Below are 143625 nucleotides of genomic sequence, written 5' to 3' on the forward strand. Positions count from 1 at the left end.
AGTTGTTTTGTTTTAACGTTAATTTATACTATAGGCCTAGGATCTTGACATCTAAAGGGCCTTTAAAGGTCTCGAGAAGGTCTCAGTGGATTCATAGCACTGACAAAACATCTATACCTGACCATGAATGTTGACTCTGTGGAACTAATCCGTCATCAAATAATTGTTGAAAGGTTATTTGGCTTACGTAGTCTTTTAAAACATTGATGCTTGATAATATAATAAAAGGATGTAGGGAAAGGTCAGAAGTGTTCATCTGCTCTTGAGACAAGGATGTGTTTTTGGTGATGTTCGCTTTCCGGCGTGTGTTTCATTTTTCAGATATTCAAACATGCATGGTTGCAATCACGCGCGGGATTCTGAATAATTGAAACTGTTTGTAACGTCTTGTTCAATACTTATCTCTTAAAGATGGTAATTCTTGACACCGAATTCGCCTTTGACGTTGCAGATATGTTTTTACACGGTAACCCGAGACGGTTCAGTATTTACGTTGTACGCACTACACATCGGTGTATATAGCAGGTTGATCGATTAAAGTATTCTGGGCAATGCACGCGCGTCTTTGGCATAGTGTTGAGGCCTAATTAGACTTCCTTTGAAAGTGTATCTTCTTCGCTCGGGTTTCACGGCTACGATTGTTTGAAAAGCTGCCGCCTATCCACGCATGTGTAAGTAAACCCGTCACAATTACCAAAGCACACGCGGTCACACTTGTCATTTTGTCCAGGTGAATTAACGTCACCCTCTTGTCTTAGACACTAACATTACGTTTTCCAGAGTAAACAACTCGGCTAAGAGAAAAGCTCGCACCTGTTTGATACAGGTAAATGAAATCTCGTAACCTCCGAAGTCTTATACAAAACACCTTGTCTACTTAACTTCTGTGTGTTTCTCGTTTTTAGTTTTGTTTCTTTAGTAGTTGATTTCGATTATGTTTGATGTTTTTCTGATACTTAATGTATTTTGTCAGTGAGTATATACGAATCTTGAGATTGGAGAATTGACAGTATTTGGAATAACTGAGTGACTATATACTTACAATATCTACTGTACTGAAGTTTAAATAGTCAACATTTCTATCCAGTCTATAAAGGTTTCCTAACTATAGAACACGTGTCCAAATGCATTAAAGTTAAGTCAAGCAGTCACGTGGTATCCACTTTTCCTGATTATTCAAACACTTTTAGCCGATCAGTTTGCAATGTATAAACTAATAAATGTTAACATTTAATTCACGACATTCCTTTGAAAAAACTTGAATATGTCAACAAATGCCAATGCTCGTTTCGAACAGTTAAAAGTTTTATTATGATTTACACTCAATTTATGGTAAACTTAATGAATGGTAAACATCTTTGGGCGACTTATATGTAAAACAATCCTTCGATTTATTTGCTTTCTGATAATGAAAGCAAAAGTGTTTGTTTTTCCTCCCAACCTTGATCACTGCTCGGCACCAACCATTCTCTTTTCCGCCGCCCGAGCAAAGTGTTATTTGTTAGCATTCCAGATTGAAGCTCATTCAAACTGAAGAGCCGTTAATTCCTGAAAACTGACGTCACGCGAAAACGGGAGACGAGGACCCAGGAATGGGCCCGAGCGAGCCGCGGCGTAGATACTGCGGCGTGCCTGATGAGCCCGGAGGGCTAACTGTATCGGATGACAGGCCGCAAACAAAAATCTCTAGATACTCCAATCACTGAGCAAATTACAGACCTTTGTTGGCATCGACCTTCATTTCCGCGCTTCTCGCCGGCTCGTCTTGGTTAAACAATTTGCTGAATTGGGTAGTCTTTACATTTCTGAATCCCAGAGGGGGAATTATAGTATTTGGACTTCTTCTGGATACAAATCTGAGATCTATGCGTTGGTAACTCTTAATTAATTAATAAGGAAACGTGCGTGCGGTAAGTTTCACGAAACAACGCTTACTCGACAAACGAGACGTGCTCTTCCCTTTGAGTAAACGTTGTATACGAGTTAAGCCCCCCCCCCAAAAAAAAAATACAAAGAGCAGAACAGAAGAGGCATCTTGGCATAAAAAATACTACATCTGTTGATTTCAAACTGTTATCAAAGAATTGAATGTGCACAGAGCATTTTTAGAATTAACAGTTTCTTTCACATGAAATTATGCTTTCGTTCAGTCAGCAGATGGAAAACATCAACGCGTATTGTACATCGCTCTGCATGACTTTGGATTGCGCACATCTTTGGTACGTTAATGTATGCCTTGCCGTAGGCTGCGGCGAGAAAACAAGTTGTTCTGAAAATGCATTCGCTGTATCTCGCTCTAAATCGGTGAAAAAACTCTCCCCAGACGCGAGATGATAGAATATTGGCAAATGCAGCTCTCTGAATGTCGAAACTCTCAATGGTTGGTAAGATGGACAAATCGCAGTGCCACTTTAGCCGTATTTATACGGCACTCGCCCCATTCACGCTCTAATGTGTTTCCCATTTTGCTTGAAGGGTTATGTATAATTTATAGTCAGCCGGCGGTACCTGCTTCACAACTTCAGCCAAGCTACCATGGTCTACATTATGATCTCTGGCTTAGCAGCCCTTCCCAAATACCCGCTGGTCTGCATCATTTACCTGGCCAGTACGTCTCCAGCGAGATCGGCAAATCAAGCATTTCGGCCCGCCAGGACACGACGGTATTACTGCCGGTGAACGACTCAGCTTATAGGCTACTCGTGCCGTTCAAAATAAAAACGCTGACAAATAAATTGTTGCTTGTTGTGTTCCCCTGATCATTTTGGTGGTACTTCAGGACAAAAATGACCGCAGGACAGGAACGGTTGTTACATTCTGATATGCTTTGAATTAAATGGTTTGTGAGGGAAAATGTTCAGGATTTGGCAATGTGGTTAAAATTCCCTCGGGCATTCGGAATAATCACAAGACACTCGTTTCACACAGTGCGATAACTGTAAGGTTAGGCCTATACAACACGTTATATGGGAAAGACAATGGCCTTCATAGTTTTTTTTTAATGAAATGGGTAAAATGTTGGTATTAAGTTTACCGCCCTACTCAATCAAGTAACTGACATGGTAACAAAAGGTAAATCACGAACAAATCATGAAAAACCATTCGACTGGCTTTTCAATGCATACTATTATTACCGATCCGGAATATCATAAGGTTGCGAAGAGTGTACAGTATCAATAATCCATTAGCTAAATAACGATGTCAATTGCAGCAGCTTGACATGCTTATGGTCTCTACCTTGAGGTACCCATTTATACTCCTGGGTGGAGGGAGGCAATTATTGTATTAAAGTGTCTTGCCCAAGAACACAAGTAACATGTTTTCTATATACCACGGCACAAGTCGAACACCGTCACAATTAGACAACGTCGCTCCTGATGGTTGTCATAAACCAGTTACTTGACTAATTTCGTGCGTGCGACCGGATACATTTGGGTAATGCCAATCCTCTTAAAAGTAAGGCAATTGTTGCCGAACTTCGTACTTGACACTGGTCAACATATCAGCTGCTTTCCACTTTTGAACAATTTACCCCAATCCTTTATTTCATTCGAATCAAACAACAAGTGTAGGTATTTCACAGCAATTGTCTTCATTCAGATCAATTCCTGTCGTCCAACTGCATTTTTTATATTACATCATGTGGATGGAGCATAAGCAAACGAGTGTTGTTATGCTGTCTGCACAACTTGTGATCCATTCAACATCAATTATCCTTGGGTTTTCGAAGCTGTGAATGTGTAAATAACAAATATCAACTCTACCAAACAAGTTTATTTTGATATGGTATTTTAAACATTTGAAGTGAGCAACGCTACTTGGAAAGTGACATCAAGTGTGCCACATTTTCTAACGTTTTGTATGAAAGATCGTGGCGTGTGCAATTCAGTTTAAATGAGAATGTTTGTAAAAAGAAAATATTATTCATCTGAATATCGATACCAGTTTTCATAATTGTTTGGGATCTGAACCGAACAGGACTCAAATCTGAGACTGATAAAAACGAGTCTGTATTATTCTCTATTGTGAAGCTGTACAGATCGAGCAGACAGTCACATTCGATTTATTGTCATTAATTGTTCAATCATCGAATACTGGGAGTCGATTCGCGCTTGCTATAAGTCATCATTCGCAGCAGACACATTCCTGCCGTTTCCTATCACGCATTCCCCTCGCTCACTCTCTCAAAATTAAACTGAGTAATCCACTAAACTTCTTTAAGAAAAAAAATCCCCAAAATTGAAAAGCCTCGGGGTAACGGAAGTGACCGAATGACGAGGCTTTCCACTTAAATTCATTGCCGATGATAGGCTTGGTATAATTATTCCAGTGATGACGACCGCATCAACCGGGCAGAGTCGGTTGGTCGGCAAAAGAAACGTGCTGGCGCCGAAACCTGTTAATCACTCGGCCTGTTCGCAATCTGCTTTTCTTCTGTCCTCACAGTCACAGGTTGTTGATCGTGGATTTGTCGGGTTCCGATTTTTAATTGTAATAACGGTCCACAACTAGATGAATAGCCTATGTTTGTATGCTGCTTTAAAGGACTCCAACCACTTACCAATCTTCTAAGGTTTGTTTCTGTGCTGTTTACATTCTATACAGCTTCCGACTGTGAAATGAAGTTCACAGAAATGTGGACCAGAATGGCGGTGAACTTCTAATTGGCTTTCCTCGTGAAACTAATATGTCCCTCCCAAAACAAACAAATATTATTATATGTCAAAATCTTCAGCAACAGTTGATCAACTGTTGTATAAAACCAGTCTACAGGTATCTTGGATGCACACTCTCTCTCCCCCTAGGCACTGAACTTTAAGATGATATAAATTAGTCGGATCAGTAGTGACACCCGGTTAATCAAGTCCCGCCATCCACTGTAATCCAAAACGGAACCCAGAGGACCGAGCTCTCAAGATAAACTCATCAAAGAAGAAGGCAATACACACAGATATCATCTGCAAGTGTAGCGAGAAACTCTGGCGAATCGTTGAAGCGTAAGCTAAATGTTATCAAGGTTGACAGATGTGCGCTTATGGAAGTTGGGTAGAAAATGCTTCTCCGATCGGCTGGGGAGAAAATAAGCAACCGACCCCGGGCGTGTTATTCCGACTTTAAGGAAACCAAACATAATAAAAGCGACAGAAACATTTTACACAAATTTACCAATTAGTGGATCATAAAAATTAACGGATATTTATCTGCATTGATCACAGAAAACTATTTTAATGAAACTCCGATCAATTGCTTAACCACTGACCAAACAACCTTTGTTCCACTTCAACTAAGTAAAAGGGACGTCTAGTAAATGAAAACAATACAGGTTTTATTTTTTTATGACACAATATTTAATTTTTTAAAGATGAAATATTTAATTTTGGTTTTAAAAGATAAAAAAAAAAACCTTTTTGACTCGGGTGAATTTAGGCCGGCACTGAAATAAGAAGTACGTGATTACTCATTTCCATTTTCATTTTCAAATGACCGCTTCCATTTTCTGCCTTCGGCCTACATTAATTTGGAGCGCGAGAATTAATGAAGACAAAATCTCTCTAGCACGTTATCCTGCATGGAAGCTTTATCAAATCACGCACTCAATCACATCCATCATAATCCCAAACCTACACGTGGTAAAGATTTAACTGCATACCAATGAAGGAATGCGTTGTAATTTTTTCTCTCGATATTCACTGCTATATACCAACGTGATAAATCACCCAATTACTGTCGAAACATTGTTGGGGAGCGGAAAACGTCCACAATGATATATTAAATTTAAATGTTGTTTAATAATGTCAAACATGGAATTGCATTCCATAACAGTCTGGTAACACTGTTTGCTCTTCCGGCATAGGGTGCCAAATGTTATTATCGTGCAATCAAATGCAATTCCGGTAGTTAATTTAGATAGGCTGCCGTAGTTTTCGTACTACACGCGCATGGAAGAGAACAGTGCGTTTCTAAATTACGAGGATTTTACCCTATGTTTGGACAACATAAGGTGACGACCTATGTACTTTTGGATTTAATTTGATGTCCAAGTTAGACCACATTTTGGAATCTATGTTTCATTAATGGCTGGGTTTGAAAAAGTGCCACAAAGTCAGTACATGTAAAATGTACTGAATACAATTACAATATATCCATACAAATCTACGTCAGTGTTATCAATGTATTTTTTCCCTAATTCCTACTGCGTTTTAATCGCCAAATAAATAGCACATATCACCGGATTAGTCTTGATGTTTTCCTGGCTCAAAATGTCTGGGTAAGAATGTTTCCTTCATGGGAAAAAAAAACAAAATAGCTGTTCTTTCTAGGTTTTCCAAACAAGCATATCCACATATATCTCAAACAGTTTCTCCAAAAATCTGTCAACACTGCGTTGGAATTGAACACAAAATCTGTATCAGATTTGCTCCTAGCCAATGATAAGCCTTCTTTTAGTTCCCCAAGATCACCGCATGACGATTGATTTTTTTTTTCATCTTCGCTGAGCCGTGGAAATATTGTCAAGTCACAGGATAATGACAGGGTCGTTACATCAGCGTTCACCGTCACGGACTGAGGTCTCCGAGAACACCTTTATTTGATGCACTCGTCACACATCAGTAAGGTGTCTGTGCTGGCTTTGCACCCGCCGGTAGAAGGGACAGGAGTTGGTCGATTGTAATCAGATTTGGACGACCTAACCTAATGGACCATGGCAACTGTCAAGTGGGTGTCGTCTGCCTTGCCTTCCGCATCTACATCATTTGAATTCCATCATGTGTACGGCTTCTCGCGCGATGCCTCCCAGACATCTTGGTAGAAAGCAATCTATTGGAAGACAGGGATACCAATACAAATAGAGTTTGGTCCGCGGTGACGATTTCAATTTTCACGATTTTGTCCATAACTTCATTCAGTCAAAGTTCATTTTCCGAACAACATTCTTGGTTCATGATGTCCTGTGACGGGTAAAACTTCAGAGCAAGTCATTTTCTTGAAACTTCGTTTGTTTTTATTAAAACTCTGAAAACAATGACTGACGATCAAATGTCACACGTGTAAGGTTCTACTCTCTTTGTTGTTGGTTCGTTTGGTGTTTCTACATAACAATGGGGAGTGATACCTATAGAGTTATTTACGCATATAACACATTTGTCTATTATTTCACAATCACGAATAAGGATAGAAATCCAGATTTTTTGGCTCTTAAACGCGCGTTGAAAAGCAAACTGATAGATTCAATATTCCGAAACAGATGAAATTTAGGAAACGGTATATTCTTTCAACCATCGCAGACAAATATTTGACCGCGGCAAGGCATATAGGATCGTTTGCTTTTCATGCATGTTGTTCGTGTTCCAATAATAACACCACTCAAAATCCAAAAAAGAGTGTTGAAAACCTAACCTGTTGAAGTTTCGGCTTGGTGGATATTACACTTTCAAAAACAGTGAAAAACCACGCACGGCCTTTTCATCACGAAACACGACTTCGTCTAGGACTATACATGTATAAAACTCTTTATTTCCAACATCATTAAATTGTCTGATCGTTGGAAATCACCTAAATTTCTAGATTTCATTTAAAGGACAGGAGCCAGACGGAATAATTTCACAGGGTCATTAAATGCCAATGAAACTATGTACCTTCAAGACGTCTAGTGCCAAGGGTGCAAACCATGAATACGAAAGTCAGACAAATGCAAGCTAGAATTGTTCGCGCCTCTCACTTCGCATAGAACGTAGAACATTATAAATGTTTTTTCTCCCCGATCCATAACGCGTGCGCTTTTCGAATACCCGGTACTTCAATGGTGTACCAGAGAAGCATAGAAGACAAAGAAAACAGATAAGATGGTTGTAAACACAGATTCAACTCGTATCATATTGTCAGGTATACAAACAGTGGACGAGCCATCATGGCAAATACCAATCCATTGAGGAAGGATATGACAAGATGATAATTTGAATGCGGTAAGTCAAATACAATCATGCGGAGTTCAACGGCGCAGCTAGCAATACAGACACGTCGACGCTGATAAACTCTGACAGCATCGACAGAACGCCACGAGGTAAAAGGTAAACATTTGATTAGAATATGGACCTTAAATCAACGTGTATTAACACAACATGAAGCTGTAGTTATGCAAACAGAAAATGTCTTTACTCGTGTGTCGCTCCTCGGCTCCTTGCATCTGTATATTGGATATACGATGGAATGTCATTACTCCGATCACTTGAAAGTATTAGATACGTAGATGCGATTGTTGTTGAATTTGTTGAAATGATTGACATGATTGTATCTGCATTGACAAATAATCAGCACTGAGCGGTGGAGAGTTAATCGATCGCACCGAGGTACCAGAATTCAAGAGCTGATATGGACAGCAGAGCAGCACATAACATATCGCTAACAACACTCAGAACAGGCACGGTTAAAGCATGGAGGAAAGACATAGTAATGGCATTTATCCGAAAAGTAATCTACCGACTTATCATCAAAAACCTTACATGGATTAAAGATCGAACTGGTACTAAACACCCCGTGACTTAACTATCATTAAGAAGAAATCATTTGATTTTACGGAGGCAAAGTCTCAGGTGAAAAAAAAAAGTGTCAACATTTCAGCAAGGATGTGGCGAAAAAACAAAATGCTGGATACGCTGCTGCACCGACGGAAGATGCCTTTTTACTGAGCAAGTGCCCCTTTTCGGCGATGCCCCCCCCCCCCCCCCACCAAGTTTGAAAACCGTTCCGCCGCCGCTGACTACAACTATGATGTTGAACATTAATAGCTAAGTATGATTAAGGTTACTGTGTCGATAGATTGTGTCCTTCTTACACGGCCAACGGCAATGTGTATGTCGTTACGTATTGTTCATTTTGCAGGCCTTGGCAATTGCCCGTACAGGAACAATGTAAATGGATTACATTTCTCCTTGAGTTATAATTCAAAGTCGTACTCACGAGTCCCCTAAGCATTAACACAATGAAGAAGATGCAGCGTATGGGAATGGAATTTTGTATTAAAGCGGGTCATATTAATTGACTTTCCTGGATGCTTATTGCATAAGGAATTCCTTACAGCCCGTAGTTATAGATTTGAAAATGAATATTGCGACCGTTAATTATTGGTATATTGATTATTAGATATAGATCTCATGACAATAGTCATTTCTTTCTACCAAACCGAGGCACAACAAAACTTTTCTACATGGTTGACACTTTTTGCCAACAAGGGTTGGTAAACTCCAACATTACAAAAATAAAGAATTGATAATGATTCCAAACTTGGATGGTCGAAAATACAAAATAACAAACAAAAGCTACGAAGACTTTATGCAAATGCCTTTTTCTCACATAATGATGGTGTTAATATGCAAATTAGTGGCTAAACCACGGCTTATATTTATACCCTTGTGGCAGGCCCTACAAAGCGCCCTCAAGTGTTTAATAACGAAAGAAAGGTTTTAGTCTTGCAAATAGAAAGATGTCATAAGAATGTTTAAACTTGCCAGGTATATATTGATGCATTCTTGCCCCCTGTTTCCCATACGACGTTTATTTCGTGAACATGGATGTTGAACGATGAATCCGAAGCTCGAATTTCGAAAGTGGTACGCGTGTACGGGGATACTGCTTGGAAAACTAGTTTGTTATATTGATCACCATTTTGTGTGATTATTTCACGGAACCCACATTATGTACATCTCAACATTTTGTTGTGCAATACACATTGCCCGTAGTGTGCCAGATGAAACAACCACGCAAAATGGTGATTAATTTTAACAAGCAATATTTTTCCGAGCTTCTAAAGTATCTCATACGCGTACCATTTCTATAATGGTCCCTAATGTTCCTAATGTTCAAGTGGCCTCTTCTATTAACTGATAGGACAGTATTGCAACCGAATGTGGATAAATGCTTCGCTAAGTGGAACATCAATTACTGCTCGTTGAAAAAAACATGATAAGATGGATGATCATTAAAACGGAACCATGAGTCTAATAGGACCAGTTGAGTAACTATGTTTTGGGGGACATGAGGGCCTACTTTTTCTGGAGGGGACACGCAATGAGATAATTTTGTCTTCAAACAAAAGTCTGACTGGTGGCAACAATTCTGGCATCTTCATAGAAACCCTAAAAGTCGATCAGCTGCAGTAGTTTTTTTTTAGTAAGTATGAATCTATCTTAGTTTCGATGGTGATGTAAGTGAATTGTAGGCTTTCTTAACTTATTTGAACTTTTGCTAATCTTGATTCTGTTTCTTATGATGAATAAGAAGGAAACACTGAAAACTCCCTAAGAGTTTGTTGCAAATATTGTTGTGCATAACCTCTAGAATTATGCAACGCACAGGGAATTCGTGTTTACTGCAAACCCCGATACAATTTGCAACAATCAGTTTTATGAGTGATTGGATGTTGCCTGGTCGTGCAAGATAAAATATCAATACACAAGAGGCAGATCTGTTCTGTTCTGGGAATTGCATTGTTACTTGATTATATTGGTGGTGGTAACAGTGATAAAAAAAAGTGTATTTTGCTTGAATCGTGCTTAATGACTCCTTTCAAAGGATGTGACGCTACACGCAGTTCCTGTAATAAAATCGGGCGATTGGACTCCCTGTGCCGACAACCTTGGGGAGTACAGTCTTTTTGCATTCACACGTAGCATACATCTCAAGCTTTTCAATTTTTGAAACAATTCACTCTTTCCAATCTAAGCCGGACGTCTTGAAGTTGCGGACTTTGATCGCAATGACCTGCTCAAAGTCTGCTCCTTTTTTGTTGGTATGTTTCCTGGCAATACCGCAGGGGAAAGCATGTACAGTTTAACAGTGGGGCTGCGCCCACGCCCAGTCAGAAGACTGCAGTCCCCGCGGGGTTGAAGAAAAACGAGAGTTGGCACAAAATCAATCAATTTTGCCGCATGACCGTCCTGATAACACCTAGAGGTGTCGGAAATTGAATGTCGGGACTGGATAACGCAGACCAGAGTTCGAGTGACTTGGTCAAAGGCGGGTACCAAAGATGGCTTGGCACTACGTCTTATTTATCTGGCACAACGTCTGGGATTCAGACCGTTCAGTGAAATCCTATAGCATATTTCGACAGGTTTAGTGTCGGAGCGAACAGAGCAAATAAAGGACATTACATGCACTTCCCCACAAGAGAATTCGCGCATTCGTGCATTCGGAAATACCAAATGAAAAAAATACCACAAAAGCAACATCTATCGACAACTTAGAGATAAACATTTTAACAAAACACGATACTCTTGCATTTGTGTGACGTGCACGATCGTTTCCCTGACACTAAACGAAACCAACTGTGACCTGAATATAGACGGATGATTCATGAAGTCCTGTAAAACGGTATTTGCAATCATTAATTGGGCATAGCTTTGCGTTTGATGCCCCACAACAAGAAACCAGACACTGTTCTTTGGTCCTCAGTTATTCCCATCCCTAGGACTTCCGCCTTCTACGGGCAATGACTTAAAGCCTTACCTGGCCATAAATCTAGCCTCGTACATGTTGGCCAGAAACCCCCAAATTGTCCCCTAATTGAAAAGACAGTGATACGGCGCTTCTCATCATATTTTGTAATTCTTCTGCGTAATGAGTTACCGACTCCTAGCAACGGGGTACAGTGTTTTAATGAGCATGGTGATTTATGGTTCTTTTATCACCGCCAGAGTGGATCATACCGGGATCGACGCACCCATAGATCAAACCATATGGAGCTCCATGATCTCAATAGCCGGATAAGATCAACTCGTCATTATCCTCGGCTGTAATAGATGACAATTTGAGATGTCTTGGTAGATGTTGAAATGTGTCTTTCTATTCAATTTCCAAGTGTCTAATCAATTAAATTCGACTCTTTCTTAATTCGACGTTTCATTACGAGATACCCTCATCAGAATACATTTATATGTTTCGCCTTCCCTAACCCTGGTTTTCCCCAAACTCTGTTAGAATACAAACTCGTTACCAGAATACAGCCTGAACGATCAAGTTAGATATATTACTATGCCCTTAGTGATTTTGCAGCGTTATTTTGACTAGGAAGGAGTTATAAACGTCCGTGTTACAACATGATTGGAGATTACAGGTATACTATCCAATTCACCCGTTAAAGTTTGCCTTTGTCGTCTGGCCTGGCCGATATTTCCTGTTTTTAGCAGTTGTGAGACGGCAACTAAGAGACTTGAATTTCCTCTCAGAAGACAACTGAGTAGGTGATTTCGCCCTTGGCTGTGTTGACTTAGCATTTGTTGACCCGATATTGTAGAATGGCCGTGGGAATAAACGCCCAGCCATTTATCTGTTTGACATTTGCTCAAAATAGGGGACCATGATGCCTCATGAAAGTGGCACTAGCAAGTTAAATTTACAATCTTTGAAGATTTAGGACAGCATAGTGATTTCTAAAAAAAAATTACTAGTAGTTGAATAAAACACTGAAGTCAGGAATCAATCTTTGATCTTTCATCGCATCCTCGCAATCAACACAATAACTTAATGCTGCTAACGCGTAAGCGGTGTTCGCGCATGATTCGATTATTACGGGCGATAACACGTTGTACAGCTTGCAGACTTTTTCAATAGATATGGTCCATTACCACTGTCAACACCGAATCCGCGCGAAGGCCGTGGCCGGGCACATGTCGCCGCCGGCCTGCAACATAAACCGCGTACTCACCGCGCCTTTTGTCGCCACCAAAGCTCAACTTTTAAACCCAGGTCAATTTTGTGTGTGTACGTTATTTCGTCTTTAGGACAAATTGGCCTCAATCCCACACCAGAATAAAAACGCACCCGATATCTCCTCCGTGATGAAACGTGTTGAACGTTTTTGTTTTTCATCAGTCCGTGTGCACAAACGCCAGGGATATCACTGCTTCTCCGGTTTAATTTAATTTACGTCTCGGCTTACTTGCACCTGAAGCAAGATGGGTTGGTCGCGGCTTTTGAAGTGATATCAACTGTGTTATGCAGCCCCTGATCCCGCATAATATGTACGCTGCCGTACAGACACCTTATCGACAGGCAATCGCTTACTAAAACAGCGTCTCCTTCAGAGATTCCGAGACCAAATGGCAAGATGTGAGTGGAATTCGGTCGATGGACCGATTAGATTACAGGCTCATGTTGCTCAGAGTCACTCTCTCAGCTATTGTCCTTCATCTTTGTACCTTTTCTGCCGAACCATGTAACAAGACTTTGGTGTTGGGGAAATGTATTAAGCAGTTTACCGTTATCTATAAGACAGCAGGTGTAAGACAGCAGGTGTATTAATCTACGCATCTATCAGTTATATTTTAGATAGGCCCACTGCCGTTTTAAAACAAGTTGTGTGTATTAACCTATATACATGAAGTAAACTCAAAACACATCTTTACCGTCTAGTAAAAGCGTTGGGCATGTCCTGTGTTGATTTGAGTATGCTTATTATCCGTATAAGAATCCATTGACTTTGTGTATTTCATTTCTTTGGTGTATGAATAAACGTAATAATATTCCGCCTGCTGATTGGTTGCCGTACCAGAACAAACATGTAGTAATTTATTTATTTTTTTAAAATGGATGTTTATTTTTGTTCAAAATCGAAAAAAATGGTTTGCACAAGTTTATATATATATTTTTTCAATTTTAAAGCTGTACAAAATATGAGCTATCCAGGTTGTGTTGGCGGTTCCCCAATACGTCAATGTCTTTGTTCAAGGGGCGCTAGTCAGAACCCAGTTACTCAGTTAGGAGCTACTGATTCACAAAACAAAATCTATAGGCTATAGGCGTCTATAATCGTCGTTATATTGTTGTTTCAGCCGTCATTCGTCATTGAATGGCGTCGGACTCGTCATTGAATGGCGTCGGAATCGTACAAACATGAAAGATCTTTCCGCAGGGACACGTTGAATGAATTAAGACACACCGCAGACAAATGCAACATTTGCGCCCATAATTCACCGCCTGAGGTCCTGACGTTCATTTCCACTGCGTTTAGCATGTCTTTGCCACGCTGGAGAATAGAGTATGCCGACAACGGGTCCTAAATGCGCACTATTTGCCGAGGCAACAGCGGTAATCTTGTCGGTTGCTCATCTGTAAGTGCCTCAGTTGCGTCTCTTCTCGCCTCATCGAGGTTTCTCAGCCATGATGAATATCAGGCTCTCATCCCAGCTTTTCTCTTTTCCACTTCACTGTCTTCCAATCCCGCATTCCCACTGCACGTCACTGCCTTGATCCCAAACAAGAGTGCTCCAGAGTTTCCGCCGAGGCACTCAACGGCCCTGGCAAATAACACTTGGGCGAGTCAGTCAGATTTGACAGAGACCTCCACACAACCTGTTGCCGATGTACATCAGAAGACGCCACCATCCATTGAATCTGACCTTAGATCATCAAGACCCTTTTGAAAATCTATATTCAAATGGCAAACACCTGGCCAAAATGCAACCCACCTCTGATTTGTAGCCTTCGATTTTTCCCCTTTCCGTACGTCCTCGAGGGTTTTTGACTCTGCGTCTTTGGATACCTTTATTACTTCCCTCAACCGGGAACAATGAATGAAGGGTGTGGAGCTCGTATAACTTGACCTAGATTCTTGGTGCGTTGTTTCATAGCAACAACCAATTTCAATCAGAGAATGGTGACGATCGATCCATATCGACCGGAGATGTTACATTTGGCCGAGGGCGATGGCAACTGGGGGCCGTGAGCACGCGGCAGGAAAGAGACGCTCACCGAGAGCACTTTTTGTGTAAACGCTCCATATGTGACGGGGTTATGTATGCCAAACTCAGATACCAGCGCAATTCAGATATCAGATATACCACCGAACACCTTACTGCTGCGCTGCTCACCAGGGACTGACATGAAACGCCAGGGTTGATGACTTTAAAAAATAAGATTTTTATCTAAACGGGGAAACGACCGCAGAAAACTATTTAATCTCTGCAGCGATGATATTTTTTTTTATTCTTTAGAGTGCTCAAGTGAAGTGGTTATCCAATTGCAGTCCAGGAATTTGCCAAGAGTATTCAAACAACCGTATCTGGGGAAAAAAGGAAAAGGTTGGATTTGTTAATCCCTCAGCAGAAATTCATCTTTTTTTCGCATTTCAATGGGACCCATTCACTGCTAAAATGTAGAAGTATGTTGAACATAATTTTGGTGGAAACAAATTCAAAAAGACCAGCAGTAAGCAGATAAAACAACAGGTTTTGGGTTACAAAAAAGCCCGAGTTCAATTAAACTTTTAAAAGTTGATTGTGCAAACTTTTTCCCTGAATTCTCCTAGGGTTATGTTTTTTTCTCGAGAGTATTTATATAGTTACTTCAGCAAGGTCTTCTCTAGGATCGTCATTATTTACTGCCTTCAATCTAATTAAGATGGTCAGCTTTTATAATAACCGGGTGATGTAAATTTACCTTGAACATCCGTCACTATCTCCTTGACAACAACTGTTATACAATTCAGAACTTCCGACTCAGTATTGGTCCCAGGACTTGTAGTTCGGACACATTCATAATGGTTCGTATTTGCTGACGAGAGCGCAACAGAGTCGGGTGCTACTGGATCTGTGCAGGCACACGGGATTCGTAAATTGTGTTTACCACTGGGGTAAGAGAACACGTTGCTACTTAAAGCATGTTTATCTTGTGAAATTAATCAAATTTCTTTTCAGTGATATTGCCTATAGAAGACAAACTTATCTAAACGTGCCTCTTTGAATAAGGTGGCTTTTATTGGCTCCCATATGCATGTAAAAACGGGTGTACTCACGTTTTGCACACGTTTAGTGTATAGGCCTATAGACTCAAACATATGAAAAAGTGGGTACAATTAAGTGTTAAGAGATGTAGCTCTCAAGACAGTTTTTACAGTCCTTCGCACAACGTTGTATTCTGGAAATATACCAGTCTTAAACGGCGTGAGTCTATCTTGAAGAGCATTGATGCTTTGTCTTATATGCTAGTGTAGGCTATTGTATATTCTCCTCACATTTCTGTCCGTCAACCTCAAGATGGATTGCAGCCTCTTACCAAACCAACACATCCCTACAGTCTAAAAAAAAGAAGAAGAAACAGACAACAAAAGATAATAGCTCGCCTTCCCTGCCTTCGTATCCGTCCATAAAGAACTTGTGCCTTTCTGCATCGCCGTTCCTTTTTTCCAATTTTGAAAATAATGAATCTGATTTCAGGATAATCAAGTCCGCCAGCCCATCTAGGAGCGTTAGGTGCTTCGGGGAGTCTCAGTGCCACGGGGTATCACGACCGGTACGTGCCTCGACTACGTGTTCCTTATAAATGGGCTGAAAGCTGAGACGGGCCGCGCAGACTTCATCACAATGGCTTGAGTCAAATATCTCGTAAAGTCCTCAGTAATATCTACTGAATTTTTGTAATCATCTTCAGTGTGATAGATGGCACATTAGTCAGGAAAACGCGGACTGTTTGTTTAACCTGTATTCATATAGTGCGCCAAAGCCATAATAATAAATCAGTTAATATAGATGTACAATATTCCGAAGTACAATGACGTTTACAGTTCCTTGGTATGGGTAATCTATGAGTTTCTGTAATGTTCTATTTTATATGCATCCGTTTTCCGTTGAGGGGAACATATTAGGCCCAAAGCAGTTTGGTGGAAATGCATGATATAGGCCTAGGCCTATAGCCTACCAAACAAAAACAAACTGTTGTTTCCCTGCGTTAAAAAAGTACGAATGAATTTTGTAAATACACGATTTCTGCTCTTAAACTTGGTAATACTTAGAGACCAAGACATAAACATAAAAGTAACGTCAACACAAATGAATTTATTTTACAAGGACCTTTTGAGGAATAGAGAATTATTGGGTAATAGAAGGCCCTGTTTCAAAAGTTTTTTTTCTCTTCTGCGTCTTTAAGTTCTGAGTTGAGCACAATTAAGGTAGAGGAATGTTAGTTGGGAAAAAATTATAGTTGCTTTCAAAATAAACTGATTAAAAATGTAAAGATGTTCCAACATCGTCATTTCCTCGGTTTTAATCATGTATGTTGGTTTCATTCGTAACATGGGAAAACAATGAGGGAAGTCGTGTAGATTTAACCTCACCCAAACATTTCCCCTATAATTATATTTAGTACGAAATGGAGCAGGACTGGCACAAAAGGGACTTCTGAGACACCATCTTATACAGGCCTATCCCTTGAAACAAATAAACCATCACGCAAAATAAGCCGATCCTGAACAATTGAGGGAACAATGTTTTGCACAGCTTGTGTATCGGGTAATCTGGGTTATACCTATTAAGAGTGACAATTTCCAAATATCGAATGGTGAGTAATCGGCAATATTGGTATGCCCTGCGTGCCTCCGATGGCGAAGCAAGATAAGAGTTGCCGTCCAATGTATATTTACTCGCAATTTACATCTTTACTTTTACAATTAAGACCGGACGATCAGCCGGTGATATGGTGCCCGTGGTTTCCCCGTTGGCGGCAAATGTAACTTTTGGTAACTTCCCGTAGCCAACGCGTGTATTCCATAAAAGTATCCGGTGCTTGGCTTTCAACGTCACCAATAACCAGCCCTGGCGTGCCGTGCACTCGAGCTTCTATGCCAAATTACATTCTGGCCTTCTCAAAGCAGAAGAATGAAATGTAGAAGTTGAAGTCACGGCATGTTCTTGATATGCTGCCATTGTGAATTTGTATCGGTATTTTTTTTTTTTTTTTAAATAGGAGCGTGTAACAAAACAGTGAGCCACCAAGAGGTCACCACGGAGGCCATTTTTACAATGCATTATGGGAAACAGTTTTAATTGTTGTTTTCTAACACAAAACGAACGTTTCGCTTTCGTATATACATAATGTTGAAAACGTCATTTCGTCTCCCCATAGGCCTCTGATATATGTTTATGACTCTTTATCTTACTATCGTACGGTGTACACAATTCACACTTCGCTGATGGCTCTATCAATCCATCCAGTCGCTTAGTTGCAAGCAAGTGTTTTACATCTTCTGCCTTTCAAACAAAATGAAATAACTTGACTGGGTAGTATCGGAAGTATTATTGAAAGTAGAAATCCTTTAATTAAGTTAACTCAAGTAGAAACTACCTCATGATTCTTGACCTGTGCAATTGAAATAGGGGGAAAAAATCACTAGATGAAAAGAATACACAAGATAACACCAAAATGAGAGTAGCGGTGCCGCCGCGCACACCAACTAAGAGATCCTAACGCTGTAAGGGTTTCCAACCATGTTCCAGCCAAATCTCAAACTTCAAGAATTGATGGACTTGTACAACATCTCAAAGAATCACTCGAAAGTAATGACGGTTGTTGTTATAATATAACATTGAATGAAAGCACACACAAATTGAGCTTTAATTGATAAAAACGGGTTTTTTTTGGTATTGTTCAAATCAAGCATCTGTAAATCAAGCGGACACTTAGAAACGTAAATACGTATGGTCATTTATTTTCGGGCATTTTCGCCTTTCTTGAGGATTACTGAAGTATAAATAGCCTCAATAGTCGGTGTTCAGCGATACCCAGATACGTGCTGCTGACATCTGCGGTGAAATATAGCATCGTCTTTTATCCTTTTCAACTACACCCCCCCCCCCTCCCTCTCAGTTCCTGTGGGCTCCAATAGTTTTTTAATGGGCGTCATACACTTGTTATTACATTGGAGTAGAGACGCGAGGTAGTGATTCAAGCGTGTAATAGCTGTGGGGGAGTAGGGTTTGGAATTGGGTTCGTGTCAGCGCTCGGCTAAGCATAGTTTGTGAGCTATTCCGTGCGCCAGTTTCAAGATGTGTGGTTGCATATCCACAACATCCAAATGTTATGTACAAGTAGTTTACTATGCATATCTCGGTGCACTGCAAGGTGTATCGCATAATAATCGAATGCTCTGATTTCTCTTAGCGGCAAAAAAATAACTAAAATAAAGGAAACTTAAGCAATTCATGACCAATGAAAAGATGTTCTCAGCCTAAAGTTGGGAGAAAAATACATTTTTTTGAACGAGACATAGCCGTTCGGTTTTTATTCCATTTTTTGGATATTGTTTTTCTAAAAAAAAAAAAAGAAGAGAGCGTTAAATATCTAAGATTTTTAGATCGTTATACAATGGTTGAGAAAAGGTAAATCACAATCGGCGGTGTACATACTAAATACTTACAAATTAACATGAATAACCAATTCATGAATAATTTGGTATCCTGTGCTGGGCGTGTGTAGCGCGCCCACTGGTGTGATCTGGTGACGTAGAATACGTACTTTGTGTAAACGGTTGTGATATTAGCGCTAACTCATCAACTCTGGCCAAATCATTCTTTTTTGTTCAAACTAAAAATCGGGCATGATCTGACAGAATACTCTAACATGGTGTTTAGAATCGTATTTGGAATACATGTAAATTGAGTAGGCTGAGTGGATTCGCATCTCCGCTTGTTACATGCGGGGCAGAGAATGTTCGCAAAAGCCTACATTGACTGTGTTTTGGACGTTGTTAATGTTAGGTCGGAATATTTAGTCAATTAAAATGTAGTATTATTCCTCAAGAAAAGGTTTTAACGAGACTTTTCTCTATAATCTGCAATATCCCCAAAGAAAACCCACTTACTGTGGCTCTATAGTGAAAGATGTTAGATGCAAAAATCATGCACCTCTGACGATCTTAGAAAGAAGGTGACGCGTAAAATGTCTATAATCGAAACATCAGAATCGAATTTGCAACAATGACGTCACTGGCACTCGGAAATTGGGTGTTTCTCTCCGCTCTTTCACAACGGAAGCCGTGAAACAAACCGAGGCCCGATCCACGGTCTCCCAGAACTCCTTAAGTGGAATAATAAACACAAGGTTATTCGCTCCCTCTCCCGGCAGAACACGAGCCGGCATTTGCCCTTAAAATTTCAACGCGAAGACGGGAAAGGAAGCAATATTGCGACCGCATGCACACCCACGTCGAGTTGACACGCTCCCCACTAAATCGAACGGACGTAGGTAAAGACATAGGAAAACCACTTGCCCGATTTTCATAAAGTTGCAGTGGCGAATACAACAACTAGTGGAATCATACCACTTACATATTCTTGCTATTGGTAGCATATTTCCCATTTGATCACTGGTGTGATATCCGGTATTTCAACTAAATGGATAAAATATTTAATTTATAATTTTTTTAGTTCTCCGATTTTCCATTTTCCGTTCTTTCGCCGTTCTTTCGCCGTTCTTCGAGTATCATTGTAGAAATATCTTTTAATTTACGTTGTTGGATTGTGGAGGCCTCGTCCTTTCATTCATATTCTACTTTGACTTGGTCCACCTGTTTTGTCCATGTTTTTTTTTTCCCAGCACCTTTAGTAAAACATATTAAATGAAAACAAATGATTCTAGATGCCTTTGCAGATCGCTGTTTCATTGTTTTCTTGTGTATTTCCAGGAGAAAAATTATCTGCGAGCAGGATCGACAATCACCCACAAGGCCGGTTAGCCCGTCGCATCTTGCCTGTCACCATGAAGACGTATACACTGGTTCTGTTCATCGCCACCATGCTTCTCCTTATACTCCAGAGCAGAAGTACGCAGGCGCGGGAGTTCGACGACTTGATGGAGAGGCGAGCGGGCGGCGCGACGAACTGGGAGAACGAAGATAACGTCGACAAAAATCGCCGGATTCAAACACTATTACAGGCAAGTCATTTTTGTAAAACCCTTCACTGATTGGCACGGGAACCAGGCTCACTTGGCCTAACTCTTTTCCGGGTCAAAAATAACAACTTTCCGGGTCAGAATGACTTTTGAAGAAAAAAAACCCGTAATTTTTTACCCGGAAAGTGTCATTTTTGACCCGTAAAAGGGTTAGGCCAAGCAGCACCGGGACTCCGAGATCAATGTGACCAGGGACGTTTTAGAGTGCATCAAATGAGACTCGTGAGCTGAATTCCACGCATATTGCGAGTTAATTTTCAATGCTTCAATCAATCCGGTATTTTTTTAAAATTCACTTTTGAAAGTTGTTGCCATGATGTCGCTTCAGGCATTCACTCTTTGGTTGAGGCAATCACGTCATGAACTTTACATGTAACAGTTTAGACATATAGTTATCTCATTGAATTATATAAGTCGGGTATATATCAACAATGAAACAAAGAAATCGATACAATATAAAATTAACAATATAGCGAATCTTCTACAAATGTTGTCAGTCTGAAGCTTTAAGCTTATGCCTGCGATGACATCACTGATTGTTCATGAATATGGAAATTCAAATTTGCATAAAATCCCCAAAAGGCTGTGCAACACCATTATAAATGACAATCCATGGACCGAAATGAAGCTTAAAAAGACACAAAGGGTGAATTTTAATTTCTAGGTGAAAACAATTATTTCATCTTTAAATACATTTTAAATGGGAGTTCTTCTAAATTAGCATTTCGTTGACCGATGTAGCCAGAGGCCGAAGGAAGGAACAAATTACCTTGGTGTTGTGGGATGACCTCTAAAATTCTTTCACAAAAAAAAAGAGCTGACATCATCCGACATTAGATAATCCCCAAGGTTCGGGAGCATGTACAACGATCAAACTTAAATGTCATGGGAATACATTATAAATAGCATTGCATCCTTCATTCTATTGTCCGAATCACAGATAGAATGTCACAGGCGAGGTAATGAGCACATGAATGGTAGGGTGGAGAAGAAACAATCCCTCCTGCATATAGCCAAAGGGTAAGGGCGTGCTTAGAAAAAAAAAGAGTTTCATATTAGCAAAACAAAGAGCCTACACCTAAAGTTCGTCTTTATTTCATTCATCTTGAGATTGTCGTGTCTGAATTACCTTAGTGTGTTACGAGTTGACCTGAAGCCAGGAGCATAGGAGAGCCAAGCCGTGTTCAGACTTAACACACCCAATAATAACTCGACGACTGCATGATCCACTCTATTAAACGTATACCAAACGTTTATCAAACAAAGTTGCGGATGGCAATCTTCCTATGTTTTATGCTGGTGACCAAATGTCATGATGGTACACGTGAATCCCCTTAAAGTGCATAAGGTGAGCTGAAGTCAAGAAAACATGACTTCAATATTGTCTGATATTCTCCCACCAACAAGGGCAGCTTGAGGAAATAATCGAGAAATGGAATAAAAGAATGGTCACAAATCAAATAGTCCAAACCAAATTTGAAAGATTTTGTCCATAAATTATCCCTTGTATACGCTATCGTACAAGGGATTTTGGCAGCATACTGAAGACCAAATGCATCACTTCATCTCATAAATCACAAAAGACCATTGTGGACACATTGTCGAAGCGTCAAGGCCCACACAAAGAAACCACGTTTGATTTGATTTCAGCCCAAGACCTTGGCAGAAAATTGAAGAGCAATATTATTTCATTATTCATTGTCATCCAATGTATTGGAAGATGTTTCGAGGAAGGGACGTTAAAAAAAAGCTGATGGAGACAGCATGTAGTACGTCCAGCAGCGATCCAGTCGTTACTCACGCTTGCCTTTATTTTGACAGATGCATAAAATCCGGTGAGGTGGAATTGCCTTAATCGAAATCAATTAGGTCTGGTGTCTCGCCACTCCATGGTTACTATGGCAAGGTGATCAATGTTTGAAACATCCGTCAATTAACATTAGTCATGTTGTGACAGACGACAAAGATGACGATCGCAATCGAGTGTCCACGGCAAGCTATGCATGGAACACCTATCAATACCGGTATTATAAGTCTGGGAATATAGATGTACATAACCGAGATAATACATGTTAAGTCGGACAAAGGAAATGAGCGGAGACTGAGAATGATGTTTCTGTTTAATTTCAACTAAAATAAATTGACATGAGGGAACGACATGAAATTTCAATGCACTTAACATGACGTGAACATATACTACGTCAAACTATTATGTTTAATGTAGCTCATTGTTGTTGCAATACGGGATATGAACACGCATTTTCTGTACACAAATAAGATCTTTTGTAATTTTAGGGTCGACCCGAATCTCCCCGCTATTAGGTTTTGAAGTGATTCTTTTTGTCTGTTTTTTGTTTATGGTTTGTGTTTGGTGGGTTTCTAATTTCAGTTTTTAGTTTTCAGTTTTCAGTTTTCTGCTGTAATTTTTTTGTTTCCTGTTTACTGAGTTCTGTTTTCTGGTTTTTTTTCTTGCTTTATGGTTTCTGCCTTTCTGTTTTTCTTGTTTTTTTCCCTATTTTCTGTTTTCTCTATTTCCCTCCCTGTTTTTCTGGTATTTTTCTGTTCCCTTGTTTAGTATCTTCTTATGATAACTATTTCTTCCAGGTATTAAAACAATGGCTTGACTTGATTACTCGAGAACTACCTTGTATCGCACCATCGCTAACCGTAATATGACCGTTGAATTCCCCGATAGTATTTCCTGTGAACAGTTTTAAGGACACCACTTTATTAGTGACATTCGCCCAGTCTGCGTCATGCGTAATGCGACTGTACTTTCCTAATTTAATTAACTGAGCTTGTCTCTCAAAAACAAATAATTATCTCTGAAAAAAATAGGCACTTAGCGCAAAGGGCATTTCGGCACCGCTTGAGAGTTAAATGTGTGATGCATTTAGGCCATGTGCACTGGAATTTGTCCTCAGTACTTAGATTTTGTCAACGAAACGGCAGCCTCGGTTCAAATAAATGGAACGACTTTGGGTCCAGAATCAATCCATGGAATGATCCAATAGACATATTTTTTTTATTTTTTTTTTATTAAAAGAGCGATTAGTTGTTTATAGGATATTAAAGGGCGTGGTATATTAATTTGCTCATTTAATGCGTTTTCTTAAAAATACATTATTGGGTTGGGAAAGCAAAAACCAAACAGTGTTACTGATAATGTCAATCAATGGCACGTTATATAAACAAAAAAGTGAAATAAATATACGCAAAACTTGACCGACTGTGAATCTTTGTACTTTCATTTTTTGTGTGTGGAAAATCCAGGGATCAATTGTTCATTTAAAGGGAGGACATGAATAGCTGTTTGTTCACATTTCACATCAAGTTGATTTAATATAACATTTCCAAATTTCTTACCATGCGAAATGAACAAGTCGATCGATCTTCATTTCTGGACTTGGTTGTGGCTTGGGTTATTTTGAAAAATAAAAAAAACAAATGTAAGAGATTTAACATCCTCATTTTGTTTACCGAGCAGTGCTGTTAAGGGTGATGGACGTCATTGTTGCCGATTCAAGAACAAAAATACAATAAATCCGAAGCAGGTTATTAAAAAACTCACATGTCGAAATTTCAGCATAGAACTTTTTGAGAAAATTTCGAAAATCCATCTTTGTTATTCTCGACGCAAAGCATAGCATTGATGTGCGATGGTTTGGTATTAACCATTGCGAGGATATGATGCTAATTCCTCTTTTCTCGAAAACGAAATCATAATAGGTGTAATGATTTCACAGGAGCGTGACCCTATTATTTACTTTCAATCAAGTAGGATATTTCGTGATATTTTTGACAGTTTCATTTTTGAATATTTGCAAGCAGTGTCCATTACCTTAAACTGCCAATTAATAAAAGAGTACTTTATCACGGGTGACACGGCGCAATAACTCAATCATTTAAGGCGTCCAAACTCGTCAGGCTTGCGGTAATAGTTAAATGATCGAGAAGCCCACGCTAGCTAATCAGTTTGATGTCCTTCAGCAATCTATTTAGCCCTGGAAAAGGTCTTAACATTCATAAGCAAACCGATGACAGTTAACAGTGTGGTTGGATGAGACATTGATAACCAAGGTGTATTCCATTCATTACTATGCAAAACTGCGATGTTATCCATCACTTTTTTACTTTTTGCATGATATAAGTACCAGATCGTCACTTAAAATAAGAGTAGAAAATGGTAGCCTCAAATTCAATTTAAATGGATCGTACCCTTGCGCTGGATTTTATTCCTTGCCTTGCGTATTTCCATCCTGGAGGAAAGTACCCCTTTAACCTTGAATAACGAAGTTCACTTCAGTTTCTGAATGTTCAAGTTGGGGCGCTGACACTGGATATAAAAAAATATATAAGTAACATCGGATGACGATGGTATACCTTGGCAAACTTAACGAACGTAGCACACACGAAATTGCTATTGAAAACGACTTTTCAACTTAAAGGAATCTTCATCAAAAGGAAATTCATCATTTCAAATGGTCTCTCTTAATGATAAAGATCGTTTTATGTCAAGTTAAATGATTGCAGTTTTAAGATAAGAGCTTTAATTAAGAATGGTAATAAATTCAAACGGGCTATTTTGAATCCAGCAGCCACTGGCAAAGTCAATCTTCATCAACTGTGATGAATTAGATTAGCTCTTGATATCGTAGCTACTAACTCAACTTTTAAGAGGAAATTAAATACTCAAACTTAAATATCTCATTAAATCGCTTAAGAGTTGTCCAGACAACCACCTGCGATCAGACAATGTGAACGAAATCTTTCATTTTTGCCCCCAAGTCAGACAGATGTTGGGCGAAGTCGGCCATTTGTTATCGTTCCTTATTCAAATCAGGAGCATGGCTGCTCTTCGCATCGGTCAGGGTTACTGAGCAAAAACAAACAGAGAGCGAAGGAGGTGATCCACGCACATCCTCGGGGTTAAATGAAGGAAAATAACGCCACGACCATTTCGATGGTTTTGTCCTCTTCTTCTATGGATAGCCTGCGGGCAAACGCGCGCGTGCAACTGAGTAGGAGTGCGACTTCAGACGTCAGAGCATATTAGCCGGATCGGCTGGTACTCAATCACCGATCACAGTGCGCAGTCAAGCCCGGGGGCGGCCTGTTGATCAGGGGCCCCGGCGACCGAGAAATGGAAATATCATGTTAAGAAAATCACGGCGAATTTGGCCAATTGCCGGGGCCAATTGAGAGCAGTTTGCGAGAAAGAGTACCTGTCTGGCATTTCTATAATTAAGGCAAGTTCAGACGCTAAGGACTTAAAATTTAGAATGTAGCAAGGTAAAACTGCAAAGTCCTTCATTATTGAAGAGTGCACATGCAGTTTGGCGTGCAAGACGGACTTCTTCAAGGTCAATCTCACTTCATTATTGAATATCAAGCTTTGCATGGCACGTGTAATAAGAAACAATATTTATCTTTGTTGCCAACAAAATGCAGACGGTTTCCATGCCGGGTATATTTAATAGCATATAAAATTATTGTAACGCATGGTCGAAATCCTGTGCGGATGTCATCTTCAATGATTTATACCTGCCTTTGTTCCCAATTGTTTTGAACGCACTGTAGTCCTCTCATTCACAAAATAGCACGTGGAAACCCCGTCAATAAACTCTTTTTTTCACACAAAATTCCCACTTGACTTAAATCTCACGCGACAAAAGCGGTGTAAACACTCTCAAGTCCTTGTGCGCAGGGAATACAGTTTCCCACACGTTGACCTATGTCGACCTTTATCCAACAGTGCGCTTTGTAAAATGACCCCTGTGGTGACCTCTTGGGGGCGCACTGCACTGTGCGTGAATCGTTCCTTTTTCACCACCATTACACTCTTCAATAACATCGTTCCCAGGATCCACTTTCAACATCGATGAGAAGATTAGGCTCTGGGATGGCAATTTGCTACCTATATTCTGATCAAGTTACGTACAACTTAATTGACCAACCCTTCTTTAAAAAAAAAAAAAGGCCCTTTTCTATTTCGATAATTATCATATTTAGTGCATTCTGGGTATGTGTGGTCAGAGGCAACTTTGAAAACAATATTCTCTGGTCTGCATGACGCCACGACGAATTAACTCAGTCTCTATCTTAGAAACTGCATTCATACAAACTAAAGTTGCAGTTTTGTAAATGGTCGCCCGAGTATTCAACACCTACTTGTAATATGACATCACATTTTGATACTCAAATTGTCCAGTACCGGGCGATAGGGCAGCTAGTGGTTGATAAGTACCGTTGCTGCTCGACGCATTGGGGACTGAGGTTGGATTTTACCCCCGATGCGTTTTTAGCCTCCTCATATAACGCTTTAAAACATGACCGAGTTTGTGCTCCGCTCGAAGCATCCGACCCCAACCCTCGACTAAATAAAAAAAGGAAGAGAACAAATGGCAATTTTAGCAACTAAATGTCAAGGTGAAGAGAGCTAGTAGAGACCTAACATTAGGCAAAACCTCTATACATTATACATTCTACAACAGCACACCATGAAGAGCACTTCGTATACCTAATCCGAGAAGTCCAAGATATCCGAGAAAAAAATGAGGAATCCACCCACACCTAGAGTACGTTCCTATCAATAATGCTCTGCAAGGCGTGCGCTCACCCAGTGCCTTTCGATAGGGCGTTGGGCAAAACTGAATTCTTTTTTTTATTTGACATCTCCTCTCGCTAGGGTGCGCACAGCGTCAGCAAGTGAAGCAAAAGCGCTTGACAAACAAAAACATGTCATTATTCCTACATAAGAGATAAATGTAGTTACAATATACATGTAAATTAACCTCGAGTTTGACCAGAACACAGCTTAATTTTTGTTTTCAATTGAACAAAGAAATTGTCTGGAGCGGGGTTTGATCTAGCCCTATGTTGGCGGTTCCAAATTACGTCAGTATCTTTGTTGAAGAGGCGCTACAGTCAGAGGCCTTAAACCGGTACATGCCACGTAGCCATGAATCACACCAAAGTCATAATGCTAGCAACATTAGCAATACTGCAAACCTGAAAAAAGGGGATTACTTGGAGAAGATACAGCTTTTTATTTTTAACTAACCACAAAGGGAAACTGATTATAGTTGCGTTATAATAATTTGATTTTTTTCCTTTTCTATGTACAGCGAATGTCAGGCAAGGGAAGCGGTGTGTTCAGTGAAGAAAAACGTGCAAGCTCCAAATCCATTGACATGATGATGGACACATTGAACATTATCAAGTGGTGCAGACAGATGAAGCTGCAGAGTGTCATCTGCAAATAAACAAACAGGTAAACATTAATGACTGTCCGATCAACTAATAATCAACCAATGTCATACAGGACACGATTCAAGATTCAGTATTTCTTTCTTCTGTGCCAGTACAAAACAAAAAAAACTCTGAAATGTAATATAAAAAAGACATTAAATTGGTTACTTACGAGAATTTACGATGAGCTACAAAGTTGAACAGAACTAAATTCCTGACTCGCCAACAATCTCATGCATATTTAAATTGAAACGAATGGGTCGTATATCCGCTGTTTAAGTTTAGTGCAAAAACAACCTTTCATTATCTCATTTAGAAAAAGAAATTTGAGGGGAGTTTTATTCTCCAACCTATATGTTTCATTCATTTCTTGAAAACTTTCCATGCATCGTAATTCACTTCAATTGTTTGATGTAATGCATAAACGAAAAAAAAACTTAATTGTGAAAGGGAAAAAAAGACTTTTTAAAATGCTGCCACTTATCTTAAATTATTAGAACGTAAGTAGATTCTGAAAAGCCTTGTCGAAGGTTTGCCATAAAATTAATTTTTCTGTAAGAGTACATAATAGTGCGTGTTGTGGTTTACGAAAACTGAATTTTGCCCCTTTATTAACACTCAACTCAAATGTTACTTCTTCACAGCGATTTTGGACAAGCTTACCAACAGTGTTTTATTTTTACACTATGGATCTGGATGTTGACGTGGACTGCACTAACCTGATGAACACCTAGGAGTTATTTATAGGCGATATGGGTTCTAGAGGGCGCAATTTAAGGTCTATGCTACAATCTCCGATAAAAGTACGAGAGAATGTCTGTTTCTCTCGAACGCATATCAAACAGGAAATAAATCGTCAGAAAGACAAACTTTTGTTTCAAGATGATCATGTTGACTTACAAAGGCGTGATGGAATATTCTTAATGTCAGTGAAGCCATATTTAATGTCATTTTAAATATTAAACCTCTCTTGTTGAGTAAGCTATATTCATCTGCGCATTTTATCTGGGATTGTAGCAATGATTATTGAGAAAAATAGGTATTAATTTATTATTTGTTTTCTCTTGTCCCTATCATACATGTACCTAAGCGAAAGTGGAATATGTGGCACATTGTTGAAACTCGTGAACGATAAGTCCATCTGTGATACGTAATGCAGGATCGTTGTGCGCATAACGTAAAAGTAAATTTGGTTTTGCCATTGGAATTATTATTCGCACAAGGAATGTAATAAACCCTTTGACGGACAAAAACAAAGGCGTGGAGAAATCCTGGAGCCACAGCATTCCATTTTTTTTTTTTTTTTTTTTTTTTTTCAAAGTCCCGAATTTGTCTCGTAATTATATCTGTGGAGGATGGATTTTACAACAAGATGTTTATCTCGTAGAATATGTTACACTCTGGATATAGTTGGCAGATAACTTTATATTATGACGGTTGCAAAGGCGACAAACAAAGATTCCGAAAATTCCAGTTCCCACAAATGTGTAACTACTCTTTGAAAGTAAGAAATTTTGAGCAAGAACATTCAGTAATGATATCATGGCGATATTCCAGAAAAAATGTGATCGACATCCTTTATGCATTTTATCAAACGCTTACCTCAATAGACTCGGCTCGAGTGCACGTACCCAACTTATTATACAGCAAATAGTGCACCAGTTATCACTAAAACGTACGGCATATAGTATGTATTACATCCGCGTTCCCGAACCAAAATAATCTAAAGTGAGACTTAGGAAAACTTGTAAATATTGACGAATATGATTATATTTTATTTGTGCTGGCACACTGTTTACTGTAGATAAAACCAACAGCTTATCAGGACATACCTTAGCATCGCTTATTCTTTTGAACTTGGCATACACTCCTACTTAGCTTCTTCTTTTAGCGTTGTACCATGGAGGAATATTCCTCCATGGTTGTACAAAGCTTTACAAGTCTTTACACACCGAAGTATTTCTGTGCATAGTGTCGTTGTGGTTCCATTCGCAATGTTCGTAGTCACAAAGCACATGTTTAGCATTATGTTTTGTTTTTGTTTTTGTTAAAGACAAGAAATATTATAGTGCACTTAAAACATTTGAAGCTTTTCATGGTATAGAAGTAAACTTTCAAAGTGACACGTTTCCGGGGCAAAACGACACTCATCCGGGTCCAAATGACACTTTTTCGACTCATTATTCAGGTCATTTTGACCCGGAATGGTGTCATTTTGACCAAGAATAGCGTTATTTTGACCCAGAAAAGTGTAATTTTGACCCGGAATAGTGTCATGTTGACCCGGAATAGTGTTAAATCTGACACAAGTGTTCTAGAGGGTAGGCCGTCCGCTATTATAACTTTACTCGTGTTTAAACAGCAAGTGTAGTGATACATCAGGTGCTACGAAGTAACTGGTTATTGTCGAGAACTAATCCATAACAACTTGTAAACCCGGATTCACAAACAAACAAAAACAAGTAAAGCATTATCACGCATGTAGTTCAGAACTGGTCGTCCTACCGTTAGTTTAATTAAATTAGTCAATAATATATAAAGCGACAACAATAAAAGGATATTATATGTTTGTTTGCATTATGTATAGAAGCAAGGCATAGGTACCAAATGTATACAAGACTTTCATTAATGTCTGTTAATGGTTAAAAAAAATATTGCACATGAAAATTAACAGTTATATAGAGCCCTCGGGGGAACTAAAAAGAAAACCGAATAAACCATAGTGAGCAATTAGCATTTTCAATATGTTGTGCTTTGTTTCAATGTTTGCTTTTTGGTTGAATAATGAGAGTTGATTATGAAGTCTTTCCTTTTGTCGTTCGTTCCATGTTGACAACCAGCACGGGCTCGAAGAACAAATCAAGCATGCAACAATGTCAGCAGTTAGACTGTGACACCCCCACCCACCCCCACCCCCACCCCCACCCCCCGCCCACACACAATTACCTTCGCAGTTGCACATCCCACCATACGACTATCATGAATGGCGCCCTCCACCTCGTTTAGGCTACACGAGTTTTACTGAGGGGTCCACAACGTTAGATCAGGAATCGTTTTTCCGTCTTGGGCATTTTCCAGATGTTGTAATAAGCCATTGAGAAAGATGTTCCAAACCAAAGCAGGAGCAAACTGTGTGCATAGAAGGTCATTTGTCCCGCTTTTCTGGCTGTAACAGTTCGCCTACTAATTTCGATCCTACAGATGAACGCCGCCCACAAAATATTAACATTTGGCGTCATTTGGGGGGGGGGGGGGGGGGACACGGACATCCGCCTGGAAGGGGGACGGACATCCGCCTGGAAGGGGGACGTACCCCTCGTGCCCCCCCCCCCCCCCCCCGGTTACGTATTGACGAGAGCACACAAATTGAGGCCCCAACATTGCCCATTTGCTGCACGCCAAAATAAAACTGACCTGTAATTTCCATACGTACAATACGTGACTGCTTCATTCACTGTTACGTTAACGTTCATACTTTCAAACAACTCTCTGTGAAACTGTGATGTAGCGCAGGATAGAAGTGTTAGTTGAATTTCGGTATCACCTGACCGCAATTTCCTAATTCGTGAAGATGTGCGCATTGGTCTATCCAACTGTTTATAGCTATAGGTGCGGTATGCATGCAGAAACTTTTAACATATAACTACCTACATAAACGCTATTCAGGGGCGTAGCAAGGGCATTTTTACAGGGGGGGGGGTTATACATTTCTTGAAAAGGGCACTATATTTTGCACATCTGTGCTGAAATGTAGACGAGTTTTTTTCTACGGACATGGGGCTCCGTCAAATCAAATAGGTGGGGTGGGGGGGGGGGGGCTGGTACCATCTGTCGTGGAGGCGCTGTTCAAAACTGACGATAATGCACGCTAACGGACAATGGTGCTTTTAAAAGAAGAGCAGTCTTTACAAAATATTGGCGGGCGGGGGGGGTGTTAAATTACCACCCCCCCCAAAAAAAAAAAATAAAAAAAACAATTACCACCCCCACCCCCGCTGGCTACGCCTATGCTATTAAAATGTCAACTAAAAGACCAATGTGAGGAATTTCTGTGTAGGAAAGCTTCAGGAACCTTATTATAATAAAAATATTCAGAATAATTTGGGGTCCTACAAGACTGAACATGACTTTCGTGCGGTCGTGTTTCCTTGCTCTGTTCCCTGAAAACATGGAGAATGATCAAATAACAATAGAACCGTGGCGGAAGTTTGCAGGGTTATTTGCCCACCTGTCTTCGTTTATTAGCCTCTGGTTTACCTATGGAGAGGAACCCATATGTTTCCGTTGCTGGGCCCTGGGACTTCCTCCCTGTAGAACCACTATACTAGAAAGTGGCGTGGTGGGAACCTGTATATAGGAAGTCGGGGAACTCCAATGTGATTACAACACTACCGCTGTCAAACTTGAGTTCCGTTCCTCGTTTCAAAGATTATTGTCCTTCAAACAAAATCGACATTTAGTTTCTCACGACGATTTGTTACTTAACTTGTATGTTTAAAATTAAGCAAAAAACACTAGGGTGTCTTCAACCTGCTGTTAAAAAAGGCTTTTGTTTTCGGTAGATTTTGATTTTGGCAACATAGCAGACGTATAACTCAAAGGTTCTTGGGTCTATTTGCTGAGTATACCCTGGGTAACACAAAGCAACTAATGAAAATGCATATGCAAATAAAGAGGTGTTTTCATCGGCTCAGCTGAACATATCGTAATGCTGCGTGTGCCTATTAAACAGTCTGGCATCTACACGCGATTGTCTCGACAAGGGACTTGCTACAAATCTAAAGGATGTCGCTGGGATGATTGAACTGCGAAGTCTGAACTGCCTAGATATGATGACCTCTTAATAGTCGGGGCATTCAGGGGTCACCTTAATGGTCCAAAATTATACTGAGACAGAAAGTGGCAATGGTTTGTAGAGTTGCCAAACGGATTGTAAATCACGGCTTTAGAATAATTAGTTTAGGGTTCACAGGAATATATAACATCCACAAAATTGTTCCGCTGGTGATCGATCAAGGCCACCGTAGGTCATATCCTGAACTGATGATGGCTTTGTAAGTTTGACAAGTACAGTGCAGTGTTTCCCACGTCCGGGCCAGTGACAATCGTTTGTAAATATTCAGCCACGATTAGGAAGGCATCTGCAGTAGTTCCATCTTGGAAACATGAGTCCCCAGTGCCTTAAGACCTTTCTCTTGCTGGCTGTACTCTGTATCACCACAACCATCTCTCAGAATGAACGTGGAAACGGTTCCGAGACCCACGAAACCTCGACCAGCAGAGACAGCCTGGGCAGGCCTGACGATGCCAGAGGGCCGCGAACGCTGGTCCCTGGAGAGACCGAAGACACATCGCAATCAGGAGCTCCCGTAACAGGAGGAGGCCGTCATCAGAGCAGGACCACCTCCCGCACCGGTACCGGTATGGATGCCCATCCTCCCGGTACTGAGGACCAAGACCGGCCGGCTACACCATCAGCGAGAACGGACGCCGATGTGCCACCGGGCAACTTTGTCTGCCAGCCCCATATCACCATCCACCCTCCGGCTGCTTCCTCCACCAACTCCGGCACATGCTGCAACTGCTCGGCCATAAGGGAGATGATCACGTCCGAGCTGGCCAGGCTCAGGGACAGTTGCCGTGAGTCCTTGGGCCGAGGGGACACGGGACATCAACTCCAGCAACTTCACACGGCAGTATCAGACCTCGCTGTGGTCCTCAAAGCCTTCCAAAGGCCTGGAGTACCAGTACCCGGTAAGACCCGCAATATTTACTACAAAGATTATCGCAATGCGAATCCTATCTTCAATATTTTATTTGTGGTTACGCCAGGTTCGTACGTGGCCTTATCCCTTTAAATCTGAATTACGTAAAGTCACAAAGCTGATGAAAGTGCAAAATGTATCTATTAAATTACCACACTGAATTGCAGCCAGCACATCCACATTATTCTGATGCAGCAGTTGATTTTTTAAATAATGGAAGGGATGTCACAAGTAAGGAAAATAGTGACCCGGAATCGCTCTTACAAAATTCAGTTAGAAAAAAAAACGTTATTGATCCGAAGAACGTATCAAACTAGCACAGAGGGAGTGAGGAAACCATATTAAGTTATATCAGGAACATCATGAGATTAAACGTCGCATGTACAAACAATAGGAGAGCTCAATTACAGATAATTGATTGGCTTTCAGGACAAATATGAAACTGGGGCTAGGCACTTCACACTCGGTCCAGAGCTACGAAGGGAGGATAGAAGGCAGTCAAGCAGACTTTGTTTGTGTTGCGATGATAAATTCTGAATTATGGTGCAACCATCTTTCCAGGTTTTTGCCCCAAAAGCTGAAAGGATGAAACGAGGCGAACGCTGCAATCGTTACAAATGTACCAATAGTCTGGCAACTTGGCGCATGCGTCAAGCCACGCTCCTTGCACGTTTGACAAAATAGATCGCTTGCACTGCAGCCATGGTCATTGTTAATGCATTAACATATACATTGTAGCTTTCATTGTTAATGAATTAACATAAACAAAGCACACCTCATAGCCGCTGAATGTAATCGGTCTATTGATACGGGAAACACTTTTTAAAGGTGGCCATATCTTTAATAAGGTTACATACAAAGCAATAAATGAATCTCCATAGAAACTAATGATGAAAAAACCCTCATTTCTGAATGTTAGACCGATACAATGCTCGAAGACACACATCAAATTAAAGCTGTTTTTTCTTTCGAGAAATACAAATGTACAGCTCTAACCTTCGAATGTTTCGCGTAAACAAAACCCTCGGTTAAGAAGTCGAAAGTATGTGGGCGTAGGCAATTTATGGCCTGTAACCTTGTGGTTCGCTTCTTGAAAAAAAAATTAGGCATGACGATAACACATCATGCTTTCCCACGCAAAGGCCAAGTTTTAGCCTTCAGTAAACCCAACAAGTGTCCACAACATGAACTCATGCTATCGAAAGTTACTTCCCGGCAAATCTACCACATGCGCGTGCGAATGCCCGCCGGCTGTCTCTGTTTGTTATCTCAAGACGGGAAACATATCGTGCCTTTCGTTAAAACTAAAATGTGTCAGGTCATTGCCATGTAGTCAGGGTCAACCGCGTACAAAGTTAGATTCCATGTTAAAGGCCAAGTGCACCAAGAGCGAAATTCCAAAATAGTTTCGTTTCGAAGATTTTCATATTTTATTTAAATAATGGCATCAATACACGTACACGGTAGTTGACACTGCGCTTATCTTATCTTCTTTGGAAAAAAACCAGTATACGACTGGATTATTATTATTTCTGATTATTGGAACGCACTCCTCTTTAACCTATGATGGAAACTCATAAAATTTCCGAGTGTACCTCAAGTTAAAAAACACACCCACGTCCATCTTCTCAAGATTCAAGTGATAGCTTCATCGAGGCCTTAATGTGCTCATACCTGAATGTAACCTACATCTTGTCATCCGATTAGGTGGATCCAGCTTATCAATAATCCTTTTTAAATCCACGATTCATGCTTTAAACTGAAATCGGGGCCATATTACCCGCTCCACCCAGGGTTCTCTTGGAAATTTACTCACTAACATGGAAATAGCTAATGCCAACCCGGAGTGCACAGACCAACCCGACCGGTTGAATTCACATTTATGACTCTCCCACATACACGAGTACATTGTACATGTACGTGCATAGTAACTCATGTACACTGCAGCATTACGGTCAAATAGCCAACATGATCGTCTTAATTTGTTCATCTTTGGTTCACTATTCGTATGTATTTGCCAAACAAAGTTTTGTAATTAGCCAACACTGAACTAAATGTACAACTGGACTCACTGTTCACCCAGTGTACGCCAACCACCAAGCACATTTAAAGTACAAACCAATTATTCTTACAGTAACATAATGATATGTCTCATTTGATGAGAATAACAGTGTTACACCTTCGTGAAAAGTGGATTAACACATAATTTGTCGTGATAAGATTCGTTACAATTGGTAGGCCTGTACTTCAACAATACATTGGGAGAAACAGTTAGACCTCGTGGGTCAATGTACTGTATAGAGCTGAACTGCTCTGAATGCAACAAATGCGGATGCGGAAGTCAGATCCGGTATCTAAGTATGAAAACCACATGTACGATGGAAGTCATCAGGCAGCTTCGTCAGAGTGTAACCAGAAGTTGCAATTTCCTCAGTGTAGAAACAAAGCCAAACTATTCATTAGACGTGGTAAGACGTCTGCACTAGCATTCTGGAGTTCGTTGGTTCGAGTCCTACCCGAGTGATTTTTTTTCTCACAATCACTAGGGACAACACGGAGTTATACCATGTTTATTAAAATACGTCGGTGAAGGGCAACACCTAATGTGTAATGTTGAAGGCCAAACTGTTGCAAAAAAGTTGAACATTGTAGTTTTTAACGTGACAATGTACGCATTAAAACGGCTGTACTCGCATCATACCAATTTGGACATGCGCATTTTTTTGTGTAGGCATATTTACAAATATTGGAAATGTTAAAATTAATTATAATTCAATTCAGACATTTACGCTAAAAGATAAAAAAAAAACATACTCAGTTTAATTCATGTTCGGTCTGTCTAAGGTCTCTCGTTTGCTATCATAAAGTGCGATGTTTTAATAAGGGTATGTGAAATCAAATGTGGTTGCATTACGGAACATCCTTCCTGGTTTGTTGGTGTCTGTTAATCTCAAGGAATTCCAAGGCCGTCATATCAGCAGCTGCTCTGTGCAGATGTAAATGAGTTTTCAGATGTACTTCTCAATTAAAAAGTTGCACGGGTATGTCCGTGCTTTGCTACAATATTAAACTTTATGAATTTCACCTTCTTACGAAATATGCAAGAAAATGTATACTTGAATATAAAAGGACTTCATATACACACTACATTTCTGTTTTTTACGTGTCAGTTTCATTAATGTGCTAAGATTGATACAAATGTAGAAAATAGGAGTGGGACGCTCCGTATATTCAAAATTAATTTGAATCTCATAAAGCTTTATTTATCTATTACAAATCGTGAACTATTCAAAAGGCACAAAATCAATTTCAAAATAATTATCAATTATCAAAATAATATTAATGCGGATATGTTTTTTATTTTTATATTAAGTTACTTCGTGGCCTTCCTACGTGTTTACTTTGTCCAGCCTCATACTGATTTAGCATATGAAGTCAGCTTCCCTTTCTGGTATTTTGATGACCGTTTTATTCTGACATTCGTTTCCTCATTTTCTTTTATTCTACGTCAAGCAGTAATTATAGACTTGACACTAATCAGCCGTGAACATGTCGGGACTTAGGCTAACTGTACCTCTCTCTACATTGATGATTTTTTTACATGAATTAATAAACGAAAAATAGAGCGTTAAGTTTAAGCAAGGCTACGTTCCCTTTCATACGGTGCCGTGTAGTTACAAAGCATTGACTTAGCCTAGTCACAGCCTCCCGCGTTTGTATATTTACCAAATTGTTATTTGGAAACTTTTTGTTGTTGATATATTTTACTGACCATAACATTTCTTTCCCAGACATCAATAAGCCCTTGACTAATGATCTCAGACAGGAGACAAAAAAAATCCGTAAGATTTTAAAAGGACGTCACATGCGTTGAAGCTCCTATAGATCATTACAAGCACACTATATTACTGTGCAATTCACTGTGGCCCCCTTTAATGGGGAACCATTATGCCAGCCATTGTAGTTTTTGTACAGACAATCCGTCATGGGGCATTAGCGTAGTACTGGTACAATGCATACGACATTGAAGGGGGCTCCGTCAGCACTAAATGACAACGTACTCGTATGGTCTACATGTGATGTATTCATAAGATGGAATTTGCTTGGGTGTGTGACTGGTTACGTAAATTGGGTGTTGCCCTTAACCGACGTATTTGTTTTAGGTCAATCTGCGCGCTCCATTGAATATATGTTGGATGTTATTTTCTTTGGCAGCCACTTTGGTAGGCCTGCCGAAGGATTGCTCCGAGGCCCTGGCAAGGGGTGCAACAAACAGCGGCGTGTATATGGTGCAACCTCTGGACTTCTCCAGGGCGTTCGAGGTGTATTGCGATATGGAGACGGACGGCGGTGGATGGACGGTAAGAAATGAACTCAGTTTGGAGGACCGTGAAAAAAGCAAACAAAGTGCATTCGAGTAGTTTTCCCCGAGTCAACTCGGGTAAAGGCAGATCGGTTTGCCACGGGGTTAATAATCGACTTACATGCGCCATGCCATCGTGATCCTCACGTGACGTCAACCAGTCGTGTATTACAGCTTGGATAATATCGTGTCACACGGCTCAAACATTGTCAACGCTATACGTAACCTATACCTCACGTTGCACTTTTGAACGTCGTGCTAAAAAAGGCATCCTTTCTGCTGGCACATCCCCTTCAAAATTCGGGGTCCGCTCATAAGTCCGACGCCTCATAGGTCCGACGCCTCATAAGTCCGACAAAATCGCATCCCCTAACCAAATAAAGGCCATTTAGTCCGACGCCTCATAGGTCCGACGCATCATAAGTCCGACGCCTCATAGGTCCGACGCCTCATAGCTCCGGCGCCTCATAACTCCGACGCCTCGTAGGTCCGACAAATTAAACGCCTTGTTTTTCCGACGTCGGACGTATGAGGCGTCGGACCAATGAGGAGTCGGACTCATGATACAGCCCCCGAAATTCAGTGTTCATGACTGAAAGAAAAGTTACTCCCTTTACCATAAACTTAAACAAATTACAAGTCAGAGTAGCAGATACACGTAAAACAGAGTATTCAAATACACGTAAAACCGACGGAAACCGTTGGAAAATTCACAGGATAAAAATCTCACAACATTATGAAATGACAATGGGGTTGTAAACGTGTACACGGACAATACGAAAGCACGCCCTCTTCTTATTCAAGGGAGTGTGGTATTCCTCTTTAGTCGGGGAAACTTTGAGTATAGAAAGCAATCACCAATTGCTCTTGTATTGTGAGTTATTGCCTTCTGAAAATTAGCAAAGACTAAATAAGGAAGGCTTTTCAATATATCGCAGCGCATTAGGTTACGGTCAAAAGGCTTGAAACTGGATGAAGCTGACTTTTTTTAAGACTTGTTTGGACTTTTTGGTCTTGTGAGGACTTGTAAGGACTTTTTGTGAGGATGTAAATTCAACTCTGCAACGAGCATAATCCAATGAGTACTTTTATCCGAGTACAACGAGTGCCAAGTACCAAGCTATCGACTACCACTCGCATCCGAGTATGTACTTTGACCGTGAGAAGAGTACAGGTACCCGAGTCCACGTACTTGGACCTTCAAGTCCTGGGTCCGATTTTACAGAAAAACAACTCTCATCCACTTACCAACACTCAGTTGGTAACCAGCCATAAGCAATTCGCATTGCATGACATCTGAACTGGTAACCTGCTTTCGCTAAGCACATATCTTCTGGCTTAGCAAATTGCTGTGTTCTGCAGAGGCTACGTCGGTCCCTGGTTCTGAGCTGACCAACCCATATTTGTATTCTTAAAAAGGTCTTCCAGCGTCGCCAGGACGGCACGGTCGACTTCGACCGCAACTTTGCCAACTACCGGCGCGGCTTCGGCGACCCAGAGAGCGAGTTCTGGCTGGGCAATGACAACCTGCACCGACTGACCGCTCAAGACGAGTACGAATTCAGGGTCGACCTCACCGACTTCGAAGGCAACTCGGCCTACGCCGAGTACGACCTGTTCCGCGTCGGAGATGCCGAGGGTAACTTCCGGCTGACGGTGGGGGCGTACTTGGGCACGGCTGGTAAGATAGTTCGCTTGTTCCTTCCGCACCATCCAACCAAGGGCGCTGGTCAACTCTAATCTGTTTCACAAAATTTTGTGAAGGAAACGCAGATTCCCAAAGCATTGCTGGTATACTGTAAAAGTCGCAGGTCAGTTTGACCCGGATGTTATACTTGTCCTATTTGGCCTGACACGGTGTCAAAATCATGTTGAAGATGATTTCTTCTCAATGATAGCAAACCTGACGGAATTATTTCATGATGTATCTAGTACCAGTACGATCTTTAACTCAAATAAGCATTTGGATAAATATCGCTAGGTTACTTTTGGGACAAATTCAAATGATTCTCTTTGCCTTAAAGTACTCGTACCTTAACGATGTGCTGTAAGCTGTGCAATGCTGGTTCTTCCATCAGGTGACGCAATGGCCAACCATAACAACCAGCCCTTCACGACCAAAGACCGAGACAACGACAACTGGGGCACCAAGAACTGCGCCAAGGAATACCACAGCGCCTGGTGGCACAACAGCTGCTACTACGCCTCGCTCAACGGGGACTACCTGGGCGGAACTACGGACAGCTACGGCAAAGGGGTGGTGTGGTACCAGTGGAAAGGATATTACTACTCCCTCAAAACCTCCGAGATGAAATTCAGGATGAAAAACTGAAGACGGCGTCAATATTATGAACAAGACAGCAATGCAAAATGTAGAAGTAATATACACAGTACAGATGCACAAAAAAATATTGTTAACGTAGAAAACCTAAGGTTTTAACAACTTTGACAAACAAATTTGCGTAATTCACCAACAATGAGTTCCCTTCCCTACTCTTTCTTGACACGTGTCCCGGTCTATTATCAGTGAAGCAGTACGGCACAAGACCTTGATTGTTCTTATCTTGTCTATATTCTCCTGCCAATCTAACGTAGAAAACCTAAAGGGTTTTAACAACTTTGACATCTAGTCAGGAGAATATCTTGTCTATATTCTCCTGGCTAGATAGGACGGCTTTGTGTATGTTATCTAGTCACGGACAAACCGACAGCCGCTCTAGGCCACGGAGTTATTTTTATTTTAGTTTGTCCAAATATTTAGGCAAAACAAACATTTACTAATCAATTGTCACGTGTAAGTGTATTGTTTGTGACTTTCTGAGAAAATTTTCGCTTACTGGCAGCTCCGAGACGTGTGCCTAATTAAAGACAGTTGTAAAGGTCGTCATGAAAGTGTCCACTAAACAAGGCCCATGAAAGAATTCAATTGATGACTGATTAGTTAATGGCGTTATTAGAGAATTTGAAAATAAAAATTGTATGGTATGTGTATCCCAAATATTAAGCCGTAGCAGATGATCTGTGGTCAATAGGTATAGTGACCATGTAACTTTAAATGTTTTAACTATTTATCTCTGTAGTTTGCAACTGTACAGTCGAGAGATTATACTATTTTTTATTATATGATTATTATTTGAATGCTGTTCTATCTACTGATGAAATGCAAAGTATTTTCCTAAAGGTTCCAATACGTACAGAAAACCACTAACAAGTATTTGGCTATAGGGCCAGTTCTTAAAATCTCCGTCTGCAACAAACTTGGAAAGAAAACTAGGCATATACCCCGTAATGTATGTTGTTAGAGTTGCGCTTATATTTTCCAATGTTTCTTGACCTTTCCTGAAAAGATTTTATCAAACACGTTCCTGAAACGACAGCAAATACTGCACTTTTTTCAAGGACACTTAATAGGTCTATGTCCGACTTGTGAGCTTACCCATTTAAGAAGAGCCTAGGCCTACGTGTATCTTATCAGCTGTGTCTTTGTGGGTATCTTGTTATCAAATCTGCGGCGGGCAAAACCTTGAAACGTGCACGTGTTGTGCCATGAGTTTATTTTTAATTCCGTCTTGGGGGTTCTGAAAACATACTATTCCAAAAACAAATTCCAAATATACTTGTTGTCCGAGTGTTTCAACACTCAGATATATGCATTTTTGCACACGCAAATGGACTTCATTATAGTAGCAGAGTGCAATTATGGCGCCAGTTCCCATTCGTTCATTGTAAACACCTGTACTGATCGTTTTCTTCTAAATAAAAATGCACGTGTTTAATTGACGATTGCCACGGGATATTTTGCACAAGACCTTTGTTTTACTTCAAGGGAAGGGTTTTACAATAATTGGGTATTTTTCTAAATGATCCGACACGGGCATTTAAATGAAGCAAGTTAGTACTGACGTAAATACAAGCACGGACTGTGCACCGTTTGGAGGAAAATTGCAGGTGTATGAATATTATTAAGAGACTTGAAAAAAAAAATATTTGTTTAATAATGACTTTATTATTTTTTTTTAATTTAAAACGGCTATCATTTGGACAGTGCAAAATAAAAGCCGGTGATCGAATTCACTTGAATCGCATTGCAAAATACGAGGCAATTTTCATTTTTGGTATACAAAATTTTGATTTACAAAATAAAGATGTACGATAATTTGCTATCATTTTTTGTGTGAAATCGGAGTGTAAAGAGAAATTTCAAAATGTGATTAGCCACGCATAATTAACATTAATTACCTCAACACTATTCTATTCAATTAAGTTTTTGTAATGAATAACATACTCTTATGTACTTGCTGGCTTTTTGATTAAAGGTTTTGAAAGAATTATTCCAAGTATTGTTGTGCCTCGGACTGTTTAGTAGATTTCTGTGTTGGTATTTTATATAAAAAAAATCCCTTCACTAATCGAACAGCGAGCATTTGAAGGGGAACAGCTATTTTCCATCGCACTTTCCGAAACATTTCTACAAGGTTGAATTTCTTTTTCACTGAACTTTGTAAATATTCGAAGTTTGACAATACACATGTATTGCTAATCTTGCTAATGAAGGAAGGGTTAACATAGAAATCCCTTTTACTCGCGGCCTTGGCCGATAAAGGGACGTCATTTTTTGGTCATTTCAATCCAATTACAATTAAATTGAATGACCATATGCATCAATGAAGACAATGTCCTGCCAGATCCTTGGCCCCTATACGAGCCATTCTCAAATATTTTGATCTGTACATGTAAAAGCTTTCCAATCAGTCTAGTCAAGTCAAGCAGCATTCATTACATGATTGTTATTTTGATCAAATAAGTTCCCTTTGTATTCTTTTATTCCATTTAGGATACACTTCTAACTCATGTGACAAGGTTCATAAAAAAGAACACCCCACCCTTGAAAAAGAGTTAAATATTAATACAAATATGGTGTCTGCATACAGCACTGATCAATGGTATAGCTTACATTAGCCGGCTGACTTTGGGGGAAACCCCTCGATTACTTGGAGGTGGTGAAGTAAGTGGAGAAGACATTACTGGTAGTAGATTACAAATAGTCCTCAGCATTTCATAATGACTCTGTAGACTCCCTCTAAGAACAGTAGAGGGCGCTGCCTGACCACAACAGTGTTCCAGTAAGTGGAGCACATCATGCATGCACTCAATGCTTAACATACACAGGGTGCCAGGTTTACAGACTAATTTTATTCTCTATGTGGGTGTACACCAAACTGAAGTGTTGTTACTGGTACATAGGAAGAGATGTGGGTTTATTACAAATTTTCTGTCATTGGGGGTTGGATCTAAAAAAACAACCCGTGTAAAGTCTAACCAGCCTGGTTGCTATTTTTTGTAACTTCTGACATGTATGTACTATGAGGGTCAGAAGTGAACCTCTGCGAGCAAGCAGGCTTATATTGTATACATTGTATACATTGGAAGTAGGGGGTTGGTCATTGTTGTGTTGAAGACAGAGAGAGGAGACAGTGCGGAGCTTGTCGACAGAGAAGAAATCAATAAGGTTCTTTTGTCCCTCCAAGAAAGAAACAAAGTGAACCAAGTTCTTTCTACTGAGAAGATGCTACACATAGGCACCAGGGCACAGCAGCAATAGCATTCAAATGTCTGGCTTGGCACAAAGTTAGCAGCATGGTCTTAAAAACAAAATGTCATTTCAAAAATCATTGGAATAGAAGCAGGCTTTTCACTTTCCAAAACTTTCTGGGTGGGGGGAGGGGTGGGGGGTGGGGGGAGGGGGAGGGAGAGGCATGGCCTAGTGGTTAGCGTTTGTGACTCATGATCGAAGGCTCAGGGGTTCAAATCCAGCTGCAGGCCATGTGTTAACCCCAACGTGCCCCTCTCCATCAAGGAGTACAAATGGGTACCGGCATTAGCTGGGGAGTAACCTGCGATAGACTAGCATCCCATCCAGGGGAACAGAAATATTCTCAGCTGTTTCATGCCAAGGAAACCAGAGATAAACGCCGGCCTGATGAGCCATATAGGCTCAGGACAGACTTTCATTCTTTTGCACTTCCACCTTCAAACTGAAACATGTCTCCGGTCCAAAACTCCTAGTAAGTTTCCTGGAAGACCTTGCGCATCCATTTCAGCCCAGACCTCGACACTTTCTCAAGTCGCCTATAATCTGCCTCACTTAGTGCTTCATTTGCATACTGATCACCTGATCGGACGTGATGCTCTGATTGATCAGTACTGTTTCCAGTGTCTTTTGATTGGGTCATATGGCCTCTGACAGCTGTCTCGGTTTCCATGTCGGACTCTTCCGAGTCTGATTCCTTGTCGCTTTCTGCATCTGATTCATCTGTGTCTACTTCGTCTCTCCTAAGCCAAAAGGCAGGAGACAAGAAAAGGAGAGTGATAAATTTCTTCAAACAAACTGAAAGCATTCTAAATACAATAAATTTCATGATGTATTTAAGTACTGTTCCGTCCATGCCCCTTATAACCAATCCTAATGGTTGTTTACCTAATATATAACTTTGGACAAGGCTCATTTTTAAGATTAAACTAAAGTTGTTTTGGAAGTACATTTTTGTAGCTCACAAATACTGAGTCTAAAATGCTGAACCAATTCAACCAATATATTTGAGACAAAGTCTGGGTTTGAATCATTCCCCTGTTCTACAGTTCCTTGAACTTGTACCTTTGGAGAGCTTTTGCCCCTGGGTTTAGCAGCCCTTGGAGGAAAGTGGCACACAAAGACTTGACTGGTGGTAATATATGAGCCGGTGATTGCAGCATCTGCAACAGAAAGGAATTCAAAGAAACTAAAAACAAATGAAGCTAACTGAAAGATGTTTATATGTTTATTGCAATTTACAAGAGCCAAAAACAGGAAGAAAAAAACCGAACAAATTGTATTGCTGATAAAATATTAGCAGATAAAGTATTTAATCTGTAACATTAGTTGAGCGCCCTAATGTTTAAATGACTTGGCAATGGCTAGCAGTAATAAACGTGTCTATGGGAAGTGGATTTAGCCGCTTTCATAGGCGCATGTAGGATTGTAAGCCGTAGCCACGTAATTCTGGACATGACCTCAGTACAGACTACTCACCTCTCTCATGTTAGCTGAGGCAGGCAGGTCTTGCATCCTGACTCCTTCTCCCTCCTTATCCACTTTGCGCTGCTGGTTGTTCAACAGCATGGCGAATGGTGTGGGTGGTAACCTCTCCTCCAAGTCCTGATACATGTACAGAAATACATTCATTTTTACAGCCGCTATATATATATTTAACAATCTAATTGGGCTCTAAAAGTAATTGAAAAAAAATCTAATTCAAAAAAAATTAAGGATTATTGAAAAAGCACTGCAATACATCTCCTTCTCTCCACATTCAAACTGAAATATGGCTTCACCAGGGAATACATACAAAATTTTACATATTTTCAAATGGACAACAAAGGGAAACTGACTAGGCACAATATAACAATTTTATAGTTGAACAAAGAAATTAACTGGAGCTGGATTTGAACCTGCGACCTCGGGATTGCTGGTCCAGAATGGTAATCCCGAGGTCGCCGGTTCAAACCCCGCTCCAGTCAATTTCTTCGTTCACCTTAAAATTGCAAAATAATACAATGTCGTCCAGATGGTAATGTGTTAAACACTTACAGCACGGTTCGCTCTTTGCTGATCAACTTGACTCGTCACAGTCGCCAGCATCAGGCACTTTGTAACAAAGTAAAGATGGGAGTGCGTCTCCCACGGCAGGAGATCTGACCTCCTAGCTGCAGATGTGTCTTCTCTTGTCTTAGGGATGAATACTGCACTGATGATGTGTGGTGTGGGGAGGTCTTGCTTGGAGTAGACAAGCTTGGGCTCCAGCGGGTGGAAAACAAACACTGTTTGGGAGTGACAAAATGGGGGTTTTGAAATTCGAACAAAGAAATTGACTGGATCGACCTCCGGATTGCCCCTCTGGAGCTGCACCAACTGAGTCCTATGCACATGACAGTGAAATCCGATAAGTCAAATCCTGTTAACTCAAAAACTCTTTTAACTGAAAGTAAGAACTTATTCCCATCGATTGTTGTTGAAAGAATCTCTAATTTAGTCATCTCAAACTGATCTTAACAAATTCAGCATATTATTTTAAATGTACGAGTAAAACACTGTCACATTGTACTTACAATTTCCTGACTTGTCAAATACGGCAACAAACTCAGACTCGGTGTCCGCAGCCAGTACACTGACTTTCATATTGACTCGCCATATTACTGTATCAAACAAAACAGTTTTGAAATTAACAAAATTAGGTGGGCTAACGCTTTGGTCTAATAAGTGACACATTTCTCAAAGAAGTGAATGACAGTGGTACAGAAACAAACATGTAGGGGACACACAAGCATGCAGCGACGGAAGGAGAAACACAAAGAGGGACTAAACAGGGGCGTGGACCAAGGGGTGTGGCAGTTGGTGAAGAGGGGATGGGGCAGGGGAAGGAACACATTTGGTGGTGGATATGGATCAAAGGGGGGGGGGGGGGTAGGGAGGGATGATGTGGGGAAGGCAGTTTTCACATTCCAGAAACTTACCACTGCAAGTTAGTAGGCTCCACACATTCAGAACACTTGATGAGGCCGAAACCAGACAATGGGAAGCTGAACCATGCCCGAATGCCATGTGCCTGCAAATTAATAAAGTTCCAATGTCAAATACACTATAAAAGATGAAAACACAAAACTATTTAGGAATTCAACTACTGTAAAAATACATTGACAAATTTCCAACAGAATTAGGAACGTTTCCGTGTGACAAAAGAATAATATATCCAAGATTCTGTAACAGGTATAAGAAAAACACATAGATGTAAATTGTCAAAATCCGATTGTTACTTGCTGCTTTAATTCGCAACCAACCACAATGCACTGCACATCTAAGAGCCCAACACAATGTTCAAGGTGTAGAATTTGAGTGCACATACAAAGTACTTACTCTATTAGGTGGTCCTTCGTTCCATGACAGAGTGTCTTCTTCAAGACATTGACGTCTGGGTCCCAAATCGTCACCACATGACCAAAGGCAACAACCAGAAGGGACCCGTCTGATGAGAAGCAGGCACATCTGGGCATGTCTTCCCTGAAGAAGCCCACAGAGTCGCAGCCCCAACTTCTGTTTTTACCTGAAGAATTTCAGGGGGAAAACAGTTGGAAAAGATCCAGCTATACAATGAGCACAAATCCACCAATATTGGCACTCAAACTCAACATTATCTTTACTCCTCTTTAGGTTCAATTAATATACTACTCAGTCAAAAAATTGCGTATTTCACAAGTTCCTGATTCAAACATATCCAAATAACATGGCGAGTGCTCCTTTTACCTGGGTTGAACTAAAGACGCTGAAAATCACAGCCAAACACCAGCCCATCTGACAAGAACCGCATGTTTGTGTAATAACATCCTGACAGCGAGTCTAGTCGGCCTTGTTGCAAGTCAACAAGACTAGTCAGCAAGCTTAAGTAAAGGCTGTTTGCAGCCTTCTGACCACTATAACACCCCAAATTGATAGACAACACATGATAGCGTGGAGTTGGACCCTTCAGTTCAGTGAATTTCTTCAGTTTATGATAAATCTGAAGTGAAGAACTTACTGTGACTGTCGTCATCATTTGCAAGAGCCCACAGCTTGAATTTCCCATCATCCCCGGCGGTGACGGCCATTGGTTCGTACATGTCATGTGACACTGATGAGGAAGATGGCCTGAAACTGAGACAGCTAATCCTACCGGTATGAGGTTCTGAGATGACAGTGTTCAAGACGAAACTAAGAAACAACACCACCAAAAACAAAATATACAATTACAAGATAACTTGTAAGTATGCAAAGGTGTAGCAAAATACTTCTAAACCTATTTTATAGATTCTTCTAAAAGTTACATTCACTGGCAGACTGGTATTAGTTTTAAAAAAAGAATAGATATTTTATGTTTGAAACATATCCTCGAATGTCTGATATGTAAACCTGTTCAAAGCACTTATGTTTCAGACAATTCTGTTAACCTCACGATATCTGAATCATAAGCCTATCAAGAAACCGGCCATTTTAAGTTTCAGACACTTCCAAGTGACTGATGGTTCAGTTTCTTGATCAACTCACCTTTCAGATATTGTGAGGTTGCAGAGTGTGTATCTGAATTGCCATTGTTCACTTTTCATCTTGTTCGGAGCAAAAGCATTTCAGACATTTCTGTTTCCTAGTGTTTAACCCCTCAATGAATAAACTGAAAAATGACGGTACCTTTGTTTCAGCTTATCAAACTGCCAAAATTTGAGACGCATCTCGGGTGATGTTTGTTTGTCGTCTCTTCGCTCCACTGTGGCCATCCACTCTCCCCTCAGGTCAAAGGTCACCTTCTCTACCTCGGTGTGCATTAGGGGATGTCCCAGGTCTGCTGGGGATATGTAATTCTCACCTGTGATGTCCAGCTGTTCGTTTGGAAAAGCAAAATATATGAGGACGAGGGACCAACTTCATGGACAGATAAAGCACAGATAATAGCCATCCGCTGACCGATTGTGCTCCAAAATCAATTCCGGTTTGCTTAATTTTTATTACTCCGACATTTTGCAGTCAAATTTTTTTATATTTTACAATTCCTCATTCAAACATAGCCAAATAACACTTTTGAGAGTCGTCTGACCACTATACGACCCAAAATTATTTGACAGCTATTGATTGTTTGAGAGGATTTGGATCCTATTCAAACATGTACCATTTATGTATTGGTGATGATAAGCTAAATGCACCAAAGTGCACCAGACTTTTCCACATGATGCACTGTGTTGTGTCTGGCAGGATTATGGTTAAGGCACTAGCGTGTAATGGTCAAGAAACATTCATGTCCGAAACGGGATTCCAGAGCTACGGCTATGTCTATTGTCAGCTTGTTTCCATGTAGTTTCAATGTCAGACAAGACCTAGACAACAGCCCTAAACTAGAGATTTGGACGCAGCCTCACACTAAATAAAAGGCGATCCTCTTCCAGCTGATAGAACTGCAGCTGTCCCACCATGCCATTGGTAACTAACGCTCTCGTGTGGGGATCAATGACCAGGCCTGTGGGTAGGTAGCCCTCCCGCCTGCGATTGAAGTTTGTGTGCACCAATCCCTGGACGGTCTGCGTCGTCTTCTGATGGGATTGGATGAGAATAGCTGACGGACCAATGAAAATAATAGGAATAGATTAATGGGAGGAGTCAAAAGGGCTGGTCAGTGAAAAAAATGTATCGACGATTGAAGGAACAAAATTACTTCTGGGGAAAAAAAAAGAGATGTAAAATTGCTGGGACTCGAAACCACAACCTGCAACATTGGGGCAACAGATTTAGCATGGCAGGCCATATTTAGTCAATCGCGTGAAATGTTTCACGCGTGCGTATGAAGGCAAAGGACTTTACCAACCAGAAGAAAAATTTAGTTAATGGAACTGTGTTGAGATTAAAGCTACTGACCATTTGTCATGAGTGACAGCGCCCTCTGTTGACTGTTTGGTGAGCAGGTGACGTGGTTGATTGGTGCACCTTGCCGTGGCAGGAACTTCTTCTGTAACGACTCATGTTGCCATTCCACTAGGGTGCACTCATGACCAACGCTGTATAACACTGATCCTGCATAGCAGATTCAAAATAAAGTACTTATTTACCTGTTTCTTTACTTCAAAACCAACATTCAGTGAAAGGTCTTTGCAAAAGCGCGTGTGCAAGTTGACCTCAAAAACCTGCGAGATTTTACAAGAATACAACACTTATATGCATGTGCTACATGTCTGCATTTACCAACCTTCCGGTGAGTAACACAAATCCTCAACTCTCAGTGAGTGCCAGTGCTCGAGCGCTCGACGCTCCTTCTTGTGAAAGTTACGCCAGATGGAGATGCGGCCTTTTTCATCGCCCACAGCTATACAGTAATCGACCGGATGGCAGGCAACACATGTCAGAGGGGTTTTGTCAGGAGACAGTCTGCATGAGTGAAGTAAGATTGCAATATGTTCAGTAGCCACAGGTAACCATTTTAACAAATGCACATGAATGAAACAATTGTTTATGTTGAAACTCCCACTGGTACTCACTTTTTCAGGCTTAAGTCCTCCATGAACAAAATTTTGAGCGTGTTTCCCTTGACGGTGGCAATGAATTCTCCTCCGACACCAAACGCTATGCCTTTGTCACCGGCCAGGACGTTCCCCAATAGAAACTTATCCTGCACATCCACGCACGTGCCAGCCATTTTGGGGATTGCTATCTTGACAAGTTTCAGTCGGGACTTCTTATCTGTAGTGAAAATGATGCAAGATTTGAAAAGAATGTCTTGAAATTAATTTTTCCTCTTCGACAAGACTTGATAACCCTAGTAAAGCTGGTCCCAATTCGGTTTATTGGGACTAGATTTTCTGTGGGTCTAGTTGTGGGGAGGGACCAAGAGTCCCAAGGCAATCTTTGGAAGAGGGGAGGTGCAACAGAAACTTGTTTAAATGGATGTTAACCTGCCTGACAAAAATCATCAGCTGTGAAGCAAAACTCACCACTTTTCTCATCAAATGTTGTGGCAAACAGATAATCTGGAATGGCTGGATGCGCGAAGAGACCGTGAATCGGGGATCTGACATACAATGTCTGTGGGGAGGAAACACAGAAATGTAGAAAACTATCAAACATTTTACTGAGAATATCAAAACATAACTAATTCATTACCTTTAATTTGTGTCCTTTGCTGAAGTAATTTTTGAAAGTACAGGAAACATGTTTCTGTTCAAGAGCTTGCACGATAAAATGTGGACTCGAACCCACGACCTCTTGTTTACTAGTTCCGATGTCTTGACCACTCAACCAGCGTGCTTTGTACATAAGGAGTGAAGATGTGAAACAATACAACAATGCCTAAGAAGAATAAAAGAATTTCCAATCATCCCAGACACAACAAACTGAAATATAATTTTCAAGTGTCCTCTTGGGGATACAGTACCTTTAGTAGTACACTATCCATGTAATCCCATTGGTTGATTGTCCCATCCGTAGAACTTGTGAACACCTGCAAAATATGACAACAGAATTTTACAGTTTTAGGGATAAAAAGTAAATGCAATTTTGTTACAATAAACCTACTGAAAACGTTTACAGAAATAAACTATTTAGCCTACATGTATGAATCGTAGAGAGAATGAACTATCTTAAGTACAAAAAAGCATTTTACAACAAAATTTTACACGTTTCATACACTAAAATTAAGTTGTTGTTTTTTGCAAATACACTTGTAACGACTAGTCACATTTACCTGTAGTTTGTTTTGTGGGTTAACCACCACCCCTGTGACCTCACCATCGTGACCTCTCAGCTGTCTCACACAATCACCACTAGCCACATTGAAGACTTTCACAGTGTACCCAGAGGCCACAAAGACGTATCTGAAAGGAATCACAAAATGCTATATTACTGCTATTCACATAAATGTACATGTACTGTACAATCATCCACATATTATGACAAAGTTAGCATCTTTCTCTTACTTAAACTTGAGTAGGCATACGTAACTGTCCGTAATTCACTCCCTGAAAATACAATTTACATTACTCCTTTTTTACACAATTTCCAGGAAGCTGAGTTCTAGATGCAGATCCATCTTTCATTCTGTAACCTTGTTTTCACAAATATTCTCAGCCAAATTAAAGTATACCTTAGCCAAATTGTGAAAGGAATTTCAGATCAAACCCTGTCCCGCACCTTGGTGACCTTCGACATTCTGACTAGTCCAGGGCCAAATAATTTTAAAAAACATGTTTGGCGTCTTGCCTTTTTTTTTTTAAACAAAGGAAGCGGGAGGCCCTGTTTTTTTTCCCTTCCAAAATGGCCGCCCGACCAGGCTATTTTTCAAGATGGCAGCCAGTTTTTTTGAAATGGCTGCAATTGGACTCGGGAAATGACATACCAGATTCATATGGGCTATGCAACTCACAAAGTGGCCAAAATGATGTCACTGTTAAAAAAATATTATTTTTTTGGTTCAAAAAAAAAAATCAAGCAAGCGGGACGCTAAACATGTTTTTTTTTTTTTGATTATTTGGCTTAACGTACATTATGTGTGCAAAACCACTTCAACTTGTACAATTTTGCAATTTTATTTTTCAATCCCGTAGTCATACTAATCCTATATTTTATAATTAACTATGTAACCAGGTAACTGTAACTTATGTAAGCCATTGAAATCTTGTTACGAATTCCATAAAAATGGCCAAGGCTCAAGAGTCTACAGCTACGCATAATGCAGACCTGTTTTCTTAATAAAGAGAACAACATATCCATCATAAACTGAGTGGAAAAAAAAGAGCATGAAGTGAAAATGCAAACTCAAATTAATAAACAGCGCCCTCTTTAGTCATATAACTTTAATAAGTTAGCCTATGGCTATGCATTTTGTGGTGCATTTTGTAGAGCTATCAGTATCATCTTGCAGCGCACACTGATCCTTAGGAGTGTATTTTGGCAAATGCTAAATATAAGAAGAACCTAACATTATCTAGTATTCGATGTCACTTACTTTGAATCTGACGAAAATACGGGACGGTTTTTAACAAGATCTGCGCCTCCGCGAACAACCACGCGGCCCGCACTGAGCGCCGCCATCTTGAATAATATCAATATTACGTTTATCTCAAAACATCTAGTTAATTGCATGTAAATTCATCATAAATTTTTTTTTTTATTCTAACACAATATCTACTTTTATAAATGTTTTTCGTCGCAAACTATTGTTCAAAACTATTTAAATTGAAAGTGTACAAGATTTTGTTTTTGAAATTTACGGCAAAACTTAAAATGAATGAAGAATAATCCAGCGCGCATGCGCACATTGTTGCAGTCGATGCATGGAAGTAGTGAGTAAAGTGGAGTTTGATTTTTTCAGCTGGTACTAAAATTGCAGTCCACAAAAACAATGAAGCTGAAACCTGAAACGAGACAGAGGGTGATGAATGTCACGACGGTTGCTAAGTTGACTTTCCAGTTTGGTTTTGTTCCGTTTCTTCTTTACTTGGGTAAGTTGATGAATCATTGAATGGTCGATGCCATTTGAAAAACCATGGACATGATGGAGGACTTTGCCCCCCCCCCCCCCCCCACACACACACCCACACACACGACAGTGATCAGGGGCAGGAGGGGTGATGAAACTACTGTCATTGTATACTTGCATCCAGAATTTCACTTTCTCACACAACCATGACAACGATCCATCCAAAGCTGCAGCCGGCAGCCCTAACCATGCTAATGGTATTAAATGTATTTTCCGGAAGTTTTCCGGTAATTTTCCGGTAGTTTTTTGGTATTTTCCGGTATTTTCCGGTATTTTCCGGTGTTTTCCGGTAAATAGTAACACCAAATCGATCAATGTCTCTTCAAATGTAAGGATTAATTTGTTTATTGTAAGGATGAATTTTTCTTCATTTACATAATTTACATTGCAGGCTTCAAGAAGGGAGCAGAGTCAGGAATGCCACCATTGACGATATTCAGCTTGCTTTGGGCTTAGACCTGTGAACAATGGTTACATTCATGCTAGCCAGAATCATCCCATCAGCCCATCCTCCTCGACAGGCCCTCCATATACAAATGTACATGAACTGTACATTCTTTTCAAAGGCAGATTGAAGAATGACTTGGCAAGGTGGATCTTAACTTCAAGCCTGGATTCAACGTGGTTTATCATGAACTGCACGCCTCAAGAGGTCCATGATGGCAAACACATTGCGTCCAACAGTCTCGCAGTCCAGATAAACAGCGATGTGATCCTGGAGCTTCAAGCCTTATGGTGTGGCATACGTCCAGTCTTAAGGGTTATGAAGCGAGCTTCATCAAGAGTCAATCAATTGCCTTAATTAACACAGTTGTTAAGTTGTTTCCTCATTACCATCGCCTCTATTTCATCCCATTGCATAATGATCAAAATCTGCATTCAAATTGTCTTTTTTCCCCTTGGTATATTAACTTGTAAACTGTTATCTACATCCACGTGTCAAACTAGCAGGGCTTTTGTGACAAAAATACCCGACTTATGTTGTTTTATATTCTTCTCTTGTAAAATGTTTCCTTGAAATGATTTTACAAAGTACTTTCATGTCAAAGTTTTACTGCATTTTGTTCCTTTTAAGCGGGATTTGACCCACACATAGTTATGTTGCTAAGTTTATTAAAAACCAGTCTATCAATATAATCAGAAAGCTTGTTTGAAAATCTGCTTTGTTCCATATATTTGTTTGCTAATGTCACTATGAACATTTCAAAGTACCACCAAGTGAAAAAGGAGCGCAAAGATGTACAAAATGATCAAGCACGCAATCTTGTCCCTGTAAAAGTACATTTCCCTATTTATTCAAGGACAGAGCCTTCCCATACACCATGAGAACATGAATACATGCCCAAACATACACCATACAAAGCTTAATTTCATAATTTCATATTTACTTCTTTTTAAAATCTGACATTATATAATTATAAGAGTGGACAATGTTTATGGTGTCCAAAATTGAAATTAAAAGTGAAATCTATATTTGTCCAATGAGAATTCCAAATTCCTTCAGTGCTAATATATTTGTAATGACACAAAAAGATTTTTTCAGACATTACAATATAAATTCACTGCACGGTCAAATACACCAAGTATGTATTGTCACAATCCTATTCAAAGGCATATAGGACCATTTGCTTTTCATACTCTTTTTTGTTTTCAACGTGCACTTTTTTGTTTTCAATAATAACACCACTCAAAATCAAAAGAAGATGTTTCAAAACCTAATCCTTTCAGCTCGTTGGATATTACACTTTAAAAAAAAAAGTGACAATCCATACGCAATCTTTTGATCACAAAACACAATTTCATCTATATAATTCTTTATTTCCAACAACTAGTCAGTTGACTGATTGCTGGAAATCGCCACCATTTCTTGGTTTCTTCTTTATAATGGCAAGCCAGACGGAGTAATTTCACGGGGTGTTAGCACCAGTGTGATCTTTAATCCAAGTTGGGTGTTTGAAAATACTTAAGTAGGGTACTTTTTGGGTTACAAATACAAATGATCTTCCGCCTTTTATACTTCATTTTCAGTAGCTATTGATATCGATCCAGGAAGACATTTCATGAACCATTTCATCAGGACATCATTCTCATTAACGAGGACACATGGCATGCCTGCCTCCATCGATGGGGAGAGACGCACCAGTCATGAAGGAGGCGTCTTCAGAGGCTAGAAACATGATAGCCTTGGCTACCTCACCAGTCTGTCCGATACGGCCCATCGCGTGGACCTTCTTGGCAGTCTGAAATGCAAGAAGTGAAAGGGACCAAGTCTTAAAAATGATGCACCCTAACCAGAGATGTCGTCGAGTCCATCACAAAGCCCTCACAAGTCCAATTACAAGTAATTCACGAGTCCATTCAAAATTCCAGTGTCAAGTGACAATGGATTAACAATGACAAAGGAATGCCTTTGTCAAAGCTCATTTGAGTAGCTTGTGATTTGACATGAGACTGTACGGACTTGTGATGGACTCGACTACATCCCTGACCCGAATGTGCAGAGCTTCAGTCAGCATTTGAAAACTGAGTGGGCAAAACTTGCCTTGAATGGAAAGAGTAGTTCCAAATTGCTTGAGGTTAGCTCATTTTTAGGAAGCATTTGTATTTACAGAACAGGGTGTCCAAAATAGCCTACAGGCCGGTTCATGCAAATTCATGAGATCCAGACACTATTCTGATTTGAGTGGACAACATATCGTAGACTTACCTCAATGACCGAGTCAGCACGACCAGATCTCTCATGGACTGGGGTCCAAATGGAGCCAGGACTGAAGAAAAGAAAAATAACCCCAAAACAGAACATGATTATAGTCATTGAGGTCAAGCCTGCAAAATTAGGTCAAATGTAGTTTTCCTTCAAAATAGGGCACACAAGAGCCCATAAGTTACTGGCTCTGACAAACATAAATTCTGCATTTACGATCATCAGCACTATTTAAAATTCCTTGTAAAGGAAGGATTTTTCTGATATAATTATCTGTAATACTCAGCCAATAATCATTCTTGGCAGACCGTCAGCAGAGACAGTAAACATGCTACATCTTAAAAACAAAGCAATCAGTATCTCGACACAAATCCTAAATGTATATCCATCAGACGAAATGGTAATAGCCGTAAAACCTCAAAATACAAGCAGCACCTTTTAAACTGACAGTGGTCAACCGACTGCTAATGACCCTTGAAACAATCTCTTATTTGACAACAGTCAATCAATGACTACTACTCCTGCAAAGAATGGTCACTTACTTGACAGCATTGACACGAACTTGCTTTGCAGCTAATTCTGTAAAACAATCAAAGAAAGTGATGAGATGAACCCAATCACTCAACGGTACAGAGTGATAGAACTGTTTGACATTTGTTAATATTTATGGAAAATTATCACAGGGGGATAAAATTCAAGCAAATTCTGTTGCAATAGTCCTTCGAGAGAGATTTTGCCTGGATGGACAGAAGAATGTACATGTACATTCTTTACTTGAATGCATAATTCTTGACAACAATTATGTTTCCGTGAGAAGATTGTAAGGTCATCAGGTAGAAACGGGAACAAAACAGCCCAGTAAATCTGTCAAAATGTTCTGTTTGAAATCATAACCTATCATCACAAGTTAAGGGTGCTTTACCAATTGAAATGCAACTTTAAACTTGAACTTACCTAGTGCACAGCATTTAGTGAACTGCATTATTGCTGCTTTGGTCATGTTGTACGTAACCATCATGGGAAGCTGTAAGGTATAAAACAGAAGAAATAAATGCATTTCTTTCTTTGACCACACTACAATATTTGATGTTATTGAAGTTCACAGTCAAAATTTTGTACAAAAAAGGAATCACAATAGGTGAACAACAACAAATCTCGTATTTGTCGTGACATAACGTCTACACAAGGTAATGTCTAAATGTATTCAAGCACTGTTAAAACCCTTAAGTCACTTAATATGACTTACAGTTCTAGTGGCACAGACACTGGAAAGGTTGACAACATTCCCTGGAGAAACAAAAACACATGGACTATGTCAGTATATGATTGGATGTGGAAATCTAATGATTGGAGTGGATTCGAACCTCGGACCTAAGGTCTTGAGGGTGCAAGTTATCAGCGCCATTCCAATCACTTCCTTTGGTCAACTTAATTGGATTTCAAGCACAAGTATCCGTTCAACGGTGAGACAGAGTGTGTTCGATTACCTCACCCAATCAACTGGGGTTAAGCCTGCGTCATTTATTTAGCTCCGACGTCATTCTTAGGGTTCACAGGGGCCTGCCACCACAGATCTCGCTCGTAGAGCGGGGTCTACGGTGGAAAAACGTCACATGCATGCATTGTTCATTCTAAGAAGCTGACGTACATGTATATGGCAGCCGGACAAAAGATTTGTACGTGTCAAGTGGACCCCAAACTTGAAACTTAATTCAGCTAAAAATAACTGTTTATGACTTCAGAGGTTATGAATCCAGTTCAACATTGTTAATTTCTGCAAATGACAAAAAATAATAAGTTGATCTCGAAGTTTGACTCAGTCCACAAAGAGCGTTTTGCCTACATCTACAGGTTTTGCACTGGATGAGGTCGCCACACATGTAACCCAGGTGTTTCGGCTAACGTGCTCCTGGTTTGTGAACAATGAAAACAAGTTGTGCACACTTCAAACCGTCAAGAAGTTAGGGTGTTGTTTACAAAGAGACAAGGTAATTGCCAAATCTCAGGATAACAGCCCATTACACTATAATACCACTGTCCTTAGTTACTGCACAGAATCCACATAAATACACCTGTTACTCACAGAATCCACACAAATACACCTGTTACCCACCTTTGGTTTTAATGAGATGGGGAACAGCAAGTTGGGTCAGCTGAAGCATGGAGCGCACATTGACTCGCATGACGCTGTCGTAGACTTGCATAATGCCTTCCTCACCCAGGTACTTCACACCTCCTATCCCTGCATTGTTCACCTGTATACAGGAAAGGACATGTCGAGCTCTTTTTACTGTAAGCAAAAAAATCATTCCTTGCTCATGTTTATTCCACTGATTAGCGAGGCATTTGGCTGATATTTGACAAGGAAGGCAAGTCTAACTTTTATAAATTAGATTGAAAACATTCAAAGGCCAAATCTTTGACATTTATATTAGGAAAGAGGCTTGATATTTATATTAGGAAACATAGACAGGAGGAAGTTACAACCCAATAACAACCGACAGCTTAGGGAAATGATGTATGTAGTATACATAAAAGAAAATCTGCCGAACCAGTATATCCAATTGACCAAACTGCTGAATAGTGCTGTCCATGATTCGCTGAACGTCCTCCTCCTTGGCCATGTCAGCAATGATGCCTAGCACCTAACAGACAAAAAGACAAACTATCGCAGTTAGTTTTTGGATCTATGCAAGGCTTGAGTTGCTCAGTGAGCAACCCAAATGACACAGCATACCTGTGGAGTGCCGTGGCCTCGTGGTCTGGAGCATTGAATTCGTGGTATGTGGGTATTCTGTTTGTGGGTTCGAGTCCAGCCTGGGTTATTCTGTATGTGCCCTTTGGCAAGGCACTTTATAACTCACTGCTTCTCTCCACCCAGGAGTAATGGGCACCTGTGAGGGCAGAGATGGTTATTGTGATTGATTTAAGCTGCTTTGCACCGAAATGGCTGCACCGAGCTGTATACTCCCCAGGGAGCTGAGATTGTCTTTGGAATGTTTCATTGGCCCAATGAGCAGCGTAATAATGATGTAGTACCTTGAGCACCAATACTGGTGGATTCGTGTGCTATACCCAGTCTCATAACAAGTCACTGAGCGGCGCTTGTGGGGGCTCAATGCTTGTTGTGCCGGTGAATATCTGTGAGGCGGTGGGGACGAGGGAAAGTATTAAACAGTGCACATGTACATCTTGTGTGAAAGGGTCATCATGCACACACGGAAAACTGACCTGCATCAGCAGGTAAACAGTTTGTCCAATGACAGCTGAGAACGTGTTGACCCCTGGTCATCGGGTAAACAAAAATCATCTAATGAGAGCTCAAAGCGATTAGCCCCCATCAGCGACCTTGGGCAGGGCATGGACCAGCGAATGACTGGAGTTGAACTGAGTAATTCTAAGGGATGTCGAGTGGAGCTATTCTAAGGGAGTAACTTAAACATTCATCGGGTCATTAGGTTGAGTATAGTGTGTTTATGTCCCATAAACAACTTGGCCTTCGGCCTCGTGACACATCATTATTCCGTGTTCCACTCACGCTCGTGGAATAACTTGTAGAATATGTACCTTATCCTTTGGGATGCCTTTGTCTTGGCACTGTTGACATACTGCATCTAGATTTTCCTTGTTGCGTCCGACCAGCGCAAGGCCACCACATCCTGCTTCAGCAAACTCAACTGCAGTTTCTGCACCAATGCCAGAACTAGCACCTAGAAAAGGATCAAATGTGGAAAACATACTGCATTCAATGTCATACTATCTCACAGTATAATACTCTGATATACCATAGACTGGCAATGAAGTCACTATAATGCACGTCTATGAGGCCCAACGGACTGTGAGCTGAGTTACCAAAAGAGGGTCCTATGTCCAAAGGCTGACGGAAAGGCCGATGGATATAGGACCCTCAATATATGAATGTTCAAACCGGACAATCCTGGGCATTATCGGACAATACTATTCAAATACCTCCATGACCCCCACTGGCTAAGCATTTGTGTACTGTTGTTGCGGACAGGTGGATGGTCATACATGTATAGGTAATTATACTATAATTGTCATAATATTTGGTTATTTGGTGTCAGAGTGGAGGGGGGGGGGGAAGTGGAGGAGATTCAACCCGCAACCCCCCCCCCCCCACCCCCAAATGGATCCGTGCCGGACTCCAAGTAGGCCTACATGCAAATTACCTGTAATAAGAACAACTTTTCCTGCAAAAGATGGCATTTTGACACTGCACTGATGTGTCGCTGTACTTCACGGCTATGTATGATTGTTGATACAGCTTTCTCACTGCAAATCAAGTTAAAGAAAATGAGTTGCTACAAATGCAAAATGATTGGCGGGAATCCACAACCATCATCACCCGAAAACCCCCAACATGCCCAACCTCTTGCACTATGCAGGATGAATCCGATATTGGATTTGAACCATGTCATGCCTGTCCCTGGTCAATAATTAAATTTACATTTTGCTAGCACGCATAGCTACCTTACCTTCATAACAAAAAAATATTTAAAAAACTCTTTTTTGGGGGGGGGGGGGGGAAATGCGATACATGAAGATGTCATGGTCAAACCGTCTAGGTTAAAAGTTAAAGCATTGTAAAGAAAAGTCGTTTGGGAAAAATATTCGCGGCCCCAAATGCCCCGGCCCTGGGACTCCCTTATTTGTTGTACAATAAAAGCACAGGGCCTTCGTCATGTTCTTAAAACTCCTTTGTGTGTTCACCTGTCGTACATACCGTCAATTTGAGGCCCGGACAAAATGCCGAAATAATGAGACCAAGGCACTGTGTCACTCCTCCACTCGCTAGCTAGGTACCTTTTTATGCTATCTCTAGGTCAATGACTAGCGCCCTCTCTAGCTCTAGGCACGTACGCGCACTGATCTCTGGCACACGAACGGCCGGTGTGACAGGTAATTCTGTCCCCCCTGGTAAATGTGTCCCCCCGGACACATTTACCGGATCGTGCTTCGGTAAATGTGTCCGGGGGGACACTTTTGCCTAGGTAAATTTGTCCCCCTCCAGGTAAAAATGTCCCCCTTCCCAACGGTGAAAGTGTCCCCCTGGTAGATGTGTCCCCATGCAGTATGTAATGAGAGCAGCAGCGTGTCGCACGCGCCATCCAGTACATGCTGCAAGATTTGAGGCAGTGATAATAACATGTGTATACTGTATATGCGTCTCCCTCTACAATGGAAATTCGTCCAATAGGAAATTTCGTTACGCGCTATGATGGGAACACAGACCAATCCAAGGAGACGTTGAATCATACTAACAATGAGACGAGGGCCATCGCCATGCATCGCCGCTCCGTTGGCCTATCGCGGTATAATCGCGATAGACTTCACCGTACTCCGAATCGAAACATTGTGTTCACGTATCATCTAATAGACTAAATTAAATATGTTTTATATTCATGAAGGGCAGACTAAAAGTCCAAAATGTATACCTTGTAGAGTGAAATCATCAAAACAATAACCTTCTGGGTTTCAAAAGAGGGGGACAAAACAACCTGGGGGACAGAATTACCTGGAGGGGGACAGAATTAACGGGCCAGGGAGGACACTTTTACCTAGGTAATTCTGTCCCCCCGGACACTTTTACCGGGGGACAGAATTACCTGCCACACCGGCCGAGGCGAAGCCGAGCTAGGGAAAATAAAACACTCCATCGATCACCGAGACTGCCCATTCCTATTCAAGTCCAAGTTCACCAGCGTTTAATCCCCCCCCCTCTACCACCACCAATATTTGTAGAGAGTGCTTTAACCCTATAAGTAAAAAATCCGGCGCTACGCGCCGGAAAAACTGAATTTCCCATATACGTCATGTACACACAGCAGAATTACCATTCGTACATATAAATAATTAATTAATTAGCCTTGATTCCAAAACCCTTTGACCTATAGTCATGAAATTTCTGGGGACGTTCATGATGAGTTGCTCTATGCATATATTGAGTTTCAAAGGTTGTCGTCACTCGATGGCCGAGATCTTGGGGGGGGGGGGCGGAATCCGCCCCCCCCCCCCCCCCCCCCCCCCGGCTGAGAGATGGTAAAAAATAACCCGGCCCTTTTAGGGTTTAAAAAAAGGGCCTTTTGGGGGGGGGGGGAGCTTTTTATTTTACATGCAGCCTTGTACGAGCCTTTTTTTTTTATTTTGCACCACCATCGGCAATTATTGTGCCGCCCTAAATTTTATTTTAAGCTCCAGCTATACGGCCTCCGATGACTATCCAGTTTCTGTGATCAGCGCCCCGAGCTCCCCCCCCCCCCCCGGGCCCTTTATATTACGGAGTTTAGTGTCCGGATAATGAACTTTCTTATTTCAGCACGTTATGTGCAAGCCCGTGGGAACGGGCGGTGCTGTGGGTGCTGCAGCACCCCCAACTTTTTGGATTGGAGTGCTGGAATATGCTTCAGCACCCCCTACTCCCGGGCAAAAATGTGTTCCAGCCAGCAGTGTTCTACGACGATGAAATTACGCCGCCACGCTATACATTATGCTTGCTCAACAAATATCTCCTTCATTTTATTCGTTTCTAGTTTTGCCGCGGCTAAGCGCGGCGCTTCCAACGTCTTGCACAAGTACACTGTTAAATATCAAAAGGAGCTATTTTCTAAATCTTCAGGCAGTGTAGAATCGATATTTCTCTCAAGGTATCTAAAATCATGACAAGTCTATGATATTCCCGCAGTGATGGAAGCTTTGACCCGAAAGCAATAACCTCGGCCATGACATGGCAAAGTTGATTATACTTGCCATGATTTTTTTTCATTCGATCTTTCAATTGGGGCAAATGACGTCCATACCTTTCCCCTGAAGGTTTTTCTTTTCATCTAAAAGTTTCACTGGCGTTGCTAGCATTCATGGTACTCAAAACTAAAAAATAGCAAGGTTCACTAGGATAATATAGGAGTGGGACGGGCATTCATTGAAACTAGTCATGCTTTTACACCAATTCCAGTAGTTCCGTTTTAATAAAAAAAAAAGCTATTCATGTTTTACCCTGTGCAAGTTTTTCTTCATAAAACTCAGTAGACCGATAAATCCTTGCCTAGCCACAAACTTGCCATTTACCGATCATAAACATAAAGATGTATTTGTTCTTTTAGTCTTTTATTTTTGCCATTCCCTGTAACAATATATCGAGAGCTACATCGTTTCGTGTGAGTTATATAACTATGTGAATATTTTTATGAACAGAAATTCATCCGCTTCCAGTGGAACCAGTTGTTTTAACTTGAACCAAAAAATTCCTTTCGGGTTTTATAAGTTTCAGTATACTTCAGTATATTTCATTCATCACAGTGCATCCACAATCCAACATTTTCCGGGGCCTTAAAGCGGGTCCCTGGCCCTGTGGCCCCTACGCCGTAAGGGCTCGGAAATAAAACAAAACATACAAAACATGCATAATGATACAATTCTTTTTCCAGAATTTATTAATGGAACCAAAAATTAATTGAGATAAAAATACAGGTGGTCTCCACTTTTCATTACGGTTCAACAATTTAAGAGCAACAGTATATTCTAAACAAAATAATGAAATAAATTGTCATTTTTATTTTTAAAAAACTTTTGCTAAAAAAAGGCTTTCAAAAGAACTTTTCCAAATGGGAAAGACACTTTTGAATTATCCAATCAGTTTGGATATTGAATTTCTCAATTAACGAGCACATTTTTAAGAAATCATATATTTTCCATGTGGTGGTGGTGGTGGTGGTGGGGGGGGGGGTTACTGGGTTATAGACACAATTATGATACCCGAATGACGCAATTAGACCGATAGGTGAGGGTTTAAAATTTTCTACGCGAGCTTATTTGCATAAAAAGTGCCCCCCCCCATTGGGAGAACAGAATTGGGAGAAAAACATTCTCTCAGTTCGATATCTGGCCTGAAAACAAACGAGTGAGGCTATAAGCCAGGCACTCCGTACATGACGTCACAACGTGGAACGACATCCTCCAGTCGCCATATACGAATTCACCATTGAAAAAGATTTTGGACCGATTTACTTGCCTTCAACCAGAGTAAATTTTTATTTGGTAAATTTTATTTGGACAGCCCCACAGGCAGTCAAAAATCCCCAGGGTAAAAGCTGCATCCATCCGTGGAAATACTTTTTGAAAGCAAAGTTTGTCCTTCGGCGCCAACCCACCACTTAATGGGATTAGAATGGGAGGTTTTGAACTTGATGCACCCTTTTGTTGCTCCATTTTCTTTGTACCCCTTTACTATAGCCAAGCACTTTATTTATTTAAACTTGGAGTTCAGTAGAAGCTAGGTGTTTGCCAACAGTTACAGCAGCTAGCAGTTATTTCCAGAGTCAAATAGGCCCACATCAAAGATTCCAACAAGGATTCCAAATTCCTTCATATTCGCCAGTAGTAAGGTAGGGTAAACCTTTTAAAACATTTTATGTATTTATTTAGAGTACTTAGTTTGATTTATCGATTTAGACGAGAGGGGAGAAAAAAACAACAACAATTACAGTCGAACACCTTTATAACAAGAATATTGGGACTTGACAAATTACCTTGATTGGAAAATAAAGAAAAACAAAGACTTAAGACCTAGAATTTTTCTTGTTTTTAAGCAGGTCCTTAATTGTATTAACAGTGCTCCTCTTATCAGGATTCGACTGTATAGCAGAGGTGCACTGAGTCGTTAAATCAATCTAGAAAATGTATGTTTGTTTTTTTTAATGTTTCATGAGATGGAATACTGTCCTCGCGAATACATGTATTTTATACCAAGACGATTAATTTGGTACCTCATTGGTTTAATAATGTTTTGCCCTTGCTTAAGTCTCGATTGAAGTTAGTTGTTTTTTCAAACGGGTGCATGTTCCCCGATATGTTTCCAATACTGCTGTTTCCCAATCCTGACCCTAAGCCTAACCCTAAACTTAGGCTTAGGTGAGATGGCCTAGCGGTTAAGAACACTGGACTCATGCTCTGGTGTTTCAGAGGCAACAGTGGCGTGGGTCCAAGCCCGGGCCCGGACACTTGTGCCCCTGATCAAGGAACTTAACCATTATTGCTTCGTGCTTCGGATGGGACGTAAAGTTGTAGGTCCAGTGTGCTGTATAAATGCACGTAAAAGAACCAAGCAAACACTTATCGCTAAGAGAAGGGGTTCGCCCCGGTGTTTCTGGCGGTTATCCTCATAGATACACAAGGCTGTACGCGATGGCCACACCAGGCGTTTGTACAGAAGCTAACAGATATCTCGTTATATTCCTAACAATAATGAACTTATTTTAGGTGGTGACTTCAACTGTGTTTTAAACCACATATGTGATAAAGAGGGAGGAATTAAGATATGTAAGCGAGATACAACCTTCATTAACGACCTTTGCAAAAAGAAACTCTTAACAGACATATGGAGAGACCAAAATCCAAACACGTATCAGTATACCTTCAGAAGAAAGAATCCACTAATAAAAACCAGAATTGACTGCTTTCTTATTTCCAGTTCGCTGGTAGATAATTATGGTCATATCAAGTGATATACGACCAGGCATTAAAACCGATCACCAAGGGATTTTTCAATGAAATTTATTGTAAACAATATTCAACGAGGACAAGGATACTTCTCAGTGATAACACTTTTCAAAATAAAATGCAAATGTACTTGGATAAGTTGTCAGAAGAGCTGATAACGGAATTTGAAGATGAAAGATGTCGATGGGAAATTTGCAAAATAAAAATCAGTGACTTTACTATCCGTTATTCAAAAAGGAAAAAGAATGTAGAAAAATTAGTCAAAGAATCGATAAAAGCCAGAATAAATAACTTGAATAGAGATTTTGAAGACAATTCTTTTGAGATAAACAAACTTTAAAGCACATTAGAGCACATGTATGATAAAGAGATTGAAGGGCAAAAGGTTCGATCCAGAGAAAGATGTCTGAGGAAGGTGAAAAGAACAGTAGATACTTTTTAGGTCTTGAAAAACGCAATGCCTTGAGAAAACACATAACACAGCTGAAGAGTGAAAACGGCAGCATAATAAAAGATCAAATTGAAATACTCCATGAGCAGAAAACCTTTTACCAAAAACTTTACTCTTCAAATAATGTTGATGCTGATCAAATGAACGAATACCTAAATGACACAGAATTTGATTTTGTGCTAGATGAAAAACAAAAAGAAAAGTGTGAAGGAATCCTCACTGAAGCAGAATATGCCAAAGCATTAAAAACTCTGAAAAATAATAAAAGCCCAGGTATAGATGGTCTAACCGTAAAATTTTATCAAGTTTTTTGGAAAAAAATTAAATTCCTCTTCATAGGTTCAATGAACAGAAGTTATAAAGAAGGAGAACTCCCTACGTCACAACGCCGTGCTGTAATTTCACTTTGGTATAAGAAAGGTGACCGAACAAATTTAAAAAACTGGCGACCTATTATTCTTTTAAACATTGATTATAAAATAGCTGCGAAAGCTTTAGCAAATCGTTTATCAAGTGTTATAGGAAACATCATTCAAGAAGATCAGATTCGAACCGGCCAACCGATCCCGTTAGCTCGGTGGTCGAGTGGTAAGACGTCTGCACTAGAAGGCAGGAGGTCGTGGGTTCGAGTCCCACCCGAGTGATTTTTTCCAACTTTCACTCGGGAGTGAAGTATACACTGAGTATACAGTGTTTAAAAAACGTCGGTGAAGGGCAAAACCTAATTTGATTTATATCACCCCGGCGCAAAAATTCCATCTTATAAGATCAGTCTGGTTACATCAAAGGAAGATTCATAGGAAACAGTATAAGATTAATTGATGATGTCATTTATTTTAGTAAAATGAAAGACAAAAATACGGCAATTCTCTTCTTAGATTACGAAAAGGTTTTTGACACAGTAGAATGGGACTTTCTATTCAAAACGCTGATGAAATTCAACTTTAGAGATAGTTTCATAAACTGGATCCGAACAATGTATAAAAATATTCAAAGTACAATAATTAACAATGGCCATATGTCTCAATTTTTTACGTTAAAACGAGGCCTAAGGCAAGGATGTCCTCTCTCTGCACTGTTATTTCTAATCATTGCAGAAGTTCTTGCGAATAGAATATGAATGAACCAAGAAATTAATGGGGTTAAAATAACAAACAAAACAGATTTACGTATTTCAATGTACGCAGATGATACAACTCTTTTCTTATCTGATTCTGCACTAATTACAAATGCCATCAATATTGTGACCAATTTTGGAAGAATTGCAGGACCAAAACTTAACCTCCAAAAAACAAAAGGACTACTTATTAGTAACATTGATCTGGACCAAAACCTTCTAGAAATTATAAATTGGCAGCCCGAACCAATTAAAACATTAGGCGTTTATTTTGGAAATAATATGAATGAATGTTATGAATTAATTTGGGAAGAAAAGGTGATAAATTGTGCGAACTTAATTAATCAATGGAAGAGAAGGCATCTGACATTACCAGGAAGAGTAACAATTGTAAATAACCTGGCAATACCAATAATTACTTTTTTAGCATCTGTTATTCCAACCCCACAAAAGTATGTTTCGAAAATAGATAACTTAGTGTTTCCGTTTATCTGGAATGGCAAAACAGACAAAATTTCAAGACAAACAATGATTCGCAATTTAAACGAAGGTGGTCTTAACCTAACTGACATCCAATGTCATAATATAGCACTTAAATGTAACTGGGTATTTAAATTGTTAAACAATAAGATTGGGAAATGGAAAATCCTTTGCAATTTATTTTTAAACTCATGTTGCCAAGACCTTTCAGTCCAATTTTAAGTGCTGTTCACGTATTACATTAAACCTTCCACAATTTTCTAAAGAGTTAATATTTTGTTGGCAGGAACTAAACTCAACAAAGACTGTACAAATTGATTTACAGCCAACTAATGTAAAAACACAAATACTGTGGGGTAATAACTAAAAAAAAGTATAAAAACAAGCCATTGTATTTAAGCAACTGGATTAAATCCAACATCATTTACGTTAATGACCTTCTGACCGAAAATGGTGAATTGTCAACTGAGTACATCAGAAACAAACTAATTAAGAAACATAACTGGTTAGCAGAAATGTACACATTAAAGAAGGCCATACCAAAAGAATGTTTAAGAACCCTAGCAAATAATAAAAACCAAACTCCTTTGAAAGGCAGGTCTACATCAATGATGCTTTAAGCTGTTTAGAAAATATTACAACTAAAGAAATATACAAGGTTTTAATTGATGAAAAGGGTGGAATTCTGTGTGGAAACACAAAACTATAAATATAAAAGAAGCTAAGTTAAGAAATTTTAATTACAAATTTCTACACCGCATACTACCAACCAAAAACTTGTAAATAATCCGTTGTGTTGCTTATGTAACGAGATTGCTGATTACAATCATAGTTTCGTGACATGTGTACATACATTAAACTTTTGGAATGAATTTGCTCAGTATTACCAAGCGATAACAAAACATTGTTTTGAATTGCCAAAAATGTTTAATTTAGTAACAATCCTTGTTTTCGAATTTGAAATAAATTTGATTATAACAATAGGAATGTATTCCATATTTAAAGTAAGATTAAAGACATATCAAGACAATAAGTGGATCAACACTTTTGACACTTTCATTCGAGAACTTTATTGGAGAGCTTAACTACAGAAGAAAAACAAAGTCTTCTGGAATAAGTTTTTGTAAGATCTTATTTTAATTAATGTAATATAATGTAACTATGTATTTAGTACGTGTGTTTTTCTCAAAAATGTAAACAATGTTGCGAGAAATAAAACGCAATAAATGAAAAAAAAAAAAATCTAACAGATACCGAAACCTAACCCTCACCCTAATCCTAAGGATTTCGGGGAACATCGGTGTTGGGGAACATATTGGGGAACATTGGGTACTGACACCCCCTTTAAAACACAACATACTGGACAAGTTCGCTTTTCCAACAATCATTTAGTGTATGAATAAAAATAAAAATAGGCCTACGGTACTTTCGCTAAAAAACGTAAAATATTTTTACTTCTAGGCCTAAGCTTTTGCCACGCTGTGTTTTTGTTATAGTTTATTGCGAATTACCAAAAGGAGTGAACTGGCAGAATTGAAGTATTTAATCGTCATTTCGTGCAGGCCGTGCAAAAATGGCTACTTTGGGAAATGTTATTTGAAAACAGATTTTTATTTCAATTTTAAGAAAGCGAGAATTCAATGTTAAAAATAAGACTTTAATGCATATTTGCATTTGACAAGTTTCTCAAAGATACTGTGCAGAAGTAATGTTATGAAGCTAGTAAAATTGGGGCCAGAACAAAACATGAAATGCTTAAGGTCTAACAATAGTAAAATGGGGGCCAAAACAATAAATGAAATGCTTTAGGTCCAACAATTACTTTTGTATTGCTTTAATGCAGGAAAAAAAACATCGTATAATTTCAAAATTGTTCTAAAAAAGAAAAAAACTGATCAGAGCGCTGATGGATTCATCTTGTGTGTCAATCCAGTTGGTTGAGTATTTAGGTATGGCAAATGATGCAGTTGAGGGAATTTCCAAGGTGGGTTGATTTGTCGCAAATGGAAGAGTTTTAGAAAAGGGATATTAAGTCCGAATTTCAGCCAAGGAAATTAATTCTGGTTAAAATAAGAGCATTTTGAAACTTCACTTTCAAAATTGAAAACTTTACTACACAAGGATACAAATTTGAGAGTGTGTGCTCTATGTGTGGAGGAATGTCCCCTTACACCCCGTCCTTAAGGGGTTAACGGGCAAAAATTGGAGGGTTTTTTTTTCGGTACAAAGACAACATTAATCGTTGCACAGAGAGAGAATAGAGTTAACTGGTAGGCGTCAAAATGATCAAATTTTACAAGCCAACGAAACACTTTCCTGTGGAGATTGTACCTGATTTCCATGGTACATTTGATTTTCATAACTTTCCAGACTAGTCTCCTGTATACTGAGGTAATTGGCCTGTACGAGACGGAAGGAATTGTGGATCAATGTTTGGCCCTTAAGCAACAATATCGCTCTTTTCACGCTTACACTGAAAAAATGCCTGGGTTAATTTTACCCAAGAAAGGGTGAAACTTGGAACTACCCAAACTTGGGTTGTTCTATAACCAATTTATGTTTGGGTTAGAATTTCTGTTAAATTCAACCAAATTGTCGGTTGAATTTAACAGAAATTCTAAACAATTGGTTATAGAACAACCCAAGTTTGAGTACAGTTCCAGTTTTCACCCTTTCTTGGGTAAAATTAACCCAGGCAATTCAGCTAGTGTAGGAATGTACAGCCTCGACCTGGCCTCGACCTGGTGTCGGGGTTTCGATCACTGAACTATTTTCATTGTGTAAAGTTGCCAGATCGAGGCTCTGCATTATGGCGGAGCGTGAAAAGAGCGCGTTTGCCAGACTGCATCCTCCGCCAGCACGTACGCTATTATCCGTAGGAGCATTGCATGTCGCGTTGAAAGGCTGTTTTTCGTTCAGTCACCGTGACGCTAAACTTGAATTAATACAAAGAATGTGCCCCTGGGAACTCTGGTTTTACATTGAAAACCCGGGCAGCTATATTACCAATAGCATCAAGGCCGACCCAAAATGAATTAGGTTGATTAATATAGTACTGCAGCCCAGAGCATTTTGGTCAAACGAGCAAGGTACCAATATCCGAGCAGAGAATTGTGTAACCTAAACATATTCAGATATGGATGTCTGCCGGGGACCCCTGCTGCATGTGGCCGCTGGGGCCCAAAAGAAGGGGGGAAATAAGGGGCTGGATCAAACATTGGATGTACCACATAAAACCAAGTTTAAATGAACAATTCTACCTACTAGGTATAAAATATCCATTGCCAGACAAATCGTCTGCTGCATAAGGCCCGCCAGACACACCCAAAGTGGATGGAGGAGGGGCGCGGCCGTCACCCCTTCTTTTCTTTTTCGCTGATACGGTTGCAACGTGATGATTAAGAAGAAAATGAAACTAATTTATATTGATGCCTTAGCACTTGTAGAAAATGAAAATGAAAATAAGACTTTAATGCATATTTGCATTTGACAAGTTTCTCAAAGATTCTTTGCAGAAATAATGTTATGAAGCTAGTAAAATTGGGGCCAAAACAATACATGAAATGCTTATAAGGTCTAACAATAGTAAAATGGGGGCCAAAACAATAAATGAAATGCTTTAGGTCCAACAATTACTTTTGTATTGCTTTAATGCAGCAAAAAAAACCCATCGTATGATTTCAAAATTGTTATAAAAAGAAAAACTGATCAGAGTGCTGATGGACTCATCTTGTGTGTCAATCCAGTTGGTTGAGTATTTAGGTATGGCAAATGATGCAGTTGAGGGAATTTCCAAGGTGGGTTGATTTGTCGCAAATGGAAGAGTTTTAGAAAAGGGATATTAAGTCCGAATTTCAGCCAAGGAAATTAATTCTGGTTAAAATAAGAGCATTTTGAAACTTCACTTTCAAAATTGAAAACTTTACTACACGAGAACAAAGAAATGTCTCCACAAGGATACAAATTTGAGAGTGTGTGCTCTATGTGTGGAGGAATGTCCCCTTACACCCCGTCCTTAAGGGGTTAACGGGCAAAAATTGGAGGGTTTTTTTTTCGGTACAAAGACAACATTAATCGTTGCACAGAGAGAGAATAGAGTTAACTGGTAGGCGTCAAAATGATCAAATTTTACAAGCCAACGAAACACTTTCCTGTGGGGATTGTACCTGATTTCCATGGTACATTTGATTTTCATAACTTTCCAGACTAGTCTCCTGTATACTGCAGTAATTGGCCTGTACGAGACGGAAGGAATTGTGGATCAATGTTTGGCCCTTAAGCAACAATATCGCTCTTTTCACGCTTACACTGAAAAAATGCCTGGGTTAATTTTACCCAAGAAAGGGTGAAACTTAGAACTACCCAAACTTGGGTTGTTCTATAACCAATTTATGTTTGGGTTAGAATTTCTGTTAAATTCAACCAAATTTTTGGTTGAATTTAACAGAAATTCTAAACAATTGGTTATAGAACAACCCAAGTTTGGGTACAGTTCCAGTTTTCACCCTTTCTTGGGTAAAATTAACCCAGGCAATTCAGCTAGTGTAGGAATGTACAGCTTCGACCTGGCCTCGACCTGGCCTCGACCTGGCCTCGACCTGGCCTCGACCTGGCCTCGACCTGGCCTCGACCTGGCCTCGACCTGGCCTCGACCTGGCCTCGACCTGGCCTCGACCTGGCCTCGACCTGGCCTCGACCTGGCCTCGACCTGGCCTCGACCTGGCCTCGACCTGGCCTCGACCTGGCCTCGACCTGGCCTCGACCTGGCCTCGACCTGGCCTCGACCTGGCCTCGACCTGGCCTCGACCTGGCCTCGACCTGGCCTCGACCTGGCCTCGACCTGGCCTCGACCTGGCCTCGACCTGGCCTCGACCTGGCCTCGACCTGGCCTCGACCTGGCCTCGACCTGGCCTCGACCTGGCCTCGACCTGGCCTCGACCTGGCCTCGACCTGGCCTCGACCTGGCCTCGACCTGGCCTCGACCTGGCCTCGACCTGGCCTCGACCTGGCCTCGACCTGGCCTCGACCTGGCCTCGACCTGGCCTCGACCTGGCCTCGACCTGGCCTCGACCTGGCCTCGACCTGGCCTCGACCTGGCCTCGACCTGGCCTCGACCTGGCCTCGACCTGGCCTCGACCTGGCCTCGACCTGGCCTCGACCTGGCCTCGACCTGGCCTCGACCTGGCCTCGACCTGGCCTCGACCTGGCCTCGACCTGGTGTCGGGGTTTCGATCACTGAACTATTTTCATTGTGTAAAGTTGCCAGATCGAGACTCTGCATTATGGCGGAGCGTGAAAAGAGCGTGTTTGCCAGACTGCATCCTCCCCCAGCACGTACGCTATTATCCGTAGGAGCGTTGCATGTCGCGTTGAAAGGCTGTTTTTCGTTCAGTCACCGTGACGCTTAACTTGAATTAATACAAAGAATGTGCCCCTGGGAACTCTGGTTTTACATTGAAAACCCGGGCAGCTATATTACCAATAGCATCAAGGCCGACCCAAAATGAATTAGGTTGATTAATATAGTACTGCAGCCCAGAGCATTTTGGTCAAACGAGCAAGGTACCAATATCCGAGCAGAGAATTGTGTAACCTAAACATATTCAGATATGGATGTCTGCCGGGGACCCCTGCTGCATGTGGCCGCTGGGGCCCAAAAGAAGGGGAAAATAAGGGGCTGGATCAAACATTGGATGTTCCACATAAAACCAAGTTTAAATGAACAACTCTACCTACTAGGTATAAAATATACATTGCCAGACAAATCGTCTGCTGCATAAGGCCCGCCAGACACACCCAAAGTGGATGGAGGAGGGGCGCGGCCGTCACCCCCTTCTTTTCTTTTTCGCTGATACGGTTGCAACGTGATGATTAAGAAGAAAATGAATCTAGTTTATATTGATGCCTTAGCACTTGTAGAAAATGAAAGTGTAACGTAAGAGTGATTTCAGGTCAGACTAATTAAGTTAAGAGTGGGGCAAAAGCGCGAAAGGGGGCGTGGCCGCCACCCCCTCTGTGTACATTTTCTTTTTTATCGTCGCAATGCAATTTTTTAATCATGCGGAATTTCTCTGACAGTTGTGCTAATGTCTTGCAGTTTTTTTGACACCGGTTGTATGAAATTAGGGCATACCTTCGTCAACAACTGTTCATTTTCCAGAACAGGTAGGCCTTAGTTAACTTTTCCCATAATATACACGTATCATGCACATGTGCATGAAATTAAGTGTGCATTGAGAGAACAGACCGAATTGAAACTTCCCATGCATTTTATTGATGCCTTGGTAGTTTTAGAAAATTACATCATTCTTAAGAACGATTTTAGGTTAGCCAAATTAACTTAAGAAAAGAGTGGAGGGGCGTGGCTGCCACCCCCTCCATGTGCATTTTTGTCCATATCGTCACATGGTGTTTGTTTTTAATCGTGCCAAGTTTCTCTGACATGTTTACTGATGTATTTCAGTTGCTTTGAAATCAATTTTATGAAAATAGAGCACACCTTCGTCGCCAAATGTCCATTTTCCAAAAGAGGGAGACCTAATATTAACTTTTCCATGATCATGTTTAATGTCCATGACAGTGCGCATGAGAGTGCCGACTTAACCATGGCATCTAAACATATTTTGAGAGGTTGAATTAAAAGTTCACATGTACCACAGATGTCCAGTGGTGTTTTTTTATTTAGATACCAGTAATTACATTGAAACACACAGGACTAGCAAGAGATGACTAGTCATAAAACAGTAACAGCTTTGGGGATTGGGCTGAAGATGGAATTGAATCTTAATGGGCAGCAGTGCAGGGCGGTTAAGGTCAAATATTTTTTACAATATTGAGCACATTGTAACATATTTTTCAATGGAATATAGCAGTATTTACTATTACACCCAGTTAAGTATCCAGATCGACTTGGGTAAACCACGTTTTAATTCTTTACGAATCCCACTGGTCACCGTAAGAGTGCGACGTTTGTCCGAAGTGCCTATTATAAATATTCTTTTGCACCTGCTTTAAAAAAAACAAGGCATTAAAAAAGGGGGATGGAGATCAGAGGTTGTGAGAAAATTGTCTTTGGCGTCTAAATTCATGACAAGAAGTAAAAGTTGGTATACAAAGTTCACTGACCTCTCAAAGGTCGATCACCAGAGGTCAGACATGAACTGTCCATATAATAGGGAGGTTTCGCAAGCAAACGGATACGCTTACACTTACGCTTAGCTATCCGTATCCGTTTTTTACTTTCGTGTAGCGAGCGAGATATGCGTGTCGTCTGCACGTTTAGCGGATAGTGAGTGGCGTATGACGTCATACGTGCAGACGACACGCATATCTCGCTCGCTACACGTAAGTAAAAAACGGATACGGATAGCTAAACGTAAGTGTAAGCGTATCCGTTCGCTTGCGAAACCTCCCTAACAATATGAAAATTCATATCATGGCAACAAGAAGTTTAGATGTGGGTCGTGAAAAAGTAAGGTTTACATAGTTAATACACAGCTCCATGGTTAATTTCACCATTGAGGTATTTCTAACCCCATGATATCACTAAATACCTTGGGTATTAAGTTCATTGACCTCTTGAAGCACACCAGAGGTCAGAGATGAAATGCCCTGGGTACGAAAATTCTTTTCATAGCATAAACACCTGCATTTAAAATTGGGTTTTGAAAAAAAAATTGCCCAATGTAAATACTAGTAGTAGTCGAATAAATATCTATCAATATATACAAAAGCCATGACCTCTGTCAATTATGAATTTTTCCATATCGGATCATTATTTGTATTGTATGGAGAACCATACGAATTGTTTGATCTCAAAGTAAACAACTGTTTAAGATATTTGACTTTAACAGTCGATACTGCTCATTAAGATTCAATTCCATCTTCAGACTCAAGTCCCAAAACTACTTAGAATACATCTCCTGCTACCTGTGTGTTGTAATTACCTTTAAAGTTGTATAAGGCCGAATACAAAAAACCAAAACGTGTTTGTCGTCCGGGTTCTTGAAAAAAAAGGAGGAAGAGGGGCTTTTTATTCTTTATTTTTATTTTTTGAAAGATGGTCGCCATTTTAAAATGTCCTGCAACCGTTGGTGTTTCCACTGTTCATATCGTTTTTCTTCCACGTTTTTTCGTCCCTGACTAAAAATTGGAGCGTATGTATAGCTCAGAATAGCTGATTCAGGATTCCAAACTCAAAAATGATGTTTAAGTGATAATCTTTTTCTAAGCAAAATTGGTTAAAGTAGTCAGAAATTGAATCAGATCGAATTTGTCGGGGCCCTTAAGCCGGCCCCGAACGACAACCATTAAGGCTTGGCGCTTCACGCTCGCATTGGTGCACGCTCGCATCAAGGTATGTCTCTCCCCCCCCCCCCCCCCCCTCCTTCTTGTGAGAAGTGACGCCCTTGCTCGGCGTGCCACTGCACTGTCCAAAGTGCTTGCGTAACTCATGAAGGCCTACAACCGACCCTCAGTCGCCACGTGTCTTGGGTACATGTATTTGACTTCAGCGGATACGGCCGGGCTGGCGGTGTGTCGATAACCAAACGCATATGAGTGTCGTGAAGGGGGGGGGGGGGGGCTGGGGATCCTCTCCCCCCCCCCAAAAAAAATAGAGAACAAGAAAAGGGGATGTCAGACAGAAAAAGAGGCGCGAAGTCGTATTGTTGTTAATTGTATGGGGCCGAATGTCATTGCCCACCCTCGAAAAATGATAAATCGAGAATAATATGCTGGAAAAGTACAGGATTTTTTTGGGAGGGGGGTATTGTGCTTCGCCCCCACCCTTCCCCCTCAAAAAAAGATCTTGGCGACGCACTCACCACCCAGCCAATCAGCATAGTATTATGAGTCTTTATTATATTTTCACCATTATAAACCGTTTCTTACAATTTATGTAAACCTTTATCCCTATACAGATGTTGTCAACAATGGTCATTGAAGAACCCAAACAGAAACTCGCTGCCGCAGACGAAGATGCTCCGGAGTGCAGCTATTGCTCCGTCAGACCGCCGTGTCTTCAACGCTTCGCACGGCCGGCTATCTTTGTTGTCGTTGTCAGCATGTTCTTCTTTGCCGATGGTTTTTTCGTCGGGGTGATCCAGGGGTCGATAACCACAAATGAACGCCGGTATCAGTTCAATCTCGGTCAGATTGGCCTGTTATTATCAGGCTTTTCCGTAGGCGGCGTCATTGGCAACGTGCTCGTGATCTTATTCTTCAGTAAGCCGGATACCAATCGACCACGCCTACTGGGAATATGTTCCCTGATGAGTGGTCTTGCGGCTGTTGTAGGAACCATCCCACAGTTCATTCAAGATCCATACGTTCCTGCAGGTTTTGAGGCTACCAACGACACAGAGGGCGCGTTTCAGCAGGTAGACATGCTGTGCATGGCAGACAAGTCGGGGGCAGACTGCACAGATCAGCCGGCTGAGACTGTGTCTCCTAATCAGGTTGCTTTCTACATTCTGCTGTTAAGCACGGTGCTTCAAGGTGCAAGTATCATTATCATGTACCCAACAGTGCACGCATACATCTCGGACAATACAACTCCAAAAAATACGGCCTTTTATACAGGTAACTGTGTTTTAATCACATCAGATGTAAACCTGCCATTGATTTTAACTAAATTGAACTCCCTTATGTTTTCTTCAGTATGCTACGATAAGTGTGATGGTATATAAATATTGAGTGGTTCAGAGTGAAATGGGAGGAACATTATCGCAAGGTAAAATCTGGACATTTCCATTTCACGAGGCAAAGCCGAGTGAACTGAAAAAGTCCAGATTTTACCGAGCGATAATATTTCTCCCATTGAAGCCCAGGCGCGGATCCTGAGGGAGGGTTTTGGGGTGTTTTCCCCCCCCCCCCCCGCTCTGTCCCAAAAATATTTTTCCATAAAAATTTCTGGGAAAAAATGCGATCCCCCCCCCCCTGCTCCGACACCCATTTTTTGGGTTGCTAGTAATAATGTCCGCCTGGCACAAAATACGTACCGAGCCAGCTTGGTTTAGGGGGTATACGTACATTATTCTGTGATATAGTGTTAATAATCGTCGGATTTGAACAGCACCACCATCGATAGTATAGTACGACCCCCCCCCCCCCCCCCCGCTTTTTGATTTTACGCCCCTGAAGCCACTCAATATTTGTTTTATATAACTGACATAGGCCAATAGATCCTTGTCATTTGACATATTTGAACTTTTATTTCAATACAAAAGTTGGCCAAACATTCTACGGCATTCCGTTATATTTTGTAATTTGTTTGAATTTTTTATACACACAGTATAAATAATAACTGATTAATGGAAAATATCGCCCTAGATTATTAGTTTCTCTCCAATCACCATTTTTTTAAATCAGGTATCTGGGGAGCTGCGGTTGGCCTGTCACCAGTGGCAGGCATCTTCGCGACTGCGGCATTTCTTGGTCTGTGGGTAGACTTCTACAGAATCCCCTCATCAGCCGTGCCCGTGACTCCCGAGGACAGGGCGTGGGTGGGAGCATGGTGGCTGGGCTACCTTGTTGTTGCAGTCTTGTATATGCTACCAGCGTTGCCCCTCTTTGGATTTCCTGTGGTGATGAGAAAGTCCTGTACCAACGCCGAATGCAGCGACAGCGTCGGTGGGGATGACGGGGACACGGAAAACAAGAGTGGGACACAGTTCCCCAAAGGAGAAACTTCGAGTGGTAATGAAAATAATTATGTTTACATATTATTCTACAGTAACCCAATACGTTTGCGCTGATTAATTATGGCCTGTTACTCTCTGATGATCAATGGCAAAAGTTACAGGGACTGTTTGTTTATACCATGGTATAATATTAAACGTGTTTGAGGGGTTCATTTTCGCGATTATATCCCCAAACAGGTAGTTTGTCGACGTTGTGGAAGGTGTTGAAAAACCGTGACTGCATGCTGACATGCCTGTCCCAAGGTGGTGCTTTCCTCATTGTGTATGGCTATGGTATCTTTGTTCCCAAGTACCTGGAAATTCAGTTTGAGGTGGAAACCCAACTTGCCGACATCCTGACAGGTAAGGCTGCAATAGTTACATCAGACATTGGTAGATTTGGGGAAGCTACAACATGGGTTAAGGCGGCCTACTCACCACAGTGCACTAGTGGTGTGGTGGTGTTCATTTTACTTACCAATAAATTCGCGCCATTGTAAAAGCATGATATGACATCACAATGACGTAATTAATTGACTATTCATCTAGTGCAAGAAGTATTACAGGTTAAATTATCCCCCCCCCCCCCCTCTGTCTCTCTCTCTCTTGTTTTCTTCAAACAATTTAACGCAATCATACATATTCAGAATAGGTACACTTTTCTCAATGACTAAGTTGACTAATAAGACGATGTTCCGGTAACTGTAGATTTGATTAATGTTGAACTTTAGAAAGTGACGGGAAATACATTGCATCTGGGTACCATTTAAGCAATACCTTGTTACAACAGTGAATTTATCAACACTAACATTTTTTCCTTTCAAACAACGAAAGGAATCATTGGGCAATATGAACAATAAATACACATTTGAGAACGGCTAAGATAAGGACTACGCAACTCACATTTAACATTACGAAATCACTTACAGTTACCAAGTTTAAACGGCGAGACCTTGTGATACTTATTGTCCTATATCCATCATTCATCAGGTTGTCTTCTAGCTCCTGCATACGCCGTCGGCTTCATGCTGGCTGGTTCCCTCGTCAAACGATTCAACATTCAATACCGGGGCCTAGTCTCCCTCTCGTGCGTCGCACTGGCTCTCGGCGTCGCTGGCCTCACGGCGAATTTGTTCATTGGTTGCTCAAATGAGAATGTTGCCGGTGTCTTCACGCCATACAAGGGACAAAGGTATGCTAGTAACAATTGTGTAAACTGTAGCCGACACAAAGTCATTTTGGAAGTCATGATGAGTGTTGTATGTATGTCGAATGATAGACAGATTTGAGTCTACCCGATGTTGTTCTCCAAAATCCTTAGGGTTAGGGTAACGGTTGGGGAACATAGGTTTTGGGGAACATATAGGTATGCACCCAACAGATTTAGTACGTGTGATCATGTCTGAAAATAAATAGCACACGATTCTCGTTTTTCAGCCAGCTTGATTTAGAGGCGCCCTGCAACTCGGACTGTGAATGTTCTTTGTCTGCGTACTCACCTGTATGCGATGGCCATGGGATCACCTATATATCAGCCTGCCACGCAGGATGCCAACTCGTCACTGAGCAGGTATGGGCAGATTTAGTCCGAAAATTTGGGACTCTTAATGCTGTGTATGAGAGTCCCACAACTTAAGGTACTGAAAACATGCAAAACAAGAAAATAGACTTGACCTCTGAAACAACCAGTCCAACAACTCTTCAGTCCAGCATCAATCAACTGTCAGCTGACTGTGCTAAAAGAAATATATAGGATGTCGGGTACCAGGTCACTATTTCTACACATTTCTCCATAGTCAGGCACCAGAATAATGACACTGAATGACGACGTCAGTCCTGTAAAAAAAGTTGGACCATGATGGACATGTACAAGTCTAGTCTTTAGCCTCATTTTGAAATCACTTGACTTCCCTCTCATGTGCAAGCCACTGCCAACTATTGAAGAAAAGTCGCTTTCAAAAATTGAATTGAGTCTTCAAACTTGGTTGGTGAAATACTGAGGACCTTTTCTTTGCCCAATGAAAGTTTTGGAGAAATTTGCATGCTAAAAAGTGAGTTAAGTTGGCCTGATCTTTTGCATCGTCTTGACAACTTAAGTTCCCAGTCTGGGGGTAGATTGTGCTTCCGACACTGATGGGGAAGTTGACCAATACGCTACTAATCATTTGACTCTGCCATTGTTTTTGGTCAACAAGCTCAAATTAGATTTTCCGATATATTATAAAGAGGAAAATACGGTTTACCTGTACATGTATACCTCATTCAACTAATGCCCATTCGCCTGCAGAATCAGGAATATGGAGATTGTTCATGCTTAGCCACTGGATCAACCAACCTAAATGGTACCCTTCTGGCGGTTGAGGGCGCTTGTGACAGTCATTGCATCTCCTATGCACCGTACCTGGTTTTGCTGACTGCAGTACTGCTGTTTGCGCAGTTCGCACAGCTCATGCGTTTTAATATCGTCATGAGGTAACTTGTTTTCCATTGGCTATTATACAAATAACGAATGTTTGTGAGTGCGATGGTAAGAATAATTTCATGAGGTGACAGATTGAATGTTCTATTCCACGAGGCGAAGCCGAGTGGAATAGAACATGCAATCTGTCACCGAATGAAATTATTCTTTCCATCGCACGAACGTAAAACATTCGTTATTTGTTTTATACAACACCTGAATAAATTCTCGTCATTTGATTGGTAAATTATAAACTACAATTTGTTTTGATTTCAAAGATGTTGAACTACCCCTTCGCGAAAATGTTTGAACCCAACGCTGTAGCGCTGGCTCTTTGGAACAATACGCGCTACGCTGAACGCGCACACCAGCATGCATTTTGCACGCAATAACCGCGTCATGGAACAAGCGCAAAGTGAAACGGTATAACGCATGGGTATAACGCATGGTCGCACCGTGCATTATACCGAATAATAATATGTCACGTGATCTACAATTCACCAATCAGATGACGGGGATTTATTCAGGTGTTGTATAAAACTTTTTATACAACACCTGAATAAATCCCCGTCATCTGATTGGTGGATCGTTGATCACATGTCATTGAATTATTCGTACCAACGCACGGCGCGCGCGCGGCGCACAGTGCAATGGAAGTTCTATAGCACGGTGAATAGAACTTCCATTGCACGGTGTCACTGCTGCCGGTGGTGGCGCTGTTTTAAATCGAGATAAAATTGAATATGATGATTCCCAACCTGTTGAACAGTTTGCATAAATAAAATATGATGAACTTGTCGAACTTTTAAACAGTTTTTAACCTGAATATATTGGCTATTAAAAGTCAACCAATCAAATGACAAGGACGGGCGTTATATAAAACAAAGAATGAATGTTTCACGTTCGTGCATTGGAAAGAATAATTTCATTCGGTGAAAGATAAAATGTCCCATTCCACTCGGCTTCGCCTCGTGGAATGGGAACATTTCATCTGTCACCTCATGAAATTATTTTAACCATTGCACTCACAAACATTCATTATTTGTATAGTATTTTTTTGTATTGAAAACTCATCGGGCAAGGCCCCTTTCGTATAAATTTCTAGCTCCAAAACAGAAAGCGACTTGCAGTGTTAATTAATTTGTTTTGATTTGAGGGATTTTGAGGATATCTTTTATTTAAAAATATGAAATATATTTTTTGTTTTTTTAAAGATGCGTTTCATCAGCAGAAAGGCCTGTGGCTCTGGCAATCCTATATCTTGCCGCTCTACTCGGTGAGTACGAACACATAGGTTGTTTTGATTTGAGGATATTTTTATACTGAAAAAAAACCCGCAATAGGTTTTCCCTGCCAATTTCCTAAAATGTTCATTCGCTTCTGAAAAAAGGTCATGCGCTTTCGTCTGAATTTTGAGAATCGCTCTGAACACGCTTTTTACCCGACAGCAGAAAAGTAGATGTCCGGTTTTCGTCCTCCGTAATGGAACATTAAAGGCAAACATTCAAAAAATGAATCTGTCAAAATATTATGAAATACCCTACTTGACTGTAAGGAAATAATAGGACCAAGCATCCTGTGAAATCACTGCACCTATATTGTCATTTTCGAGAAGAATTCTCATCATTTTCCTCGCGATGGTAATGAGCAAACCATCACGCTTTGAATGGACATCTATGCTTTGCGTCGAGAACAAAAGGGAGATGCATTGTCACAGTTTTCTCAAATGGTATAATGTCTCCTAAAGCCGAAATTAAATTTCGACAAGATACCTTTTTTTAATAACCTGCTTCCAATTAATTGTGATGTTCCTTGAGGGCGAGCGATCCGAGTTTGAATCGGCAAAAAAAACCCCATTTTTTTTGCAAATGGTTTCATCTGTGTACCTAATTTACCTTGACAAACAATTTTACTCGGTTCTGGATGTGAAAATGTTTCAAAAGCCGATTCAATCCCCAATTTTATTTTTTCCACATGTTTTTTTGTCCTAGCTATTATCCCGGCTAGTTATATGTTTGGCGCCCTCATCGACACCGCCTGCGTGGGATGGCAACAAACGTGTTATGGCCAAGGAGCATGTTTTCTGTACGACAAGGTCTGGTACCGCTACACCTTCAACGGTGCGGCATTGGGGGTTGCGATCATATGTCTTGGCTCCATGCTCATTGTATGGAAGTTTCCTTCGTACACAGATAAAGATGCCAATGATGACATGAAGGGGAGTGAAAATGAAGCAAGCACTCACAACCAGCAGATATAACAAATGTTGCCTATTTTGGGAAAACGTAATCTTGCTCCCGTATTTCAGCTTGATTGTGTGGTTTAAATAAGTGATATGAAAATGGATACATACATATGTATTTTCGAATTTTAATTATAAATCTCCTCGGGATGCAATTCATTACGGATTCTGCCCGGCCCTTTTAGGGTTGAGGAGACTGAGTTTAATCTCCGAGAGTATTATTCTCATTTGATGATTTATTTAATAGAAATGTGATGCGATCAAGATAAATAAGTAGTTTGTTGACCCTGGTCAATTTTTTTTACAGATTTGAAAAGAGCACAATCTTAGCATTACTGCTGTGAAAACCGCATGCGGGTACCATCTGTAGTTTAAAAATCATGGAAGTCGGAACACCAAGAAATGTTATGAAGTGATGTGATGAAGTCCTAATTTGGTCTTATTTTGGCCTGAATCTCCAAATGAAAATTCCCGACAAACGACTCATGTAGCTTGATCGCATCACAAATATTGATTTGGTGTGAGAAAACTGAAATTAATCCTACATGAAACATCCGAGACTATCGTTTTTTTCAATGGAATGTTTTAGTAATAATATTTCTTATTTGGTTTCAGAAGACAGATTAATCATCCATGTAACCTCGTAGAGTACATGTATATTGTTTCCTTAAATATTTTAGTAATAATGTTTCTTATTTGTTTCGGAAGACTGAGTTAAATGCTCAGTGTAACCTCCTAGAATATATATTTTTTTCTTGAATTGTTTCAGTAGTAGCGTTTCTTATTTGGTTTAGGAAGACTGGGTTTAATGCGCTACGTAACCTCTTTAAATATAAGGATTTCCATGAATTGTTTTTAGTAATAATATTTCTTATTTGTATAAGGAACTGCGTTTAATACGCTATGAAACCTTCAAGAATGTATTTTTTTCACGAATTATTTTTAGTAATTAGGAAAATTAGAAGATTGACTTAAATTTTAGTTGTAACCTAATTGTTTTAGTAATAATATTTCTTATTTCATTAGGAAATGTACATTTAATACTCTATGTAACCTCTTAGATTATGATTTTTGCATGAATTGTTTTATAGTAATAATTTTTCTTATTTGGTGTAGGAAGACTGAGTTTAACACTAAAAGGGCCGGGTTAGTTTGACGATCTCTCAGCCGGGGGCGGATTTCCGCCCCCTAAGATCTCAGCCATCGAGTGACGAAAAATTGTTAAACTTGGTACGTGTATAAACTTATCATAAACATACCCAAGAAATTTCATGACTATAGGTTAAAGGGTTTTGGAATTATGGTTAATTAATTATGCATATGTACAAATGGCAATTCTGCTCTGTCTACACTCCGTGGTCCGATTTTTATGTTTTTTGGTATCAAAAGATGCGCAAGGCTCGAGGCTAAAAAGTCATAACAGCTCGGGTCGGGAAAAAAATTCAAGGCTGTCGCGAAAAAAATTGGGGGAGGGGTCGGCGGATTCCGCCCGGCCCTTTTAGGGTCAATACTCCATGTACATAACTCCGAGAATATATTTGTTCGTGAAGTGTTTTGGTAATAATATTTTGTATTTGGTTCAAGGAGCCTAAACTCAATTATGTAACCACTAAGAATATATTTTTTTCCACGAATTGTTTAAGTAATAATATTACTTATTTGGATTAGGAAGACTGAGTTGAATGAACCTCCTACAATATATTTCTTTCATGAATTGTTTTTAGGAATAATTATATATTTGGTTTAAGGAAGACTGGGTGTAATACGTTACATAATCTCCTATAAAATGTAAGTTTCACATGAATTATTTTTAGTAATAATATTTCTTATTATCGGTTTCGGAAGATGAGTTTAATACTCTATATATACTCTGTGTAACCTCCTATAGAATAGAATGGTATTCATGAATTGTTTTTAGTAATAAAATTGTGGTGGGGCGGAGGGGGGGGGGCTGTTGGGCCCGATCCCCCTTCGCGAGCAATTGCCCCCCCCCCCCGACCGTTAAAAGACATACATGTATTTTTGTATCTGTTATGGTAGTGGGCCCCCTAGTTGGTACTCCCCCCCCCCCCCCCCCCCGATGCTCAGAGTTGGCGACGGCGCCAGGGCTTGGTGACATAATGGCTGCTCAAAACGACCATGGCAATAGGTGGCGCTCTTCATGGCGGCACATAATTGACGACGCTTGCGCTATTGTCAAAAAAGGGCACTCGCACTCGTGAGAAAAGGGCACTCGTAAGAAAATATTGGGAGGGGTAAAAACAACCTTACACCCCCTCCCCATGTTACGCCACTGCTCAGTAAATATTAAGTACGCAAGTGAAATAGTACCCACCTTGTATACATGTACAATCCATGCCTAAAAAAAAAAGCCAAAAACAAACCAAAAACGCGTCGCCGCATCAATTCTGGAACTTTGGTCTGACCAGAGAACGACTATTTTTTTTGTGTGGCCTTATTAGAATAAAAAGTGCCGCAAATTCCCCCCCCCCCCCCCCCCAATTGGGACAACAGAATTGGGAGAAAAAAATTCTCTCAGTTCGATATCTGGCCTGAAAACAAACGAGTGAGGCTATAAGCCAGGCACTCCGTACATGACGTCACAACGTGGAACGACATCCTCAAGTGCCCATATACGAATTCCCAATTGAAAAATTTTTTGGACCGATTTACTTGCCTTCAACCAGAGGTAAATTTTATTTGGACAGCCCCGCAGGCAGTCAAAAATCCCCAGGGTAAAAGCTGCATCCATCCGTGGAAATACTTTTTGAAAGCAAAGTTTGTCCTTCGGCGCCAACCCGCACCACTGAATGAGATTAGAACGTGAGGTTTTAAAAGACCTTGATGCACCCTTTTGTTGCTCCATTTCCTTTGTACCCCTTTACAATAGCCAAGCGCATAATTTATTTAAACTAGGAGTTCAGTAGAAGCTAGGTGTTTGCCAATTAACAGTTACAGCAGCTAGCAGTTATTTCTAGAGTCGAAATTCCAGAGGCCTACATCAAGGATTCCAACAAGGATTCCACATTCCTTCATATTCGCCAGTAGTAAGGTAGGGTAAACCTTTTAAAACCTTTGATGTATTTGGAGTACTTAGTTGGGTCGCACTAAAAAGCGTCAACACGGCGTCAACACAGCGTCCATACATGACAGAAGCGTCAACACACCGTCAACATCCAAAACACATTCTGAATTGACAAAAAAGGTATATAATTGTAAAGCATAGAATAAAAGAGAAATTCCATTGGATCGAGTTTCCATTTTGTTGTTAAAAATATAGTATTTTCACACGAAAAAAATGACCTTTAGTTTGCAAGGCCGTAATTACTTGTCCGCCATCTTGACTTCGCACAAAGCTTGGACTACACCATTTCAAGTAGGGGTGTGTAGGTAATGACATTATCTTGTAATAAACAACAGAGGGCGCCTTGATGCAGAGGGATACCAGTGCATTCTGATCTGTGAGAGACTGAGGGACTGAGGTTTATTGTACAACGCTATCACCCTTTAGCATAATGGAATGGTCTGCACTGCCACTGAGGCAACATGGCAGCCGATCTCGGAGCGGCACGGAGAGCCAATTTTCTTGAACTGAAAATCGCAATTTTCAGACGTTTAACCTATTGATTTTAAGCCAAAATCTTGTTTCTGTCCACACTCTATGGGTTGCATACTGCTTGTGTCAAATTTATTGCATTTTGGATGTGTTGACGCTGTGTTGACGCTTTGGAGTGTGTTGACGCTGTGTTGACGCTTTTTAGTGTTTGATTTATCGATTTAGACGAGAGGGGAGTAAAAAAAACAACAATTACAGTCGAACACCTTTATAACAAGAATATTGGGACTTGACAAATTACCTTGATTGGAAAACAAAGACTTAATTGAGACCTAGAATTGTTCTTGTTTTTAAGCAGGTCCTTAATTGTATCATGGGGGAAGTGCTCCTCTTATCAGGGTTCGACTGTATATCAGCGGTGCACTGAGTCGTTAAATCAATCTAGAAAATGTATGTGTTTTTTTTTTAATGTTTCATGAGGTGGAAGACTTCTCTCGCGAATACATGTATTTTATACCAAGACGATTAATTTGGCAACTCATTAGTTTAATAATGTTTTTCCCTTGCTTAAGTCCCGATTGACGTTAGTTGTTCTTTCAAACGGGTGCATATTCCCCGATATGTTCCCAATACCGCTGTTCCCCAATCCTGACCCTAAGCCTAACCTTAAACTTAAACTTAGGCTTAGGTGAGGTGGCCTAGCGGTTAAGAACACTGGACTCATGTTCTGGTGTTTCAGAGGCAACAGTGGCGTGGGTTCAAGCCCGGGCCCGGACACTTGTGCCCCTGATCAAGGCTCTTAACCATTATTGCTTCGTGATTCGGATGGGACGTAAAGCTGTAGGTCCAGTGTGCTGCATAAAAGAACCCAGCAAACACTTATCGGTAAGAGAAGGGGTTCGCCCCGGTGTTTCTGGCAGTTATCCTCATAGATACACCATGAGGCTGTACGCGATGGCCACACCAGGCGTTTGTACAGAAGCTAACAGATACAGAAGCCTAACCCTCACCCTAATCCTAAGGATTTCAGGGAACAACATTGGGTACACCCCCTCTAAAACACAACATACTGGACAAGTTTGCTTTTTCAACAATATGAATACAAATGAACATAGGCCTACGGTATAGTTTCGCTAAAAAACTTAAAATATTTTTACTTCTAGGCCTAAGCTTTTGCCACGCTGCAGTGTTTTTGTTATAGTTTATTGCGAATTACCAAAAGGGGTGAAGTGGCAGAATTGAAGTATTTAATCGTCATTTCGTGCAGGCCGTGCAAAAATGGCTACTTTGGGAAATGTTATTTGAAAACAAATTTTTATTTCAATTTTAAGAAAGCGAGAATTTAATGTTAAAAATAAGACTTTAATGCATATTTGCATTTGACAAGTTTCTCAAAGATACTTTGCAGAAATAATGTTACGAAGCTAGTAAAATTGGGGCCAAAACAATACATGAAATGCTTAAGGTCTAACAATAGTAAAATGGGGGCCAAAACAATAAATGAAATGCTTTAGGTCCAACAATTACTTTTGTATTGCTTTAATGCAGAAAAAAATCATCGTATAATTTCAAAATTGTTATAAAAAAAGAAAAAAAAATGATCAGTGCGCTGAATTGATGGACTCATCTTGTGTGTCAATCCAGTTGGTTGAGTATTTAGGTATGGCAAATGATGCAGTTGAGGCTGTTTCGAGAGTTGGGTTTTGAAAAGGTTGGTCTCTTTCTTTGAGGAGAGGTTGAAAGAGTGATTGGTTAGCAGTCTGTTGTCAAGGATGATGAGGTCCCGGCGGCTACCCGGCATGCAGTGAGATTACTTGTGTGAGGTCCTGCATGAAAAAAGGTGTACTTGCGGCATTTGAATGCAGGACTTAAAATGTTTTATAACCAGGCTTGGTTTGAGGATTGTAGGATTGATGGATGGAGGGACTGTACGTGTTGCCACCATAGCGTGCCTGCCTTTTAGATCTTTTAGATCCGCTAATCCTCATTGGAATGCAGTTGCCAGCTGTGGTATGCCGTGGCACACGGCGAGTGGGTAGTTTCAAGCTGCTGCTTTTGCGCAGTCCCGCTACCACACAAAGGCTGTGCAGTCATGCGGGCCACTTGCTCCATGTGTGGAGGAATGTCCCCATTACACCCGTCCTTGAGGCCAACAAAAAAGTCTCCGGTTTCTGGTATGGAGCTTGCCCAAAAAGTGGTGCGGCGACGCGGCTTTTTTTTAACCTGTTTTTTTTTGCTTCAAATGTCGGCTGATGACTGCAAATGGTGCCCAACTAAACCTAGTGCAAATATATGGGAGTCCGGAGAGGCCACATAAAGCTTATTCTCGATCATAACCCCATCTAAAAACACGTTAAAATTGTGCAGCAGCAGGATTCCAGTCGAACCAGTGAGTTTGGCAGTTTTGAGACATCATTTTTTATTGGAAAAAAACTGTTTAGAGAAGAAGAAAAAGGGGATGAGAGACAGAAAAAGAGGCGCGAAGTCATACTGTTGTTAGTGTGGGGCCAAATGTCCCTGCCCACCCTCGAAAAATGATAAATCGAGAACAATATGCTGGAAAAGTACAGGATTTTTTGGGGGAGGGGGTATTTGTGCTTCGCCCCCACCCTTCCCCCTAAAAAAAATCTTGGCGACGCACTCACCACCCAGCCAATCAGCATAGTATTATGAGTCTTTATTATATTTTCCACCATTATAAACCGTTTCTTACAATTTATGTAAACCTTTATCCCTATACAGATGTATTCAACAATGGTCATTGAAGAACCCAAACAGCAACTCATTGCCGCAGACGAAGATGCTCCGGAGTGCAGCTATTGCTCCGTCAGACCGCCGTGTCTTCAACGCTTCGCACGGCCAGCTTTCTTCGTTGTCGTTGTCAGCATGTTCCTCTTTGCCGATAGTTTTATCGTCGGGGTGATCCAGGGGACGATAACCACAACTGAACACCGGTATCAGTTCAGTCTCGGTCAGATTGGCCTGTTAATGGCAGGCTTTTCCGTAGGCGGCGTCATTGGCAACGTGCTCGTGATCTTATTCTTCAGTAAACCGGATACCAATCGACCACGCCTACTGGGAATATGTTCCCTGATGAGTGGTCTTGCGACTTTTGTAGAAATCATCCCACAGTTCATTCAAGATCCATACGTTCCTGCAGGTTTTGAGGCTACCAACGACACAGAGGACGCGTTTCAGCAGGTACAGATGCTGTGCATGGCAGACAAGTCGGGGGCAGACTGCACAGACCAGCCGGCTGAGACTGTGTCTCCTAACCAGGTTGCTTTCTACATTATGCTGTCAAGCACACTGCTTGAAGGTGCAGTTGTCATGATCATGTACCCAACAGTGTACGCATACATCTCAGAAAATACAACTCCAAAACATACGGCCTTTTATACAGGTAACTGTGTTTTAATCTCATCAGATGTAAACCTGCCATTGATTATAACTAACTTGGACTACCTTATGTTTTCTTCAGTATGCTACGATCTAAAAGTGTGATGGTATATAAATATTGAGTGGCTCAGAGTGAAATGGGAGGAATATTATCGCAAGGCAAAATCTGGACATTTCCATTTCACGAGGCAAAGCCGTGTGAACTGAAAAAGTCCAGATTTTACCGAGCGATAATATTTTTCCCATTGAAGCCCAGGCGCGGATCCAGAGGGAGGGTTTTGGGGGTAACCCCCCCCCCCCCAACTCTGTCCCAAAAATATTGTTCCACTTCCTGGGGGAAAAAATGCGAACCCCCCCCCCTCCCCCACTGCTCCGACACCCATTTTTTGTTGTTGCTGGTAATAATGTCCGCCAGGCACAAAATACGTACCGAGCCAGTTTGGTTAGGGGGTATAATAAAGTACATTATTCTGTGATATAGTGTTAATAATCGTCGGATTTGAACAGCGCCCCCATCGAACGTATGGTACGACCCCCCCCCCCCTCCCGCTTTTTGATTTTACGCCCCTGAAGCCACTCAATATTTGTTTTATATAACTGACATAGGCCAATAGATCCTTGTCATTTGACATATTTGAACTTTTATTTCAATACAAAAGTTGGCCAAACATTCTACGGCATTCCGTTATATTTTGTAATTTGTTTGCATTTTAAAAACACACGGGTATAAATAATAACTGATTAATGGAAAATACCGCCCTGGTTTATTTGTTTCTCTCAAATCACCATTTTTTTTTAATCAGGTGTATGGGGAGCTGTGAGTGGCCTGTCACCAGTGGCAGGCATCTTCGCGACTGCGGCATTTCTTGGTCTGTGGGTAGACTTCTACAGAATCCCCTCATCAGCCGTGCCCGTGACTCCCGAGGACAGGGCGTGGGTGGGAGCATGGTGGCTGGGCTACCTTGTTGCTGCAATCTTGTATGTGCTACCAGCGTTGCCCCTCTTTGGATTTCCCGTGGTGATGAGAAAGTCCTGTACCAACGCCGAAGGCAGCGACAGCGTCAGTGGAGATGACGGGGACACGGAAAACAAGAGTGGGACACAGTTCCCCAAAGGAGAAACTTCGAGTGGTAATGAAAATAATTATGTTTACATATTATTCTACAATAACCCAATACGTTTGCGCTGATTAATTATGGCCTGTAACTCTCTGATGATCAATGGCAAAAGTTACAGGGACTGTTTGTTTATACATGTACCATGGTATAATATTAAACGTGTTTGCGGGGTTCATTTTCGCGATTATATCCCCAAACAGGTAGTTTGTCGACGTTGTGGAAGGTGTTGAAAAACCGTGACTGCATGCTGACATGCCTGTCCCAAGGTGGTGCTTCCCTTCTTGTGTTTGGCTATGGTGCCTTCGTTCCCAAGTACCTGGAAATTCAGTTTGAGGTGGAAACCCGACTTGCCGACATCCTGACAGGTAAGGCTGCAATAGTTACATCAGACATTGGTAGATTTGGGGAAACTACAACATGGGAATAAGGCGGCCTACTCACCACAGTGCACTAGTGGTGTGGTGGTGTTCATTTTACTTACCAATAAATTCGCGCCATTGTAAAAGCATGATATGACATCATGATGTAATACGGTGCTTAATGTTCCTGGAATAATGACGTAATTAATTGACGTAATTAATGGACTATTCATCTAGTGCAAGAAGTATTACAGGTTAAATTATCCCCTCTCTCTCTCTCTCTCTTGTTTTCTTAAACTATTTAACGCAATCATAATAGTTACACTTTTCTCAATGACTAAGTTGACTAATAAGACGATGTTCCGGTAACTGTAGATTTGATTAATGTTGAACTTTAGAAAGTGACGGGAAATACATTGCATCTGGGTACCATTTAAGCAATACCTTGTTACAACAGTAAACTTATCCACATTAATATTTTTTCCTTCCAAACAACGAAAGGAATCATTGGGCAATATGAACAATACATACACATTTGAGAACGGTTAAGATAAGGACTACGCAACTCACATTTAACATTACGAAATCACTTACAGTTACCAAGTTTAAACGGCGAGACCTTGTGATACTTATTGTCCTATATCCATCATTCATCAGGTTGTCTTCTAGCTCCTGCATACGCCGTCGGCTTCATGCTGGCTGGTTCCCTCGTCAAACGATTCAACATTCAATACCGGGGCCTAGTCTCCCTCTCGTGCGTCGCACTGGCTCTCGGCGTCGCTGGCCTTACGGCGAATGTGTTCATTGGTTGCCCAAATGAGAATGTTGCCGGTGTCTTCACGCCATACAAGGGACAAAGGTATGCTAGTAACAATTGTGTAAACTGTAGCCGACACAAAGTCATTTTGGTATAATTTATTAGGTCATGATGAGTGTTGTATGTATGACGAATGATAGACAGATTTGAGACTACCCGATGTTGTTCTCCAAAATCCTTAGGGTTAGGGTAACGGTTGGGGAACATAGGTTTTGGGGAACATATAGGTATGCACCCGACATATTTAGTACGTGTGATCATGTCTGAAAATAAATAGTACACGATTCTTCTTTTTCAGCCAGCTTGATTTAGAGGCGCCCTGCAACTCGGACTGTGAATGTTCTTTGTCTGCGTACTCACCTGTATGCGATGGCCATGGGATCACCTATATATCAGCCTGCCACGCAGGATGCCAACTCGTCACTGAGCAGGTATGGGCAGATTTAGTCCGAAAATTTGGGACTCTTAATGCTGTGTATGAGAGTCCCACAACTTAAGGTACTGAAAACATGCAAAACAAGAAAATAGACTGACATCTGAAACAACCAGTCCAACAACTCTTCAGTACTGCATCAATCAACTGTCAGATGACTGTGCCAAAAGAAATATATAGGATGTCGGGTACCAGGTCACTTTTTTTACACATTTCTCCATAGTCAGGCACCAGACTAATGACACTGAATGACGACGTCAGTCCTGTTAAAAGAGTGGACCATGATGGACAAGTCTAGTCTTTAGCCTCATTTTGAAATCACTTGACTTCCCTCTCAAGTGCAAGCCACTGCCAACTATTGAAGAAAAGTCGCTTTCAAAAATTGAATTGAGTCTTCAAACTTGGTTGGTGAAATACTGAGGACCTTTTCTTTGCCCAATGAAAGTTTTGGAGAATTTTGCAGGCTAAAAAGTGAGTTAAGTTGGCCTGATCTTTTGCATCGTTTTGAGAACTTAAGTTCCCAGTCTGGGGGTAGATTGTGCTTCCGACACTGAAGGTGGATTTAACCAATAGGCTACTAATCATTTGACTCTGCCTTTGTTTTTGGTCAACAAGCTCAAATTTGATTTTCCGATATATTATAAAGAGGAAAATACGGTTTACCTGTACATGTATACCTCATTCAACTAATGCCCATTCGCCTGCAGAATCATGAATATGGAAATTGTTCATGCTTAGCCACTGGACCAACAAACCTAAATGGTACACTTCTGGCGGTTGAGGGCGCTTGTGACAGTCATTGCATCTCCTATGCACCGTACCTGGTTTTGCTGACTGCAGTACTGCTGTTTGCGCAGTTCGCACAGCTCATGCGTTTTAATATCGTCATGAGGTAACTTTTTTCCATTGGCTATTATACAAATAACGAATGTTTGTGAGTGCGATGGTAAGAATAATTTCATGAGGTGACAGATTGAATGTTCTATTCCACGAGGCGAAGCCGAGTGGAATAGAACATTCAATCTGTCACCGAATGAAATTATTCTTTCCATCGCACGAACGTAAAACATTCGTTATTTGTTTTATACAACACCAGAATAAATTCTCGTCATTTGATTGGTAAATTATAAACTACAATTTATTTTGATTTTAAAGATGTTGAACTACCCCTTCACGAAAATGTTTGAACCCAACGCTGTAGCGCTGGCTCTTTGGAACAATACGCGCTACGCTGAACGCGCACACCAGCATGCATTTTGCACGCAAATACCGCGTCATGGAACAAGCGCAAAGTGAAACGGTATAACGCATGGGTATAACGCATGGTCGCACCGTGCATTATACCGAATGAAGCCCGGTTCATACTTCACGCGAAAGCTTGTGCGAAGCGAAATTCATGTCGTCAACAATGGTGGACGCGCTTCGAACGTATTGTTGACGTCACGAATTTCGCTTCGCTTTCGCTTTCGCGTGAAGTATGAACCGGGCTTAATAATATGTCACGTAATCTACAATTCACCAATCAGATGACGGGGATTTATTCAGGTGTTGTATAAAACTTTCTATACAACACCTGAATAAATCCCTGTCATCTGATTGGTAGATCGTTGATCACATGTCATTGAATTATTCGTACCAACGCACGGCGCGTGCGCGGCGCGCAGCGCACAGTGCAATGGAAGTTCTATTGCACGGTGAATAGAACTTCCATTGCACGGTGTCACTGCTGCCGGTGGTGGCGCTGTTTTAAATCGATATTATACAAATAACAAATGTTTGTGAGTGCGATGGTTAGAATAATTTCATGAGGTGACAGATTGAATGTTCTATTCCACGAGGCGAAGCCGAGTGGAATAGAACATTCAATCTGTCACCGAATGAAATTATTCTTTCCATCGCACGAACGTAAAACATTCGTTATTTGTTTTATACAACACCAGAATAAATTCTCGTCATTTGATTGGTAAATTATAAACTACAATTTATTTTGATTTTAAAGATGTTGAACTACCCCTTCACGAAAATGTTTGAACCCAACGCTGTAGCGCTGGCTCTTTGGAACAATACGCGCTACGCTGAACGCGCACACCAGCATGCATTTTGCACGCAAATACCGCGTCATGGAACAAGCGCAAAGTGAAACGGTATAACGCATGGGTATAACGCATGGTCGCACCGTGCATTATACCGAATAATAATATGTCACGTGATCTACAATTCACCAATCAGATGACGGGGATTTATTCAGGTGTTGTATACAATTGAATATGATGATTCCCAACCTGTTGAACAGTTTGCATAAATTAAATATGATGAACTTGTCGAACTTTTAAGTAGTTTTTAACCTGAATATGTTGGCTATTAAAAGTCAGCCAATCAAATGACAAGGATTTATTCAGGCGTTATATAAAACAAATAATGAATGTTTGTGAGTGCAATGGAAAGAATAATTTCATTCGGTGACAGATGAAATGTCCCATTCCAATGAAACATTTCATCTGTCACCTCATGAAATTATTTTTACCATTGCACTCACAAACATTCATTATTTGTATAGTATGTTTTTGTATTGAAAACTCATCGGGCAAGGCCCCTTTCGTATAAATTTCTAACTCCAAAACAGAAAGCAACTTGCAGTGTTAATTAATTTGTTTTGATTTGAGGGATTTGAGGATATTTTATATAATAAAAAAAAAGAAATATTTTTGTGGTTTTTTAAAAGATGCGTTTCATCAGCAGAAAGGCCTGTGGCTCTGGCAATCCTATATCTTGCCGGTCTAATCGGTGAGTACAAACACATAGGTTGTTTTGATTTGAGGATATTTTTATACTGGAAAAAAACCCACAATACAGATTTTCCCGGCCAATTTCCTAAAATGTTCATTCGCTTCTGAAAAAAAGGTCATGCGCTTTCGTCTGAATTTTGAGAATCGCACTGTACACGCTTTTTACCCGACAGCAGAAAGGTAGATGTCCGGTTTTCGTTCTCCGTAATGGAACATTAAAGGCAAACATTCAAAAAAAGAATCCGTCAAAATATTATGAAATATCCTACTTGATTGTAAGGAAATAATAGGACCAAGCATCCTGTGAAATCACTGCACCTATATTGTCGTTTTCGAGGACAGAGCAATTCTCATCATTTTCCTTGCGATGGTAATGAGCAAACCATCACGCTTTGAATGGACATCTATGCTTTGCGTCGAGAACAAAAGGGAGATGCATTGTCACAGTTTTCTCAAATGGTATAATGTCTCCTAAAGCCGAAATTAAATTTCGACAAGATGCCTTTTTTTATTAATAACCTGCTTCCAATTAATTGTGATGTTCCTTGAGGGCGAGCGATCCGAGTTTGAATTGCAAATGGTTTCACCTGTGTACCTAATTTACCTTGACAAACAATTTTACTTGGTTCTAGATGTGAACATGTTTCAAAAGCCGATTCAATCTCGAATTCTATTTTTGTCCACATTTTTTCTTGTCTTAGCTACTATCCCAGCTAGTTATATGTTTGGCGCCCTCATCGACACCGCCTGCGTGGGAAGGCAACAAACGTGTTATGGCCAAGGAGCATGTTTTCTGTACGACAAGGTCTGGTACCGCTACACCTTCAACGGCGTGGCATTGGGGTTTGCGATCATATGTCTTGGCTCCATGCTCATTGTATGGAAGTTTCCTTCGTACACAAATAAAGATGCCAATGATGACGTGAAGGGGAATGAAAATGAAGCAAGCACTCACAACCAGCAGATATAACAAATGTTGCCTATTTTGGGAAAACGTAATCTTGCTCCCGTATTTCAGCTTGATTGTGTGGTTTAAATAAGTAATATGAAAATGGATACATACATATGTATTTTCGAATGAATGGGTATTCAATTTTAATTATAAATCTCCTCGGGATGCAATTCATTACTAGTGATGATCACAGTAAAAGGGAGTCACAATAAGATAAATCCGATACTTATGGGCGAGTATAAAGTGTTTTGGTCAAACAATTTGTGAACCTTTATTTTGTCCTGGTCGCCAATATCCCTCGCCTTTAAGCTTTGGTTCGGGTAATTATCAATCTCATTACATGTATAAGCTTTTTGTGTTGAGATTATGTCGTTAAAACGTGCCTTCAGTCTGCGTTTAATTTGAATTGATTTTTAATTGATGATTATTCAAGGAGTATTTCGCCTCCCCCTTACACAGTGATAAGGGTTGACAGCGTTTCGATTTTAACACTAAAATAGCCGGGTTATTTTAACCATCTCACAGCCGGGGGAGGAATCCGCCCCCTAAGATCTCGGCCATCGACCGACGAAAAATTATGAAACTCGGTACATACATAGAGCAACTTATCATAAACATATAGCCAAGAAATGTCATGACTATAGGTCAAAGGGTTTGGGAATTATGACTAACTAATGATTCATATGCACGAATGGTAATTCTGCTCTGTGTACGCTACGTATGGGGAATTCAGTTTTCACGGCGCAGAGCACTGGAAAGGTTTTCACTGCGCAGCAACCCGTGGTCCGAATTTTAAGTTTTTGGTATCAAAAGATAAACAAGACTCGAGGCTAAAAGCCAGGACAGCTTGGGTCGCGGAATCTTCTTTAAAGGCTATAGCAGGAAAAAGTGGGGGGGGGGGCGGATTCCGCACGGCCCTTTTAGGGTTGAAGAAACTGAGTTTAATCTCCGACGGTATTATTTTCATTTGATGATTTTTTTAAATAAAAATGTGATACGATCAACCTAAATAAGTAGTTTGTCGACCCTGGTCATTTTTTTTTACAGATTTGAAAAGAGCACAATCTTAGCATTACTGCTGTGAAAACCGCATGCGTGTACCATCTTTAGTTTAAAAATCATGGAAGTCGCAACACCAAGAAATGTGATGAAGTGATGTGATGAAGTCCTATTGTGGTCTTATTTTGGCCTGATTCTCCAAATGAAAATTCCCGACAAACGACTCATGTAGCTTGATCGCATCACAAATATTGATTTGGTGTGAGAAAACTGGAATCAATCCTACATGAAACATCCGAGACTATCGTTTTTCTCAATGGACTGTTTTAGTAATAATATTTCTAATTTGGTTTCAGAAGACATATTAATCATCCATGTAACCTCGTAGAGTACATGTATATTGTTTCCTTAAATATTTTAGTAATAATGTTTCATATTTGGTTTCGGAAGACTGAGTTAAATGCTCAGTGTAACCTCCTAGAATATATTTTTTTCATGAATTGTTTTAGTAGAAGCGTTTCTTATTTGGTTTAGGAAGACTGGGTTTAATACGCTACGTAAACTCTTTAAGAGGGGAAATTTTCGTGTCAATCAGCTTAAACATCAATGGTGAAGGTGAGGATCAAGATGCATGTTCTCAGTGTCAACACCTCGAATTTTTAGAGAGAAACGTACTGGGAATGTTCAGGAGCCATTAAAGTAAAACTGAAAGTGGGATGTTGCTTAAAATTCGTGTTAATTCCTGTCGTAGTGAAGAACTGCACTCCGTAATGAATATTGCCACTCTTTCTGCTTCTTATTACACGAGGCAAAAGGAATCTGCAAAGATAAAAAAAAAAGTTTCGATTGATTCTATTTTTTTTTACAATCGACCCAAAAACCAACTACATGGGCGTGGCGACCCTGGGGGGGTTGCCCCCCCCCATGGAAAAGCAAAAACAAACAAAAAACAAAAAGAAAAGAAAAAAGAGGCGCGAAGCCATATTGCTGTTAATTTAATGGGTTGGTTGGGGGGGGGGGGCAAATGTCCCCGCCCACCCTTGAAAAATGATCAGTCGAGAATATGCTGGAAAGTACAGGAATTTTGTTGTGGGGGGGGGATATGCTTTGCCCCCCTCTAGAAAAAAATCCTGGCGACGCCCATGACCAACTATCAGATTGATGCACTCACAACAGATATGTCAATGAAAAAATGGATGTGCCATTGCCCAAAGACAAGACAAAGACAAAAATTGAAAATGAAAATTAAATACTTTTTCTAAATTACCTCAATAATTGGTGAAGACTTGCTCTGCAAGCAGGTCATCAGTCCTTCCGTCGGTCCTCCTCCCTGCTTCCGGCTCCTTGGGAATTAGAATCGATCGTAACTTCGTCAAGAATGACATCTGATCTTGTAGACCCTCATCTCTGCCAGAAGATTAGAAGAAACACAGTGTAAGTAAATGTGTGTTGGGTATTAAGCGCCCGCTGCTCTTCTTTTTCTATGTTGATTTCTGAAAGTGTTAAGTGAGTGTTCTTTAAAACAATTTAAACCTATTTACTTGTAGATTCATCTTTTTTTCGTTATAAGGTATCAATAATTGCGGACACAACAAGCAGAACCACTTAAGACAGCCTACGAAATTAAAGCAAAGTATCATTAACGTTTTTTTACCCATGGAAGCAGTAATGGGATGCCCTGCAAGCAGGGTCCTCAGTCATCCGTAGTTCTTCCTCCCTGCTTCCGGTTCCTCCACATCTGACAGGAACACTCGGGCTCGCATGTCTCATTATCTAACTGCAAGTGGCTGAAAATGGACTTACAAAAAAAGAAAACAATTCTACCTAGCGGGGCTAGGTTAAGTCAGTAAATATGTACAGTCAATTCTTGGTCAAAATAGTGACCGTTATTTTGGTGAAACGAGGGGAAAATGTGGTCCTTACCTGACCACTGTAATGAAAGATACAACCATACGCACTTTTGGACCAAACATTCTGGATAACTAGGCCTAATAGGTGAAGTCTCATTCAGTGGCCCTTACCTGACCACTGTAATGAAAGATACAACCATAGACAAATGGAAACGTAATTTTGGGCCAAACTTTCTGGATAACTAGGCCTAAGTAGGTAAAGTCTCATTCAGTGGCCCTTACCTGACCACATCAATGGGTATAAGCAAAGAAAATGGGAAACTATTTTTTGGTCTACTGTCTGCAAAGTACAGACAGTCAGAGGAATCCAATTAGTGGCCCTTACCTGACCACTTAGAGAATGAGAACAGTCAAGTTAGTCGACTATTCTAAATATCACTTGGACTACTGGTTGCGGAGTCTCTTATAAGGCCGTGTCCGAAACGGGCTTCCAGAGCTACAGCTACGTCTATTGTCAGCGCGCCCCCGCGCGTATTTTCAATGGGCGTGGACCTAGACCTAGCTCTAGACAGTTAATTCGGATGCAGCCATCTATAGATATTGTACCAAGTTGGCCGAAGGCAAGGCGAACCTGTTCAAAGGGAAACAATATTCACATTGCCGATCTGTGCTGATCGGACTTGTCGAAATTGAAAAGTTAATTGGTCAGTCAAATCCACACGTTTTGCGGATCTTAAAAATATCAATGAACTACTTTTGTTTTACTCTGTAGACTGGGGAGCCATTATGGATTGTATCCGACCTAACAAGTATTATCGCCCGATTATTAGCAACATTGTGACCATGGCCCTAACACAAAAGACATTACTAATCTTTACGGATCAGAGTTATTACAGAAGAATTACATTATCACAAACAATAATCAATGTCAATAGGGCATATAATTAGGATAGGACATATTTAATTCAAGGTTGCCGAAAGTAATGCGACCCTGTTCAAAGGGAAACAATATTCACATTGCCGACCTGTGCTGATCGGACTTACCCGAATTGAAAAGTTAATGTTGATCAAAACCTCCACTGTGATTTTGTGGGTCTTTAAAAAAAAATCAATACTTTGTTTCACTGTGTATACTCATTACAGACACTTCACAAAGTGAATATGGGGTGTATTCGACGAAACAGGTGTCATCACCTGATTATTAGTAACATTACCACCATGGCCCTAACACAGCAGGCATTACCAATATTTACGGATCAGACCTATTACAGAAGAACATATCACAAAAAAATAATCAATGTGAATAGGACATATAATTAAATAAGACATATTTAATTCAAGGTAGCCGAAAGTAACGCGACCCTGTTCAAAGGGAAACGATAATCACTTGATTGGGTATAGCATTTTTTTTTACAAGAAATCCTCGGTGTTTTCGTTAAGAGGGATGGGCATGGCGTCGCAGTTGAGGAAATTGCTGCTAAACAGCCAAATAATGTAGATTTGTGAACATGTCCTTAAATATTTCATTCAGATCACAATTAAGTTATAACAGGTGTGGGATACCCATATAGAAAAGCTTAGATCCAGCATTTTATATTTTGTAAACTTCAAAAATAGCTGTTGAAACTTAACAAATTGCTGCGGAATATTTTACACACTCAAAGCAGGATGAAAAGACTTTTTTGCATGTATTTTTCAAGAAAATACAATCAGAGAAATGTCCACATATCGGAGGGATATGAGATTTGTATGTCACATGGCCCTACGTAATCTTGCATAATAAATTTGAAGGAGTTTCTGCAAAGGCAAAGCAAGATTGGTTCACATGGCCCTAGAATCCTGCAATAACCTGTCAGTTATTAAGAACAAAAGAAAATACAATGTACAAGACAAAAATATGGGTTTGGCAGACATTAATAGAAAACTTCGATGAAAGGTTTGTATACACATGGCCCTAGAATTTTTTCACAATGTGTATCAATGTAGAACGACGAGAAAGCGTTCAGACATGACTGAAATTTCAAAGTTTGATTTATACACATGGCCCTAACGAAAGGAAAATCTCAACAAGTGTCAATAAAGTCAATAATCAAGCAAAAGGTATTGAATGGGAAAGATTTTTAAAAAAATCAAGTACATTTGTTGCAATTTGCGCGAAACGGCGAAATAAGGATATTACAAGACAGGCCACCATAACTTCCCTAAAAAAAAATGTGTCGAAGTTAGAAGGTGGTAGTCAGTAGCAGCTAAAGTACTCGTATACTCATGTATATCTTTTTACTCGAACACCAACTTGTATAATAGGCTACTCGCTTAATACGCACTCGAGCTCAAACACGAACTCGTACTCGTGTAACTTTGTCAGTCGTACTCTTATTCAACCCTGTATACGAACTCGTACTCGTCTAGTGTATTTTTTGCGTACTCGAACTCGATAGCTTTGTTCGGACTCGAGCTCAAACACGAACTTGGTTCGCATTCGAACTCAAACACGAACTCGTACCCGTGTTACTTTATACGTACTCTCACTCAACCCCGTACACGAACTCTTACTCGTCTATTTTTTTGCGTACTCGAAATAGTTTTGTTCGGACTCGAGCTCAAACACGAACTTTGTTCGCATTCGAACTCAAAACACGAACTCGTACCCGTGTAACTGTCGTCGTACTCTCTCTCAAGCCCGTGTACGAACTCGTACTCGACCGTATTTTTCGTACTCGAATCGCGTCTCGCAATCGAACGATTAAGGCACGAGACAGAAAATTTGCTATGAAACACTCAAAAACAGCAAACAAAATATTTACACACGTCATGATCAAAATAGTTGGCACAATGACTCTCAATTAAAGCAAGAATTTGTATCAATTTCACTGGATTTCTGCACTGAAAGGATTATAAAACATCTTTCAGGCGACTATAGCTGGTCGCAGGGAGAGGTTAAACACATGGCCTTGGTTATTCTTGCACAATGAATCTCAGACAAGTTGGGGAAGACCATAATTGAGTAAAACAAAAACAGAAACTTCCAAAAACGGTTAAAAAAGCACATATGTCCCTAGATTTCTTCACAAGATTGGGTTTACACACTGCGAGAGAAATAGGCCGAGGGTAGCAAAAAGGGGAATTTCTACCAAACATTCTACAAAGAAAGATAAGTATACATGACCCTAGAATATCTTGCAAACAATCTCTCGACAATAACAATTTCATTCCATTTCTTTTCATTTCTGTTCAGATTGCTGATGTTTTGCATCTCTTCGCGTGCTTTCATCTCGCTTCTGTCTATTACCGCATTTTGCTATCCGTATTTCAGTGGTCGTTCAGCAGTAACTCGTGTCAATTCCAAAAAAAGGAGAGCACCCTTACATATCTGCCGGATTTCTTTTATCGTGTATCCGATAATTCCACATTTTACATTTAAATAATAAATCTCGTTAACAGCAAATGTTTTCACATTTAAATAATACAAGCTTGAGTAGAAATGACGCTAATTAAAACAGAATTGTTTTCACCCGAGGCGGTAATGCAAATTAGTAATTACACACCATATGAAAATAAATAGATTCCTGCGCCATGGTATTTTCATTCATTTCCCATCTGCTGCCTAAAAACAATCAAAAATTTTATCTGGTTTGAAGAATATACCAGCTTGTGTGTTGGGGCCCGTTAGGGATTTATTTGGGGGGGGGGGGGGGAGGGGGCTATGAAGGAAATAAATACCACACAATAATGGTTTCTCGAAAACCATCATTTACTAATTTTTCAACTCAAGAATTTAACGAGATGTATTAAACACAAAATGGATGATATCGCTAACGCCGTGCATTCATTTAGTGTTTGCCGTTCAGATGCTTTTTTCAGGGGTAACTACTTTCCGTTTCTTCTTCTTCGATAGATGTTTTCAACTTTTTATTGTTTTTGCAATGTCTCGCCGTTTAATTTCGTATTTTACTCCGTGAACGCGTATAGATCGTGATCTGTCTTGCTATTTTGTCGGTTTATTTTCTTCCTACACAAAGCGGACAAAATGATTAACATTCGTTTCATTCAATTTATCATTCGAATTTTTTTTTCGATTTTACGGTTCTGCTTCAACAATATTTCTCGTCATTAATTTGATTTTACCCTTGAGGAATTTCACGTTTTTAATTTAAATGTCACCTTTTGAACGGTTCGTTTTCAATCAGCGGAGAGCGTGCTACGCAATTCGAATACATAATTTTCGGAAAAACGCCGGAAAACGTTTATTTATTTTGCATATATCGTGGCGGCGAGATTGTCTTTCCTTTGCCATCTGATGCTAAGTACGATTGTGTCTTAAGAATCATGCGGATAGGTTCCTTGGAAAATTATAATTATTATCTTTAACACTCTTCAATCTTTACAAAAACAAAATCTCTTGGTGGTACATGGTTTGACAACTTTATACATAAATAATTCTGTTGAATTAAGGGTGTCGTCTTTCTCAATAGTAGCACCCATCAAGGGTGATGCAGTAGCACCCATCAAGGGTGTCGTGTTTCTCCATAGTAGCACCCATCAAGGGTGATGCCTTATTAGTAGCACCCATCAAGGGTGTCGTCTTTCTCATAGTAGCACCCATCAAGGGTGTCGCCTTATTAGTAGCACCCATCAAGAGTGTCGTCTTTCTCCATAGTAGCAACCATCAAGGGTGATGCCTTATTAGTAGCACCCATCAAGGGTGTCGCCTCCACAAAAATAAAATCTCTTGCTGATACATGCATGGTTTTACAACTTTATACATTAATAATTCTGTTGAATTAAGGGTGTCGTGTTTCTCAATAGTAGCACCCATCAAGGGTGTCGTGTTTCTCCATAGTAGCACCCATCAAGGGTGTCGCCTTATTACTAGCACCCATCAAGGGTGTCGTCTTTCTCAATAGTAGAACCCATCAAGGGTGTCGCCTCAATACTAGCACCCATCAAGGGTGTCGCCTCCACAATCATAAAATCTCTTGCTGGTACATGCATGGTTTTACAACTTTATACATTAATAATTCTGTTTAATTAAGGGTGTCGTGTTTCTCAATAGCAGCACCCATCAAGGGCGTCGTGTTTCTCCATAGTAGCACCCATCAAGGGTGATGCAGTAGCACCCATCAAGGGTGTCGTCTTTCTCATAGTAGCACCCATCAAGGGTGATGCCTTATTAGTAGCACCCATCAAGGGTGTCGTGTTTCTCCATAGTAGCACCCATCAAGGGTGTCGCCTTATTAGTAGCACCCATCAAGGGTTTCATCTTTCTCAATAGTACAAACCATCAAGGGTGTTGCCTCAATAGTAGCACCCATCAAGGGTGTCGCCTCCACAAAAATAAAATCTCTTGCAATAGTACATGCATGGTTTTACAACTTTATACATTAATAATTCTGCTGAATTAAGGGTGTCGTGTTTCTCAATAGTAGCACCCATCAAGGGTGATGCCTTATTAGTAGCACCCATCAAGGGTGTCGTCTTTCTCAATAGTAGCACCCATCAAGGGTGTCGTCTTTCTCAATAGTAGCACCCATCAAGGGTGTTTCTCAATAGTAGCACCCATCAAGGGTGTCGTGTTTCTCCATAGTAGCACCCATCAAGGGTGTCGCCTTATTAGTAGCACCCATCAAGGGTGTCGTGTTTCTCAATAGTAGCGCCCATCAAGGGTGTCGTCTTCTCAATATTACATTAGCCTGTAGAGGGCGGTATTCTAATGGACAGTACTTAACTCACAAAAAAATTACAGCAATATTTCGCGAAAAAAAAGTTTTAAAGGAATGCATAATGGACAACTTTACACCATTAATTCTTCAAGGCACCCTTTGTCTTTATACAAAAATAATCAGCAAATTTAATATTGTTGTGATGCGGCAACGCTCAAGGCAATGCCATTGCTTTTATATTAATTCTGTTGATATGTTGATTAACATCTCCGATGGTCGTCCTCTTCGTTGATTCTTCAGTTTGTATTATTCAAATAGAATGCCAAACATTAAAACTTAACTTAACTGGCGTTATCGTCAATGCACAAGTCACTGCCATACTTTGTACAAAACGTTAGTTGCTTTCCCTCCCCATTCCAAACGTTCTCTCGCAAGCTGCTTTCTACTCGCCTTCTGCAGTACGCTGCTGCTCCCTAAAAAAATCTTATCTACATCTTTATCTATTCGTGTATCATTATTTTATTCCCACTTGATCTTTATCCACTTTCATGATTTATATTTTTATTTGGCTACATAGCTTTGCCTTAAGTTGTTTTTCAGTGATTAAAGAAGGGAAACATTATTGGGTTTTTCTTACTTTAATATTAAAACCTTTTGATTTATGTCTTCTTTTTAAGTTAATGCATGTTATTGGAAAAACCGGTTTTATGATTTTTATTCAGGAAAGATACTTATTTTTACAATCATTATATTTTCCAGAGCTCTGTAGTAGCTATGAGTTGATAAGATCATTTTTTTTTTTAACTTGGAAGGTCGTCTTTAAAAATCCGCTTTAATTAGCTGATTTGGGAAATACAAAATATCATGATATCATCAACTCGTGAACAATTATCTCGGGAAGACGATATCATACCTACAAGATATCGTAAACCTGAGAAATATTTTCTTTCTCAGAGAGACGACATCTCCCCTTAAAGATATCACCAACCCGTGATGAAACAATATCTCGGGAAGACGATATCATACCTACAAGATATCGTAAACCTGAGAAATATTTTCTTTCTCAGAGAGACGACATCTCCCCTTAAAGATATCACCAACCCGTGATGAAACAATATCTCGGGAAGACGATATCATACCTACAAGATATCATCGACCCGAGATATATTTTTTTTCTCTAGAAGATGACATCTCCCCTTAAAGATATCGCCAACCCGTGATGAAACTATATCTCGGGAAGACGATATCTCACCTATACAAGATATCATCAACCCGAGAAATATAATCTTTCTCTGGAAGACGATATCTAACCTACTCGATATCATCGATTCGAGATACATTTTGGTCTCGAAAAGATGACATCTCACCTACATGATATCACCAACCCGTGATGAAACAATATCTCGGGAAGACGATATCTCACCTATACCAGATACCATCAACCCGTGAAGAATTATCTCGGGAAGACGATATCATGCCTACAAGATACCGTCAACCCGATAAATGTTTTCCTTCTCGGGAAGACGATATCTGACCTACACGATATCAACAATTACTCGAGATACATTTTGGTCTCGAGAAGATGACATCTCATCCACAAGATATAATCAACCCGAGAAATATTTTTTTTCTCGGGAAGATATCATACCTACAAGAAAATATGACGACAACTTACTCCAAATTATGACTTATTATAAAAGACAGACGCTCATCAACCCGAGTAACCTTAGAGCTCTGTATATTGCGCGTATCCACTGATTTTAAAACCAAATTTGATATACAAAGTCATCTTCTTTATTGATAATTGTATTGTTTACCCTTGGAATGTACTACCCCAATACAGATTTTTAGTTGACTACCATTAATTATTTTTGTTTAAGTATCAAACTCAGACTTGCCTGCGGATTTGTTCACATTTTTTTTAAAACTTTGTAATTATTTTGTTAAAATATTTTAATAAGGTAATTTTTACACCCTAACGCTGCTGCACGCTGGCGATTTGCTGCCTGTGCGCGTCATGTGCCTATACCCCCACCTACCGCCTTAATCCTACACCTTAACCTTAAACATTTGCAATTTGGATTAATTGTCTTCTTCCAGACGTCAAATTATCGCTGGTCATCGATATCCTCAACAGCAGGTCTTCTCCCATTCTGATGAGCTTCAAATAATTTATACAATCATAATACAAATTTATACAATCATAATCAGTTTTAAATGAGTTTGCTCTTCAGGTCGGTCTTCCTCAACTTAGCATTTACAAGTTACCCTGAAGTTAATGGTGTAAGGTCGTTTATTTTAGGCAATGAATACAATTTTGAGATCTGTATATACAATGTCCATAAAGTTTTAGTCCATTGGAATGCCACCCTATAATAATGTAAATGATGTGCTTGCATTAAATAAATTCAGTTTTAGCTCCCTTGTTATCTCCTCAATTATTGTATGACGTCACGTTTAAATAAACAATAATAAAAGCTCAAAACTGTTATTTTGTTCTCATAACTAAGTCTTTAAACCAGTCGTTTTTAATACAATTATAACGGCAAATGCAAACTAAATTCCAAGGAACCTTCCGATTTTAGTGCCAAATGCAAACCTGTTTACTCCAACTGTTGAGTAAATCCCTAAAGAAATCTCCATGGAACGCTTTGAAAGTTGAGACGGAAAAACACCTGGCCGCATACCGGGCGCGCGGCCTTTCAACTTTTCCACCAATAAGAATCACCGCAGTCTATGACCACGCCCACTGCCCACGCTGGCCACGTGCGACCTACGAACATGCACGACTCTCGCTCGCTCTGTAACCATGTGTAGAATGCGCAATGCACCAAAGGCGTGTCGTGGTAGTGTTTAAAAAAAGCGACATGGCTCATTACACACGTAATACTTTGACAAACAAGTTGGCAGGTATTCATAATGCAAATTTCTTTCAATCAAGAGGGCTTTCGCAACAGGAATGGTATTTCAACATACAATGTACAGCAATGCAAAAAGACAAACCCGTGTAGGAGAATGGACGACATTTTTGTTGGTAAAATGTACACATGCATATTCTTGCTAACAACATCTAAGCATACACTACACATTGCAAATACAATTTATGGGAGCTATGACAGATTATGGTGCAATATAACTAATGCAAGACACAACCTCGTAGTACAATATGTTGGTTATAAATGTACGATTTAAGGGTTCAAAGAGGGGAATTTTCTGGCTCGACTTTATGGCCAGTTGAGCTTTAAAAAATTGGGGAAAATATCAGGTACCAAGTACATAATATTGAAGATGCAAGGAGCCGTTTGTTGTGTGTGACCAGAGGAGAAGCTAATTTTCACTCACCTCGATATTCCCATATAATACGATTGGACTTACCCCCGACGAGCTCCAAAAGCTTGACTTCAGTATTTTCCAAAATCGTCATTCAGATCATTCGACAAAATTATCAGTTCACAAAAATATCATGTGTGCATTCAGTTCACTAGCACAAAATCAGCATTCAAAGGAATGCAGTTGCGAAGTTCAGTTCAGTTCAGTAAAATACAAGTTTTTTATGACAAGTTCTGTAGGCCTACAGCAAAGTTCAAGTCAGTGACGACGACTCCGCACATGCATGATACATGACACCGCAACATGCCAGCATTGTGCGGGTCGAAATGTTGCAGTGACCCGGTCACATGAGGCCGGCTTTCTGGTCGACTTGCCAGACTCCAAGCGTCCAAATTCGACATTTTTTCGCGCACATGAAGAATCCATGGTAAGATGTACGAGTTTCCGGGTTGGTGGTTGCAGTTGGACGGCCGACTTGAAGGTAAATATCTCCAGTTTGCTTGAGAAGTTTGACGAGATGTTTTTTTGGTGACTGACCAAAAATAGCGGGTTTACAAGCTGCACCCGGTATCTATTGGCCTGGGCTCGGTAATGATATATCGCGTAATGATTCGGTGGTGAAGAGGTTCCCTTTTATATCACAGGCTGGTGCACCTGGGTTTTTGCGCTGCCTTGGGCCAAACTACTTAGTATGTATTTCTCCGCCTAGTATATAGTTTTGTCCCCGCAGACCTATTTAAACAGAATGCCACAATTTTCATCCTGAGTATATATTGTAAATTAAAGGGAAAAATTATATGAAGGAACAGTTTTCATTTTCAGATCGAGTATCAACAATTTCATAACAAAAATTCCCTATTTTTTGTAAGACGGGAAAGAATTCGAGGCGGCATAGGTGACGTAGCACGCGTGGCTCGCTGTTTCTTATTGGTCAGAAGTATTTAGGGTGGCGTCTTGTAGGCAATCGAGTCAATTTGATTGGACGAAGGAGCTGGTAAAAAAAAAAGATGAGCAGACGAAAAAAATGAGTACATTATAACCGTGTGGAAATACATGTGTTTCCAGCTTGTATAGACTGTAGCGTATTAAACTGTTTTGCATTAAATTTAAGTCTGCAAAAAAAGAGATTTTTTTATCAGACCACCCGATGGGTGGGGCTCAATTTTGAACCGGCGGGCACCGGACGGCGCAAGCACTCTCTACAGGATGCTGGTGGGGGTACATCAAATCTGAGGCAGGTTTTGTGGATTTTATCAATTTTATTCAGAACAGATAATAATGGGAGTAAAGTCAGGCAAGGCAGCAGTAACTTAAGCGACCTCCTTTACCCGCAAAAAAAAACGGTGACGGAATTATAAAAAATAATTTAAATAAAATAAGAAAATTAAAAATTAAACAATTTAACTATGCTGAATTTGAAAACACAGCCTCACTATATTAGGCAAACAAATTTGTTCTGCTTCCGGTTTCCCTTCCTGCCGACAGCCCCTATCTATTTTTGTGTGGGGAAAATGAGAAAAAAACACCCAAACCATCCGCCAATTTCTAACTTTTACCCTTGATTACATAGAGGCCTCCACGTGATCGTACACACACACAAAAATGCCCCCCACCAAAAAAAAAAAAACCTTCCCTACCTACCGTATTTTTGAATGCCATGTAATCGGAAGCAGAGCTTTTTTTGGCCGTAGTAAAAAAAAAAACACTCAGTCGTTTTCCGGATAAGAAGTATCCATTAATACTCTCGAGGCTCGAGCATTTGAAAAAAAATTATTCATCCATTCTACGGTGTCACCATCCTGCTTCAGTAAGTCCGTATTATGTCCCAGTTCTCAGTGGAAGTAAATTTCATCTTGTCTTAAACAGAGTGTTTAAAATCAGCTAAATTATTATAGTTTTTTTTTTAAAGACGGTATTGTGATTAATGACTTTACCTGGTTGCAGAAAATAATAATTGCTACTCAGACTCTTCCGTACAACCTCGTACATGGCGTTGGTACGGTAGTGCAGCACGCGCTATATCCAGTGAGTTTGACAGGAACGAGGTTACGCGAACAGGGTCACTGAGGTCATGCACGTGTGTCTGTGTTGATTTCCCAAATTTTTAGTTGACCATTTCTGACTTAGAATTAACTTAGATTCTCTAGAAAACGACTCATGGCCACCGACTCGGGTATAAGTGGCTACGGGTCTCATCTCCAGGCCAAGTTTGTCACCAGGCAAGAACGGTAAGTTATGAGTGAATGTAAGAAGACGAGGGGAAAGAATTAATACGCGGGAGTACGCCGGTTACGCCACTTCAGCGGTGCGGTTGTGTACAAAGTCTATCATGTCTATGGAGAGTTTAACTGGTAACTTGAGCAGGCTGCAGTGTAACTAAAAAAGGGTTATCGTTACCTTTCTATAGGACCCCGTTCCTATGTAAATTGTAAGGTTGAAAGACTCACCAAAACAACTGACTAAATGATTCTCAAAAGTGACATTCTGATATATTTCTTGACACATTTGAACAATATTGTAATGACACCTTATCATCATGTTTATAGCTGGAGTTACCCAGCCGGCCCTACATTTTATCATTGGGTTGTCATTTAGGGCTGGAGGAAGTTGTTCACCAAAGCCTGCTGCAGTCAATATCTTTGTTTAAAATTTGATAAAATGAATGATTTGTAGTGGCTGTGTACCTGTTTTTATTGGCAGCTACTCTGTTGGTGACTCTCCATTCTCCGTACCTGCATCTGTAGGGATTCCAGAGCTGAGTTCACTCATCAACAAACTACTCAATCGAGGTATGGACATGGATATCCGAGTCATTTATGTACTGAGAAAGTCTGCAGTAATATGCTATGTAAGCATGTAACGTGTCTCTGTTACACCACTAATACTTCTCTAATCAAGTACATGTGTAAAAAAAAAATGATACCAAGTTGTTGACCGTTTCTGAATATTAATTCCGAGCAGATTCTGAGGATGCTCCTGCTGTTGACTTTGACTTCCTCATTCATGGCGAATTCCTGCGTGTGGCCCTGGGCAAGCACCTGGAGGAAAACGGCATCTCTACGGAGAGTGTGGTTGAGATTGAGTACTTGGAGAAACACCCAGCCCCTCAACCTGCGGGCAGCATCCTGCATGATGATTGGGTCAGCTCAGTACAAACAGCCAATCACAGGTGTGGTATCATCTGTTTGGGGCTGTGCATCGGAGCTGGGTACCCGAGTACCCAACCATTGCTATCAGAAACCAGTTCCATATTATGGGATTGGGTACCCGTTCCCGTAACCAACTTTACAAATTATTTATTAACTTCTCAGACAATGACAAAGAAAGGTTTTGAACATCAGTTGTGGCAATTTTAAAAATGAAAACCAGACTACATCCATTTATGGGAAGCAAAACATATTTCACATTTATGACGCTTGCGAAAGTTGTCGTTTCTATAAGCTCACTGTTCAAACTTGTATCTTGCTGTATTGACGCACCGTAGTATAGAACTTGCTGTACAATCTGAACAGCAACTCCGGGTATATGAAGTTTGGGGTTGTGTTTCTTTTACGATACCCGGGTAACCATGTTTTTTTTTTTCAATCAGGACACACCACTTAATATGTTTTGCTAATTATCCGTCATTCATAGGATAGTGACAGGCTCTTACGACAACGCCGTCAGGATATGGACACAAGACGGAGAGAATCTGGTTGTAATGCACTACCACTCTGATCCAGTCAAAACAGTGGCTTGGATACAAACAGGTTAGATAATGTGAAAAATGTTGGATGTATGAATAGACATTCAGCGAACAATTTTTTTTGAGGTAGAACCACTTTTGCGTGCATCGGGACGTCGCGTTGATAAAGACGAGTCGGCGCACATTTTGGTAACCCTATTTAACCATGAAGGAGCCCAAAGTGCTTGCGTACTACCTGAGCCCAAATGTGGTTTACCTCAAAACCTGGCGTCTAATTTTGTTTCGCAAATAAGTCTATATGAAAAAAAAAATTACATGAAATGTGTAAATCATAAAAGTAAGAGGGAATGTTGTTTTCACCTTACAATCTTTCTTGGAGGAAATATGGAAGCCGTAAAAAAAACGATCACAAATCACTTCAAAATTTTTGACATTGCAACAATGACAAATCCTAAAATATTTAAGATGTCCCCCAAATACCAAATGAAGACCATGGACAAAATAAAAAAAAAACCCAGCATTTGCTTTGGAATTGGCCATAACTCAATAATTTTTTTTCTTCAATTGGACAGATTGTTTCATTTTTAAAAAGCTAATGAACTATATTGGAACTACATGTTTATTGGTCAAATATGTATCAATATTTGCTATATATTTTTAAAAGAACTGTAAAAGTAGCACTTAGAGGGTTCAGTTTTGTGAAGGACATCCTGAAGAACACAAATTTGAAATGCTCATGGGAAATAAATCCATTTCTAGGAACAGATTGAATGTAGTTTCATAGATCACTCACAAAATGTCGTGAATTTAAACATGAGCCCTCTTAATTTCTTTGTTCTTTGCAGATGATTCAGAGAGTCTGTTAGTGAGTGGCTCCATGGACCAGACTTTACTGATCTGGAGATGGAACGAGACGACCCAGAAGCATGAATGCCTACACTCATGCAGAGGTCATGCTGGCAGTGTGGAGAGTGTGGCAGTAGACCAATCACATACAAAGGTAACACTGGTAGTGTGGAGAGTTTGTCTATAGTGGAATCCGCTGAACAGAATTAGAAGCTTTTACTGCGGTGGTGTCATGCTCAGGCGCATGCTGCACACATTCGTAAAGACAAGGCGCACATGCATCTTGTTATTCCTATTGGTTGAAGGAGCCTGGTGTGCATGTGTGCTACATGAGCCTGAAATGGCTGCCGCTGGATTTGTCTATAGTCTGACTCACGCGACCCAGTCTACATCTAGGTGCAGGAAATTCAGTGTCACCATTGTAGTAGGCAAAGATTGTATAGCATAGTAGGTTGTAAGCAAGCCTTCAAAACTTTGATGTATGGCAAAAACTGAGAAAAATGCGGATCCAACACCCAGTGCTTGGTCGGCAAGATAATGACAACCGTACGCGACACAGGGAGTGACCATTATGCCATTTGATAGAGGATGTGTGGTTAGTTTACGTGGACATAAGCCCTAATATGTACTTTACAATGCACTATGTGGTTGGTAACTAAACGCTTGCCTACTGCAATGGTGCCCGATCACCTGATGGTCATGTGGTACTTTGACATCATACAGTCGGACCCTATAGACCAATCATGTGCAAAACATTTGATAATTTGCAACTAAATAGCGGTTCTTTTTCTGAACTGACGCATCTTTTCATTTTCTGGCCTGTCTGACAGATTGCAAGTGGTTCAATGGATTCAATGTTAAAAGTCTGGTCAGCAGGTATGTGTATTCAGCAGTTTATTTTCTTTAAAATAAAACTTTCAAATAAAGCACAAAGGGAAACTGACCAATTGCATCATGATAATTCAAAGTTGAACAAAGCAATATACCAGAGTGGGGTTTGAACCTGCAACCTCCTTATTGCCACTCCAGTGCTCTACCAACTGAGCGGTCCAGTGATCCTAAAAAAACAAAGCATTGACAAACTTTGCAAAATATATTACACGTGTATGAATTTAAAAAAAAAAAGGCGGGCAGGAAAAATGAGGTGGGCAGGGACAAGACGAGAAACTGGTTTATTTGTTTACTTGGCCTCATAGTGAATTTGTTTGTTTTCTGCAAATTACCTTTGTGTTGATGTGTAGTTCCTGGCGGTGACGATGAAGAAATTGATGAAACCCATCACAAGAAAGCCAAGACAGAAGTGCACAAACCACGCACCAGGGTAAGAATCTCTCCCCTCCCCCCCCCCTCCCTCCCCAACCAATCTCAAATGATAAGACAGCATGGTATTATGTCAGCCGGTGAGAACAATTTTTCATCGGCACATGCATTTTCACCTGATGCTGTGTGTTGCCGTTCAGCACCCCAGACTCTAGAACCATTCAGTTTTACGAAAATGGGTCTGAGAATGAGATGAGGGGATTTTGGAAGTTCCTGGATGTCCGGGCTCACCAACATGACTTGTGAGCAGTCCATTCCAAAATTTCCCATTTTCCACCCTATTCTGGAAATACACTTTACTTAATATATTTGTTGGGGAACGTTTAATATAAACCATTCATTATAAATCCTGTACATGTAAATATTCAATTCAGACGCCGCTGAGAACGTTTGATGGTCACAGTCAGGGCATCTCGTCCCTCGTGTGGTTAGATGAGCGGAGCCTGTGCACTGCATCGTGGGATCACACCATGCAGTTATGGGACGTGGAACAGGGTGAACATGTCTCAACATTGGTAAGATCATCTTCTGATGGTTCAATGTGTGCCACAATGTTGTAGTTGAGTACATCACAAGTCCATGAAAGGCAAAAGTAGTGGTGAAAAAATTGTAGTTTTAACATTCCATTTACCCAAGTTTTTTTTTTCAAGCCGAATAACAGTTATCTGATTTTACTGGAAGCTCCCATCCAGCTCGCAGTCATGCCAATAAAAAGTGAAGAGTGAGGTGCTGCATGCAATGCCATTCATGATTGGGTATAGTTTGGGGGATTCAGTTACCACTGGCCTTTACGAAAACACTCCAGAGCTGTAATGTTGGAAAAAATGGGTAGGACATTCATTAAAAGGTTTTGCCCTTCACCGATATATTCTATAGACACTGTATACTCGGTCTTATACCGAGTGATTGTGAGAAAAAAAATTTACAAACTATTTGGATCGAACTTGAACCCATCACCTCATGCTCACTAGTGCAGACCTCTTACCACTCCACCGCCGAGCTTGTCCGAGTCGGCTGGCTGGTTCACATCTGATGTAGCAGGGGGTACCGTAACCAAACTATTCATAAGATGGAATTTGAGTTGGGGTGATGTAAAGTTTGTATAGGGTTTTGCCCTTCACTGACTTTTAAAAAAAACACTGCTTACTCAGTGTTGTGCCAAGTGTTTTTGTGATAAAACAAAATCTGATTTGTATTCTTGATTTGTTTAATTTCTTACAACAGACTGGGAATAAAGTGTTTCTGAGCGTATCCTATTCACCACACTGTAAGCTGCTTGCTACTGGCAGTACAGACAGACACATACGACTATGGGATCCTCGACAAAAAGGTATGTGGCAATGTGAAGTCCTACCATCCGGTGTTTACTTTGAAAGGGAACCCTCTTGAATTTGAAAATGCTTAAAAAAAGCAGCAAAATCTCTGCGTGGGTGTGCTGGTTCGCCTGCATATAGCGCAAAGGTATATGGTCAGCAAATCTCCAATTTGCATACGTAAATTTCTGCCTGCTTTTTGGCCGATCTTGAATCCTTGCAGATGGTGTTTTAGTGAAGTCTTCCTTGACGCATCACCATGGCTGGGTGTCCTCTGTTGATTGGTCTCCTGATAATGAAAACCTTCTCATATCCGGCTCATACGACAAGACGTTGAAGTTGTGGGATACAAGAAGGTAGGCGAAACAAACCTCCGGGTATTCAACTGCGTGCCCTATTTGAATATGTGCCAAATTAATGTGCGTTTACAGATGTTTGTGCAGTGTAGCTTATGGACAGTGCGCACAAGTTCTCCCTCAACTGAGACAAAATGAGAGAGTAACAGTTTCTTGAGTAACCTAGCGAATATTATCGAAAAGCTTACTTGGATTTAAGATTGTACTGGTACTAAACACCTCGTGAAATTATTCCGTCTGGCTTGCTGTCGTTAAGATGAAATCAAGAAATGTAGGTGATTTCCAAGGATCTAGTCCATTGACCGAGTTTTGGAATAAAAGAGTTATACATGCATTTAACAAAATGTTTTGTGATCAAAATGTGTGCATCTTTTTCACTGTTTTCTCTGAAAGTGTAACCACTGAGCTGAAACTTCAACTGGCTAGGTTTTGAACATTCTTCTTTGGATTTTGAGTGTTATTACTGGAAACAAACCAAAAAGCATGAACAGCAAATGATCATACATGCCTTTAATCCTGTGGTATTTTTTTTATTTTAACAGTCCACGGGCGCCCCTGTACAACATGTCTGGATTGGATGATAAAATATTTGCAGTGGATTGGTCGCAATCTGAGGTGAGTAAATTCCTTAAAATGATCCAGGCAGGCAGGCAGGAAAATATTTTCATTTTGTAATTATTGCATCTTTTCTGTATGTATTTTGTTCTTACTTTGTTTACTTTAGGGTTCATTTAACAGTATTCTTTTAAAGTAACCTGTTTAATTATTTAATATACCGATAGCACCAAAAAAAATGCATAGCGAAGATTTTTTTCATTTTTCAAAAATATTTGCCATTTTATATTTTTGGCCAAATGTGGCAATACAAAGTTTGAGGTCGGCAATTTGGCCCAAAAAAATTCAAGCAGGTAGGGTTAGCGTAATTTTTTTTGTTTGTTAACGCCTGAGCAGTAGTAGAGTCAACTCCTTACAAAAGCATCCAGTTCCAATACAAGTCGCAAGCCGTTCAAATGAAATTGTACAAAGACACTGCTTTTCATATTGTTCAGTACTTGTGACCAGACTTTGTGCGTTAGTCATTGCAAGACTTGTGATGGGACTTGCATAGCATTGTGAGCTAAAACCATTGTTATCCAGTTTATTAGTAAAAACGTCATACACGTGCGCGCACCACTGATAACTAGCGCCCATTGAATAAATGCTCAAGATGCGTTAACTTTCGGTTCCATTCATGCTATGCTACACCGTGTGAAGTATGCGTGGTTGAATTGAGATGACGTCACACTAACGAACCGGATATGGACGAGTTAAACCTTGTTTTGCACATAAATCCATGCAGATATGAAAAAAAATTACACATAATAATATTTCTAACTGCTTTTTTTTCTGTGGTTATCAACAGCTACTACTGTGTGGCGGTGCTGATAATGCCTTACATATATTCAAGGCAGCCGAGGCATTGCAAGCAGCTGAGAGTTAATCACAATGCAAATAGGACTCTACTCAAACTACATTGCATATCACATTCTGCATAGGAAGTTGAACTGCATTGGAGGGTCGTGGCAAGAGAAGTGTTTTTAGTGGTCGTCAATTTTCCTTTTTGGTTCAACAGCAGTTGTCGAGGATCAGTACTCCTACCCAACCCAAACTGTTTGAGTTTTTACTGTGTATAGAGATTGATGTTATTTGCTGATTTCCAGTGCAGGTTGCATCTGAAGAAACCATGATCAAGTGCATTAAAAGAAAAAAACTGTAGGAATGATTGTATCCTTTATTACCTTGCTTGTCAAAGTAATGAAACTTTATACAGGATCAAAAAAAAAAAAATTATAATGTTTTTTGTAGTGAAGTATTTCAATGTAAAAGCTGCATAGAACATGTAAGTTTCATGCAATTTTTTTAGGGCCTGGATAGCATCAGTATTTAAAATGAAATCTAGAATCTCCATCCCAAAATTTGAAAACAATCCCATTTCCTGTTTATCTTTTTTTTGCCCCCAACGAGCAGGTTTTTGGTAATGATTTTTAAAATATTGCAGAAAATGCCATAGTTAAGTGTTATATTATTACTCTTAATGCATTGTTACAGCATCAAGATATGGATATAAATTGGAATGGTATATATTTAAGTTCTCAACCAAAAAAAAAATTAATTATCTTCGGTTGTTTTAGTTCATTTGGATATTACGCATGATCATTTCTGGACACTGTCAACAAAGCAATGTTGTGTCTTACACATCGATTTCTTCAGTTTTACTCGGGATGGTTTACCATCAGCGTATCCAAGGTATGTCCGATAGAATAGCAGGGTGCTGTTTGATTTAGGTAAAACCAAATAGCGCCCTGCTATTATGTCAGCCATACCTCAAAATAATAGGCAAATTGGATCTGTGTCGGCGGCCAAATGGAGTTAGTGATCTCAAAGTACAATCAACTGTTTTCTGACAACAGAGACCCATTAAATATTAATATTAAGTATGATCAATTTATTGTCACACTGTTGACAAGTTTTATTATTAACTGTACAAACCAGCTAATATTTACATCCAATAAAAAGCTATCTGTATAACAATGTTCAGGTGACGTCTGTTAAACCCTGTGTGATACTTTAAACATCAGCAGATATTTGGGAGACCATTTTCTCCTCATCAGCATTCAGCAGTTTTGTCACCCTTGATGGTGATTGACTCGGCTTGATGAACTTCCCCTGGACAAACACCCGAGGCACACACAATCCTTCCTTCTTGTTGACGGTTTCCCTCAAGACATACTCATTGCTTGCGACATCAAATCCTACGTCTGTGAACAGCTTGCTCAGATATTCTGAAAAGTTTTTTGCAAACACAGAATTGATTGATAAAGCAATGCCCTTTATGCAATCGACCCCAAAGTGTCATTGGAAAAGGCTATTAACCTCTTTGTTCCATAGCGGTCAGATATTACCTGCCAAAACTTTACAGCCCGTAAAATTCAGTTGCCAGCATTTTCAACCCATTTGTTGTTTTTAGCAAGGTGAAATTCTATATATGATCCCAATCCATATGATTCAGGGATAGAATGTTCTTAAAAAAAACAACATTATTTTTGTGGGAAAGTTTGTAAAAAGTTTGCATTTGAAAAAGCCAGTAAAACCAGTACGATCTTAAATCCAAGTAAGCTTTCTGATAATAATTAAAGTAGGTTGCTTTTGAGGTAAATGATCCTATAAGCCTTCAAGTCACATACCTTCAGTGAAGTAGTAAGCCCTTGTGCCGTCTTGTCGCACATAGAAGTTGTCTGCCAGTTTATGACCTTTGTTGAATCGTAACATGGCATGATCATATAACCCATAGTCTCTGAATAATACACACCCACCTGGTCTAAGCACCTGTCAAGAAACACAAACAAAAACCCAGCAAAACGTTATGTTGTTTTCAGATGAAGAGAATTTTAGGGAAGTTGGAAATTACTGGGGGGGGGGGGGTCCTGAAACCTTTTATTTTTTAATCTCACATGTAATACTTTCCCCAAAATTCAGCAAACCCTTCTGAGAATGACAGTATTAATAGAACGAAAAGTGCAGTTTTTGTATTTTCCATTGTTGTTTGTTTTGATTCACTTATTAGATGACATGGTTTCAACTTTGATCTGCATGCAAAAAGCTGTAGATAGTTCTTTGCTGTATCCTCAACAGACTAACTAAAGGAGACAACCATGCGTGCATGTGTATGACACGAGATGTGCAGAAGCGCTTGGGCGTTCATCTCATGCACAAATACTGAATGTGAGCGTGTGGCAGTGATGGTGCAAGTGTCCATCAAAAGCGGGCACTTTTGTCCATTTTTCACCAACTTTTGTGAACATTTTCACCATTGGGAAGAACTCTGCAAAAACTTTAGATTGGTGAAGATAATAATCATCTTGCTGTAATTCTTTGTAAATTTCTTTCACACCATCCTAGGTACTGTTTTAAAGACAATGTCCAGAAAACAAAGACTTTGGTGGCCCCAAAACCGGTCTTTTGTTATTTTTTTTACTAATTCCACAGAAAAATCGTAGGTACAAGATGCTTGATAACAAGTTCACAAAGTCATGAAAGTCCAGACTACTCACATCAAAGACATTTTTCAATGCTGCCAACATCTTTTCTGGATGAATTGCAGACAACACAAACAACATAGTGACAATGTCCACATTGCATTCTGGGATACTTCTTCGTAAGGGGTCGGAGGTTAAATCGCACTGAAAGGCAGACATCCTGGCTGGGTCATAGGCTGAATTATCCTGGAAAAAGGCGGGGAAATGTCATTTAATACAGGAGTATGATAACCGGAGAAGCATCTAGTGGGATAAGACGCAGAGATATACATGTAGTCAAGTCCCTCACAAGTCCAGTTACAAGTAATTCACGTGTCCAGTCACGTGTCCAGTCACAAGAAAGAATGGATGAACAAAGCTCATTTGAATAGCTTTTGATTTGAATTGGGACTGGCGGACTTGCAGGGACTTGTGATGGACTCTACGTAGAGTGAAGGACAGATTAACACAGGCCTAATTGCTTATCTGGTGAGAACCAACGGCACGGCTAGGCAAATCGCTTCAGCTATATAATGCTGACCAAATTAACAAAGATCTGGTAATCTTGCAGCTGTTTTACACTGCACTTAGTTTGGGAATGTCTGCTTAACCAATTTGAATGTGTTGGTTTCTATCTCGAGTCGATTTGTTATTTCAGCAAGCCCTCAGACTGTCTTCATAGTTTGAAGACAGACAAAAGACAATTACCTTGACAAACTGTACAGCTCTTGGTGAGAAATCACAGGCATACACAAACAACTGTCTGTTTTCTTCCAGGAGGGGGAAGACGGCATTGCCAACTCCACATCCTACTTCCAATAAAATCCGCTGGGCTGACCTGGATTCATCCTGTAGTAACATAGTCAATTAAACCACACACAAAAAAGGAATCAAAAGAAACCACAAAAAAATTTCATCAAAAGAAGTCCATATTCCCTCTCACAAAAACATTTATATGTCGTCCTCCAGGTTAAGTATTAACCTTTGTCTCTATCTCTGCAAGTTCACCAAATTCTCTTGAGGTCCAGTGTCGGTCTTTGAAGAAATTGGTCGAGTTTCTCTTGTAGAACAGGTCCCAGTTTTTACGCGCTTCCTTTTCAAGCTTTGCTTGTTTGAAGTCCGATACCAGTGCCGTGTCTGCATTCAGCTTTTGCCATTCTACATCTGTGAGTTGTCGACCCCCGTGACCTTTTGTTTGATTAGATGGTGAATCCCTCACACAGGGAACATCAACTGCCCGAGATGCTGGCTCTGGTGTAGCCATTTCTGTGTGAAAATCTGAAAAATATACAATTGTTATAAATCACAGATGTTTCGGTAATCCTTACTTTTAGGACACCTCTATTTTGTATGAGTTCTGTTCAAAACTGACTTTTGCAGATGACTGTCCAGTACCAAAGTGACTTTTGCAGGCTAAAGAAGTCTTTTTTCTTCAGACAAACTCGATCATGTTAGTTAGAATTTTGAAAGCACTTTCAAAGAAAATGTGACTTTCCTACATTTTTTGCAGTTCGCCATCTTGCTTTTTAAATATATTTTCTGTTTGTCATCGTCGTCTTTAACCCCTCATAAATCAAAGCCCTGCCCTCTTTCTACAAAATTAAACCTGCTGATATTCAAGAAGTGTCATTGCCAAATGTTCAAATGTGCCAAGAAATATCAGAATGTCACTTTTGAGTGTCATTTAGTCAGCTGTTTTGGTGAGTCTTTTAACCTTATATAGGAAAGGGGTCCTAAAGGTAAGGATTACCGATGTTTCAACATTTTGAAAACGGGAGAAATAATGCAGTATCCGAAGTACATTTTCCACCCCAAAATAGGCAAAATTCCTTAGGCCTAAGGCCTAACTTCTCCAGAATATAATAATTTGCAGAAGATAATATTTTTGACATGTTGGACTACACAATAGCCGCAATAGACAAGTAAACACCAGCTCAAAAGGTGAATCAGCGTTCTTAAAATTTGTATTAAAAAAGAGAGTTCATTCACCATGCCCACCACGTGTGCACGACGAGGTATCGATGAAGCGCGCGCGACATCGACATGGGCGCCGCCATTTTTAAAAGGTCAACTTTCACAGATAAATGTACTTGTTAATATAAAAATGTTATTCAGCCACTAATCTAAACAGGTTTTAAAGATATAAAATTTATCATATGAGTGTGTTTTAATTTTACTTAATCCAAATATTTTTGAAAATATATTATTATTGTTTAAATTTGCATAGGTTAATAATATATTACATATCGAAGAAGCAATTCTTCATTTTTCATGTTTTTCGTATTTATCACGTAATTGTACGAAATACATCATGTTTGCATGTGCATTTGCAACATACGTTAGCACATTTGTGAAAAAAAATGTGCGCCCAAACCTTGATTTGTTGTGAATGAAGTTGATCGAATGTTGCAGCTGCCAGCTTCTGCTTGTCCGTGTTAGAACTTAAAAGTAATCCAAATCTGCCGGTTACTGCAGTGCTGCTGGAGGACGTCAGGGCCGTGGCGCATGCACTCTACACGTACATGACATACATGACGTGTATGTGTTGCGATTATGAAATGCGTGTATGATCATGAAACCAGACTGAGTCGATCTGAGACTGGATAGCCCCATACTTGTGGCCAATATACTGGACTACCTCCGTAAATAAGGGCCACATTTGGAATATTTACCCGAACATATGTAGAACTTTGTCAAATTTTAATTTTCAGATTTAGACTTTATTTGTCCTAGGCAATTTACTTTTGTTTAGGAAAGATTCCCATGGCCATCACTTGTCACCCTGTGCACAAACCTTATTATGAGACAGGTCTGAACATTTCTAAGCATTTTCTCAGTAAATACTTCAATATTTATCCTGCTAAATTTGACTTTTTAGGACATAGGCCTATTTATCACTGATGGCTGATAAGGTCACTGAAGGGAAAAATTAGTGATGGCCAGATATGGGAATCTTCCGCCAATGATGCTTTAGAAGCACACTCACCCTCTTTAAAGTGATGGAAAAGAAGTCCCGCCTTTCTCAGATGTCTATTTTTCGCTACATTTCCAGGTTCATTTGCACACGGTTGCACATCTAAATTCCAACATTGAAAAGATTACGCGCGTGCTGGATTGGTTCTGCTGTCAGTCACGTAATCATGTAGACTTGAGTCAAGGCGCACATGGTAACCCGAACACGAAAAAAGACCATGCAAGTTACACTACATTTTGCATGCACAGAACGTTCCATTGACCCTATTGATTTGGCCTAATATGTTGCATTCACAGGTGATGTCTAATCTGATCGTTACATCAGCATAAATTACACTACAGTGATTTGATTCTAATTAGTGATTTCTTTGTTTGTTGTTGTTTTTCTCAGAGAGAATGATTACTCGTTAGTACCCTCCAAACAAGAATCAGACAACTGCTACAGCTACCTTAGTGGGCCCAACGTCTTCTCTTCCTCCTCAAGTTTATGAGTGTGGCAAACTTTTGAAATTTGTGGTGCTTTATCGTACAAACCTTATACATTGACACAGCTGGAGCATGAAATTCTGCATTTCATAAGCTGCAAGTACACATATATGTGTACGTAAACTCAGTGGTTTCTTCATATTGTACTGAACAATAATTAGCCAAGATGGACAAATCAAGTAGCAGTACTATGCCAGACACAGCCTTGTTCGGTACGGAGCCACATCAGTTGAAACTGGGACGAAGCTTTGATCGGGACAAGCACCGGGCCTTCCATACAATACGGTGTAAGTACATCTGGTGTAGCTTGCAATATCTCACTCGACTTTATGCTAGAATTACTTTGTGAAGCAGTGTTTTGAAACTGTTTTTTGAAACGCCCATACTATACCATCAGTCCTAACTCAAGTTCATGAAGTTTGGAGTGTCCAACTGAAGTTGGGACTGTTCGAATAATGCAATGTAGTTGGGTTGGCCCAACTATAGTAGGGATTGCTGCTACTCCTTGGTCACACATGGCACGTCAGTGACAGCGCTTTATGAACCATGCTGTACATGTATGTTATTTCTCCATGGTGGTATGCAGCCTCATACGCGCTGCACAGTGCCAGAGAAACTGATTTGTACTTAGTTACATGTATTTTGCAAGCTTTGGAGCGTGGTGGAAAACTGCCCTAAGTAAGACAAAAAAACGAGGACAGAATCTACTTGTATTTTTGTTTGTATGTCCTAGATGACTTCAAGCCAGCATCGGTTGACCATTCTAAAGAAGCAGTACTAGAGGTTGGGGAGGGACATGAAGTCAACATCACGTTGCCTAATGTAGAGGTAAAATACGCGCAACTACCCTATGTGAATGAAATGATACTCTACATAATCATAATTTTTTTGGGGGGGGGGAATGAAGGGGAAAACCCCTGAAAACCATCAACTACGTTTGTACCCTTTACTACAGGCAGACACCTCCATTTGATTGTACACAAAAAAATTTGCCAAAGAAAACATCCCTACCTATGTACTGTAATCGGAAGCAGAACTGTTTTTTTCTTTTTGGCCTGATGTCAGGAGTGCCATGGTCCAGTGGTTATGGTGTGCAACTCATGTGCTGTGGTACTGGGGTTTGAAGCCTGATGGGGAAATGGCGTTTGTGTTCTTGGGCAAGACACTTAACCATCATTGCCTCTGTCCACCCATGAATATGAATGAGTACCTGTAAAGGAAGAGACCACGTTTTGCTGACCTCAGCATTTGCAGGAAAAAAACACTTGATGATCAGGGGCAATAATTGTCAAGCACTTTGAGACCTTTGGTATTAAGGCCTATCTTAATAAGCACCACATTATTATAATGTAATTGTTATATTTTTTCTTGTATTCTGTAAATTTATCGGTCTAGGATTTGTAAAAAAAGTTTTGGAGAAAAAAAATGTCTGGCACAGACCTGTCTGTACATGACCTGAAATCAAATCTAACTAAAATAGGCTGAGCAGTTTGTCTTGTCATATTGGTTACAGAGTAAAGGGACGACGTGTACCAAGTTCAAGGGTTCCAAGAGATCTCTGCAGAAGGAATGTGTCTTGATCTATGATCACCGGACAGGAGAGTTTACACTGGAGAGATTGACCTGTAATATGCAGGTCAAGAAGCAAAGGTCAGTGGCAGTTAACTTATCATGAATACTTCCTGTCTTTAAAGGCATATGGGATCATTTCCATTTGTCTCAAAAGTAACCTAGCAAATTATTATCAAAAGGTTACTTGGATTGAAGATCGTAGTGGTACTAAACACCATGTGAAATTTATTTCAGTCTGGCTTGCTGTCATTTTAGAAGAAATCAAGAAATGTAGGTGATTTCCAACGATTAGTCCATTGACTGATTTTTGGAAATAACAAGTGCCATGGACAAAATCGTGTTTCGAGATCCAAAAGTTGTGCATGGTCTTTCACTGTTTTCTCGAAAACTCAACACAGTTATTTTGTTTGTCTGTATACAGGGAAGAAGGTACAAGTAAAGCCCAACAGAGTCGCTTGCTAGCTGGCCTAGACTCATCAACTAACCTCAAGAACTCCCCCAACTTGACCTCTACAAGTTCAAAGAGTAAGAGAGCGGACCTATCCTCAACAAATGCAGTACTGGCAGCACCTGATATTGAGCAAGGTACTCGATCATCTATTTTTAGGATAGGGACTCGAGTAGTAGATATCTCTTTCGAAAACCCTGTTAGGAGAGACACACTGGTATTGCACCAAGTACGCACAACTAATTTCTATGTTGAATGTGCACTAACCAGTAGCATCTTCACCACATGAGCGTCAGGCAGTGCATTTGAATGTCCCTGGAAGTGTTCTGCCCCCAATTATCCAGTTGGAACCGTTGAGGGGTACTTCTTCACGGAGTCCATTGTCACAATTTCTCCCCTCACAACCCCCTCTTCAAATTGTAAATAACATATTGGCACCATGCATGTGTGTATTCTTTTTTTTATAACTCACATTTTATGCAAAAAATGTCAAGGAGTCCTCTTGCATCCCTGCAATAGACCTGGGACCTAATGACGTCACGCTTTGTTTACATGTGCACTTTCCTATGAGAGCCTGGTGGGAAATAGGAAAGCACACATGTAAACTAAGGGTAACATCATTAGGTCTTAGGACTATTGCATTCAAGAATAGTTTTCATAACTGTTTCTTTGTCATGTTGAGAGGGTACTAATGTGGGGATTCCGTAGGCCAAATCTCAATAACAATATAGCAATGTCTTTCCTTTCCCACAGGTGGGGAGATCTCCCCTCTCCAACCGTCCCCCCTCGCCCCATCTCCTCACACCCCGCCCTCCCATCAAGCTTCATATCACCATGACGACTCGGACTCATCCAGTAGCTACATCACTGATAGCGACAGCGACGATAACGACAATAAGGGGAGTAGTAGCAGCAGCTCCAGTGGTGAGGAGAATGGACATGATGGAGGTGGCAGCCAGGCACTGAGGAATGGTAACGTCAACTCAAGGCACACAGATAGTGGTCAGTTCCTGCGACTAACATTTTTTACACCCACAGTCCAACGGTCGTACTCTAAATTACAGTACGCATTTGAATAGGGTCCAAATACACGCCACTATTAATACACTATTCAGTCTATTAAATTTAGGTTATAGTAGTCAGATGACTGCAAACAGCCATCACTTATAAGCTTGTTGACTAGTCTAGTTGACAGAATGATTGATTATCCACGCCCTGCAATAAGGCCAACCAGACTCACCATAAGGATTTCATTACACAAACGTGCGGTTCTTGTTAGCGGGGTTGGTGTTTGGCTAGGTTTGTCGGGTGAATATTTCAAGCTACTTAAAGGGGCACTCGCAATCTTATTTGCCTATGTTTAAATGAGGAACTTGTGAAAAATTTAATTTTTGACTAAAAAAATATTGGAGTAGTTAAAAAGGACTTGCTTTTAGAGCGCGATGAGTCGGTGGAGGGTTTTGAATATTAGTTCACAAAATCATAAAATGTGTAGCTCTGGGTTCTCTGGGTCAAATAACACTGCATATCATATTAACTTACTGTGGATCAAGGTATGATCAAATTAAACCATTCCTTGACTTGTGATCAAGATATGATAGAATCAAACCATTCCTTGACTTGTGATCAAGATATGATATAATCAACCATTCCTTGACTTATTCACAGGAAGCAGGAGACATCCACAAGCCAAATCAGACAGTCCGCCAAGAGGAAGGCACTTGGAAACGAGTCAAAACTCTGCTCAATACCTTCGTAGTCAACTCAGTACGTATCTGAAGTTTTAAAGTTGTTCCAGGGATCATGCATGTACCTTTCAGTTTGTCGCCTTTTATTCCATCTTACAAATCGAGTGAGGTGTATTAGATTGCTTTTCACTGTCTTTGTCAGAAAAAGTGAGTTTTGTCATGGCACATAGCAAAACTTGTGCTTTACAGCAAATGGCTTTTTTCATAATATTTGGAACACTGAATCCACTCAATATCAATTCTACACAATAGCTGAAGATGCACTGAAGCTAAAGTAATTGTTTACTTTCACCATTTTCCATTAAGTTTGCAGATGCAAACTGAAGTATTATCTTTGTTGGTCAAATTATCTGACACACAATCCAGAGAACATAATGCTTCGTTTTTTTGATTTTTTTGTGTGTGATTTATTTTGGTGTTACACCTATACACAAACCAACATTTCTTGTAAACCCATGAAATGCACTAAACGTGAGGCAGAATTCTCTGCTACAATTAGCGGGCATTATTTGCTTACAGTAAGCAGAGCCATGGATTTGGGTCAAAGATAATCCTCAGATCCACTCATTTTTAATATGATGATCATTTTACTTGACTCTCTCTCTAGGTCAAGATCTACAGCTGAGTGATGAGTCTGACTCTGACAGTGATTAAGCTGATCAGCAGCTCCAGTGGATACCAGTGGTGAATCAGTGGATGTCAGTCGTGAATGTAGTGGATCCACAAATTGTTCACGTATAGGACCATTTGCATTCATCCCAAAAGTAATAAGTAACCTACTGAATTATTATCAAAAAGCTTATCAGCAGCTTCAGTGGATACCAGTGGTGAATCAGTGGATGTCAGTCGTGAATGTAGTGGATCCACAAATTGTTGACATATAGGACTATTTGCATTTATCCCAAAAGTAATAAGTAACCTACTGAATTATTATCAAAAAGCTTACTTGGATTAAAGATCGTACCGGTACTAAACACAACGGGAAATTATTCCGTCTGAGTGGTATGGACAAAATCCTGTTTTGTGATCAAAAAGTTGTGCACGGTTGTTCTCTAAAAACTATAATAACTGTAATAAAATATTCATCAACAGCCAGTATGAAATGGGGAGTGTAAGACAGGATTGGTAATGGACATGGGTCAACTTTATCTGTTGTTTTACTTGCACTGACAAACACGTTTTAATGCAAACATTCAGAGAACCTGTACGGAAATAAGTTTTAAGAAGGCTTGTAAACCTGTTTATTTTTGTCACCATTTGAGGTGTTGGTTTTGGTTTGACTTTTTTCTTTTTCTGTAATCCAAACCTAGAGGCAAACTTTTTGAGGAACATTCTTGAATTTTCCCAGAATCCAGCTCTATGCAAAGCCTGATGTTCTCTGTACTTAAAGAAATTCAAGAACTTTGTGAGGAATTTTATTAACTTAATGACTGAATTCACAAAAGTACATGTATTGCAAATATTGGGAGTGCATTTTGATAGATGGTCTCCTTAATATGAGTTATTATACTTAACAATACACGCTATATGGATGTCCATGTGTAGTGACTGCTGTATATGTAACAGCAGTCATGGCCGCCTCGTAGGTTTGGACCAATTCTTAAAGACCAAACCTTGATGATCAAGTTTACTACCTGAAGTATATTATTACCTGAGTTTCGCAAAACGTCTAAATTTTTAAAAGCAGTTTTATGAACTTACATAGTATCAATGTCAGGGCATTTGCTGTTCTGAAAAATGAATGATGCACTCCTATTATCACAGATTAAACCTACAAGCTTGTATAAACTGTTACATTTTATTTCAAATGGTTACTTTTTTATTTCATGGTTCAATTCACTGAGTTAAACTCTTCATTTTCTGACAATTGTAGAATCAAAGACCTTTCAAATTAGTGCTGTTGTTAGATATAATAATGCTGTGCATTAGATGCAGTCATTTTGAGAGATATAATAATGCTTTGCTGGACATTCTTCAGGTAAAGTCAGAGGAAAATCAAAATTGGTATTTATGGATCTTGTTATATTTTCTCAAAATATGAGTTCTGGCTGTTTATGTTCTTTTCTTATTTTTTCTTTTGGTAGATAAAGGGAATATACATTGGTTCTTAGCCATTAAAACGAAGTATTAATTAAACATGCATATTATGCTTTTAATAAGTGTATCATAAAATGTTGATCGTGTGTTAATTTTTGTCTGTTATTGTTTTTTTGTTTTGTTTTTTTTTTATCTCAGAAAGGCATTATTTTAGAGAAAAAGGGCACTCCAAGTCAATGTGGTGCATTTTTTAAGTGAAGAATTTGATACATGACTATCACATGAAGATTTTGATTTCACTGTCTATTCAGTCCCCCCCCCCCTCCCATCGTGGCGCACCTTGATTTTTCTCCTCGGGTTGCATGTCGGAGCAAAATATTTTCTCCAAAATTCATTCCGACAAGTACCATCAATCGCTGGTTACAAAGTTAAATGAAAACAATCTTCATTTGATTCGACGGATTTTCCAAGAAAGTCGGCAGTGAACACCTTCAAAATTCGCCGACAACCGTGGATTAGTGGAAAACGGGTAGTTTGGGATATGTGAATGGAAATGATAACGGATTTAATTATATATTTCTCCAACTTTATAGAAATGTGTGGGAATTGGTGGGATTGTGGCAAGTGCGCCAAATGGACCCCCCCCCCCCCCATGTTTGTGCTAACTTTCTGGACATTTTCGGCTGTAATTTCATGACATTAGAATGTTCATATGGTTTCCATACCAAGTTTTAAGATATAGTACTATGCCGTATCATCGTCAGAGATATCGGCAACACCGTAGAGCCGCCAGCGCTCATACACGGCATAAGAAACTGGGGGGGGGAACAGAAGTGCGCTGGCCCTGGCCATAGGCACTGTTTCGCCTACACTAGCCACAGAAACTTGTTCAAACAGATTTCATATGAGCATAAAAAGGCTTACTCAAATGACGTCACTGTCTGACATCAACCTTCCCCCTCCCCATATTAATCAAGATATATTTCCGAACCTTGTTCCCCCAATGCTGTGCCACGCCCACTCGTGCCATTAGTATTTGCGGTCCCACCCACAACTTTATTTGAACCACTTGTTGGCACTAGAGGGACCAAACTAAACTTAGCCGCGTTATAGGCCCAAAAGCTAGCCGCGTTCTTAGCCGCGTTCTTAGCCGCGTTCTCAACCGCGGTATCAAAATCTCAAACACATACAGTAAAAGGTGGTTGCTTTTCTGTTTGTAATGAAAGGATTTCTTGGACTTTCCCAACGAAATGTTAAAGTTATACAATAAATGTACTATTTTTTATGCTTTCATCTAACCGAACCTTCTATTGGGCACGTCATATTTTGGAGGGGGCCAATTCGGTCCACTAATTAGCTGTTAATTAAGGCCCTATCGAGGAGTCTCAATTTTCCACTCTAAAAGTGCACAAAAGGGAATGCTGCTGACCTATAACACCCCTTTAAAACAAAATGTACCCTACATAGTTTTATAAATTTGAATTTTTATTGCATAATCCATTTGATCCATCTATTGGGAAGATCAAATTTTGGAGGGGGCCAATTCGGTCCACTAATTAGCTGTTAAGTAAGGCCCTATCGAGGAGTCTCAATTTTCCACTCTAAAAGTGCACAAAAGGGAATGCTGCTGACCTATAACACCTCTTTAAAACAAAATGTACCCCACATAGTTTTATAAATTTGAATTTTTATTGCATAATCCATTTCATCCATCTATTTGGAAGATCAAATTTTGGAGGGGGCCAATTCGGTCCACTAATTAGCTGTTAATTAAGGCCCTATCGAGGAGTCTCAATTTTCCACTCTAAAAGTGCACAAAAGGGAATGCTGCTGACCTATAACACCCCTTTAAAACAAAATGTACCCCACATAGTTTTATAAATTTGAATTTTTATTGCATAATCCATTTCATCCATCTATTGGGAAGATCAAATTTTGGAGGGGGCCAATTCGGTCCACTAATTAGCTGTTAATTAAGGCCCTATCGAGGAGTCTCAATTTTCCACTCTAAAAGTGCACAAAAGGGAATGCTGCTGACCTATAACACCCCTTTAAAACAAAATGTACCCCACATAGTTTTATAAATTTGAATTTTTATTGCATAATCCATTTCATCCATCTATTGGGAAGATCAAATTTTGGAGGGGGCCAATTCGGTAAACTAATTAGCTGTCAATTAAGGCCCTAATGAGGAGTCTCCATTTTCCACTCTTAAAGTGCACAAAACTGAATGCTGCTGACCTATAACACCCCTTTAAAACAAAATGTACCCCACATAGTTTTATAAATTTGAATTTGTATTGCATAATCCATTTGATCCATCTACTGGGAAGATCAAATTTTGGAGGGGGCCAATTCGGTCCACTAATTAGCTGTCGATTAAGGCCCTAATGAGGAGTCTCCATTTTCCACTCTAAAAGTGCACAAAACTGAATGCTTTGACCTATAACACCCCTTTAAAACAAAATGTACCCCACATAGTTTTATAAATTTGAATTTTTATTGCATAATCCATTTCATCCATCTAATGGGAAGATCAAATTTTGGAGGGGGCCAATTCGGTCCACTAATTAGCTGTTAATTAAGGCCCTATCGAGGAGTCTCCATTTTCCACTCTAAAAGTGCACAAAACTGAATGCTGCTGACCTATAACACCCCTTTAAAACAAAATGTACCCCACATAGTTTTATAAATTTGATTTTTTATTGCATAATCCATTTCATCCATCTACTGGGAAGATCAAATTTTGGAGGGGGCCAATTCGGTCCACTAATTAGCTGTCAATTAAGGCCCTATCGAGGAGTCTCCATTTTCCACTCTAAAAGTGCACAAAACTGAATGCTTCGACCTATAACACCCCTTTAAAACAAAATGTACCCCACATAGTTTTATAAATTTGAATTTTTATTGCATAATCCATTTGATCCATCTACTGGGAAGATCAAATTTTGGAGGGGGCCGATTCGGTCCACTAATTAGCTGTTAATTTAGGCCCTATCGAGGAGTCTCCATTTTCCCACTCTAAAAGTGCACAAAAATGAATGCTGCTGACCTATAACACCCCTTTAAAACAAAATGTACCCCACATAGTTTTATAAATTTGAATTTGTATTGCATAATCCATTTGATCCATCTAATGGGAAGATCAAATTTTGGAGGGGGCCAATTCGGTCCACTAATTAGCTGTCAATTCAGGCCCTAATGAGGAGTCTCCATTTTCCACTCTAAAAGTGCCCAAAACTGAATGCTTTGACCTATAACACCCCTTTAAAACAAAATGTACCCCACATAGTTTTATAAATTTGAATTTTTATTGCATAATCTATTTCATCCATCTACTGGGAAGATCAAATTTTGGAGGGGGCTAATTCGGTCCACTAATTAGCTGTCAATTCAGGCCCTAATAAGGAGTCTCCATTTTCCACTCTAAAAGTGCACAAAAGGGAATGCTGCTGACCTATAACACCCCTTTAAAACAAAATGTACCCCACATAGTTTAATAAATTTGAATTATTATTGCATAATCCATTTCATCCATCTACTGGAAAGATCAAATTTTGGAGGGGGCCAATTCGGTCTACTAATTAGCTGTCAATTAAGGTCCTATCGAGGAGTCTCAATTTTCCACTCTAAAAGTGCACAAAAGGCAATGCTGCTGACCTATAACACCCCTTTAAAACAAAATGTACCCCACATAGTTTTATAAATTTGAATTTTTATTGCATAATCCATTTGATCCATCTATTGGGAAGATCAAATTTTGGAGGGGGCCAATTCGGTCCACTAATTAGCTGTTAATTAAGGCCCTATCGAGGAGTCTCAATTTTCCACTCTAAAAGTGCACAAAAGGGAATGCTGCTGACCTATAACACCCCTTTAAAACAAAATGTACCCCACATAGTTTTATAAATTTGAAATTTTATTGCATAATCCATTTCATCCATCTATTGGGAAGATCAAATTTTGGAGGGGGCCAATTCGGTCCACTAATTAGCTGTTAATTAAGGCCCTATCGAGGAGTCTCAATTTTCCACTCTAAAAGTGCACAAAAGGGAATGCTGCTGACCTATAACACCCTTTTAAAACAAAATGTACCCCACATAGTTTTATAAATTTGAATTTTTATTGCATAATCCATTTCATCCATCTATTGGGAAGATCAAATTTTGGAGGGGGCCAATTCGGTCCACTAATTAGCTGTTAATTAAGGCCCTATCGAGGAGTCTCCATTTTCCACTCTAAAAGTGCACAAAAGGGAATGCTGCTGACCTATAACACCCCTTTAAAACAAAATGTACCCCACATAGTTTTATAAATTTGAATTTTTATTGCATAATCCATTTCATCCATCTATTGGGAAGATCAAATTTTGGAGGGGGCCAATTCGGTCCACTAATTAGCTGTCAATTAAGGCCCTAATGAGGAGTCTCCATTTTCCACTCTAAAAGTGCACAAAACTGAATGCTGCTGACCTATAACACCCCTTTAAAACAAAATGTACCCCACATAGTTTTATAAATTTGAATTTGTATTGCATAATCCATTTGATCCATCTACTGGGAAGATCAAATTTTGGAGGGGGCCAATTCGGTCCACTAATTAGCTGTCGATTAAGGCCCTAATGAGGAGTCTCCATTTTCCACTCTAAAAGTGCACAAAACTGAATGCTTTGACCTATAACACCCCTTTAAAACAAAATGTACCCCACATAGTTTTATAAATTTGAATTTTTATTGCATAATCCATTTCATCCATCTAATGGGAAGATCAAATTTTGGAGGGGGCCAATTCGGTCCACTAATTAGCTGTTAATTAAGGCCCTATCGAGGAGTCTCCATTTTCCACTCTAAAAGTGCACAAAACTGAATGCTGCTGACCTATAACACCCCTTTAAAACAAAATGTACCCCACATAGTTTTATAAATTTGATTTTTATTGCATAATCCATTTCATCCATCTACTGGGAAGATCAAATTTTGGAGGGGGCCAATTCGGTCCACTAATTAGCTGTCAATTAAGGCCCTATCGAGGAGTCTCCATTTTCCACTCTAAAAGTGCACAAAACTGAATGCTTCGACCTATAACACCCCTTTAAAACAAAATGTACCCCACATAGTTTTATAAATTTGAATTTTTATTGCATAATCCATTTGATCCATCTACTGGGAAGATCAAATTTTGGAGGGGGCCAATTCAGTCCACTAATTAGCTGTCAATTCAGGCCCTAATGAGGAGTCTCCATTTTCCACTCTAAAAGTGCCCAAAACTGAATGCTTTGACCTATAACACCCCTTTAAAACAAAATGTACCCCACATAGTTTTATAAATTTGAATTTTTATTGCATAATCTATTTCATCCATCTACTGGGAAGATCAAATTTTGGAGGGGGCTAATTCGGTCCACTAATTAGCTGTCAATTCAGGCCCTAATAAGGAGTCTCCATTTTCCACTCTAAAAGTGCACAAAAGGGAATGCTGCTGACCTATAACACCCCTTTAAAACAAAATGTACCCCACATAGTTTAATAAATTTGAATTATTATTGCATAATCCATTTCATCCATCTACTGGAAAGATCAAATTTTGGAGGGGGCCAATTCGGTCCACTAATTAGCTGTCAATTAAGGTCCTATCGAGGAGTCTCAATTTTCCACTCTAAAAGTGCACAAAAGGCAATGCTGCTGACCTATAACACCCCTTTAAAACAAAATGTACCCCACATAGTTTTATAAATTTGAATTTGTATTGCATAATCCATTTGATCCATCTACTGGGAAGATCAAATTTTGGAGGGGACCAATTCGGTCCACTAATTAGCTGTCGATTAAGGCCCTAATGAGGAGTCTCCATTTTCCACTCTAAAAGTGCACAAAACTGAATGCTTTGACCTATAACACCCCTTTAAAACAAAATGTACCCCACATAGTTTTATAAATTTGAATTTTTATTGCATAATCCATTTCATCCATCTAATGGGAAGATCAAATTTTGGAGGGGGCCAATTCGGTCCACTAATTAGCTGTTAATTAAGGCCCTATCGAGGAGTCTCCATTTTCCACTCTAAAAGTGCACAAAACTGAATGCTGCTGACCTATAACACCCCTTTAAAACAAAATGTACCCCACATAGTTTTATAAATTTGATTTTTTATTGCATAATCCATTTCATCCATCTACTGGGAAGATCAAATTTTGGAGGGGGCCAATTCGGTCCACTAATTAGCTGTCAATTAAGGCCCTATCGAGGAGTCTCCATTTTCCACTCTAAAAGTGCACAAAACTGAATGCTTCGACCTATAACACCCCTTTAAAACAAAATGTACCCCACATAGTTTTATAAATTTGAATTTTTATTGCATAATCCATTTCATCCATCTACTGGGAAGATCAAATTTTGGAGGAGGCCGATTCGGTCCACTAATTAGCTGTTAATTTAGGCCCTATCGAGGAGTCTCCATTTTCCCACTCTAAAAGTGCACAAAAATGAATGCTGCTGACCTATAACACCCCTTTAAAACAAAATGTACCCCACATAGTTTTATAAATTTGAATTTGTATTGCATAATCCATTTGATCCATTTACTGGGAAGATCAAATTTTGGAGGGGGCCAATTCGGTCCACTAATTAGCTGTCAATTCAGGCCCTAATGAGGAGTCTCCATTTTCCACTCTAAAAGTGCACAAAACTGAATGCTTTGACCTATAACACCCCTTTAAAACAAAATGTACCCCACATACTTTTATAAATTTGAATTTTTATTGCATAATCTATTTCATCCATCTACTGGGAAGATCAAATTTTGGAGGGGGCTAATTCGGTCCACTAATTAGCTGTCAATTCAGGCCCTAATAAGGAGTCTCCATTTTCCACTCTAAAAGTGCACAAAAGGGAATGCTGCTGACCTATAACACCCCTTTAAAACAAAATGTACCCCACATAGTTTAATAAATTTGAATTATTATTGCATAATCCATTTCATCCATCTACTGGAAAGATCAAATTTTGGAGGGGGCCAATTCGGTCCACTAATTAGCTGTCAATTAAGGCCCTATCGAGGAGTCTCAATTTTCCACTCTAAAAGTGCACAAAAGGCAATGCTGCTGACCTATAACACCCCTTTAAAACAAAATGTACCCCACATAAATTTATAAATTTGAATTTTTATTGCATAATCCATTTCATCCATCTACTGGGAAGATCAAATTTTGGAGGGGGCCAATTCGGTCCACTAATTAGCTGTCAATTCAGGCCCTAATGAGGAGTCTCCATTTTCCACTCTAAAAGTGCACACAAGGCAATGCTGCTGACCTATAACACCCCTTTAAAACAAAATGTACCCCACATAGTTTTATAAATTTGAATTTTTATTGCATAATCCATTTCATCCATCTACTGGGAAGATCAAATTTTGGAGGGGGCCAATTCGGTCCACTAATTAGCTGTCAATTAAGGCCCTATCGAGGAGTCTCCATTTTCCACTCTAAAAGTGCACAAAACTGAATGCTTTGACCTATAACACCCCTTTAAAACAAAATGTACCCCATATAGTTTTATAAATTTGAATTTTTATTGCATAATCCATTTGATCCATCTATTGGGAAGATCAAATTTTGGAGGGGGCCAATTCGGTCCACTCATTAGCTGTTAATTAAGGCCCTATCGAGGAGTCTCCATTTTCCACTCTAAAAGTGCACAAAAATGAATGCTTTGACCTATAACACCCCTTTAAAACAAAATGTACCCCACATAGTTTTATAAATTTGAATTTTTATTGCATAATCCATTTCATCCATCTAATGGGAAGATCAAATTTTGGAGGGGGCCAATTCGGTCCACTAATTAGCTGTCGATTAAGGCCCTATCGAGGAGTCTCCATTTTCCACTCTAAAAGTGCACAAAACTGAATGCTTTGACCTATAACACCCCTTTAAAACAAAATGTACCCCACATAGTTTTATAAATTTGAATTTTTATTGCATAATCCATTTCATCCATCTACTGGGAAGATCAAATTTTGGTGGGGGCCAATTCGGTCCACTAATTAGCTGTCAATGAAGGCCCTATCGAGGAGTCTCCATTTTCCACTCTAAAAGTGCACAAAACTGAATGCTGCTGACCTATAACACCCCTTTAAAACAAAATGTACCCCACATAGTTTTATAAATTTGATTTTTTATTGCATAATCCATTTCATCCATCTACTGGGAAGATCAAATTTTGGAGGGGGCCAATTCGGTCCACTAATTAGCTGTCAATTCAGGCCCTAATGAGGAGTCTCCATTTTCCACTCTAAAAGTGCACAAAAGGCAATGCTGCTGACCTATAACACCCCTTTAAAACAAAATGTACCCCACATAGTTTTATAAAATTGAATTTTTATTGCATAATCCATTTGATCCATCTAATGGGAAGATCAAATTTTGGAGGGGGCCAATTCGGTCCACTAATTAGCTGTCAATTAAGACCCTAATCAGGAGTCTCCATTTTCCACTCTAAAAGTGCACAAAACTGAATGCTGATGACCTATAACACCACTTTAAAACAAAATGTACCCCACATAGTTTTACAAATTTAAATTTACAAAGGGTAAATCAAATTTTTTTAAATTGCACTTTAAAGGAAAATTCAGACCACATGTTTGTAAACATTTAAATTTTGATGACGTTATTTATTTCATTCATTGGCAGATCACATTCGTGAAAAGGGCAATTTTTTTCAACAATGCGGTGTTCATTACTGGCATAACGACGATCGATTTGCGCTCTCAATAATCAGAAACCTGATTCAATTGACATAATTATCATTCCCAGTGTTAACAATTATAATTGGTTTTGTCCACAATCGGCATTTAAACTAAAGAGAAAACAAAGGAAAAGGTTAAAAAAAATAAAAACAACAATCCTTCTTAAAAATCAGACATCCCTCCCCTCCAGATATTTTTCTTTATGAAAATGTATGTATTCAAGATATTGACATTGAAGAAATCTACACTCAGTGGTGGGGAAACTCCCTCAAAAGCGGGGGGGGGGGGGGGGGGGGTGTCGGATACTTGACACCAAATCACGACACAAATTTTCAAAAAAGGAGCATTTCAAGGCACTTGTGCTTTTTGTTAAAAAAATCACACGAATTTTAAATTGGGCATTGTTCTATATCTCATCACACAAATTGTGGTGGACGATGCATTTGCACATCCCCTAAGTCAAAAGGTGTTGGACATACCCCCCCCCCCCCCCTCGCGACTTGCATCCATGTAGATTACAGAAACAATATCCCAGAACATGGTAAATGGTAGACACAGCACAGTGCAGCCAAAAGTGGACATACCATCTTCTGGTCTGAAGTAATTTTCACCGTTTTCATCGTGGCAGTATTGTGTGATGTCGATACTAAGTCTGTATCTAGACATACGGCAAATTTGTATTTCATCAATTGGAATATTCTTATTCCATCATTTTCAAGAAGCATACCTCTGATACAGTACTCATTGTATTGTTTTTGTTCGTTACTTATTATCGCTACTAAAGAAGTGTTATTTTTTTTTAATCAAAATACATACGTCATAAAAATGGCACTTGACTCCTACTAAAGTAAATGTGCCTTTCGTTACACTTTTTAAACTTTCATTATCACTATGTAATTAGTCTTTTTCATCTTGAAAACGTCATAAAGTTGGATTGGAGAGGCCAAATTTCTTCTCTTGAAAGCCGATTTAAAGCCTAATGAAGATAGAGACACCTTTAAACGTTACATTGTATAATTCACATATAGTTGGAAGGGTATTAATTATGAATTTGCATAACTAAAAGTAAAACACGTTCTTTGAATGTCGGTGTTCATGAAAACGTTTGCATAGGCTGAAACTAATTTCATATAATTAATTTCACAATCAATATTGCATCTACGGGACCATCAATTAATACTGTAATGAGACAAAACAGTATCTTTGCGCCGTTACAGAACTATAATGTTCAATGTTTGGGTAAACTATGTTTTCTTTGTCAGAAATTACTTTGAGCGAAATTTATACTGTCCATACAATAGACGGATCAGTAATCCTCATGTAGTTCCATTTTTTATACAGAAAGTGGCTCTGTACAAATACGCCGACATTATTCTGTTATGTCATTGAAACGTTAAAACCAATTAGGCAAATCCAATATTGAAAGTGAAAAGAGAGTGACCACACTTCGTTAAATTGACCGTTATGCCATATTAAAATCATCTCCCAATAATTAATATAATTCTTCTAATCGATTTTAAACTGTTATATACTGCATTATGTCTTACTATAGTACAAGAAACGTTACATAAAAAAACACACAAGCTGATTGGTTAAGTAGCATATATTTATTAAATTACTCATTAACTTGATTGGTTTAATAATCACATGAACCTCGTACTCCAACTATGACCAAAAGCCGAGGAATCCTTCATTCATTCCCTCGCTTTGATTTGTGTTTAATTCAATTACTTTTTCTTATTTAGAACAGAGAAACTTTTATGTTGTCTGTGTTAATATATGTGCTTTTTAACTCTGTAGTCAAAGTATTTATGTACTTGTAGTCAACGTATTTATGTGCTTGTGAATTGCGTTTCGCATGCTACACCGGGATCTAAAAACGGAATTTGAAAAGTAGATTTCTTTTTCGTATTAACATTTCGTTGGAATTTTCATTTATTCCACCAAGGGTTGTGTTTCGTACGATTTCAAGTTGATATATGCGCACGTGACAGTCAAACAAATACAAAATTTGTTGACAAAAAAGAGAACATTATTTTATCTCTATATTGGAAGGATCCGTACAAATTTAACGGAAGAATAATTTTGAGATGCAATGGGAGATGAAGCTAATTTGAAATGTAAATACGCATAATGTGCAAACAAAATGCACGGCATTGAGTGCAACACTCGCACAAGAGAAACTTTATTGTGTTTTGCTGTTTCGCTACCCAAAAAAAATAGTAATATAAATAATGGAATTGAGGCACGCCTGATAAGTTTTATAATTCTTTTTATCCGTGATCAGATCCTAGGCGGTTTTTAACTTTCTTCTAAAAAGTGGTCTATGATTTTTTTTCATTGAGAAAACAATAAATGTGTTACTGTTGACTGTTTTTTTCCTGCTACATACACGTTGTTTTAATTGTCATACATGTGCACGGATTTTTGAGTACATGTACAGCCGTGCGTTGTGGTGTAAAGGACAGACTGTTGTGGTCTGGAATGCGCCCGATTATAGGAACGAAATGATATTAATCGTTAATAACATTTAATAGTAGCTATAGATAAACATCCACTCAGCCATTCCTTAAAAACGGTTGTTCATGTGTCATTCGTGCGAGAACGAATTCTGGGTCCACCTCCCGACATCCAAAATCGGGGTTATTCAGTGGTAGTTGTGATTCCCAAAACGAAGGAAACACTTGAACTAAATCATCAAACAAGAAAGTGCAAATACAGCGACAACCATTACTCAACAATGCTTTTCATCACTATCAACGCAGGAGCTCTTACTGATACTGTTAACTGTAACGTTTGCAGTTTGTATGTTCACTGATTAATGTGAGCTATGAACAATCTATGTAGCTCTGGATCTACGATGTGTGATCGTTTTAAAACTTGGAGGGTGATGTACATCCTCAGTTTGTTAGCATTGTCGTCTCTGATTTGTTTAGATTTCAGACTGATTTCTTCGGCATACAAGCAGCAGAATACACAACAACTCGCCAAATGTGTTTGCTGCACTGGCCGAAAAAGACTGCTGATCTTGTAGAACACTTGGATTTTGACACCAATATCTGTTCTTTCCACCATTTTGGAAAAAATGTGAGAAAGCACGTCCATGGTGAACCCTTTTTTGGCAAGTGTCGGAACTGCAACTTAGTGAATCAAAGCACTTGAACTGGTTCTGGATGTTGTCCAAAACATAAAGAGTAAAGTGCCTGTTTTCGAGAAGTGGCAAAAACATGATGTCGCAAAATTTGTCACCGTCAATAAATGCTTTTGAGACTGATCGATATGTTTGAGGTGTTGGCTGCTTGTTAATGATCTGCAAGGTTTCGTGGCAGTGCAAGGCCCATAACTTCACTTGATCTACATCTGCATTTCAAGGGCGGATCCAGAACACAATTTTAGGGCGGGGGGCAAAAAAAAATTTGGTCCCCCAAAAAGTGGGTCAAAAAAATTACGGCGTGGGGTTCGGGGCCCGCTTAAGGGCCCCGAAAATGTTTTGGATTCTAGATGCTCTGTGGTGCGATCTGAGGCAATTTCTGACCACTTTAACCAATGTTTTTTTGAGGAAAAGATGGTGGTGTACTCATTGCCTGTATTTATTGCGATGTAAAATAAAAAAAATAAAAATTGGTTTCTTTTGGGGGGGGGGGGGGCCCATGGCCCCCTTTGCCCCCCCCCCCGGATCCGCCTTGCTGCATTTACGATTTCGCACAGTTGACTGATATAAAAAAAATCAACGAAAGCTCCACTTAACCAACCAGGACTATAGTTTGGGTAAATATGTTTCAAACGCTTCAACACAGACGATTTGGGGATGTTATTGATCATGACCAATTGGTGGAAGGATAGAAAATATTTTGTTTTCTCGTCACGTACGGCAACGCTGTGTATTTTTTTTCATCAATGGAGGCCCACAGAAGTTGTACAAATTCCTCTTCCTTTGCACTTACTGTAAACAAGTTGTTGGAGTCAAACGATACTGGTGGAGATGAAATGTCTTCTGTTGGCTGATTTTTTTCATAAAAAAATAAATACCCCGTCGCGGAAAACTCGACTTGTAAAACGAAGAGCAGTAGTCGCTTGAACGTTGCCGTCATTGAACTCTATGATTTTGTTATGATCTAGTGGATCCCTGACAAACGTTTTGTAATGGCCACTTTCCAACGATTGGCCTTCGTGGACGACGACTGACCGTAATTTGTAAACGGCAGGAGTGTGACGTCTGTTGTGATTTTCGTCTGTTTCCCCCCAATATTATGAAATCGCAACAACTGCACTACCAATGAAGTAGGACAGTTGACAATTCGAGACACTATCATCTTTGTACACTGGTCTTGCTCACACATATCACATTTAAGACCCTTCACAATTTCATCATCAAAACATTTTTGCAAACAATAACCGAGGCTCAAATTTCGAACAGGAACAGTTAATATGCCAGATGTCGAATTTTCAAGAACCGTATTGCCGTTGCAGTTGAGACACATTGAGATCTTTGAAATCTCAATTTCATTGGTCAAGCAAGACTCAACAAAAAAGGGTACCATAAGGCCCCCCAAAAAAGTCTCCGGTTTCTGGTATGCAGCTTGCCCAAAAAGTGGTGCGGCGACGCGGCTTTTTTTTTTTTACCTGATTTTTTTGCTTCAAATGTTGGCTGATGACTGCAAATGGTGCCCGACTAAACTTAGTGCAAATATAGGGGAGTCCAGAGAGGCCACATAAAGCTTATTCTCGACCATAACCCAATCTAAAAACACGTTAAAATTGTGCAGCAGCAGGATTCCAGTCAAACCAGTGAGTTTGGCGGTTTTGAGACATCATCCTTCATTGAAAAAAAAAAAAAATATTTTGCCGACGCGCATGGCTACGGCGACGCGCGCGCATACCAGAAACCGGAGACTTTTTTTTTTGGCCTAAGCTGTAGATAAAATGTGTAATGATTGACAATGTTTCTATGTTGCATCAATGTCTTTCATATTAGTTGACTGTACAAGCAACCCAATCCAATACATCGCATCACGACAATTTTGCGGATAGTACTTACGGCAATTTCTGGACGCGTTTTTTATAAAGTGACTTGCACAACAATGTATAATTGTCTTCTTGAAATCATTGTTTGCGGCAGACCCAGTCACGATTTTGTAACACCGATTACGGTATTCTGTGACAGTCTCACAGTTAAAGGCCCTCAAACTTGCCAACAAAAGTGTCGAGCTATCGGTTATGACGACCATCTTGGATTTCTGAGTCAGAATGATGTCATCAAGTCAAACTGATGTCGGAATCCGAATCCTCGTCGTCCACTTACACGAAAAAGTGTTTTCATACAGGATTCCAGGCATGGGCGTCGCCAGGATTTTTTGTAGAGGGGGCAAAAAATGCTTGTATTTCTCAACACATTCTCGATTTATCAGTTTTAGAGGGGGGCAGGGACATTTTGCCCCCCCCCCCCCCCCCAACTCATTAAATTTACACCACTTTGTCTTCGCTCCTCTTTTTCTTTTCTTTTTTTTTCTTTTTCTTCCTTTTTTTTTTTTTTTTTTTTTTGCTTTTCCGGGGGGGGGGGGGGGGGCAAGTGCCCCCCTTGCCCCCCCTCGCGACGCCCATGATTCCAGGTGCTCTGGTTAAAAGTTGATTTTGCAAGATGGCGCTGCCAGCCATCTCAAATTTGGCCCTCTAGCGAAAAATGCCGGGATTTATGGGAGGGGCCTTGGGGCTCATTTCTTTATGGTTCATAGAAGTCAAATCCGTTGTCAAAACATCTCTCTTTTTTGCCAGAGAATGGTTATGGAACTTAGGTTTTTGACATTGAGAGTGAAATTGAAATTGAAACAGAAATCGAATTTACAATTGATATTGAACTTGAAAGTGATATTGAAAGTGAAATTGACATTGAAATTGAAAAAGAAATTGTACTTGTAATGGAAATTGATCATTAAGTACATGTATAGCAGTCA

General features: G+C 40.0%; 8 protein-coding genes, 4 long non-coding RNA genes and 1 other non-coding gene across 22 annotated transcripts; 8 read left to right on the forward strand and 5 right to left on the reverse strand.

The window, feature by feature from the left end:
* Positions 1-27849: 27849 nt before the first annotated feature.
* LOC119746340 lies at positions 27850-30715 on the forward strand. Its single transcript, XR_005273731.1, has 2 exons — positions 27850-27994; positions 28617-30715. It is a non-coding gene; the product is annotated as an uncharacterized LOC119746340 (long non-coding RNA).
* Positions 30716-32426: 1711 nt separating this feature from the next.
* LOC119746342 (ficolin-2-like) lies at positions 32427-42437 on the forward strand. The gene is made up of 4 exons (XM_038223233.1): positions 32427-33726; positions 37953-38098; positions 39520-39781; positions 40179-42437. The coding sequence occupies exons 1-4, from the start codon at positions 33138-33140 to the stop codon at positions 40430-40432; spliced, it is 1251 nt and encodes a 416-aa protein (XP_038079161.1). The 5' UTR covers positions 32427-33137; the 3' UTR covers positions 40433-42437.
* A 450-nt stretch (positions 42438-42887) lies between these two features.
* LOC119746341 (WD repeat-containing protein 75-like) lies at positions 42888-52756 on the reverse strand. Its single transcript, XM_038223232.1, has 17 exons — positions 52650-52756; positions 51390-51519; positions 51081-51146; positions 50641-50731; positions 50188-50389; positions 49899-50077; positions 49571-49726; positions 49078-49271; positions 48356-48543; positions 47709-47881; positions 47051-47237; positions 46651-46742; positions 46246-46332; positions 45728-45957; positions 45170-45295; positions 44756-44853; positions 42888-44433 (listed from the first exon to the last, which is right to left on the reverse strand). The coding sequence occupies exons 1-17, from the start codon at positions 52733-52735 to the stop codon at positions 44163-44165; spliced, it is 2556 nt and encodes an 851-aa protein (XP_038079160.1). The 5' UTR covers positions 52736-52756; the 3' UTR covers positions 42888-44162.
* A 182-nt stretch (positions 52757-52938) lies between these two features.
* Positions 52939-54340, forward strand: LOC119746345. The gene is made up of 2 exons (XR_005273732.1): positions 52939-53145; positions 53575-54340. It is a non-coding gene; the product is annotated as an uncharacterized LOC119746345 (long non-coding RNA).
* A 110-nt stretch (positions 54341-54450) lies between these two features.
* On the reverse strand, positions 54451-60750 carry LOC119746343 (3-oxoacyl-[acyl-carrier-protein] reductase FabG-like). 3 transcript variants are annotated; one of them, XM_038223234.1, is made up of 10 exons: positions 60632-60750; positions 60078-60180; positions 59455-59597; positions 58440-58532; positions 58001-58142; positions 57134-57174; positions 56842-56911; positions 56430-56466; positions 55891-55951; positions 54451-55423 (listed from the first exon to the last, which is right to left on the reverse strand). In XM_038223234.1, exons 2-10 carry the CDS (start codon positions 60112-60114, stop codon positions 55274-55276), a joined length of 774 nt encoding a protein of 257 aa, XP_038079162.1. In that variant the 5' UTR covers positions 60115-60180; positions 60632-60750; the 3' UTR covers positions 54451-55273. The 3 variants fall into 3 exon arrangements, with proteins under 3 accessions (XP_038079162.1, XP_038079163.1, XP_038079164.1); XM_038223235.1 differs by having other exon boundaries at positions 60619-60750; XM_038223236.1 differs by lacking the exon at positions 60632-60750 and adding an exon at positions 60384-60408.
* Positions 60751-64135: 3385 nt separating this feature from the next.
* LOC119745434 (solute carrier organic anion transporter family member 3A1-like) lies at positions 64136-82954 on the forward strand. The gene is made up of 9 exons (XM_038221774.1): positions 64136-64289; positions 76373-77033; positions 77823-78149; positions 78332-78496; positions 79124-79325; positions 79571-79703; positions 80421-80605; positions 81806-81867; positions 82583-82954. The coding sequence occupies exons 2-9, from the start codon at positions 76373-76375 to the stop codon at positions 82849-82851; spliced, it is 2004 nt and encodes a 667-aa protein (XP_038077702.1). The 5' UTR covers positions 64136-64289; the 3' UTR covers positions 82852-82954.
* Trnal-uag lies at positions 66426-66498 on the forward strand. Its single transcript has one exon. It is a non-coding gene; the product is annotated as a tRNA-Leu (tRNA).
* Positions 82955-85701: 2747 nt separating the features above from the next.
* On the forward strand, positions 85702-96915 carry LOC119745435 (solute carrier organic anion transporter family member 2A1-like). 3 transcript variants are annotated; one of them, XM_038221776.1, is made up of 9 exons: positions 85702-85885; positions 89132-89792; positions 90592-90918; positions 91107-91271; positions 91923-92124; positions 92381-92513; positions 93223-93407; positions 95238-95299; positions 96003-96915. In XM_038221776.1, exons 2-9 carry the CDS (start codon positions 89132-89134, stop codon positions 96269-96271), a joined length of 2004 nt encoding a protein of 667 aa, XP_038077704.1. In that variant the 5' UTR covers positions 85702-85885; the 3' UTR covers positions 96272-96915. The 3 variants fall into 3 exon arrangements, with proteins under 3 accessions (XP_038077704.1, XP_038077703.1, XP_038077705.1); XM_038221775.1 differs by lacking the exon at positions 85702-85885 and adding an exon at positions 87202-87274; XM_038221777.1 differs by lacking the exon at positions 85702-85885 and adding an exon at positions 88753-88778.
* Positions 96916-97554: 639 nt separating this feature from the next.
* On the reverse strand, positions 97555-102772 carry LOC119745436. Its single transcript, XR_005273626.1, has 3 exons — positions 98907-102772; positions 98520-98659; positions 97555-98071 (listed from the first exon to the last, which is right to left on the reverse strand). It is a non-coding gene; the product is annotated as an uncharacterized LOC119745436 (long non-coding RNA).
* Positions 102773-110115: 7343 nt separating this feature from the next.
* Positions 110116-118187, forward strand: LOC119744900 (ribosome biogenesis protein WDR12-like). The gene is made up of 12 exons (XM_038221093.1): positions 110116-110320; positions 110793-110881; positions 111054-111261; positions 111726-111841; positions 112623-112777; positions 113454-113499; positions 113865-113944; positions 114318-114458; positions 115168-115273; positions 115480-115612; positions 116155-116227; positions 117015-118187. The coding sequence occupies exons 1-12, from the start codon at positions 110250-110252 to the stop codon at positions 117090-117092; spliced, it is 1296 nt and encodes a 431-aa protein (XP_038077021.1). The 5' UTR covers positions 110116-110249; the 3' UTR covers positions 117093-118187.
* LOC119744903 lies at positions 115725-127671 on the reverse strand. The gene is made up of 2 exons (XR_005273602.1): positions 127534-127671; positions 115725-115831 (listed from the first exon to the last, which is right to left on the reverse strand). It is a non-coding gene; the product is annotated as an uncharacterized LOC119744903 (long non-coding RNA).
* On the reverse strand, positions 117608-122159 carry LOC119744901 (tRNA N(3)-methylcytidine methyltransferase METTL6-like). Of its 2 annotated transcripts, none has more exons than XM_038221094.1 (6): positions 121657-121763; positions 120650-120945; positions 120376-120516; positions 119704-119874; positions 118837-118978; positions 117608-118434 (listed from the first exon to the last, which is right to left on the reverse strand). In XM_038221094.1, exons 2-6 carry the CDS (start codon positions 120929-120931, stop codon positions 118220-118222), a joined length of 951 nt encoding a protein of 316 aa, XP_038077022.1. In that variant the 5' UTR covers positions 120932-120945; positions 121657-121763; the 3' UTR covers positions 117608-118219. The 2 variants fall into 2 exon arrangements, with proteins under 2 accessions (XP_038077022.1, XP_038077023.1); XM_038221095.1 differs by lacking the exon at positions 121657-121763 and adding an exon at positions 122042-122159 and having other exon boundaries at positions 118070-118434.
* LOC119744902 (ELL-associated factor 2-like) lies at positions 122119-129066 on the forward strand. Of its 5 annotated transcripts, XM_038221099.1 has the most exons (9): positions 122195-122309; positions 123032-123413; positions 123860-123954; positions 124640-124776; positions 125120-125283; positions 125900-126148; positions 126815-126913; positions 127502-127578; positions 127722-129066. In XM_038221099.1, exons 2-8 carry the CDS (start codon positions 123293-123295, stop codon positions 127546-127548), a joined length of 912 nt encoding a protein of 303 aa, XP_038077027.1. In that variant the 5' UTR covers positions 122195-122309; positions 123032-123292; the 3' UTR covers positions 127549-127578; positions 127722-129066. The 5 variants fall into 5 exon arrangements, with proteins under 5 accessions (XP_038077026.1, XP_038077025.1, XP_038077027.1 ...); XM_038221098.1 differs by having other exon boundaries at positions 122119-122205; positions 127502-129066; XM_038221097.1 differs by having other exon boundaries at positions 122149-122231; positions 127502-129066.
* Positions 129067-143625: the final 14559 nt, after the last annotated feature.

This window comes from Patiria miniata, unplaced genomic scaffold (assembly GCF_015706575.1).
Source record: "Patiria miniata isolate m_02_andy unplaced genomic scaffold, ASM1570657v1 HiC_scaffold_7, whole genome shotgun sequence".
NCBI lineage: Eukaryota > Metazoa > Echinodermata > Asteroidea > Valvatida > Asterinidae > Patiria > Patiria miniata.

Bases quoted from the DNA above. Each gene is read 5' to 3' on its own strand.
- LOC119744900 (XM_038221093.1), top strand. From the start codon at position 110,250: ATGGCCACCGACTCGGGTATAAGTGGCTACGGGTCTCATCTCCAGGCC. The intron at 111,262-111,725 runs GTGTGGTATCAT...CGTCATTCATAG, and splicing joins GTACAAACAGCCAATCACAG to GATAGTGACAGGCTCTTACG. The intron at 113,945-114,317 runs GTAAGAATCTCT...TATTCAATTCAG, and splicing joins TGCACAAACCACGCACCAGG to ACGCCGCTGAGAACGTTTGA.
- LOC119746343 (XM_038223234.1), bottom strand. From the start codon at position 60,114: ATGCCATCTTTTGCAGGAAAAGTTGTTCTTATTACAG. The intron at 58,143-58,439 runs GTTCGGCAGATT...TCCTGTATACAG, and splicing joins TTGGTCAATTGGATATACTG to GTGAACAATGCAGGGATAGG. The intron at 55,424-55,890 runs GTAAGTCTACGA...CTTGCATTTCAG, and splicing joins GTGCTGACTCGGTCATTGAG to ACTGCCAAGAAGGTCCACGC.
- LOC119746341 (XM_038223232.1), bottom strand. From the start codon at position 52,735: ATGGCGGCGCTCAGTGCGGGCCGCGTGGTTGTTCGCGGAGGCGCAGAT. The intron at 50,732-51,080 runs GTACTGTATCCC...TCCTCCCCACAG, and splicing joins TGGATAGTGTACTACTAAAG to ACATTGTATGTCAGATCCCC. The intron at 49,727-49,898 runs GTTGGTAAATGC...TCTGCTATGCAG, and splicing joins TTTGTGTTACTCACCGGAAG to GATCAGTGTTATACAGCGTT.
- LOC119745434 (XM_038221774.1), top strand. From the start codon at position 76,373: ATGTTGTCAACAATGGTCATTGAAGAACCCAAACAGAAACTCGCTGCC. The intron at 78,150-78,331 runs GTAATGAAAATA...ATCCCCAAACAG, and splicing joins CAAAGGAGAAACTTCGAGTG to GTAGTTTGTCGACGTTGTGG. The intron at 79,326-79,570 runs GTATGCTAGTAA...CTCGTTTTTCAG, and splicing joins ACGCCATACAAGGGACAAAG to CCAGCTTGATTTAGAGGCGC.
- LOC119746342 (XM_038223233.1), top strand. From the start codon at position 33,138: ATGAGTCCCCAGTGCCTTAAGACCTTTCTCTTGCTGGCTGTACTCTGT. The intron at 33,727-37,952 runs GTAAGACCCGCA...TTTCTTTGGCAG, and splicing joins GCCTGGAGTACCAGTACCCG to CCACTTTGGTAGGCCTGCCG. The intron at 39,782-40,178 runs GTAAGATAGTTC...TTCTTCCATCAG, and splicing joins GGCGTACTTGGGCACGGCTG to GTGACGCAATGGCCAACCAT.
- LOC119745435 (XM_038221775.1), top strand. From the start codon at position 87,215: ATGGGACGTAAAGCTGTAGGTCCAGTGTGCTGCATAAAAGAACCCAGC. The intron at 89,793-90,591 runs GTAACTGTGTTT...TTTTTTAATCAG, and splicing joins ACATACGGCCTTTTATACAG to GTGTATGGGGAGCTGTGAGT. The intron at 93,408-95,237 runs GTAACTTTTTTC...GTTTTTTAAAAG, and splicing joins CGTTTTAATATCGTCATGAG to ATGCGTTTCATCAGCAGAAA.
- LOC119744902 (XM_038221098.1), top strand. From the start codon at position 123,293: ATGGACAAATCAAGTAGCAGTACTATGCCAGACACAGCCTTGTTCGGT. The intron at 123,414-123,859 runs GTAAGTACATCT...TGTATGTCCTAG, and splicing joins GGCCTTCCATACAATACGGT to ATGACTTCAAGCCAGCATCG. The intron at 124,777-125,119 runs GTCAGTGGCAGT...GTCTGTATACAG, and splicing joins ATGCAGGTCAAGAAGCAAAG to GGAAGAAGGTACAAGTAAAG.
- LOC119744901 (XM_038221094.1), bottom strand. From the start codon at position 120,931: ATGGCTACACCAGAGCCAGCATCTCGGGCAGTTGATGTTCCCTGTGTG. The intron at 120,517-120,649 runs GTTAATACTTAA...ATGTTACTACAG, and splicing joins TTGCAGAGATAGAGACAAAG to GATGAATCCAGGTCAGCCCA. The intron at 119,875-120,375 runs GTAATTGTCTTT...GCCTTTTTCCAG, and splicing joins GAGCTGTACAGTTTGTCAAG to GATAATTCAGCCTATGACCC.